The sequence below is a fragment of the Microtus pennsylvanicus genome, chromosome 4 (genome assembly GCF_037038515.1).
Source record: "Microtus pennsylvanicus isolate mMicPen1 chromosome 4, mMicPen1.hap1, whole genome shotgun sequence".
In the NCBI taxonomy this organism is placed as follows: domain Eukaryota; kingdom Metazoa; phylum Chordata; class Mammalia; order Rodentia; family Cricetidae; genus Microtus; species Microtus pennsylvanicus.
In genome coordinates, this window is record NC_134582.1 from 127,283,854 (window position 1) to 127,428,032 (window position 144,179).

The 144,179-nt window shown below is 42.4% G+C and overlaps 3 protein-coding genes across 14 annotated transcripts; 2 read left to right on the forward strand and 1 right to left on the reverse strand.

The window, feature by feature from the left end:
* Positions 1-4,413: 4,413 nt before the first annotated feature.
* Positions 4,414-30,044, forward strand: Sec61a2 (SEC61 translocon subunit alpha 2). The gene is made up of 12 exons (XM_075970424.1): positions 4,414-4,621; positions 6,325-6,392; positions 8,458-8,523; positions 15,768-15,846; positions 18,653-18,784; positions 18,906-19,015; positions 23,535-23,688; positions 24,545-24,705; positions 24,970-25,167; positions 26,386-26,577; positions 27,277-27,353; positions 28,993-30,044. Exons 1-12 carry the CDS (start codon positions 4,615-4,617, stop codon positions 29,177-29,179), a joined length of 1,431 nt encoding a protein of 476 aa, XP_075826539.1. The 5' UTR covers positions 4,414-4,614; the 3' UTR covers positions 29,180-30,044.
* On the reverse strand, positions 29,970-52,902 carry Nudt5 (nudix hydrolase 5). 12 transcript variants are annotated; one of them, XM_075970432.1, is made up of 9 exons: positions 52,608-52,744; positions 44,117-44,266; positions 42,538-42,605; positions 38,576-38,625; positions 37,062-37,169; positions 36,091-36,186; positions 35,396-35,507; positions 34,130-34,183; positions 29,970-32,506 (listed from the first exon to the last, which is right to left on the reverse strand). In XM_075970432.1, the coding sequence occupies exons 2-8, from the start codon at positions 44,177-44,179 to the stop codon at positions 34,150-34,152; spliced, it is 531 nt and encodes a 176-aa protein (XP_075826547.1). In that variant the 5' UTR covers positions 44,180-44,266; positions 52,608-52,744; the 3' UTR covers positions 29,970-32,506; positions 34,130-34,149. The 12 variants fall into 12 exon arrangements, with proteins under 12 accessions (XP_075826547.1, XP_075826548.1, XP_075826550.1 ...); XM_075970433.1 differs by having other exon boundaries at positions 44,117-44,222; positions 52,608-52,743; XM_075970435.1 differs by having other exon boundaries at positions 44,117-44,222; positions 52,612-52,741.
* Cdc123 (cell division cycle 123) lies at positions 52,859-97,053 on the forward strand. The gene is made up of 13 exons (XM_075970425.1): positions 52,859-53,164; positions 56,327-56,398; positions 59,368-59,425; positions 60,010-60,042; positions 69,142-69,237; positions 71,007-71,113; positions 76,442-76,490; positions 80,295-80,370; positions 83,351-83,473; positions 84,453-84,481; positions 94,456-94,575; positions 96,102-96,239; positions 96,772-97,053. Exons 1-13 carry the CDS (start codon positions 53,091-53,093, stop codon positions 96,796-96,798), a joined length of 1,002 nt encoding a protein of 333 aa, XP_075826540.1. The 5' UTR covers positions 52,859-53,090; the 3' UTR covers positions 96,799-97,053.
* Positions 97,054-144,179: the final 47,126 nt, after the last annotated feature.

Below are 144,179 nucleotides of genomic sequence, written 5' to 3' on the forward strand. Positions count from 1 at the left end.
AAGTTAATATGTTTAAAAATATTTTTTTCGCCAGGCGGTGGTGGCACATGCCTTTAATCCCAGCACTCAAGAGGCAGAGGCAGGCGGATCTCTGTGAGTTCGAGACCAGCCTGGTCTACAAGAGCTAGTTCCAGGACAGGCTCCAAAACCACAGAGAAACCCTGTCTCGAAAAAACAAAAAAAAATATTTTTGTCACAGCAGGATAGTGGTGAATACCTTTAATCCCAGCATTCAGGAGGCAGAGGCAGGCAGATCTCTGAGTTCAAGGCCAGCCTGTTCTATAGATCAAGTTCCAGGACATCCAGGGCTACACAGAGAAACTCAGTCCTGAACCCCAAAAAAAGGAAGAAAAGGAAAAAGAATTGTCTTGCTCTTTCTGAATTTCTTCATAACAATGTACCTCACAAGTTTACTGTTTCTTGTTATGGTTTTACCTGCATGAGCCATAAAAGTGTCTTCCATTTCAACAACAGCCATATTTCGAATTGGTTTTCAGAAGGGACCATTTGAAGAATTTCAAGTCAAGCATATACTACTGTATTTTATTCTTCTTAAAAATGTGACATTAGTTTCTCATATGTGCTATCCATAATTATGCTTGTTTAATGTTCGCTGAGGAATAGAGCTTAAATTATGTAGTTAGTAAATTAAAATATCAACAATCATGGGAGAATTTCAATTTTGCTTGAAATGATACATTATTCTTAGTAAAATAAAATTTTCTACCTTGTAAGAATCGTTTTTGCTTTATTTTCCATATACTTCCTCTTCCTATTTTGAAATATGTTCGGAAATTAACTTTTCTAGTTTGCCTATATTATCTTGGAAGTTTTAGTACTTTAAAAAAGAGTAGTTTTATTTATGTGTGTATATGAGAGAGAGAGAGAGACAGAGAGTATGGAGTGCAGGTGCCTGCAGAGGCCATAGTTCCAGATCCCCTAGAACTAGAGTTGCACATAGCTGTCAGCAGCAGCCAGATGTGCAGGCTGGGAACTAAGTTTGAATTCTCCAGTTCCACTTTTAAGGTTCTTAAAATGGCGATACAAACAGTATTGCTTTTACAGAATGGAAGGAAAAGAGAGTTGACCAGGAAGGAAGTCACAGATTATGAATCAGTGCTTTTTAGTCTTGAAGTTCCAAAAGTTTTCTGTAAATTTCTCTTGGATGTACTGGCATGTTTAATTTTTATCTCAATTTCTTCCCAGAGAGTCCATTTTACATAAAATAAGCCTGTTTTGAGGGAAATTTGGACAAAACCAACAGAATACATACCACACCCTGTACAAATAACCCCTAAATGGCTCTATCATGTTTTTGTTTACTTCTGATAAAATGAAGCATAAAACCTACCAATTTCTTTAAATTACAAGACCTGTTAATTTAGAAATTTTTTAGTATTATTCACTATCTTCTCTTATTCATATGAAGCCAGATATATTGAACGAACATCAAAACATAAGAAACAACAATTTAAGAGTAAAAAGATATTTCATCAAGAAATATTTTTCTGGGTTCTTGTACATATAGCATTGTTTTTATTTTGCTTTAGAAGGCTTTGGTCCTTAACAAACTAGCAGTGTGTGAATTTAAAAAAAATTTTTTTTTCCCCTTTTAAGGCAGTGCTTCCCTGTATAACCCTTGGTGCCATGGAACTGGATGTGTCTGTCGCTCAGGCTGGTCTGATCTGCCTCCGCCTCCTGTGTGCTGGGATTAAAGAATGTGCCACCATGCCTGACAAGAGGGGCTTTTTTTTTAAATTTGTTTTTTATTTTATGCGTATGTTTGTCTTTCCTGTGTGTATGTATTGCATGTATGTATGTGTATGTATGTTTGTTTTTACTATGTGTATGTATTGCATGTATGTGTGTGTATCATGTGCATAGCAGGTCACTACAGGGGTTAGAAGAAAGCACTGGATACCCTGGGACTGGAGTTATTGATGGCTGTAAGCTACCATGTGGGTCCTGGGCACTTTTTACAGCTGATAAAACACCATGACCAAAAATCAACTTGAGGGGAAAGGGGTTTATTTCAGCCCACAGTTCCACATCACAGTCCATCATTGTAGGAAGTCAAAAACTGAACTGAACCTGGCAGAACCTGGAGGCAGAAACTGAAGCAGAAGTCCTGGAGGAGGATTTTTTTTTTTTGGCCTCTCATATATCCCATCTTGACCACAGTTTCCCCTCGCTCTTTGTTCCCCACCTCCTCTCTCCGCCTGATCCTTCCTCCCTCCAGTCTCACCTCAGAAAAGAGCAGGCCTTCTAGGGTCAGCCACCAGACGTGACATAATATGCTGCTATAAGACCAGGCACATACTATCACATCTAGGCTGGATGAGACAACCCAGCAGGAGGAAAAGGGTCTCATAATTCAGCAAAAGAGTCAGTGACCACCCCCGCTCATACTGTTAGGAGTCCCACAGGAACACCAAGTTACTCAGATATAACATGCATAGAACCTATCTCAGACCCCTTGAGTCCCGCTCAATTGATTCTGTGGGCTGTGTCCTCTTGGTGTCTCTGACTGCTCTAGTTCCTCCAATCCTTCCTTCTCTCCTGCAGGACTCCCTACTGTTTGCCTGTCTGACTCTGCAGCTGCTCCCATCAGTTGCCGGATGAAGTCTTTCTGGTCTCTTTGAGGAGGAATGCTTCTCAGTGGCTTTGTTCTCATGGTTTTCTCAGCCCGCTATCTTATAGTACCCAGTACCAGTTGTGGCACTACCCTCTGTGAGCTGTGGCCTCCCACATCACTCACTCATCAGTGTAGAAAATGCTGGACAGGCTTACCCTCAGGCTAATCTTATAGATCATTTTCTCACTTGAGCTTTCTTCTCAAATGACTCTAGCCAGTGTCAAGTTGACGTAAAGTCTAGCCAACAAAGACTGAGCCCAAGTCCAGGAGCAGTCAGTGCTCTTTACTGCGGAGCTATCTCTCCAACCCGAGAGATTTCTTGCTAAAACAATTTGAAGACTAAACGTAGAACGATATTCCTGCTAGACATAGAGTAGGTAGCATATCAGTCAAGAAGTTCTGGGTAGCGTGTAGAAAGTCCAGAAAGACCCAATAGCGGAGGCTTTATTCAAGTTAATCTGTGGAATCAATCTATTCCTGGGGTACAAGAGATTCTTGTCTCAAGAAAAGGGGGAGGAGGAACAGAGGTAGGGGTGGGGGGGAAGAAAAATAATGGCTGACAAAGCAGGATGAAATAAGGGTGAGTTCAAAGGATGGGAGATTACTCAAGATCTTCCAGCTTCGTCATGCCCGCCCCTAGAGATGCTGCCTTTTCTCTCTTCTCTCAGAACTTGAGCAGACCTTCCTGGCTGCCTCTACACACTGCAAAAAATGAGACTCTTTGCCAGTGGCATTTCTTGGCGCTAAGCTACAATGTTGTGAGGAGTCCCAGTACACACTGGGAGACCAAATGGATGTGTCGATGCTCACAGTAAGCACTGATGGCCAGATCCGAGTGAGAGAGCCCCTGAGTTTTCCCAGCTGGCCACAAGAAGTGGGAAAACCCTTGCAGGCCCCTGCAAGACAACTCTAACAGTCCCCGCCCCCACTGCAGATGCTATCTTGTTTTCTTCTTGGCTATAGATCTGAACAGGTGAGCGCATCTTTGGACTTGATGATGACTGAGCATAGGATGTACCTGCGACTCAACTTGCTGCAGCAGACTTTAGAACAGATACTTGATTTCGGGGAGTGGCTTAAAGTTTGAGTAAGAAAAATTAATTTGACGGCCTTCTTGTGTCTAGTGTCTCATTTTAACTTCTATACCATACCCACATGAGGTGGCTGCTGTTATCCATATTTTGTCAAAGTAACCATCTAGGTTGATGGCCCAAAGGCATTCATGAGGATTAAATGTAGGGCTCGCTGATTTCTAACACTCTGTGTGTTTCTGTATTTTTTTTTACCACATGCTGTCCAAGAAAGCAAAAATTAGAGAGGCAGGAACCACCAGAGGGGTCAAAGAACTGACTTCCACAAACCCCTCAATCACAGGAGTCATAAAACCTTGATGTCTGTACTTGCGGCGGCGGGAGGGGGGGGGTTAGGCACATGATAGTAAACTGGAGAGTACTTTTTGTAGGCTATTGAATGCATAAGTGTGTCCCCAATTTTTACAAATCTCTTAGAAGTTACAGTTAAGATGGGACCGAAAGAAAAGACTGGTTCTGGCAGCTCAACCCCCCGGCCTTAGGGGACCAGCAGGATGCCTGGACTAGAAACCTAATCTGGGAAACCAACTCTGAAAAGGGAAACTCTGGGTCCCCCAAGGCCTCTGGGAGGCCATGGAACTGGGTAGGGCAATCAAGACACGCCCACTATGGCAGATAAGCCCCGCCTCCTGGCGTTCAGCCCCGCCCCTGCCGCCGCGCCAACGGTGACTATGGCAACGCGGTGGCAGTCGTCCAACGGCTAGGGCCAGGTCCGGGGGCGGGTCTGGGAGGAGCTGAGAGCGTGTGTCACATGACTCATGGGCGGAGCTTGTGTGGGGACGGCCGGAGCGTGTCCCAAGCCTCCGTCTCCTAGGCCAGAGTCTTGAGGAAGGAAGCGAAAGCAGCTGCGAGGCCGCGGGTCCTCGCCGGGTGTCCTGAGCCGCCGCCATGGGCAGTGAGTATGATGGCCAGAGCGGGAACCACAAGGGTCGCGGGTTCCTCCGAGCTATGAGCAATGGAGCCGCTTTCCCGTTAGGGTCGTCAGGGGGGCCGAGGATGCGCAGGCCTCGTCGTGGTCGCCGCGGATGACTCTAGCTGGGGGCCACCGCCAAGGCGTCTCTGGTCAGCGAGGCCTTGCCCGGCGGGTCACGGAGACCCGGAGGTCCTGGTTTGCGCCCCTTAGACGGCCTGGATGGCGCGTGGATGGCGCGGGGAAGCCATTGGCTGGGGGGCGGGGAGTTAGGACACTCTCCTTAGCTTGGACCACTTGGGATTTTTCTGGATTTTAGGATTTTTTTTTTTTAATTCCTGAATCACGCTTCCTTGGCGTGCTGAGATGAATAAGTCTCCCCCAATTTTTTAAAAAAATGTGATTCATAGCGTGTGTTTTAGGGGAGGAAAGGCGTGTGATCGGTAGCTCAGCATTTTCCTTGAAATATTCATCCCAGTCATTCTGTAGTGTTCATTGAAAACTGTAAGTTGGTGCGCGCGATAAGGACGAGACCTCGTGTAATGGGGGCCCTTCGAGAGCCCTGCCCCAAACATTCGTCCTCATGTGTATTCACACAGATACTTAACCTAGAAGTTCACATGTTTGTGTATAAAGGCATACCTAACTGAAGGTCCAAGCGATGCACCCAGTTGGCCAGCTGGTAGACATTTGGAAAGGAAACAGAAGAGACCCTTGGCCGTGAATTACGAATGACAAATGGAATTCTCAGGATAGGCAGTACATGGCCGCACGCAACAGCATTGTTTAAACCTGAACGCCAGTTACAGTAAATCATAAAATGCCAAGAAATCCCAGAGAGTCTCTTGGGAAGGAAAAGGAATAGAGTTTCTTGATGTGACCCTTAGTTTTTTTTTTATATGGATTTACTTTATAAGTAGTCCAAACTTATACTTAAATAGCAAACATGACAATTATAAATTCTAAGCGACATCAGTTACTTCCACCTTTGAGTCCAGTGGGACTTAGGAGATTAGTGTCTATCCCTAAACCTTGGTTTATATTACTTTATTTTGCTTCAGAAATAGCTTGGGAATGCAGTACTTTCTAATGAAATGTAATTGCTGTTCTCTGAGCTGATTCTTGTAAGTACTTTGATATGGTTACTGGAGATATGGTTACTTTGATATGGTTACCAAGCTGTGAAATGTGGCTAACGGAAATGAAGGAGAGTTGGTAGACTTTAAAAAGTTGCCTGTAGGACATGATCCTGATTTTTTCCTGCCTAGTGAATGTTGCCATCTCTAAGCTGTTTAGGTCAGTGCTTGAGTTAAGCTGGTTAAGCTCAGTTCCTACTACACCGTCCTTGGGAAAGGCTCCCTTTTTTCTACCATCTATTAGTGGGTTATCTAAGTACTGTATAAACCGCGTTTGCGTAGTTTTCATAGTGGTGATCTGAAGGTTTCCCTTCTGTGTAAATACAAGATTGGATTTAAGCACGAAGAAGCAAAGTCACGGCTCATTATTCACTTTCCTTCATTATTTACCTCCTAGCCATTTGGGTGGTTTTATCTATTGCAGGCCTGCTCCTTTGAACTTGAGAACATCATGATTATTTAATTTGGGTGGATGGGATAAACAGCTGTTAAAGAATTTTTTTCCAAACCGTTCACAGATATATTTTTAAACTTGATAATTTTCTTTTACAGTCAAGTTTTTAGAAGTTATCAAACCTTTCTGTGCAGTTCTACCAGAAATTCAGAAGCCTGAAAGGAAAGTAAGTATAATACTTTAATATAATACAGCAAGTATCAGAGTGAATTATTCTGCCAAACCACCAAGGTTCGTTTGCTTACCCGACCCGTTTCTGTTGTAAGTACAAAAATGTTTCCTCATCTTGCAAACAACTATAGACCTGCTTCTAGTTTTTTAAGTTATATGTATTTTCTCTTATATATGCATATGTACCTGTTCCCTAGTGTACTATAGTTTTTCTCTCGCCAGGTGGATCTCAGGAAAGAGGCTGGAGGGAGGATTGGACCTAGCATGGGGTTTTAAAACATCAAACCCCACCTCCAGTGACACACCTCCAACAAGGCCCCTAATCCTTTCCAAAACAGTTCTGCCAACTAGGGATTAAGCTTTCAAATATATGAGCCTACAGGGCTGTTCTCATTCAAATCACTACAACTGTCTGGCTGGCACTGTTATAGACCTTTTTTAAGACTAGGATTCTCATTCTATCAAAAATGTTACTCTAAGTTATAATGTTTCCAGCCCAAGTGCTTCTTGGCCTGTGTGTTAGTTAAGATATGGTATTCTCCTGGCCATGTTGGAACTTTATAATTTCTTCACTGTAGGATGTATATATTGCTAGCTAATGATATGGTCTGCTGGGTAGGTTTGGTGAGTTTGCATAATAAATTGTAATTGTATAATCCCATATTTTGATTTCTTGTTTGGAAAGAAATAGCAGGAATGTGTTTAGGAGGTATCATAACTAAATTACATTATTCAGTCATTGAATGTATTTGGAACTGAGATATTTAAAGTTCCAGAAAAAAACATTAATTTCAAGTTTTTCAGTTATCATACTACCCTCTTCCCTACTTTTAATTCTTAGGAAATTAATAACAAAATAGGGACCTAAAGATTGATAAAACTTTTGTTGGACTTACTGTTTTATTTAGAAGCGCCTTTAATTTTTAATGATTTGAAGTGGTAGAGATGGCTACTCAGTTTTACTTTAGGCATACAAAATATAACTTTTGATAGTTTATGAATATCCTAGAATTGTGTAAAATTGTTCAGTGTTTCAGCCTGGCGGTGGTGGCGCACGCCTTTAATCCCAGCACTCGGGAGGCAGAGGCAGGCTCTGTGAGTTCGAGACCAGCCTGGTCTACAAGAGCTAGTTCCAGGACAGGCTCCAAAACCACAGAGAAACCCTGTCTCGAAAAACCAAAAAAAAAAAAAAAATTGTTCAGTGTTTCATGCAGTTCCCTTTCTGCATGAAACATGTATTAGATTTGCTCTACTTTGCTGCCTCTCCAGTTATTTTCCGTGTACAGTGTACATGACGCATCGTTTTTGTTTGTTTGTTTGGTTTGCCTTTTGAGACAGGGTTTTTCTGTGAAGTCTTAGTTCTGGCTGTCCTGGGACTCACTCTCTAGACCAGGTTGGCCTTGAACTTATAGAGATCCACCTGTGTGTGCCTTCTGAGTGCTGGGATTAAAGCCGTATGCTACCACCAGCTGGCAATCATGAAGCATGTTTATATTTAAATTATCTTTTTTGTGGCAACACATGGGAGCTAGTTGGAGATACAGACTTAACTATTACAAACTATAGTCAAATCTTCAAATTTCATCATCGCTAGGTGGTTCAGAAGCCCTGAACAGTGAGAAAGAGTAGAGAAAGTATCTTAAGATACAGGTGTATGCAGAGACTTTCTGGATGGGACTCAGTCACTCAGAAGATAATGCCAATAGCAGACAAATGGAATTTTCATGAAATTAAAAGTTTCTGCACAGCAAAGGAAAAGGCAGGCAGAGTACATACGGAATGAGAGAAAATTCTTATTCTTCCATGGCTGTACAACTGACTGAGCGTTAATATCTAGAATATGTAAAGAACACAATACTTACAAATAATAACTTTCTTTTGGTAAAGAAGAGAGTTAGGTTTGAGTTGATTGGTTGTTTACTTTAGCTGGAACAAGCTAGGGTACGTAAATAATAGGAGCGTGCCTAATGGGGAATGGTGATCATCCTTAATGTGGAATTTTGCTTTGAGTTGGTTTTTCTTGGTTTTGATTGATCATTCTTTGTACTTCTGTTGTACAGATTCAATTTAGAGAGAAGGTACTATGGACAGCTATAACACTCTTCATTTTCTTAGTATGCTGTCAGGTATGTAACCAAATTATTGAACACATGTCTGTATTATTTTAAGGTCTTGATTAGTAAGAATTAGAAAAACGATAAAATAATATACTAAATATATTGAGTGATGCTTTTTTGGTAAGATTTATTTTTATTTGTGTTTTGTTTGTGTATGTGTGTGTATGTCACGTGTGTACAGTTGCCCATGGAAGCCAGAATTGGGTGTCAGATCTCCTACAGGTGGTGTTACAGTTAGTTGTGAGCTATCCAGTGTCAGTTCTGAGAATTGAAATAGTATCTTCTGGAAAGCAGCAAGGACTCCTAGTTTTTGAGCCATCTATTTGGCTCTGAGTTCTGCTGCTTTTATTTCTTTGTGATCTGGGGATCACACCCAGGGCCTTGGACATGCAAGGCAAGTGCTGTGTGACTGAGGGACCAAGTCATGTTTTACGCTGAGCATTATTATTAGTTTGTTTTTTGTTTTTTTTTTTTCTTTTTTCCAGACTGGCTTTTCTCTTTCTACAGTGTTTCAAAGCTATTCTGGAACTTGCTTTGTAGACCAGGCTGGCCTCAAACTCACAGAGATCTGCCCTCCTTCCCTACTCCCCTCAACAACAGGTTTCTCTGTGTAGCCTTGGTTAATCTGGAACTAGGATCTGTAAACCAGACTGGCTTGAACTCAAAGATCAGCCTGCTTCTGCTTCCCAAATGCTGGGAGTAAAGGCATGTGCCATGGCTGCCCACCTTTTTTTTTTTAAATATTTATTTGTGTGTGTGTGTGTGTGTGTGTATCTGAATCCATACACACTTCACACCATGGATGTGTGTGTAGACCAGAGGACAGTTGTGGGAGTTGGTTCTGTCCTTTCACCCTGTGGGTTCCAGGAATTGAATTCAGGTGGGCATGTTTGGTTGTAGGTGCCTTAACCTGCTGAGCCATCTTGCTGCTCCATGTGTGCTGAAGAATGAAAGATTGGGTTATTAAAGAACTTTTACTGCTGAACCTGATTTAATTTTTTTCTGGGGGGTGGGCAGGAAAGAGTAGTTAAAAAACACGCACACACAGAAAGTTCAAAGAAAAAAGCAGGCACTATACTTCTCTCATATGCATTTGACATCTTTGAAGTTGTCCCCCCACTTAAAAAACAATCAACTTTAGAGAGCTATATGTACAAAGTAACAGTTTTAACTATACATTCTAAAGAATGTTGGCAGATGTGTACACCCAAGAGTCTATTACATAAGTGAGTCCAGAACATTTTTGTTACCCTCAAAATATCCTTGTAACTCTTCATTCACTGTTCATCTTACCCCCAGTCCTAGGCAAGCTCTGATCTGCCCTTCTTTGCTATAATTGGTCTTTTCTAGAATTCCACATATATGTAGTCAGGGTGTCTAGACTCTGACTTTATAATATTTTTGAGATTTATTCATGTCAGCAGTTTCTATTTCTGTACGTGAATATATCACAGTGCATTCACTTATTTGTTGACATTTGGCTTATGTGCAGCTTTTTGCTGAAACAGGTTATTGTGAACACTTTTGTACAAGAGTTTCTCCTCCCCAGTAGTGCATGACTAGGATCCTATTGCTGGTCTGCATGGTACCTGTGTTCAGTGTTCTTTACCTGTGAACCTCCAGGTGAGACGCCCATGTGTCTTATGCTAAGGTTTTGTTTATTTTCAACTAGCTCATCTATTAGGAACAGTAGCTGTCTGCATAGGTGTAATTTTAGTTTAAATTCCCTTGGTTAATGATAGTGAGCATTTTTTTTTTGTAAGATGCATATTTGGTAAAGTATCATTTTTGCTTTGTTTCTGTTTTTTTCTAGACAGGGTTTCTCTGTGTAATCTTGGCTGTCCTGGAACTTGCTCTGTAGACCAGGTTGGCCTTGAACCCACCTTTCTCTGCCCCCTTGAGTGCTGGGATTAAAGGTGTGCTCCACCACTGCCCAACATCAATACTATTGTTCTTGAAAGAGGTCTCACTATGTATGTGGCTGGAATTCATTATATAGACCAGGCTGAACAAGTATTCACAGAGATCTGCCTGCTTCTGCCTCCTGAGTGCTGGTATTAAAGCTGTCTGTCACTATGCCCTTTGCATTTTCTTGATTAATGGTTGATGTGGGAGTGCCCAGAACATTGTGGGTGGTGCACCCTGAGGCAGATGGCATAAGAAAACAGAACAAGCCAATAATCATCAGTCCTCCAAAGCCTCTGCTTTGTTTCCTGTCTTGAGTTCTTGCTCTGACTTCTCCGGATGATGAAATAAGCTCTTTCTTCCCCCAAGTTGATTTTGGGCATGGTATTTTTCTTCACAGCAATAGACACCCTTGTTAACACAGGCAATACGAGTTATTAATGCCGTAGATGGATAGGAAGAGAGGCAGTAGCACAGTGGGGACTGTGAGGAAAGTTGAAGTCCCAGCATCAATGACAGCGTGGCAGGGGGGTGTTTCTGAAGAAAGGAAGCATCCCACATGGCCGAAGTGTGGGTCTCTTCTTACGTGTGTCTGAGAATCACAGCATGAGCCTATAATCAGGCTCTTTCATTCCCAAGCAGGAGGCAGGGAAGAGGGTAAGGAGCAAGATGTGTGGCCATGATCTAATCTTACTTCTCAGGCTAGAGAGATGCTGGCACCTGAAAGTCTCTTAGCTAGGGACCCAAATGTCTCAGTAGGATGCCATGACAGGGAAAAGCTACTGGATATATTGTGTTCTGAGCAGCATCTGGAATCTGACGTCACTTTCTTACACTGATCAGTTAGGAAAAGTTCTGCCGCTTTGTTCTTTATTGAGAAGGACCAACTCTATGTCCTTTATATTTTTATAGAAACATCTAGAATCATTATGTGTATTTTTGTAAGAAAGTTCATTGACTATGAGATATGTATATATATTTCCTGCTTTGACTTTTTAGGTCGATTTATGAGAATTACCATACTAAAATTACTGAATCTTCTAATATAGTGATCAACAAACTTTAACCTGTGAAAGTTCAGATAGTGAAATGTTGGGATTTAAATCATTACCCAGATCCCAAAAAGGAAACATAAATAGAAGAAAGAGCTTCATGTCTAGTATCATTGGCCTGTTATCTTAGCTACTCTGAAGACTAAGACAAGGAGAGTCTCAAGTTGAAAGCCATCCCGGACAGCTTAGAGAGACCCTATCTTTAATGTTATAATGATAACAAAACAAAACACTTCCTACCTTCCTCATTCCTTAGGGTGCTTGCCTAGCTTATATAAGCCCCCCCACTTCAGTATCTCATCACAAAAATACCCCCCCCACACACACACAACATTTCTTATTAAAAAACCAGTACTATTTCTTAGGAATGTCTCCTGCTTTGGCCCATTTATGCCTTTGTGTTACCTAGTTCCCTGTGTTTATATAGTTGCTAAGTGGTTGCTTTTTGTCTTTCTCACGTTTGGGCAGATCTGCCCAGTGTGGGTGATTTCAACTGAACATAAAACAAGTTCCAGCCAGTTTTCTCTAACTTGAGGGAATGGTGGGAGGTGAGATAAGCTGAGATCATTATATTAGATGCTTCTAGGGCTCTGCTTTGATTTTTTTTTTTTTTTTTTTTGGCTGTCTTGAGAGCTTCTAATTCATTCTAGGCTCAGGCCACTCCTCAGTTCTCAAATTTTGTGTAGCCCCGTAATTTTCAGTTTCATCCTAGCCACTCACCCTCCTTGCTCAACTTCCTTCTCTTTCTTCTCAGCTGCTGTTTCTCTTTCCTCTTAATGAAAACGAAGAACAAAGGTATCTCTAGTTTCCTTTTCTCCACATTTGAAATGTTGGTGGGCATTCTGGGAATTGTTAGCTTTACATGGTAATAGGTAGGCAGCTGTCTACTGATCTTCTGTGCCCTGCACCATGGCTTGTTGGTGCTTCGAATCTATCACTTTTTTCTTGTTTAGCGGCTGTATTAGCCACTCTCTTTACCTGGCAGGAGCACCTTAAGAGATGGTTTTGTGTGGCTCACAGCTTGAGGGTTCAGTCCACAGTGGCAAAAAGATGTGACAGGAGAATAGGGTGGCTGGTCACATTGTGTCTGCTGTCAAGAAGGTGTGGTGACAGGAGCATAGGGTGGCTGGTCACATTGTGTCTGCTGTCAGGAAGGTGTGGTGACAGGAGCATAGGGTGGCTGGTCACATTGTGTCTGCTGTCAGGAAGGTGTGGTGACAGGAGCATAGGGTGGCTGGTCACATTGTGTCTGCTGTCAGGAAGTAGAGAGAGATGAATGCTGATGCTCAGCTTGCTTGACCTGTTGACCCAACACATGGGGTGGTTCTCCCACTTTTATGAGAGCTCTTCCCTTCTCGGTTAAATGTCTCTGAAAATACTTTTGTGGATATATTCGAGCTTGTTTCTTAGGTGATTCTAAATCCTACCAAGTTAACAGTCAAGCTAACGTCATAGTTGCTTTGGAGATTTTTCCTTTTCCTGCAGCTTTTAAAATTTGGATTAGCCTTTATTCTTTCCTATGTTTATATTTTATTATGTGCCAGAGGGGGAAATCTGTAATTGATTGCAACTTGCCATCTTGTTCACTTTCACCACTGAGGTGAACCCTGACCCTTGAGCATGCTAGGCAAATACCAAACCACATTCCACGCCTGCAACTTGCAGTCTCATCCCAGACATTCCTTCTTTAGCTTTGACTTTCCATTGCTCTAGATGACTTGTAGCGCTCATTTTCCATATCTCCATACAGTTAGTTCAGGTTTCCATTAGAACAGGGAGTATTTTGGTTTTCCTCGGTGCTGTATTATGTTAATATTTTGCTGGGTTTGCTAAAAGAAAGACTTTACAGAAAATAAACTTAGTGATTTATTTGGACATTTAAGGACTTAATCTGACAGCACCAGAGAAGTATAGAGGTTCTGTTCAAGGCCGTAGATAGGAGCTGTCCCTGTAGTGCTAGTGAGTTACTGCACAGTGACTTCCTTATTCACTTCTCACAGATACAGGATACGCACAAACTAGTCGTGCCTTCTGAGTTACCGTTTCTGTCACCTAACTTAATAATAGTTTAAATATTCCAGAGATTCAGTTATTTAAAATTTCTTGAGGATATTTTGGAACTTTTAAAATTGTTTTACAGTTTTTTTTTCCTGTGTGTGTGTGTCTTTCCTCTTGCCTCTGTCCCTTCATGTCTTGTGGTTATAGACATGCACTGGCACACGGTTCTTTTCCTTTGGCACTGGGAACCTTAATTCAGGTCCTCATGCTGTGTGGACAGCACTCTTAACTGAGCTATCTCCTCAATCGCTATAGAGTTTTGAAATTAGCAATGTAATTTTCTTTGTGCCTGAACCTGCATTTTTTTTTTTTTTTTGGATTTTCGTGACAGGGTTTCTCCGTAGCTTTTGGTTCCTGTCCTGGAACTAGCTCTTGTAGACCAGGCTGGCCTCAAACTCACAAAGATCCGCCTGCCTCTGCCTCCCTAGTGCTGGGATTAAAGACATGCGCCACCACCGCCCGGCCTGAACCTGCATTTTTGAGAAAGGAATCTATCATGTTTGAGAAGGAGCTTGCACTAACTGCTTTGTCATATATGTGTGTATTGGCATGGAGGCATTGCCCAGTGGGGAAGGGCTTACTTAGCATGTATCAGGCCCTGGGTTCCTCCCCAGTATGGTAAGGAAACTAAACAAGGGCCTGTCATGGGCAAAAATTGAAAGTTAGCTCCTTCCTCTGTCGTCCCTTTCTTCTCCTTCTTCTCTTCCTTCTCTTCCTTCTCCTCCTCCTCCTCCTCTTCCTCCTCTCTCCCCTCCTCCTTCTCCTCCTTTTCTTCTTCCTCCTCTTCTTCCTCTTCCTTTCTCCTCCTCCTCTACTTTTTCCTCTTCCTCTTCTTCTTCCTCCTCCTCCTTTTCTTCCTCCTCTTCCTCCTCCTCCTCTTCCTCTTCCTCCTCCTCTTCCTCCTCCTTTACTTTCTCTTCCTCTTCCTCCTCTTCCTCTCCCTCCTCCACTCCCTCCTCCTCCTCTTCCTCCTACCCCCTGCTGTTGTTTGACGCAGTCCCTCTGCCTCAGTCTTTTAAGCGTTGGAATTGCTAGTGTGACCTTGTCAAAACAACTGGGTGGAAAATGATGTCTTATGATAGATAAGGAACAAAAATCAATTATGATCTTATCTCTTAGATATTATCAGTATTTTAATACTGGAAAGGTTTTTCAGTGTTATTTTCTGTATGTATTCTTATTTTTGCACTTACACTGTATGCAATTTTGAATTTTAGTTTTTATTCCAGGATATCTTAATACTGGTACTACTGAATTTTAGGCATCTTGTGTGCTGGGGGCCGTTTTAGTGATATTTCACTTGTGTTTTAATAAACAAAGCTTGCCTGAAGATCTGAGAGTAAAACAGCCGCACTGATCAGTCTTACAGACCAGGCAGTGGTGACACACACCTTTAATCCCAGTAGCTACATCAGTTGCCATAGAAACTGGGCAGCAATGATGCATGCCTTTAATCCCAGCACTAGAGAGGACTATAAGACAGGAGGAGACAGCTCTCAGACTCAGTCTCATTCTGAGGATTCTTGGAGGCAGGATCACCATTTCAGATTGAGGTAGAGGTTAAAACCAATGGCTGTCTGTTTTGCTTTTCTGACCTTTAGGTTGAACTCCAATATCAGTCTTGGGTTTTTATTTATCATGCTACAGGCTGTTCCTGGGTATGGATGTCTGTTCATCAGGTATCAATATTGCTCTCCTCCACCAAGTTGTGACAGTCGAATATGTTTGTAGTTATTTCCAAATGCTCTCCTGAAGGGAAAATCATGCATGATTGAAAACTGACATTTTCTTCTTACCTTGAGAAAGTATTTATGTTATAATATTACAATTTCATAGGTATTGTTTTCAGTGGCTGCATACTATTCCAGTTATATACATCTCCTTAGGTCTTCAATCAGGATTGTGTTTATTCTAGTTGGTGGATACTCTCAGTTTTGCGAAGTTGTTCCATGCCTTGACAAATACATAAACTAATCTGTTAGAGGTATTTTTTTAAATTGTGATGAAAAATAACAAAATTGATCTTCTTTGCTATTTTTAGATATATTGCAGTGTTAGGCATATTCTCCTGTATTAACAGGCATATATATTTACTAAGTAATGATATCTAGTGTTTGATAGAGAACTTTAAGGTAAGCTTGTTTATTAGAAATCACAAGAAGTAACTAACATGCATTGTAGGCCAAACAAGTGCATTTTAAATTAAGAGTGTCCTTGTTGTTTTATATGATGTTTCAGATTCCACTGTTTGGGATCATGTCATCGGATTCTGCAGATCCCTTCTACTGGATGAGAGTTATTCTTGCATCCAACAGAGGTATGTACTTCTGACCTCCATCCTGCCATCAGTTGTGGTTTTGTATGGGAGACCTAGAACAGAAACCCATGGCTTAGGAGGAGAAACCACTATTGTAATAGTGACAACACTGGGTTTATTGTATGTGTTTTGTGTGTTTGAATGTATGTGGTCTGTACACATATGTATGTGTACACAGTGAAGATCAAAGGTTGACTAGTGTCTTCCTCGATCACTCTCTACTGTATAGGGTGTCTGGGACTCTCAGATAGTCTCCTGCCTCTGCCTTCCAATTGCTGGGATTAAAGGTATGTGCCTTCATGTCCAGCTCACTTTATGTACTGAGACTGGGTCTCCAATTTGAACGCAGAGCTTGCCAGTTCTAGTGCTCTAGAACTTACCTCAGGTAACCCATGTCTGTGTCCTGAGAATTTGGATTACAAATGGTGTTTTGTGGGTGCTGGAGATCTGAACTCTACTTCAAGCTTGTGCCATAAACTCTTACCCACTGAGCTATTTCCTCAAGATATTAGAATTTCATGATTTGGCTGGGTGGTGGTGGCACATGCCTTTAATCCCAGCACTCGGGAGGCAGAGACAGGCGGATCTCTGTGAGTTTGAGGCAGCCTGGTCTACAAGAGCTAGTTCCAGGATAGGCTCCAAAGCTACAGAGAAACCCTGTCTCGAAAAACCAAAAAAAAAAAAAAAAAAAATCCCATGATTTTCAGTGTCAGGGAGATGATGCCCTGGACCAGAAGCCTCTTGAATGTGAGAAATGGTGATGCATGTTTGGGGGAAATATTTTTGAATAAATGGCAGGTTTTTTTGGTAGTTTTTTAGATTATAGGAGTAATATTGGTTCATTTACTTATTAAAATTGTGTGTGTGTGTGTGTGTGTGTGTGTGTTTGTATGCTTACATGTGTCACAGTGAGCATGTGGAAGTCAGAAGAAAACTTTTTGGAGCTGATCTCTCCTTTTACCTTTGCATGGATTGCAGGGATTGAACTCATGTTGCCAGGCTTGCCACAATGTCTTCAATCATTGAACCATCTCATCAGCACCACTCTCTCCTTTTCTATCCTCCAAATTCATTAACCGTTTCATATAGTCTCGCCACACTTATTAATACCCCACCCCCATCACTACTAGCCCTATCCTCTCATCAAGTTCTATCCCATCCATCCCATTTTCATCTCTCGCTCTCTTTTTTCTTTCTTTAGTTTATTTTTGTATTTTGGGTGTTTTGCTTAGATATATGTCTGTGTACCACATGCATAGCTAGTATCCATGGAGGCCTATAGACAAGAAGTGTCTGTCCTGCCTGGTCCTGCAGCTGTTCAGTCCCAGAGAAACACACAGAGGTTTATATTAATTATAAACTGTCTGGCCTCTTAGCTTAGACTTATTATTAAGTAGCTCTTACAACTTAAATTAACCCATAAGTTTTGTCTATGTTTAGCCATGTGACTTGGTACCTTTTCTCAGTAAGGCATTCTCTCCATCTGACTGGGTGGCTGACTCTCTGCTTTCCTCTTCCCAGAATTCTTAGTCTAGTTGTCCTGTCCATATTTTCTGCCTGGCTACTGACCAATCAGTGTTTTATTAAACTAATACGTGTGACAAATCTTTACGGTGTGCAAAAGCATTATCCCACAACAGAGGCCAGCACAAGATCCTCTGGAATTGGAGTTATAGATAGTTGTGAGCTACCATTTGGTTGCTGGAAATTAAACTGGCGTCCCCTGGAAGAACAGCCAGTATTCTTAACTGCTGAACCATCTCTGCAGGCCTCTTGTTTTTAGTGTTACTTTGTGACCTAGTGGGTTTAACCAGGGCATGGGTGTGGAGCTGTCCTGGAACCTATGTTTCTAAGTGGCTACGTCACGGAGAACAAATGTTCAGTCGCTCCGTCTTGTGCCAACTGTATCTGCTGTGGGCTAATGAGTGCCATGGCCATAACATGTACATCCTACAGCATTTCAGAGCCTTTTCCCCATTATCCAAGTCTTCAATTCTTTCCACCTCTTTTTCTGAGTTGTTCTCTGAACATGGGGATGGTGGTAGTAATATGATCCTTCCTATGAAGGCTGAACACTTAGTAGTCACTTGTTTTCAGCACATTGACCAGTCATACATCTCTATATAAACACTGTTCACTGTAGAGAGGGGCTGCTTTTATCAAGGCTGAGCATAGCTCTGGTCTGTTGCTATATCCCATGGCCAGGTGACGACATCAGTCAGGTTCCGCCTAGCCTATTCGTCCATGCTTGGAGGGAAGTGTAAGATAAAGAAATGGCAGGTAGAAAAATTAAAGATAATAAAGAAAAGACAGAGACACAGGATAGAGATGGGAGGACAACCTAGCAAATACTGAATCTGCCCCGTGTTTATTTTTTATAGGTTTTATATACCCCAGTCCAAAGAGGAGGGGGAAGATAAAAGACTTCTTTACCACTATACAAGGAACAAACAAAGTAATCACCTTCTCAATACCCAAAGCATCAAGTAACCACGCTCTAGGTCAAACCATCCTGTTAATAACCACACCCTGGGATAAACCTCCTGTCATAACCTTGAAGGAGCAAGAATAGGTCTGAACTGTCCTTTTGGTGAAGGTGGAACAAATCCACATCTGTGGGCTCCCACAGTCTACGCATTCACTGTTTCTTGGAAGGTTTATTATTTTTTCAGTGAATCAGCATTTATAAAATGCACCAACATTTATGATGCATGTTTCTGGGGTATTGATAAATTTCAGATATTCATCCAGACCTTTTCTTTATATTCATTCATACAAATTGTTTACTCATTTTCTTCCTTTACAGGAACATTGATGGAATTGGGTATTTCCCCAATTGTAACATCTGGTTTGATCATGCAGTTGTTAGCTGGAGCCAAAATCATTGAAGTTGGAGATACACCCAAAGATAGAGCTCTGTTCAATGGAGCCCAGAAACGTGAGCAATAATAGAGTTATTTTCCAAATTTGAGGATGGTTTGGGGAAAGATGTTTCCTGTAGTTCTTTGGTTTTGTTGGTTTTTGTCTTTGGTTGTAAGCATGTGCTCCTTTTTCATCAGTATTTGGTATGATCATTACCATTGGGCAAGCCATTGTGTATGTCATGACGGGGATGTACGGGGACCCTGCAGAAATGGGTGCTGGGATCTGCCTCCTTATCATTATACAGGTAAGAAATCCTGTGTTTTTATACGCTAATAAAAACAGTTTGGTCCCTTTTATCTAACAGTTCTGTAGGTGAATGATATAATCATTTCTTCTGAGTCATTTTATTTAATTACATATTACAAATGAAGTGACACATACATTGTGTTGATTTTAAAAAGTTTATTTTCATAGCTTTAGAATCTGTCATTTAAAGAATTATGGATACCACTCCGTCATTGTTTGATATTTACATTCTGATGTCTCTGAAATTCTAGTGTATTCCCTCAGTTAACAGTGCATTCCTGCTGTTGCCAGCCAGGTGGTGGTGGTGGGGCATTCCTCACGCTTGTGTGGCGGTCTGCTTGGCCATAGCTGCAGGGATCAGCACTTTAGCTGTTGGTTACTTTATGCACTATCGGTATAGTAGATATGTGAAGTTCCTTATTGGCTGAAGTCACTTCAGAAAACCCAGCATGATGATATAAACCTCTAGTTCTAGTTGGGAGGCTGCAGCAGAGGATTCTTGAACCAATAATTAGAGACAAGCCTGTGCAATATTAAATTGTTATCATTGAAATGAAACATGCTAGTCTAGAGAAAGCACAGTAACAGCAAACTTGATGAAAAACAGCTAAGTCTGAAATACCTAATTTGTAGTAATAAGATATTTTTTCGTAGTTTAACTGGCAGTCTTCAGACTTGGAATCCTCTTGCCTCCACATCTTGAGTGCTCAGATTTTAGGTCTTTACCCAGGTTTCTAACAGTATTCTTTTCTTTCTTGGTGGAATATGAAACTATGATGCTCTAAATAATTTTAGTGTCTGCAGAATACCATATGTATACTCAGGTATGAGTGTTGTATGGAGGTATTTGAGACAATGTCATATAGCTTAGATGGGTCTCAAACTTAGTATGTAGCTGAGGTGACATTAAGTTTCTGTTCCTCCCACCCCCATGTCCCAGGTGCTAGCATTATACATCTGCTGTACCATTATCTGGTTTATGAGTACTAGGGATTAAACCTAGAGCTTTGTGCATAGTAAGCCAGCTGCCAGTTTAATGACATCCCAGCCCTCCATGGAGTTCTGAAATGGGTATTTTAAAGACCAACATAATTTTGATTGTATGTAATGTTCAGAAGATTTTTTTAAAGTTTTGTTAATAAAATATGTCTCCTGGGGTTCTGGTTACCTTGGAAATTCATTTGATCTATTGTATAAAATTAGAATTAATTTAGGATTTTTTCCCTAATAGTTCAAAAGATCAAATTCAGAAAATATTTTTAAAATAATCACAAATGCCAGTATTTGAGAAATATGACAATCTCAGATGTACATAATTTACCCCCCCCTTTTTTTGTTAAATAAACCTTATGTAGGAAGCAAGTCAAATAAGAAAGAGTATTCAGTGAGCCTGACTCAGGACAGAGAGATTGTCAGGTATCTGATAATAATATAATGGATTATAACTGTTTTGTCTGTGTTCTAGGGCAGGATTTTCAATGTATTATTGGGTCTTTAGTAACTTGCTGAGACCTAGTGCATTCTTTTCCAGCATAAAATGTGTGTCCTAAGAGCGTAATGGTTCATTTATTTCTCCATTTACAAATCATGTGCTTGACATTATAGCCACTGGGAGTTGGAAAAGGAAAAGATGCAGAGGAGGGGGCAAAGAGAATCCTCTGCCCCTGGCTTTAGTATCCTTCAGCGCTTATGGTTTCTTATATGCTGAGGACATCATGCTTGTTCTTGTTTCTTTAAAGCAGTGGTTTTCAACCTGGCGCGGCAGATGAATGCCCCTTTTGCAGGGGTCAAATATCAGAAATCCTGAATATCATGTATTTATATTACAGTTCATAACAGTAGCAAACTTAAATTTATGAAGTAACAATGAAAATAATTTTATGGTTGGGGTCGCCACACAAGGACCTGTATTTTATAGAGTCACAGAATTAGAAAGGTTGAGAACCTGTCCTTTTGTTTGTTTGTCTTTGAGACAGGGTTTCTCCAGGTAATAGTAGTCCTGGCTGTCCTGGAATGCATTTTGTAGACCAGGCTGGCCTCAAGCTCACAGAGATCCGCCTGCCTCTGCCTTTCAAGTGCTGGGATTAAAGGCGTGTGCCACCACTCTGTGTGAACCACTGCTTTAAAACATTTGCTTTATGCAGCAAATAAAGTTTTATGGTTTTTTGTTTAATTTTTGTTTTCTTTTGGAGTTAAGGATTGATTCAGGGTCTTAAAAATGCTAAATCTGCACTGTTACAGAGACACTCCGTTAGCATAAAGTAGCCTTGAGTTGTCTTCTAAAAAGACATTCAGAACTACTATCAAGCCCTCAGAACATTTTGTACCAGTGTAATTTCTCTGGCACCTTCCAAAAGCTAGGCTTAGAGTCAAGGAATGTAGCTCAGCAGCTCTGGCCTAGTTAGGTGAGGTAGCTTTTACAGCATTTCAGGCTATTTTAATGTTTCTTTTGCACATTGAGAAATCTCATTATTTCTGAGATTGAAATAAGCAAATATGTATTAGCTTGTTGACATAAATTCTGGTATATAAATATCTGTGTTGTGATGAATTCTTCTAGTGTTAATGTATAAAGAAAATGTCGTGTTTGATTGCTGGTGGGCAGTGATCCATTTGTGTCTTTTCAAGGGATGCTAACACTGACAGTATGTGGCTACACTGAAGATCTATGATTGGATCAGTGTGTGTTCACCTAGAAACATAGGTTTTTGAAAACTGTTTGCATGCTGTATGGAAGGTATTTCTCACTTTGTTTTTGTTTTGCTCACATAGTGCTCTTTCCACTAATTGATTTTGAAATCTAAATTGAGTCTTGGTTGAAATTAAAAATTAAATAGAAAGTGTCATTGTGCATGGCACATAGTAAAGGTAAGTGTGTTTTGTCAAGCTAAGTGGAGTGGGTATGCACACCCCACTTGACATCCAGTGCACTTTTATACCCACTCAGAGGGTCATAGTGTGCATTCGCATGTTTACCGGTCACAGTTCTGTTCTCCCTGGGCTTCATGGAGATGCTGCTGTCATTCTCTGCTTCCTTTTCCTCTTCCACAAACACACATGGTGTTTACTAGCTCTTGTATTCCTTAAATGGCACAAACAATTCCTCATTTAGATTTATCTATACTTTCTAACTCCTCCTGGGAAAAGATGAGTCTCATTCTCAAGGATATTCAGGAACAATTCTAGGTATATTATTCTGCACAGGGGACTTCATTATTGTAGGACTTCTTGTGTCTTTGGACAGACCATCTATCTGTCAGAGCCAAGACTACTGATTTATGAGTATGCACTCTCCCCGTCAGTGGGGATGGGTTACTGTTACTGGATTTGTGACAGGGAACACTCAACTTGGTATTTTGACACAATTACCCAGTTGTGTCCAAATAAAACCCAGCCCTAACTTCCCTCTTACCTTGTCAAAATATCAAACTTGATTTTCATACAGAGATAGGTTACAGTGATCTCTCTCAGGAGTTTGAGAGTTATGCCCCTTTTCCAGTTGTTTGAAAATCAAACTAAAAACTTTAAAAGACAAGTTAGGCTTTGTACAAGCACTGAAGTGGCATTTAAGAAAAGACAAAAAACCAACTACAGTGTGTAAGGTAAGCATGCTCAAACGGTATAATGCAGCTTAACGTGTTCATTGACAGGTGATAGTAGGTAAAATGTGTAATGAGGGTGGGCTGCTTGAGTTGGGAGGAATCAAAACTACTTCCTTGTTTCTGTAGGGGAGGGTGTAGAGTGTAAGGTAGTAAGATTGGGGCTCATGCCTTATTTCCCTGTCCATAAGATTATTCTAGCCAGAAAGAAGCCACATCACAGAAACTGTGGCTTGGTTTTATTGATACATGTTTTTATAGATATATCTTCTCCAAGAATAGCCGTAAGCTAAATTTAGTATGTTTTTATTAAAAAAAAAAAAGATGAACTAGAAAACATAGTGAAATCTTAGCTTTTCAAATCTGTATGCAATCTTTGTCATAATAAGCATAGCATGAATTTTTGTATTACAATTTCTATACTCAATTGTGCTCTAGTTTTTGGCTTATTCTATATGTATTATATAGAAGATGTATTACTTTATAAAAAGTGTTAATTTCATCTTACCCGTTAGGGAGTGAAGAATCTCTTAATTTTTCTGTAATTTATTTGGCCTTTTACTTACATGGAGGTATTTGGACTATTTTATGTTTCTTCCTTTCAAATTCTAAGCTGTGATTATTATTTAGTGTCTCTACCATGGGCACAATTTAAAAATTGTAAGTGAAACTATCTAGCTGGTATAAATATAACTCTGAGGTGAAACGTTTGCTATATAAAGAGGCAGCAGTCCTAGTCCTTCGATTGTTAGGTTGACCGGCGACTAGACTAGAGCAGGCAGTGGCTGCAGATAGCACAGCGGTGAAGAACAGTGCTTGGGTTTGACAATGGGAATGCACAAACTGTGAACTAGCCATTCGTCTGCCCCTTCCTGAGTTTATTCTTGCTTCTGCTTACGTGCATTTCTTTCCCCACAGTTGTTTGTTGCTGGTTTGATTGTGCTGCTGTTAGATGAGCTGCTACAGAAGGGTTACGGCTTGGGGTCTGGTATTTCCCTCTTTATTGCCACCAACATCTGTGAAACCATTGTCTGGAAGGCCTTTAGTCCCACTACCATTAACACTGGCAGAGGTACATTGCACAGTGACTGCAACTGCACGAGCTTTGCTGGATGGATGCTGAAAATGAGTCTGTAATGCAGCAGCACATGCCTCTAGGCACTCCAGTTTGCTACCCTAGACCACGAATGCTAACTGTTTAAAACTTAATGAGCAGAGAGATGTGTGAAGTATGCAGTAGTAAGTCCAAAAAGAGTGCATCTAACCTCTGCTTGTTTAAAGTTTCAGTGGTTGCAAACTGTATTACAATTTTGTTGACCTTGCTTAAGCCATTGCTGCCAGAGTCATTTACCTCCCCGATTGCAGCTTTACCGGAAGGACAGAAAGGTAGTGGATTATGATTTGGCCGTCCTCTGAGAGCACTCATACCCTTGCCTCTCTAGCTGGCTTTGTATTAGCATCTAAGGTTTGAAAGATTTCATTCTGTTTTTTCCCTGTATCTCTTTGCACTTCTTAGTTGTCATTCTGTCCTAACTAGTCAATGTCTAACTTTGATCCCAGCCTTAAGAAAATACTGATAATTTATTAACATTCTTGGTGCAGTCAACTAAAGGCAAGCATGGTAGATAAACCTGCTCTGATTCTGACATTTTTATTCTACTTTGCTGCTGCTTTTTATTATCCCTAAAAATACTTCCTTCCTTTCCCTAAAGGAGAGGCAAACTTTTATGAATGAAAATTGCAGATTTATGTTGAAATTTGCCTCCATGAAACATGTTTAGAACCCACACGCATGGCCATGTTACAAAGCCATACGTATAACAGAGTCATCAATTGGTAAATTGACTTGAGGTTCAAGTTATTTGTTTAGACTTTTGAGACGATTTTGGAAGAGGCACCCACAGTTCATTTCTGTCTCAATTTCTCAGGTACGGAGTTTGAAGGTGCAGTCATAGCTCTATTTCATTTGTTGGCCACCAGGACAGACAAAGTCCGAGCCTTGAGGGAGGCCTTCTATCGGCAGAACCTCCCCAATCTCATGAATCTCATCGCCACAGTTTTCGTGTTTGCTGTTGTCATATATTTTCAGGTAAGTGTAACCTTTTCACTGATGTCATTGCTCTTTTTCTGGTAAAAAGAATGCTGTTTGAAAGGATGGTGTCTAATAAATCAGCTTTTCAAGAACCAGTGTGCCCTAGTTTGAAGGTGGAAAATACTAGCTATGAACTAGAAAAAAGGGATCTTTGGGGAAGGGACAAATTTTATTGCTGGTTTGTCAATTCTCTGCTGCTATCCTTTCCTCTCTCTGCAATCTTTGATATGCAGTTCCTCTTACTAGTGATTTCATTTTTAGGGGTTTCGTGTGGACTTGCCCATTAAGTCGGCCCGGTATCGCGGACAATACAGTAGCTATCCCATCAAGCTCTTCTACACATCGAATATTCCCATAATTCTCCAGTCTGCCCTAGTGTCAAACTTGTATGTCATTTCCCAGATGCTGTCTGTTCGATTTAGTGGCAACTTCTTAGTAAACTTACTAGGACAGTGGGCCGTGAGTATGTTTATTTTTATTAAATATTTAAAATTTATATTTCATAGTTGTATTTTTAACTGATTGAGATAGATATTGAAGCATTTTGAAATTTATTTACCTGTATCATTTTGTTATTTGGAAAATTTGGCAAATGTTCTAAGACTAAGATTGCCAGGTAGTTTTGAATGTATTACTATATGGAAAGCATTTTCTTACATCATCTGAATAGCTTTTTAGGCTAAAAATTATAGTTGCTTTCACAAAAGTGACTTTGTTTGTAGTCTTTGTTGTTTATTGACGTGGTCTCACGCTATATAGTCCTGGCCGACTAGGCAGTCTTCTTGCCTCAGTATAGCCTCCATGTAGCCCTGGCTGTCCTGGAACTTGCTCTGTCAGCCAGGCTGGCCTCAAACTCACAGAGATCATCAGCCTCTGCCTCCTGAAGTGCTGGGATTAAAGGTGTGAGCCATCACCACCTGGCTTGATTGTTTTCTTAAAACTTCAAAATGCAATGGTTATCCATTTCAGATTCTAAATATAATCAGAGATTAATTATAGATTGTATGTCTTTCCTCCAGATTTCATAGATCTATATTTTTAAAACTCACTCTTCTGTTAGTGATCTATTCAAAACAAAGTGTCTTGCACAAAATAAAGTACATAATTTTGAAGGACTGAAGGATACAAGGTTAACTTCTTAAATTATATAGGCTCATTTGCTGTTGTGTTTCAAATCAGCATGAGCTGGTGAAATGGCTCAGCAGGTAAAGGTGTTTGCTAAGACTAGACCCGGAGACCATGAAAGGGTGGCAGAAGCAAACCAGTCCCACAAACGTGTCCTTTGACCTCCACGTATACTGTGCCGTGCACATATCAGCACACACCACCCACAGGCATCGTGTACACTCACAGAACAATAAAGCTTCTCTTTAAAAAGTTAAAACACTGTAATTATTTTTGAAAAATTCAAACATGTATATTCTGGCCATGACAGTTGTAGTTTTAAATATGCAGAAAGCTAAAGCAGATCACCTCAAAAGAGTTTGGGGTCATTTTGGGCAACATAGTGAGACTTCATCCCAAAACAGAGACAAATCTTAAGGTTTATGGTGCAATACATTCTATGGCTTGCGCTTGGTATTCCAAGCCCTGGGTTTATCCTCAGCAACAAACAAAAACCCTAGTATTCTCAACTAGTCGGGTTGACCATTGTTTGTTTTAATTCTTGTTTGATAGGATGTCAGTGGGGGAGGACCTGCTCGTTCTTACCCTGTTGGAGGCCTCTGCTACTACCTGTCTCCTCCCGAGTCCATGGGTGCCATATTTGAGGATCCTGTCCACGTAGTTGTATATATCATCTTCATGTTGGGATCATGTGCATTCTTTTCTAAGACGTGGATAGAAGTGTCTGGTTCGTCAGCCAAAGATGTAAGTATATGACTAGTTAAAAATACTTTTGTGGGGCTGGAGAGATGGTTCATTGTAAGAGCACTGGCTGCTCTTACAAAGGACCCGGGTTCAATTTCCAGCACTATTCACACCTGTCTGTAACTCCAGTTCCAAGGCTCTGACAGCCTCACACAGGCATACATGCAGGCAAAACAATGAACATAAAATAAAAATGTATTAAAGGAAACTTTTGTAAAAATCATAGTATTTGGATTCTAAAATATAGTTTTTAGCTTTGTTCATATATTCTTAGTAAGACATATCCCTAGCAGGCTAAAAAATTGGTTCTTTTGGACTTTTACTGTGGCTTTATGATCCTCTAAAACTTACAGAACTAATACAAAAAATGCTGAGAGTAGCCAGCCAGTTGTGGCGCATGCCTTTAATCCCAGCACTCTGGAGGCAGAGGCAGGCAGGCAGGTCAAGACCAGCTTGGTCTACAAAGTTAGTTCCAGGACATCTAGGGCTGTTACACAGTGACCTTGTCTCAAAAAAAAACCAAGGAATTAAAAAAAAAAATTTAAAAAAATGCTGAGAGTACAGATGTAATGTATGAGTAGCATATGCTTGGCAGCACTGAAACCTCAGTTCCCCTGTTTAATATGAGCGATACAGTGCCAGTGTTGAGGCTCTTCTAGTGTAGAAAGCAAGTTTATTTCAAGTCTTCTTTCTGGCCAGGTGGCTAAGCAGCTGAAAGAGCAGCAGATGGTGATGAGAGGCCACAGAGACACCTCCATGGTCCACGAGCTGAACAGGTACGCTCATAAAGTCATTTCCTTGATCATTGAGGGACATGGATTTATTCAAATTCAGTTTTCTACTCTTCACAAGAGAACTAAAATCAACTAAGTCTTAATTGTTCTCCACATAAGGATTGGCCCTTTTATAATCTTTTTAAAAATTACTTTTTTAAAATACCATTTTTCCCTTCTCCCCCTCTAGTGTACTCCCCCCACCTGCTGTCTCTCAGGTTCACAGTATCTTACATTCCTAAGGAAGTGTCTCTGTATATATATTCATTCATAAATTTATACATTTATATATATTATATATAAAATCTGTTCAATCTTTTTGTTACATGATAAATATACATGATTTCATAGCTAACCATTTGGTATTGGATAGCCAGAGGCTCTTCTTTGGGGAAGGCTGTTTTCTCCTGCTCTCAGTATTCCTTAGTTGCCTGTAGTTGTCTAGGGTTGGGTCCCTTCTATGTCAGCATGTCTACTGGTGGTGTTCTTGTTAAGGCTTTGTTTAGGCAGCCTATATAATTTAGAATTGAAACTGTGCTACCATTGCTCACCCCAGTGTTAACGTAATGCATATTAGTAGTTCTCAGTGTTGGCTAGCTGTACGTGAGCTACCAGGGAAATTCTAAGACCCTGGCACCCTCACATTCAGGAAATAGGATTTGTTCTTGGGTATCAGGTATTTGGTGACAGCTTTATTGAGATAAAATTCATGTACCACTTAACATAGAGTTTGAAATATATAATTCACACCTTTAACCTGAGCACTTGGGAGACTCAAGTTCAAGGCCAGCCTGGGCTACCTTATGAGTACCAAGCCAGTACAACAAAACCCAGTTGTGTGTGCATTGTTCATTAGTTCAGCAGTTTCTTGAACTGGCCCTAGTATTCCTATCTCAAATTATTTTATGTGTATGAATGTTTTGCCTGTGTATATATGTGCCTGGTTTGAAATTTTTTACAAGAGGGAACTTAAGGATACTTGCTTAAGAATAGTACATAGTTTAGCCAAATGTGGTGGCACATGTCTCTCTGATCCTGAAATTCCTGAAGTGGGGGTTGGATGAGCTCAGGGCCAACCCTCATTACATGAGTTCAGTCTAAACAAACAAACAAACAAAACCCCCAAATTTTAGTTAGGTGTGGTAGCTTATTAATCACAGTACTTGGAAGCTGAAGCAGGTGGATTGCTATGAGTTCTAGGCCAATTTGAGGCTATAGATACATGTCTGAAAAAAAATATATGTACTATATGTTCACTGTAACATACACTGTTTTATATGTAGAGCATATTTTGTACATATATATCCACATGTATGTATGTATATATACACACACACACACAAAATATATGTTCCATTTATATGATAAATAATACTTAAATTTCAGCCCAGAATGTAATCCTCTGTCCTAAAAATTGCATTGCCTTGCAGCTATTATTTTTAAAATCTGGGGTTTCATAATCATTGCCTTAGTCAGTCTCCCATCTGTTGGGGACAGTGTCTCAGTAGTGAGGACCTGTTCTGACTAGTTTGTATCTCTTTAGAGGGAACCATTTCTAGCTAACTAGACATTACATTGCTTCTAGCTGTTGTTTTCTTTCCCTGTTTCCCTACTGCCTGATTTAAGTTCTTTTGTCTTTCAGGTACATCCCCACAGCAGCTGCCTTTGGGGGCTTGTGCATTGGTGCCCTGTCGGTATTAGCAGACTTCCTTGGGGCCATTGGCTCTGGCACTGGGATTCTACTTGCAGTCACTATTATTTATCAGTATTTTGAAATATTTGTTAAGGAACAGGCTGAAGTTGGAGGGATGGGTGCTTTGTTTTTCTAAATGTTCATATATTTCTTTGCGTGTATGAAAGGGAAAATATTTTGACATACTGTTTCTGTCAAATAATGCGGATTCCCTTTTTTCCCCTCAGTCTGTTGTTTTTAGTGCTAATTGTCCCATTTCTGAAATGGGCACCAAGCTAAGCGTGTGTGCAGCATTAGTACCAGCTGCCTTAAAACTGAAGTTTACATTATTTGTTGGCACCGTCCATCTAGTGTTGCCCGTGATGCTGGGACGCAGTGGATCTGCTTAGCTGTTGGTCAGACAGCAAGACAGTGACATGGACTAGCTTTGCACACAACATTCAGAACACTGAATATTCCCTTGTTTAAAAATAAACAGTGCAAATTGCCACTTTCCAGTATTTTTGAGCTTCCCTAATGAGTTACGGAGCATTTATATCTAATGTATATTTTAGATAATTTTTATACTTTTTTAACTCATCGTATCCATGTTCTTGACCTTCCCTCACCAGCCCCAACCCCTCTTTATTTGTCCTATCTCCAAACTGCCACTCAGCCTGGATGGGCAATAGTCAAACATCGAAGTTATTTCTGTCACTGGAAACAACTGTTTCTAATTCCTCCTGCTTTTCATTCTTCCTCTTCTCCCAGTGACAGCTATGAGTGCTGTGCAGCTGCACTGGCTCTGCCTTCTCCTTCCAGCACTCAGTGTGATGACCATTAGTATTCTCCTTTCCCCAAGCAGTGTCTGTAGTTGAGTGGAAGTGAACAATGAATAATTCAAACTAGGACTTTGTCTCTTACATGCATAGCAGGACCCAAACGTAAACAGTAGACAATAAAGTTTTATTTAATAAAACTGTTGCGGTTGTGTTGGAAAAATAAAGAGATGTGGTATTAAATGTTCTCTCAAGATTAATTTTGTAAGCTCATTGTATTTCTATGGAAACCATCCAGATATGCTTAAAGAAGTTAGATGTAGTCATAATTCAGTCGTAAATTCCTGAAGGGCAGTGGCAGTTGAAGGGCGCTCATGCATATTTAGAAAGGGACAGGCAAAGTGTCTCAAAACATACTCTAGCATTTTTAGAGTGCATACTTTATTTTCCAAAAAAATTATCAAATTTAATTTTTAAGTTATTTTCAGAAGTACAGTTTTCAATCATTGATTTCCTTAGTAGGAATGGGAGGTAGTACTGACTTAGCTTGGATCATGAAGTCAGATAACTATGGAGGTGAGTGAAGTCAGGCACCGGAAACACCCCGGGGCATTAGGACCCATTTTGTGTGTTTACAGAGGAATGCAAAAGGGAAGCTTCCTTAGAAATGTAGCCAAAAAGCCAGTTTGGGAGGAGTGAAGATGCCAGATGGCCAGCCCTCTTGAGTCTGACTTCACCTCCAACAGGCCCTTCTGAGGTGCACAGGTGGTACAAATGCCACTAAGGACAAGTCTAGGAGGTACGTGTTCCTGCTCAGTTGCACTCCTAGAACAAGGAGACACAAAGGCCAGGGAGAATGGGACAAATGTTGTGTCCTGGCCAATACCAAAGACCACTCCCACTGCACCTGGCTAGAGTTGCCCCATGGAGAGGATGAATGTATGGAGCCTGTTTCTTCATTTCAGAGGATGGAAGCAACATGGGGGAAAGAAAGATCCTGGGGAACTCAATCTTTGGAGAAATATCATGCTTGTGATTAGAAAACAAGTTTGTTTTTTTTTAAAGTGTTAAAATCATAGGGAAGGCTACTGTTGTATAGAAAGGTGGGTCTTAATTTTCACATTCATTAGGAAAGCAGATTTGGTTTATAAAATTCCAGAATTATTTCCATCCTCAAGTCCAATATAAAGGTTTGTAGAAAGAGCTTATACTTTTTCATAAAAATACCTGTTGGTGATAACACTTAGCATGGATCCTGACTGTACATGGGTAAACCACTTTGTAAGGTTCAGAGAGTTTGCCTTGACCCTGGATCCAGCTGCAAACATATTGAGCTGGTCAACAAGCATCATGCTGAGAATGCTGCTAGAGGCTGAGCTGCAAGACAGCAATCCTTGAGCTGCTACAGTAGTCAACACAATAGCTGAGCTCATCAGAACAAGGACACTGGCAGAACTGTTGGCTGATGAGTTTTCCATGCACTCGATGGAAACCATTGTTGCATTCCCAGTATAGTTTTACCTTTCAGATAGCTGGCTAATATATCTCCCTATACCCATGCCCATTGACATCAATATACATGTGGAGTCAATGCCAATCTTCCTATGGATTTAGCTTTAGTAGACAATTTTCTGAGGTAAGGATAGGAAATTAAAGTATATGCACACTTGGAGGAAGGGCCCTGAGTTTTCAGTCTCTTAGCTTTAGCCTTTAATATATTAAGAGTTAACCACGTTCACTACGGAAGCATTAGTCTTGGCATGTTTTAGGAACTAAATGGCCTTACAAGGATATCAACTACATTTTAAAAGTTATTTTTGAGATAAAGTTTCATTATGCAGCCCAGGCTGGCCACATTTATGATCTTGCCTCAGCCTCCCAAGAAGGTGGATTACAAGCATGTACCACAAGTAGCTAAATATTTACTGCAAATGTTATTCTCTGTTGACTTTACATTTAAAGTACCCAAATTCCATAAGGCAAATAGAATTAGGAGAAAGCAATTAATTTCCTATCAGAGTCTCTCTTTTAAAACTCATTTTGGCCAGGTGTGGTGGTGCATACCTTCAATCCTAGCAATGGCGAGGCAGAGACAGGCAGAGGATCTCTAGGAGTTCAGAGGCAGACTGGTCTACAAAGCAAGTATCAGGCCAGTTAGAGCTAGAGTGAGACCTTGTCTTAAAACAAAACCTAACCCTCTTCTTTTGAAATCTAATCAAAATCTTATTATGAATCTAATAAGTAGCTATTTGCAGACCTAAGTACATAATTTTTATTTTAGGAGTTGAGGATGGAAATAGCCAACCTAATTTGGAGCTCAAGTCTATTCCTGAGAAATACCCTCACCTAGACTAGGTGAAGTTGAAGAAATCTTAACATACATACCTACATTTATGTTCTTTCTCATGAGCATTTGACAAGTTTAAATGAAGGTTACATCCTCTCTGTATTATAATTCCATGCCACATGCAGTCGGGGCTGCTTTTATTTTATGAAAAAGCTGATTTCCGATCTACATTAAACTTAATTGAATACATTGAATGATGAAGGCCTTATGGTCTCATTTACAAAACATGGCCAGTGTCCTTCTTGGCCTTAAAATTTGAGGAAGGGCACTTCGAATGGCTTCGAGTTCGCGTGTTTCAGTGCCAGAGCATAGGCGTAGACCCTGGCATCCACTGTAAGATGTTCTTCTGCTACCAAAGCTAAGGAAGCAAAGATGACAGTTTAGAGATGATGACAGGAGAGCCTAGACAATCACTGTTCACAATGTATGCCAGTTCCTATACTAGATACTGGGGACACAGTCTAAAATTAACACAGTAAAGGATTAAAAGTAGCGACACAAATGTCCCATCAGGACAGCATGCAGCCATCTCACTGGCCTAGTGTCTCCTAGCCACTTATTTGGGAATAAGCTCAAAGGACTGATCCTTGAGGTCAGGGGTCATGTCCTATTCACCTGTGTACAGCAGAACTGTATGCCACTCTGTGACAAACCAACATGAATGTTGATTCCTGTAGTTTGATTATATTGGTTAGGTAAATTGGTTGTTTCACCCTCCCCTCTTTCTTGCTGAATTATCCCCTCCTAAGACCAGAAGGGAAGTCAGGTGAACGAGAGAGAGAACCCTATAAAGGACATTCTATAAACAAAGCATTTACCACATACTGTTTAAGCACCTGGGGGCTAAGCACTTTGCCTGCATTATCTGTCTAATTTTTCTCATGCATCCTCACAGGAAGAGGCTTATTTGATTCAAGAAAACAAGAAACTAGTAACAATGATAATGGTGGCAGAGCCTCAAACTCACCAGGCCTGTCCGATCATTAGCTGTACTGCCTAATATTGGCTGCCATGCCTTTTCTGAATAAATGGTGGCATTTAATTTGACTTTGAGGTATTCAGATGAATTCTATCTCAGGTCTAGTTTTTGAAAAGGTGAAGAAATTGAAGCTGTCTGGGAATATAAAACCATAGTTTTTTTTGAAAGATAGTCACTTAATTTTTAAATAGCAATAGACATTTCAAAATAGAGCTCTCTGCTTAAGGGAAGCCATAAATCACTGGCATGGGAGGAATTAAGGACTATTCCTATGGTTTTAGGTCAATGAATACTTGTTATTTTATGTTAATCTCCAAAGTAATTACTTAAAAACTCTAGCAAAAATAAGTTATCTGTTTCCTGAAAGAGATCTATAAAAAAAAAATTGGGATTATGAAAGGCTCTGCTTCTTCACAATTGAGTGAATAGCGGTCCACAAAGCTGGGGCACAGAGGAGCACCTGTGCCACCTCCTCAGTAACAGGATCTAGAGAAGGTATCAATATCTAACAGGATTTTTGCACTGTCTTTGTGGATGGGCTGATATAACCAACCGGCCCTGATTTACTAAGGTTCATTCATTCTATCAGCTTCTCAGTCAAGTGTGTGCTGGAGGGCTGCTGTCAGAGTTTACCTTGATTTAACTTGACTGTCCACAAAGACATCTAATACACCAGTGCAGCTGGACTACACATTTACATCTGGACATGGTACTGATCAAAGAACTCAATAGTTTTGGTTAGACTGCAGGAAAATAATCACTATTATGTAGGGAAAATTTAAAAGGCCCCCATTAAAGCATTCCCTCAACACAATTTTTTTTATATATATTCCAAATTGTATATCACTTGAAAAAACTAGCATTGGTCCACAGTAATTTTCAAAGTTTTTAGGTGTCTGACATTAATGAGATGAAGATGAGGGAATAGCACTAATGTCCTAGTGGATAGAAATGGGGACAGGGAACCAAGAGAAGGCTGGGTAATAACCTTAAGGTGCTTACCGTCCAGTCTAGCCAGTAGGTCATTCTTTGGTAAAGAAATCACTTCCACAAATTCTAAACAAACAGAATACAATGAAAATAAAGTTGAACAGGAGTGAACCCCAACAGCCCCAGATGTCTGCAGCCGTCATTACCACTACACTAAGCCATCACAGGGCCAGCCATTGGGAGTTGAATAACATACCTCCATCCCCTGCAAATAAAAAGAGGGAAGAACATTTATATTTTAGTACAGCCTGCTGGGACAAGCCTTTGGAAGACTTCAGTGCAAGTATAAAAACTGGAGAAGAATCTAACAGAAACTCAAGACTACTAAATATATCATAGTAAAGTCAATTTCAATAGCATAACGATGTCATTCTCCAATCATTTCACAGAAAAATTTAAAGCATATCCTGTAATTCATGTTTGCCACATTTATACCTGTGGACAAATACACAATAGAAAATTTATCATTTTAACCATTTTTAAATTAAGATTCAGCAAGATTAAATATAAGTTATGCAAATGTTACCATCCTTAAGCTCACAATCTTTTACCACCCCAAACTGAAAGTTGGAATTCTTCCATGTCTTATGAATATATGCAGTTTAAACAATTAAGCATTTAAAACTGGCTGCAAGAGATAATGAAGCATATGCAGGATTAATATACAAGAATAAGAAATTAACACTCAAACATGATTTACTATGGTGTGTGTGTATTGATAACCATGTGTACTGATAAATCACCCGTCTATTAATCCACCTTCAAAGGGGTGGAAAAAAGGACAGGGAATTGACAGCGTCTTAATGCTTTTGGACCCAACTTGCTAGGGGATATTTTAGTGCAAAGACTAACCTTACAAACTCTCCAAATATAAAACTGGCTGAATAAAGGCTGCAGCCTTTAACACCTGCTGCTCTTACACATGAAGACAAAAACCAAGGCGATTTTAAAGTTTCTCACTTTCTAGTTGAGCCTGTACCTCATTAAATAGGAATCAATTTTACACACACACACACCAAAAAATTGGACATTGAACATTTTATAAAATCAAATAATATAACTTTTATAGTTTAATATTTTATAAAAACAAAACACATAAAAGATCAATGAAATGCTAAATAAAGAGAATATGTCAAAATACCTACCCAACACTGGGAAGCAGACAAGTATCCACGAAGAACCTGTGGCACACTATGATTCTTCCAGTGAAAACCATGCTTGCTTTAGCGAGTTAAGATACTCAATGCAGCTCAACCCACTTAAATGCATCCAGCATACCCACCCTTACCTGGATTGGGCTTCGGCCTTACATTTGCAGCATCATCTCCATTGATGGTCACTGTCACAACATGTGTGGTACAGTTTGACAAGCCTGGATTCATGCACACAGCTGAGAAAAGAAGTGACAACTTGTCTTAAGAAATGAGGCAAGTGCTTCCTTGTTTCACTAGATGTCACAGAGGAGGTGAGCCTCAGGGTTCATGCCATCAGTATCTAGTCAGTAGATGCTACCAGACTGTAGAATGTGATCAAAATAAAATGCTCTCAGAGTTCCTGGAGTTCCTGCACCAGTCTGGGGGGTCTGAGGGTTGATGGTTCTGATGGGGACGAACAACCCTAGTGAGGAGTGGCCACGGACAGGTGAGAAAGTAGCAAGGTTTGCTGCGCACTGCAGACAAGTTGGTTTCACAGTTTTCAGTTTCAGTTCTCTACGTGCTCTCGTGCAGAAGAGTGGTTCACTTGCAGATGGAGAGCCCGCCTTTTTAATTTGGGGTAAAGGGGCACCGAAACACTGTCTTATTGTATGGCCCATGCTGACCTTCCTCAGCCCTGGAGGACTAGAATTACAAACATCACTGCACGTGACTGGAAACCAATCTAAATCCCTGGTCCCTCTCTGCCTGCACTCCAACCATACAGAAGCCCTGTTACATTAATGTTCAAGAAACTGACATCTGAAACGCAATACAAACCTGGAGAACATTCAGCAACATCGCCTTTGTAGCCAGTTTCTTCCTCTAGCTCCCGCAGAGCAGCTGCTTCTGGGCTTTCCCCATCGTCGATGAGCCCTGGAGGACAGATGGGAAGCCAGTTCTTTGAACATCTTTCTAACAGTTCCTAAGGAGCTGACTTAGGAAAGTCACGGTCACCCTTGCATACCAAGCAGGTTATGGTAGGTGTTTCTCCTGCCTCTTGCTTACATCCAGATGTTTTCATGAACATCTCAGCCATGTTCTGTACAAGAGGAGCAGCACCGTGAGGAAAGATGATTTGGTGGTGGCCAAACAGCCTAGGTTTTGGAGCCAGTTATGTGACTATAATACAAGAGGCTGATTCTTTGTTTCATTTTTTGGTATGGTAACCATTTACTTATCTTGCTTTCCTTCCTCACAGAAAAATCCTGAGGCCTAGCAATAAAGTGCCAGGAGGAAGTGCCCTGAAGGTTGCTATGGAGACCAGATAGTCAGGGAGAAAGTAAAAACTCAGGTTCATTTTCCTGAATGGAATACAACCGTGTAAAGAACAAGTAAAATGTAGGTTATTAAATTATTAAATTACTTTCAGTGTTATTATTTTCTTAATAAAATGGCAAGTGAGAAAGAAACTAGCTAACTATATATTGCTGTGAATTGGGCTTTGTTAAGTGGGTAAACACTGCACTTAAACCCTAGCGAGCTTCATGAAACTGGCTGTAAAGTATACCACTTTTGATAAATACACGGGGTTTATTGATTCCTTCATGAGTACAGTCCAATACATTGCTATAATACTGTGTGGGGCTGGAGAGATGGCTCAGAGGTTAAGATCACTGCCTGCTCTTCCAGAGGTCCCTAGCCTTAGACATGTTTATTACTTAAACATTTGCCACGTGGACAGATGAAAAGATGTTAAGACATAAGCAATGTGATGCTCAGTCTCAGGCAAAGGACCTGGCGTTACTCACCTGCTGGAAACTCCAGGCAGTAGCCACCCATTGGGGGTCGGAACTGCTTCACCAGAACAATACACTCATAATGAAGAGTTCTTTGCAGCACTGGGATGATTGACACGCCTGTCAAACAGAAACACAGCTAAGGAATCCTTAAGAAAGGTCAGCAATCCGACATAAATTTCAGATTTGAAGATGCATCTAAAATACTCTGAATTTGCTGTTGAAGCAGTGAGCAATTAATTAATCTACATGTTGGCAGCCAACTCTGAACTAGTCTCATTTAATAATGTAAAATATAAGCTGGGCGGTGGCGGCGAACATCTTTAGTTCCAGCAGAGGCAGGCGGTTCTCTGAGTTTGAGGCCAGCCTGGTCCACTGAGTTCTGGGATGGCCAGGGCTACACAGAGAAACCCTGTCACACACACACACACCAGAAAACAAAACAAAAACAAGAACCCACCCAACAAACAAAAACAACAACAAAAAAAAAACAAGAAAAGAAACTAAAAAGTAACACTTCTGTCGGATTTTAAAATACTCTTAATTATAAAAAGTTCACTTTTTGTTGTCAAAACATCCTTTTCCTTTTTCTCTTTTAGATGGAGCCTATGTGTGTCTACTGCCTGGGCTAACTCAAACTCATGATTTCCCTGCTCCAGGCTCCCAAGTGTATAGGACTACAGGTGTGAACTACCAGCTCAGTCACAATTTTTTAAAAAATGAAGTTGAAATTGAAATTAAACATGTCACACCGGGCCAAGCATGGGAAGCCCCTGCTCCCCAGGCAGCCAGTGAGGTGACTCCTGGTGAAGAGTGTCTGCGGCCACTAGATCTCCTTTATGCCAGAAGCCAGTGAAGATCCGCTGTGTCTTCTCTGTCAATGGTCCGACTTCTGCTATTCTAGAATATAAGCTCTTCTGCTCCAAATAATTTGGCCTTAAAACAAAACCAGAAAGTCGCTGGCTGTGGAGAGAGACCCTATCAAGGAGGATTGTTAGCATCTCCCAGATGCATTGATAGTTAAGAGCAGCTGGAGCAAAGAAATTTTTGCCTCCTACAAAAACAAAACAAACCAAGATAACAAAGCTTGTGGCTACCAGGATGTTTCTGGTGCGGTTACAGCCAAGTCATTTATGCCTGGAAGGGGAGGTGCACGGAAGCCCTTTCCCAATTCTTTTTCCGCTCAACTGAAGCATGAAGGTGGGTGATCATTTCACCACACCTTCAGGCACTCACTTTCAGAGTACAAAGGGCTCCAGTGGTCCTAACATATGAAGACACAGCATGTACCTTCAAATTATACTGACATAGGTTAATACATCTTTCCTTCAAAAACTGCCCTTAGCTTAGAAAACAGGAGCCAGAAGTTACTTATACAGAGAATTCTAAAACACAGCACTGTAAAAACAGAAGACTACGTGAGTGTATGCATAAAAGATCCTAGCTGAGGGTAATTCTTCTTTGAGGTCTTTGGTTATAATCTCATGTGCTAGCTTCCTTCATAAAGAGAGTTATAATAGTCATACCGTCAGCAGATTTTCCCTTCCTGGTTGTGAGTTTCACTGTTTCCCAAGTTCTATGCAGGCAGAGAACAAAGAAAAACAATCAGCGGCAGAGAAAAGAATATTCTGTAGACATAAAACTTCATAATGCAATGCATGCAAATATGCTACTGAGAGTGGCCAAGGAGCACAGTAAAGACCTGTACTTCATCAGCCAACTGTGCTTTCTTGTAGCACAGGTGAAAATAAAGAAACTTGTCACCTCTCCCCCCAGCCTCTGGCTGCCATCTAAGCGGAAGCGGCTGAGCACTGGAGCCATTGTGCCCTCAGAGTACTTTGGTTTGAATTGTAAGTCTACAGTCAGCAGCACAAGCTGGTAGTGCAGTTGTCCAGGCCTTCTGCAGATTCCAGATGCATTTCCAAGGACAAAGGATGCCATGCACAACATGAACCACTGAAATTATGCAGGTATAAAATATGTGACCAAACCACACAATTCAAGGAAGCAGAACGTTTCACTTATCTGAAGAATTAGATTTTCTTTGCAAGAATGCGGCTTTATGTAAGGAAAAGGACAGGGCCCTAGAGGAAGCTGTGAAGTGCTTGACATCATTCTCGCTCCCTTTTATGGCTTCCTTCGTGTTAGCGATTTGTTCCTAGCTGCTTGCTCTCAGGTTTTGGTAATATCTCTGCTATTCTACCTGCTCTTACAGGAACATCAGGTAGGGTTATATGGGAAATTAAGTTACAAGGGAGAAAAAAAACCACACTGTTCAAAAGGGGGAGTAAATAACAGAAAATTTCACCTCTTTTGGTTCTTGTCTCTTGGGAGAGGGAAGCAGTGCTAAAATAATGCTGGAGGTGGTCAGGCAAACAAAGTTAGGCTGTGCTTTAAAGGTGGGTTATAATCTGGATGGCTCTAGGCACTAGGCTAAGTCCAGTAAATTACAAGACATCCTGCTCCAAGGGGCTCTCTTGCTCATACTTTTTTCCTGGCTGTCCTTGATGTCTGATTATATCACATTCCTACAAAAAGGACCAGCTATTTAACATGGCTTAAAGCAAGAGTAAACACAAACCCTTTCTGTGAACTGCACACCTCTCGGGATTACACCCAAGTTTCCCAAGGCAAGCGTGTGAAAACAAAAACCAAACACACTGCTGTGACAACTCACAGTAGCCTGACACTCCTGTTAGTAGCAAGAAAGCCAACCCCAAGCCATTTCCAACACATAATACCGAGTACAGAGACAAAACACCTGTTGTGACAGATCTCTGCTGCCTCCTAAGGTTAGTCCTAAAGACTGAAGACTGCTGGGGAAAGCACCGAACGTCCCATCCCAGCACACTAGGAATAAGGAAAACAGAGTGGCGGCATTACAGTGGGTGAGGGAAGTAAATGAGCGGTAATGAGCCGTGCGTGAGCAGCAGCAGAGTCAATACACACTCCAAACACTACAGCAGGAGTGCCCCCGACAGCTCAGGCGCTCTCCTGGAACTCACGGATGTGGACTCGCTGTCAAGAAAAGCTCACTCTCTACTTGTCTGCTGTGGCAATTCATTCAGCCAGTACCTTTTGAGGTACCGGCTCTTTGGGCGTGGTCTGAGGTGCTACCTGTGGACTAATAAGCAGAGAAGCAGCGTGCTTGCTCTCTTGTGTGGTGGTTGGAGATTTGATCCAAGGGCAGAGGACCCCGGTGGCTCTCTACCTTATGGTTGTGAGTGTCCCCCAATAAATACTTGATATCCCTTAATTTCGGGTTCTCATGGATTCACCCACACTTACACTTGTCCTCCAGCTAAACTGAAGCTACAACAGCTTGCTCTTTGTGTAACTCAGGGAAGAGTAAATCATCTGGAAAAATCTCTTCCAGCTTTAGAACTGGAATTTCTATTTAAATTTAAATTACTCCATTTGGTCTCTCGTTAGAGACCTAGAGCGGTTATCTCTAGCCCCCCGTGAGGTAGGAGATGGCAAGGGGCGACTCAGCCTCGTCTGCAGTGCCAATGTAAGGACTTAACATTAGTACTGAATACTTCTAGGATCCCTTCTTCCATGAATGAGACACTAGTAAAAATCATTCTCTAGCTATTTTTATCCTTTATATATATGCTTTTCTTTGAGGTAACAGAGAATGAATGTTTATAAATTAATAAATCATGGTCAATCGTCATGCTTCAGAGCTAGACACCACGGTAAGAGATATTATATTAATTCAGTACATAACCCTTCATCAGTGACCAGGGGGATTATGTATGGAAGAGGGTACGTCAAAGTGCTCTACATAGGCAGCAGAAACATGGTAGTTAGACTTACAAACTCATTCCCAAATTAAAGACTAGACTCTCTGGAATGAAACCTAGACACAGGAATCCTGAGGAAAAGAACCCTAAATGACTGTGCCGGGTAGTTTATGTCCTTGACATAGGCCAAGGGTCACCAGAGAGGAGGGAGCCTCCACTGACAAAATGTGCAGGCCCGTAGGGCACTTTCTTAACTAGTGATTGATGCGGGAGGGTCCAGCCTATTATGGGTGGTGGCATCCCTGGGTTCTGTAGAATGCAGGGAAACCAGCCTTTCTCCAGGGCCTCAGCATCAGCTCCTACCTCCAGGTTCCTGTCCTGACTTCCTCTGATGACCAACAGGACATGAAAGCATGATCAAATAAACTCTCTTCTCCAAGGGGCTTTTGACTGTGTTGCTTCAATGCAGTAATAGTAGCCCAGCTGGGCCAATGACTTAGACATGTATTTTCCTGGTCAGTAAATACCCGAAGAGTGGTCAGGGAAGATACGAGAGGGCGTGAACTGACACACATTCTTTAGATCTGTTAGTGTTAAAGGGTGTATTTTGTGCTACAAACTTCATTTTCAGAGAAAAGGAGTCAAACAGTTTCACTGTACAGAGTTCTAGCATCCACACATCTCACAACGCTGTGTCCCAAGGCTTAGGTCCCACCACTGGTGAGTCCTGGGTTCGCACCCACCCTCTGTTTACTCCATCGTTAGCTCCGTCTGCCGTCTGTTAGTATGTCTCCCACAGCTCTCAAGTAATGGGTCTTATTAAGGTTTGTGCTAGTTCAGCAGAAACAGGTCAAGTTTGTTTCAATCACCAACAAATCTACGTATTGTCACCTTGGGAAATGTATTTGCTCACACACACACACACACTCACGATTCTTTCATGATTGTGTAGCAAGTGAAATTTTTTTGTAATGACTTGGTGTGATATAGTCTGGATACTAAATTCAGCTTTATTCTATTTTATTCCTTATTACACTTCATTGAATAAATAGTAAGCCTACTTAATACATGATTTTTTCCTACTGGCTTACATTTGTGTGTGTGTGTGTGTGTGTGTGTAGGTTGGGATCAAACCCAGGGCTTTGCACATGCTAGGCAAGTGCTATACCCCGAGCTGCATCTACAGCTCTTTTAAAATATAATAGCCAGTAATGGCTTTGTTTTCTTTTTCTTCTAACGCAGACATTAAAAATTGGTTTTAAACCGGGCAGTAGTGGCCATGCCTTTAATCCCAGCACTTGGGAGGCAGAGGCAGGCCACCTCTGTGAGTTCAAGGCCAGCCTGGTCTACGGATTGGGTTCCAGGACAGCTAGGGCTGTTACACAGAAAAACCCTGTCTCGAAAACCAAACCAAAACAAAAAACCCAAAACAACAACCACCAAGAAATTTGGGTTTACTAGAAGGAAGCAATCAACACTGTTGAGTATTCTATAGCTTGTTAAGCCAGAATGACACGTTTTCGGCCCACAGTACTATGGAGATGGAGTTAGACTGGGTATAGGAACAAATGTAATTCAGTTTATTCAGGGATTATCAATGACCCAAGGGGTTAGCAATGGAGCAGGAGCTGGACTTGACTCTTTGTTTCAAAGAAAGCTTACAATGGTGACACACCTGTGTCCATGCAGACCCAAGAGAGACCTGGAGTAACCAAAGACAGAAAGAAAAGAAGGAAGTTTACCTAGTTTTACCAGTAGGATCCACGTAAGTTGTTTTTTCAAATTTGACCCATTTTCCTTCCGAAATCAACTAAAACAAAATCAGATAGTTATAAGGTAGGAAATGTTCAAATCAAGTTGGTCTTTTTTTAAAAAATCAAAACATGTATTGTTTTAAATTTTCTCTATGTCCCTTCCCCCCAATAATCTGTGGGTAAGTTTCTAGCTTAAGTATTCAAAGCTGGTCCCCTAAGTGTGGGCTTTTTTTTGGTAGAACTAGGAGGGGATAGAATTGCTGTCTAGGGATGCAGCAGAGCAGGTGCGGCTCATCGCCAGTAGGCACTTGGTATCTGAAAAATAGAAATACCTGGGCTGGGGGGAAAAAGGGAAGCACGGGAGTACGGGTGTGTGTGGAGGAGATCTTCTGCGTGTTTCTCTAGTTCAGGCCCCGGGTTATTCGTGCTAAGCTGACCACACTGGTGTGTAGTTGTATGTAAAATTTTACTAAGCTGGATGGTGGTGGTGCAGGATGCAGAGGCAGGCGGATCTCTAGGAGTTTGAGGCCAGCCTGGTCTACAAAGTGAGTTTCAGGACAGACTCCAAAGCTACAGAAAAACCCTGTCTCAAAAAAAAAAATTACTAGGAAATAAATAAAAAACTAGATTTTCTTTCTGATACCCAAGTCCCCACCCAATCCAAGACAGGCATCAGGAATTGCTCTGCCCACACAGCAAGGAGTCTAGGAATGTAAGTCACCTAGGGCACAAGGCAGAGCCGAGGAGATTTTCACTGTGATAATAACCTTTTCTTACTAGCCCCATCCCACCTTCTCGCCAACACCAACCTAATCCTTATCAGATCTGTTCACAGACAACACAGAAAGATTCTAAATCAAAAAGAAATCCAGAAAAGTGTCAGGACCACAGGTCCAGGATGAATATGTAAAATTTCTCCACAACAACAATTGGTTTCTCAGAGAAAAAAGCCTTAAAAACTCTATTCAACATTAGTTCTACAGCTCAGTGGAATCTGAGCTACAATGAACAATTGAAGTTTTTTTTTTCCTTCCCGATATAGGGTTTCTCTGAGTAACAGCTATGGCTGTCCTGGAACTCTCTTTGTAGACCAGACTGGCCTTGGACCCAGAGATCCGCTGCCTCTGCCTCTCAAGTGCTGGGATTAAAGGCATGTGCCGCCACCACTACCTAAAAACAATTTAAGTTTTTATTATTTTAAACATTTATGCTGGGATGACAAACAGCAAGATGTAATTACTGAATATGAAATCTCAAAACCACATACTATGTGCAAAACCACATATTATTTATTTTTCTCTCCGGGGCAATTTTTAGAAAGAATTTCTCTATTAGAAGCCAAAATATACTTATTCTCAATTTCATTATACATATAATTAAGATGGATAAACCACTGTTCACAGACAATAGCAAAATGTGGCTTAGCCTTGAAACGGGAGTGAATAACATTTGCAAACTATCTTCAAGAATGAAAATCCCATGGTAATAAAAAAAAAATAGCCTGCACATTCATTTTAAACTTAGTGTTACGTGGGGAAGGGAAAGGATAGGAAAAAGCAAACTCTACCTCCTCTGAAATAATGTGCTGTTTGGCGTTCTGAGAAGAATCTGTTGATTCTTGGTTCTCCATTTCAACCTAGCTGGTCTCCACAATCCTCAGGTGGGAAGTTCCGCTGTAAGGGAGTGAGATTGGTCAGGCTCCCCCAAACATGAGTCTCTGGTCAAAGAATTGGAATAGATTAAAAAAAAATATATCTACTACTAAAGCATCTTCTCTCGTGACTCTCTGGGAGAACTGCCTCAGGAAGCATGCAGAGGTACCTTTACCAGTGAGGTGTTCTCATATTGCTTCTTCTGCATCCAGGTGATGACTGTAGACTGACCTTTCCTCTTTCTAGAATTCTCCTGTTCTCGTCGCCCCGCCTCTACTTCCTGCCTAGCTACTGACCAATCAGCGTTTTATTAAAATACAAATCTTTACAGGGTACCACACCATTGTCCCACAGCATCACTCTTAAGGGGCCCACCACTCAGCTTCCAAATAAATACACAGACACTTATTTTTACTTATGAATGCCTGGCCTTAGCTTGGCTTGTTTCTAGCCAGCTTTTCTTAAATTATCTTGTCTACCTTTTGCCTCTCTATTTCTGTCTATATTTCCTTTCCCTCTTATTTGGTGCTGGCTGTGTGGCTGGCCCCTGGCATCCTCCTTCCTCCTCTTGTTCTTTCCTTCTATTTATCCTCTCCACTTGGCAGTCACACCTAGCCCTCATCAGCCTTGCTACTGGCCACTCAGCTCTTCATTAGACCAATCAGGTGTCTTAGGTAGGCAAAGTAACACAACTTCAGAGTCAAACAAATGCAACATACCTTTGCATCATTAAACAAATATTCCACAGCATGAATGAATGTAATAAATCTTTAATCTTCCCCCAACAGTCTACTTCTATATACTTTTCCCCCATAAAGATTCATTTTTATTATGTCTGTATGTGCTGTGTGAGGTTTTTTTTTTGGTTTTTTGTTTTTGTTTTTCGAGACAGGGTTTCTCAGTAGTTATGGAGCCTGTCCTGGAGCTCGCTCAGTACACTAGACTGGCCTTGAACTCACAGAGATCCACCTGTCTCTGCCTACTGAGTGCTGGGATTAAAGGCATGTGATACCACTGGCTAGCCAGAGGACAACTTTTAGGAATAAGTTCTCTTCTTCCACCATGGTTTCTGGGAATCAAACAGTTCGTCAGGCCTGTGTAGGAAGACTTTTACTCAATGGGTCATCTCAGTAGCCTGAATGGCAAGTTCTTTCTTTCTTTGTTATATGCATGCACACACACACACACACACACACACACACACACACTATGTATCTTGTTATATATATGTGAATATTCATATAGATATGTTGGGGAATATTATTTTCAGGTGTGTGACTTTTGTTTACGCTGCATTTGTTTAACTCTGTCTGTCCTGAAACTCTCTCTGTAGACAAGGCTGGCCTCAAACTCAAAGATTTGCCTGCCTGTCTTCTCAGTGCTGGGATTAAAGGCATGCACCACCATGGCCTGGAAAATACATACATATACACGTATATATTTTTCGAGATAGGGTCTCATGTGGCCTAAGCTGGCCTTGCTGTAGCTGAGGATGACCCTAAACTCCTGGCAACCCTGAACCTACCTTTTATATGCTGGGATGAGAGACAAGCACCAGGTGCATTTGGTGAAGGGCATCGATCTAAGCCATTACCACAGGTAACCAATGTAGAATGTGGACAATTGGCTGAAGGGGGAAACCCTGTGAGTCTCAGCTTGTACACTCTCTACTCACATAAAAGAACGGTAGAATTTTTCTTTGTTTCTTGAGATGGGGTCTAATGTAGTTTAGGCTGGCTTTGAACTTGTTATGTAGCGGAGGCTGGACTTGAACACTGGATCCTCCTCTTTCTTAAGTGCTGGGATTAAAGACCTGTCCATTAAGTCTGACTAGAGGTCCTCCTGTCTTCTAGATAGCCATTCCTTCTTGTTGACAATGCACAGCAGCCAAGGAAATGTGCTGATGCAAGGAAACTTCCGAGTTCTACTTCTAAAGAAAAATAACTTTTAGACAACCCCGCAGTCCGTCTGAGTGGGCAAATTCAACTGCCTAGAATGGTATCAAGTGCCCCGGGCTTGCTACATCCAAAGTGTTGGGAAAACAGGTGTAAGCCACCACAACCAACCAATACCTGGCAGTGGTATTTAGAAGTGGAGTGACCACAACATTTAAGGAAAAGAATACAAGACTTTTACACGGTGGTTTAATACTGACAGTTGGTCAGAGGCCAAGAAAGCAGGGGACTGGACTTTTGATTTTGATTTTATAGGGGATTACAGTTAAAAGAGATTGTAGGAATCATAGAAGAGACATTGAACTTCAGACTTTTACATAAGTTTGGACTGTGAGGGACTATGTGAACTTTAAAGTTGGACTGAATACTTTTTTGCATTATGTTATTTTTATAAGCACTGGGGGCCACGGAGTGGAATTACTAGGAGGGGTGGCCTTGCTAGAGGAAGAGTGCCACTGTGGGGATGGGCTTTGAGGGCTCTTATATGCCCAGTGGTTCAGACCTCTTCCTGTTACCTAACAACTCAAGATGTAGGACACTCGGCTACTTCTCCAGCACCATGTCTGTCTGCACACCACCATGTTGTACTATGATGGTAATGGACTAAACTTCTGAAAATGTAAGCCACCCAATTAGTACTTTTCCTTTAAAAGAGTTACTGTGGCATGATGTCTCTTACACCAATTGAACCCTAAGACAGCGGCAGAAGCAATCTCATGCTGTGGAATAAACTTCATGTAAACTGTAAAGATGTGTCATTTTGGTTTAATAAAACGCTTAAGGGCCAATAGCTAGGCAGGATTCCAGGCAGAGAGGACACTGGGAAAAAGAAGGGCAGAGACACCAGGAGACACAGCAAGCAGGATAAGCAATATGGAGATGAGGAGATAAAGCCAAGAGGCAGAAAGAAATGGGTGAAATGGGTGAATTTAAGTTGTAACAGCTAGTCAGAAAAAAGCCTAAGCTAAGGCCGAGCTTTCATAATTAATATAAATCTCTCTGTTGGTTTTTGTGAGCTGGCGGCCCAAAGAAAAGCCCAACTACAATCCCACAGTCTCAGCTCAGCACAAAGAACTGCAGGCAACTAAGGAAGGCTAAGAGTGAGAGAAACAATCTTCCCCAGGGAAGACGCACCAATGAGTTGCTCTATACCAAATGGTCAGTCCTGAAGACATACACACAGGTTAACATTCCACAGACTAAGCAGTTCATATTTAGGAACATAACATGTAATAATAATTAATAACAAAAGAAGCCGTGGGTTTGAAAAAGGATCTAAAAGGGCATATGGTAGTACTAGGAGGGAGGAAAGGGAAGGGAGAAATATTGTAATTTATTATAATCTCAGAAGACTTTTTAAAAATTATAAAAAAGAGACAGGTGAGAGTTAAGATGCAAAACTGAAACCAGAAACTAAAGTCAGATCCTGGAGTTAGTACCCTGCTCATGGCTACCATTCCTTGAATTGCTGCAATTTGTTCAAAACGGAAAGTGAAACAAATCCTTACAAGAGGGAACAAGTCACTGCCTTCTCTCTGATAAAATCTGAGGAATGTTGTCGACATTGCTCAATACTCATCCTGTCTAAGAAGTAGGACTTTGCCGTTTGGGAGGCTGACACAGGAGAATGGCCTGAGGCCACCACTTTGAAACTAGCTTGGATAAGATGGTGAGTTACGAGTTCAAAAAAGAAAAAAAGGAAAACAAAACGTAGACGTTCAAAGCCTGAGTGAAACCCTGGCTGACAAGCAGGCGGTTGCGACCGTTACATAAGGAGAGCAATCAACAAGGCGATTTGAGAGAGCAGGGGAAATGTGGTTGTGTGGGGCACACACAAGCTTGTGTGAACACAGACAGGTGTGCTTTGAGAGAGCAGGGGAAATGTGGTTGTGTGGGGCACACACAAGCTTGTGTGAACACAGACAGGTGTGCTTTGAGAGAGCAGGGGAAATGTGGTTGTGTGGGGCACACACAAGCTTGTGTGAACACAGACAGGTGTGCTTTAAGAGAGCAGGGGAAATGTGGTTGTGTGGGGCACACACAAGCTTGTGTGAACACAGACAGGTGTGCTTTGAGAGAGCAGGGGAAATGTGGTTGTGTGGGGCACACACAAGCTTGTGTGAACACAGACAGGTGTGCTTTGAGAGAGCAGGGGAAATGTGGTTGTGTGGGGCACACACAAGCTTGTGTGAACACAGACAGGTGTGCTTTGAGAGAGCAGGGGAAATGTGGTTGTGTGGGGCACACACAAGCTTGTGTGAACACAGACAGGTGTGCTTTGAGAGAGCAGGGGAAATGTGGTTGTGTGGGGCACACACAAGCTTGTGTGAACACAGACAGGTGTGCTTTAAGAGAGCAGGGGAAATGTGGTTGTGTGGGGCACACACAAGCTTGTGTGAACACAGACAGGTGTGCTTTGAGAGAGCAGGGGAAATGTGGTTGTGTGGGGCACACACAAGCTTGTGTGAACACAGACAGGTGTGCTCGTGCACAAGTGTGTGGAGGCCTGAAGTCAGCCTTCAGTGTTTGCTCCCAGGAACTACCCACCTTATTTTTCTGGCGCGTAGCAATTAGCTTAGGCTGACTGTCCATCCTATCCCAGAAGCCTTCTGTCTTTGCCTCCCCAGCACTGAGATTACAAACTGAACCATCAACCCTGGCTTTTTCAAGGGTGCCATACTTAGGCATCTTGAATGATTTCTGACGTTCTAAGTAAGCTATCTCCTAGCCTTAATAAAATGAATTAAAACTTTAAAAAGTTTGAAGAAATAATTTAGTATTATTGGCTTTTTTTTTCCTCTACGCAACAGCTCTGGCTATCTCAGAACTTGCTTTGTAGACCAGCCTGCCTCTGCCTCCAGAGTGCTGACTAAAAGCACATATTAATACTCATAGACAATCATCATCCTCAGTCCTATCCAAAGAAGCCACTTTCCAGGGAGTTGAGATGAAGTTAGACTGTTACAACTGCATTTGTGTTAAGAGTAAATAATGGTTGAGTGTTGAACCCCACACAGGACATTTATAGCATCCCTGCCAAAGCTCAGAAGAACAGTATGGAGGAAAGAAAAAGCTGGCAGACAGGAAAAAGGGCTGCAAAATGCCATCTTATGAACAGCAACTACAATCAAAACTTCCCCAAACTACTGACTACTGACAATGATTCCGCTCAACAGTCAGATAAGGATGGAGGGGGACTCAGGGGCCCCAACCCTCACTGTTTCCTAAGTAAAAATTCAGGGGACAGAGGGAGTCACTGCCGTCAGTTAGGTAGCCACTGGTGACTCCCCACCAGCCTACAGTGGACAGTCCTAATCCAATGGCCACATAGATGGCTCTGCCTAAACCGAATCAAGTCATGAATCTGAAGATTCATAGGTGTGTGTGGTGGGGAGAGAGGGTTACGTGGATGAGAAGCAGATAAGACAGGGTTGGAAGAAGCAGTACACACATGTCAAAGAATTAATTTAAAAAAATAGAAATTTCATTTAATAAAGAGACAAGAATGAAATAACCAGTATAATGTTAAATAATTTTAGTCATACCAAAAAAAAAAAAAAAAAAGGCCAGGCGGTGGTGGCGCACGCCTTTAATCCCAACACTCAGGAGGCAGAGGCAGGCGGATCTTTGTGAGTTCCAGGCCAGCCTGGTCTACAAGAGCTAGTTCCAGGACAGGCTCCAAAGCTACAGAGAAACACTGTCTCGTAAAACAAAACAAAACAAAAAAATTTAGCCATTATCATAACTTTAAAAGTTTATTTTAAAAACCAGGATATATACACTCTTTTGTACTGTACAGGGTAAAAGTTTATTGCCCACATCAAATGGATTTCAGTGCCCTTCCCTTCACTGAAAATTATTCTCTGACTAGTCAAGAGATCTTGCACTCACACTGGTAGGGGTGGAACAGCACTCAGGTCCACAGTGTGTCCTTTCTCCCGGTAGGGATGGGCAATGGGTGATGAAGGGAGGAGCTGACATTTACTGAGATTCTACTACTCGGTGACTAAAATTTTTTTTCACCTTGGAACCACTCAGTAAATCCCCTTGTCCCTAATGGTACTGACATTTTAAAAAAATTAAAAAATCCAGAGGGCTGTTAGGACACCTCAACCGGAGCTTGCTATGGAAGCCTGAGTACTCAAGTGAGACCCCAGGAGCCAACAGTGGAAAGGGAGAAGTGACTCCCCAAAGCTGAAAAGTGGTCCTTTGATCTCCACAAGCCTGCTGGACTACCCACCTGCACTGGTACACAGTACATATGATTATTTCTACCCTGTAAAAATTGAAAATAAAAACAAACGTGGTAGTTAAACACTTGCACATCTTCTATTTGTGGTGTCAGTTCATTGAATTCTGGCTAAGTCTGTCTGTAGCAGAACCTACTTCAGTATTAAAAACAGTTATTGAAAACATAGAATACAGGTTGGGTGTGGTTGTGCACGCCTTTAATCCCAGCACTCATGAGGCAGTGGTAGGTGGATCTCTGTGAGTTCGAGACCACACTGGTCTACTAAGCAAGTTTGTTCTTTCTTTCTCCCCACCATTCCCAAGACAGGGTTTCTCTGTGTAGCTTTGGAGCCTGTCCTGGCACTAGCTCTTGTAGACCAGGCTGACCTCAAGCACACAGAGATCCGCCTGCCTCTGCCTCCCGAGCGCTGGGATTAAAGACGTGTGCCACCACCGCCCGGTTACAAAGCAAGTTCTAGGACAACCAAGGCTACCAGAGAAACCCTGTCTCGAAAAACCACGACAAACAATCAAGCCACAGAATACACAAGACTCTGTTCCAGTTTCCTTCTCTGTCCTGTCATCTTCCTGATGCTTACAATTTACCTGATTCTCTCCAAATAACTGTCTCAGTCTCTGTGCCCAAGTGTTTGCTGGGCTGTTAAAGTATCGCTTTACCCAAATGAATAACGTTCCTGGGTCTGCTTTCTCCCATAGATCAACTAACCTCAACAAAAAATACTTTACGCAAATGCATTCCAACCAGTGCTAATATTTCCTCTTACTGTAACTTTGTTTCCAGGTCAATTAAAAAAAAGTATTAGTGGCCTCTCACTTATGCTCTGTCTCTTAGCTGTGCAAGCACCATCCCCCAGAAAAAGGAAAAGGAAGCTATGGATTATTGATGCTTTCCCTCAGAGGAGCAGCCAGACCTGGTGGTGCATCCCTTTGATCCCAGCACGAGGGAGATAGAGACAGGTTGATCTCCATCCAGGTTAGCTTGGTCTACAGTGTTCCTCAACCTCCCTAATGCTGTATCTCTTTAATACAGACAGTTCCTCATGCTGTGGTGACCTCCAACCATAAAATGATTCTGTTGCTACTTCATAACTGCAATCTTGCTACTATTATGAATCATAATACAAAAGTAAGATATACGGGATATCTGACATATCTGACGTGCATCCCCTGAAGGGTTGCGACCCACAGGCTGAGAACCATTGTCATAGCCCATTCCAGGACAGCCAGGATTATAGATACTTTGTCTCAAAGCGACAAAACAGACAACAACAACAAAAAGCCACGGATTTCACAGGTACCTGAATTGGAATCGTTGCCATTCACAACCCACCAACGTCCACTGCACCACTATAACCCATTTATCTTGGCTTTGAAAATGTGTTCTTTAAACAATACTTCCAACCACTTCACCTGTAACTTTTAAACAAGTTATAGTTCTGTTATGTGTGTATTCTAACTCAAAATACAAAGTATTCCATTGGTTAATTCTAACAAATACCTTTCTAAAGAAGTCAACAGTGGCTGGGGTTCTATCTTTCTAAGTTAAACTGCTTAGACAGGCTACGGGAAATATGCGGTTTTTTTTTTTTTTTGGTGAGGGTGGATATCGAAACTGGAGTTTTTTCCTTCTTTTAAAGAAACAAAACTGAACTTTGTAAGGAGACAGATGGAAAAAGGAGTAGGGAGAAAAACCACAAGCTCACGTAAAAACTCTTTCAACCTTATGATTTCACCATTGCAGCGACACTGATAAAATCTGTGCTTTTCCACACTGGTGACTTTTTCAAGACTAAACTAAATGAACTTTAAGCTTTCAAAGCACAACTTTCCTCTTTCCCTTACTTCCCCAGACGAACATCGCCTCTTTCATCTCCAGGACCGAAAAATACGTGCCTCCTCCCCAGGATCGTGCATGCGGGATTTCTTCCCTGTGTCTCCTGAAATTCACTTTCGCTAATGAGAAGGGACCATTCTTGTAGATGCCTCGACTAGTGTGTTCAAATGTTTATTGTGCTGTTCCCTGGTTCCTCTCGTAGCCCAGGCTGGTTTGCCTGGATCTCGGGTTCTCGCGCTCAGGCGCGGGCTGGGAAATACGCGCGCGCCTAGCTGCGACCTAAGTACCAACAGCAGTGCTCGCGCCCTCCTGTCCCTTCCCCTCTCCGAGGACACTTAGTACCGAGATTGGCGCGCGCCTACTTACCTACCCTAAGCTGTGAGATGTGGAAGGGATGGAGGAGGAAAGGAAAAACAATCAGACAGAAGCTGCAATCTCCGTAGAAGCGGGCGCCACTACTAGAGACACCGGCGCCTCTCGTGGTGCAAGGAGGATTGTGCACACGTCCTCCTCCCAGCACCCGTAGAAACTCTGCTAGCTTCAGAAGATTACCTTCCGGGTCGAGGTGTCTACAGACGATAGAGGAGTTGTAAGCTTTCTAAAAGTCTATACTTTTCATGATGCTTCTCTCCCGGACTCAAAGTCTTTTTGTGTCTCGCGAGTCTGTGCGGGCATGCTAAACGTACCCTCCACCATTACTTTAGCTTCTAGCGCCTCCTGACTTTTAACGGACCGGAAGAGTCCTTCCATCAAAATAGCTTGGTAGGCACTTCCGGAAGTGACAGGCCGGGTTCCGGGAGAGTGCTGGCGGGAGAGGAGAAAGGCAGCGGTGGACGCGGCAGGTGGAGGATGAAGAAGGAGCATGTTAGTCACTGTCAGTTCTCCGCCTGGTACCCCCTCTTCCGAAGCCTTACCATCAAGAGGTAAGATGCCCAGAGGCGAGCTGCGATGTTTGGGCAAATCCCTTCTCCTCCAGAAAACTAAACAAAAAGGCAGGCCTTCTAACGACTCAGTGGGAGCGAAGGTGTAGAGCTGTCGACTCCCTGAGGTTTGAGGTGACAGGATTAACAAAGTAGATCAGACGTTTGCCGTGTTTCCTGACGTGAGTCAAGGCGCGTGTCGAGAGAGCTAGGAAAGCGGTGAGGGTCATAGGCAAATTAAATCGAGATAGATACTTTTGGAATTCCCAGAAGTGCCAGGCGATAAACAAAACCAAACCAAATTGGGTAGTGCGCTTTGCTGATGACTAACCCGTCTGGTGACAGTTGAAGTTCCGTCAATGTAAAATGAGGGCAGTGTTACTGACCCGACCTGCAAGTCTGTTGGGAAGCTCCAGTGCGGTCGTGTATAGGAAACCTTAGGTGGTTACGTTGCTACTGATGGTCCAGTGTTCCGAGAAGCAGCAATCCAGCTGGAAAAAGAGTGGAGTCATACTTGTTCTCTAGTTCCCTGGCCTAGAACAAGGAGTCTATGCAGGTTTGCAGAATGCCTCTGGTGAATCCGTTCTCTTATCATTCAAATGCAAGGCAGCTAAGAGACCATCTCCAGCATTCAAAAGCAATCGTAAAATCTGAAAGATGCAGATAAGGCTTTCATTCACTAACAGGGATAGGTAATATGTGTGTGTGTGTGTGTGTGTGTGTGTGTGTGTGTGTGTGTGTGTGTGTGTAACACACACATACACTTTGGTATGACACATGTGAACTTGTCAGTCATTTTTGTGCTGAAAATCCCTTTTCGTTCCTTTTGTCTGTCGTTTTGAGAGAGTCTGGCTATTGAACTGGTGCCCTTCCTACCTCAGTCTCCCAAGTGCTGGGGTTACAGACAGGCACCACCATTCCCAGTTCTGCACTGAAGATTCTTCAAAACTGCCCTTTGGTTTCTATGTAACTGCCCTTTGTAACCTCTGTCATAGTGCTCCTTTGTCTTAAGCAGAATAAACATATGGTAATTAAGAATTAGACTCTAGCATCAAAACCGTCTCTCTGCCTTTGAATTCTGGTTCTAGCAGCATCTTCAGCAGATTTCTTAATCTCCCTAGCCCTCCTTTGGAAAACACAGAAAGTGGTAGGTTTGTTATGAATGTCACATACTTAAAGTGCTGATACTCCTTCTAGTACATAATAAACACACACAAAACATTGCTTGTTTCCTTTTGAATTGAATAAGCTCCCATTGAGCAAATTATTTTAATTCACTTAAAATGTATGCCATGTATGTGAAGACGTCAGTGGAAATAAGCTGGTGAGTGGGATTGTCTGGCGTCTCTAGACAGTCTATGCCTAAGCCGTGCTGCCTGAAACCACCTTTGAAATGTTCGTTTAGTTAGTGTGTGTGTCTGTCTCTGTGTGTGTATGTGTGCGCACGTGCGCATGTTGGGCATGTGGAGGTTCCAGGACAGCTTGCAGGAGTCTGTTTCCACCTTCCACCATGTGAGTCCTAGGGCTTGAACCTCAAGTCATCAGTCTTGATGGCAGGTGCCTTATCCACTAAGCTGTCGTTTAGCAGCCTAAAAGCATTTATTTTGCTTTAAACCCTTTCCTTGGTCTGTTTAACCCCGCGGTGATATCACTAGCACCTAACAGGACAGCCCTTCCACAATCCAGACAGATCAGGTGACGGCATATGGCAGACATTGTCTGCTTCAGAGCTGAAAATACACATCCTGCCTATTGGCTTAGCATTAGTATTTAGTGTTTATTAGTTTTGATTCAGAGAAGATTATGCAAATTCCTTTTTAAAAATAGTTTTTATTTATTCTTTGAGAATTTCCTACATGTACACAGGTATTTTGATCCTAGTCTTGCCATTTCCCCCTTGCCCATCTTCTGGTCTAAGAAACAGTGCATCTCCCAACTTCCTACCCTGCTTTTTTTTCCCTACTATCTTTCTCAGTTTAGTTAGTGATGCCTGTATGTGCACAGAGTAAGGCCATCTACTGGAGTTTGGGCAATCTTCCAGTATCCACATCACCTAAGAAAAATGACTTTTTCCCACAGTAACCATCAGTTGTCAATAGCTCTCAGCTGGGAGTGAGGCCTGCTGGGATTTTGTCTATCTTGCTCTTTTGCTGGTTACCACGGCTACTGGGAGTTCATGAGCGTGGTGCCACATACTGTGCAGAAAACAGCATGTCATCGTGCTCCTTCCAGCCTCGCTTACAGATTCCTACCAGCTCTTCAGCAGTGTCCCCCGAGCCTCGGGAGTGAGGGTGATATAGATGTTCCCATTAGAGATGGCTGTTCTACGCTCGTTCTCAGCGCTCTGGCCAGTTGTGATTTCTGTTCATTTCTCAGGATTTGGGTGGTATTTTGTTTTCTTATTTCATTGTAAGAACTACTGTGGTGATTATATGAACTGCAGTGACTATTCATATTATATTAGCTCCTGGTTTTTGCTCTGTTCCATGTTAAAATGATCTAAATATGTTTTTATTTTCACAAATGGTTATAAAATGACTTGTGTGGGATCTTTTCTCTCTGTTGTGGAATAATCTTTTTGTACAAAGATATGTCTTTGCCTAGACACCTTCCAATTGGTTTAACAAAGAGCTAAATGGCCAATAACTAGGCAGGAAGAGGTTCGGCAGGACTTCTGGACAGAGAGAGCTTGGGGAAAAAGAAAGGAGGAGTCACCCGTCAGAAGCCCAGGGAACAAGACTTGCAGGAGGAGAGTTAAAAGCCATGAGCTATGTGGCAGCACTAGATGAGTAGAAATGGGTTCATTTAAGTTATGAGAACTAGTTAGAACCAAGCCTAAACCTGGTGGTGGTGGCGCACACCTCTAATCCCAGCGCTTGGGACGCAGAGACAGGCGGATCTCTGTGAGTTTTAGGCCAACCTGGTCAGCAGAGTTAGTTCTAGGACATCGAAGGCTACACAAAGAAACCCTGTCTCAAAAAACAAAAACATAAATGAAGAAAGAAAGAAAAGAATATAAAAAGAAACAAGCCTAAGCTGTAGGCCAAGCTTTCATACTTAATAAGTTTCCATATGGGTTTTTTATGAGCTGGCAGTCCCCCAGAAAATCTGTCTGCATCTCCACTGTGACTAGTCCTTTTAAATGATATGTTTTATTTTTTCCAGTGTCATTCTCCCACTTCCTCAGAATGTGAAAGACTATCTACTCGATGACGGGACTCTGGTGGTTTCAGGAAGGTAAGGCATATCAGAAAACAATCCTTTATAATTATAAAGAGTCAGTGTACTGATTAAATCAACGGTTTTGCATGGGTGAGTAGATTAGCCTAGGCACACCATCCTCTTCATTCAGGAAGCAAAAGCAGATGGATCTCTGTGAACTCAAGGTCAGTCTGGTCTACACACCAATTTCCAGTCCAACTTACCACATAGTAAAGCCTTTCTCAAAATAAATAAAGAAACAAGGAAGCAAGTCCTTGAGATTTATGTTTAGGTCCTCGGGGTTGTGCAGCAAGAGCGTTTACTTCTGAGCTACCTCTTCAGCCCCCTTGTTTGTTTGTTTTGAGACGTTTTGTCCTATTCCCACACTAGCCAGCAGTTTGTTGTGTGTGCAGGTTAGCCTCATTCTTGCCTGCTGGATTGTTAGTGTAGCTTTCTGGATTTTATTTCTGGCTTCTTGGCATCATTACTTCTCCCCTTTTTTCTTGTTTTTAAAATTATTAATTATTTATTTATTCCTATTTTATATCCATTGTTGTTTTTTCTGCATGTATGTCAGTGTGAGCTTGTCAGATTCCCTGGAACTGGAATTACAGACAGTTGTGAACTGTCTGGGACTTGAACCCAGGTCCTCTGGAAGAGCTGTCAGTATTCTTAACTGCTGAGCCATCTCTCCAGCCCCCTCTTTCTTTCTTTTTTTGTTTTTGTTTGTTTTTTTAGAGAGGATTTCTCTGTGTAGCTCTGGCTGTCTTGGTGTTTGCTCTGTAGACCAGGCTGGCCTCAAGCTCAGAGATTTGCCTGCCTATTCCTCCTGAGTGCTGAGATTGCAGGTGTGATACACCACTCCCTGGCCATTGATAACCCTTTAATAATGTGAAAATTGTTAAAGTAGAGCCTCATTAGTGTGGTATAATTAAAGAATAAGGAAATGATTGAAAAAAGAGAAAGGGTTGCAAGCTCAGTATTAGGGTTCTGCCTAAGATGGTTAGTGAGTTGTTTACTCCTTGTATGTGGGAGTCCCTGAAGATGCTAGAGCCTGCAGAGAAATGATCCACTCAAGGCAAGAAGGAAATCTAGTTTAACATGACTCAGTAGCCAGGGCTGTTTCAAACTTCTAGAGTCTGACACCAGTTTATTTTAGACATTTAAGTACAGTACAGTTTTGGAAAAAAGTTTTCTGGTAACAATTATCTCAGTTCCACTTGCACAGTAAAGTTTAAGGTGCGACTACATAGAAACTCTTTTACAAAGTACATGTGTCCTCTACAGTAAAGATGGGTTCAGCTGAGTGGTGGCGGCACACGCCTTTAGTCCCAGCACTCGGGAGGCAAAGGCAGGCAGATCTCTGGGAGTTTGAGGCCAGTCTGGTTTATAGCACTAGTTCCAGGACAGCCAGGGCTGTTACACAGAGAAACCGTGTCTCGAAAAACAAACTGAGGGAGGGAGGGAAAGAGGGAAAGAGGAAGGGAGAAAGAGAGAGGGAGGGGGGGGAGGGAGGGAAGGGGGAAGGAGGGAGGGAGAGAGAAGAAGACGACGACGACGACGACTGGGGAGTCAAGAGGGAACCGGTTCAGAGATGGACTCATGCTTTGTGCTGTCCTGTAACAGAGCCCTTTACCTCTGAGTCGGGACTTCATGGTCTCTGCTGGTGTCCAACCAGCTGTGCACTTGTCCAGTAACTTGTTGACTTGTACATATGGTAAAATGGGATCTTCCTTCATTCTTGGCCCTGGGCAAGTCTTCTGTCAGTTACTGTGTCACTTGGTCTCCTTTCCCGTGTAGAACTCCTCATCCTTAGTAGGCTAGCCCTGGCTTCTTTACCAAGCAGTGAAAGCTTTCCAAAAGGAAGTAAGGAAAAGCTGTAAGGACTTCCGGTGGCCTGGTTCAGAATCAGGTGCTGTTGCTTTGGATAAATTATGTGGGTCAGAATGAGTCTTGAAGCTAGTCTAACTTAGGGGGATAGGGAAATACTGGAATGTGATGAGTGGGAAGGCAGAATAAACCTGCAAAGAAATAATTTAATTTAATTTTCTTCCTTTGTAGTCCAGTGCAGATCCAGAGTAATCCTGACATCATCGTGTATGCTCAGTTTTCCTTGTACAAATAAAAAGTCCTGGTTTGCCCCCCATGCTGTTCATTAGCTGTATGGGTAGCTCTTCCCATTTCCCTTCTGTGTCTGCCCTCATCTAGTCGGATCTTCCCTGTCTTTGCTGCCACTTTCTCAAATATTTGGGTCAGAGTTGTACATTATTCTTAACGTATTAGCTGAGATGGAGATTGGTGCAGAAGAACATTTTCATTCTGCCTTCTCTTACCAGCAGTATGTTCCCATTAATTTCATGTTTTGTTTGTCTGTGTGTCTGTATATCAATTTATCTATATCTATCTATCTATCTATCTATCTATCTATCTATCTATCTATCTATCTATCTATCTATCTATCTATCTATGCATCTATAGCTTTTTGAGACTGGGTTTCTCTGTGTGTAGCTTTGGCTACTCTGGAACTCCCTCTGTAGACCAGGTTGGTCTCTAACTCAGAAATCCACCTGCCTCTGCTTCCTGAGTGCTGGGATTAAAGGTATGTACTACCACCGCCTGACATTTATTTATTTAAATTCCATATTAATTTTAAATTCCATATTTTATTTATGTTTCAAAAAGTGAACATTTCTTTCTTTCTTTTTTTTTGTTTTTTTGGTTTTTTGAGACAGGGTTTCTCTGTAGCTTTGGAGCCTGTTCTGGAACTCACTGTTGCAGTCCAGGCTGGCCTTGAACTCACAGAGATCTGCCTTGCTCTGCCAGCTCAGAGTGCTGGGATTAAAGGCATGCGCCACCACTGTCTGGCCTGAACATTTCTTTATATTACTCTCCAGTAGTAAAACTGTTTTGCATTTATTTATTTATAAAATTCAGTACATTTGAAATTATGTCTTCAAGGCACCAAGGTATTTTTCTCACTTAATTTTTGCTTTATGTTTTCTTAGGGAAGATCAGCCAACATGTTCCCAGGCAGACAGTGATAACGAAGCAGAAGAAACACAGGTCAGTAGAGAAAGTCTGTTTAGTATTTGTTCTCATTTAGACAATCTCTGAAATACTTTTGACAGATCTTACCTTAGGTTTTATTGAATGAAAGTCTTACTTTGACATACTATGTCAAATATATATCTACACATACATGGTATATATGTGTGGTATCTGAGCTTGTGCATACTTATGTATGTCCCTTGTGCAAGTGCACAGAGGCCAGTGAAGGACACCCAGTATTCTGCTCTATCACTCTCCATTGTATTTCCTTGGAACATTCTCTTGCTGAACTTGGAGCTCACTGTGCTTCAGCTAGGCTAGCACTGGCCAGCAGGCCCCATGGATACCTTCAACCCTACTTCAACACTAGGGTTCCAGGACTGCACAGCTGCTTCTGGCTTTTTACGTGGGTATTGACGATTAGAACTCAGGTCCTCATGTTTGAGTAGCAAGTGCTTTTACCTACTGAGCCATCTCCTCATAGACCATGTTCAGGGAAAGGTGTCTCCTGTGTGTCATTTTTAGGTACCATACTGCCTTTGTTATCCCAATATAGTATTTAAACTGAATGTTTTCTTTCTGTCTTCTTGTCCATGCAGTGGTCCGATGATGAGAACACAACCACACTAACGGTAAGAACAAAGCTGCACCAACTTGGAGCAGGCTCACACTGTCGCACAAGAGTGAGCCTCAAGGCCTAAGTGCCTACCTCTGGGTTTAATGTGCTTGTGCTGGGATAGCCTACTGTCCGTGGATTATCACTTACTATTTATGAAAAACCTTACGTCATTAACAGACAAGCATCGTTTGCCCTCTTTCTCCCCTGCTTACAAAAGAAATATCAAAAGTACATATTTGATGCTCCACTTGCTTCTGTTAGGCCAAATATTAGCTCTGAGGTTCCCAAATGAATAGGAATTAAAGTGAAAAGTCTGTATTCATCTATTCAAGGATATTTAAACGGCATAAAGTTATTTGAGTGAGACTGAAGTACTACTCAAAGGTGCTTTCGTTTATTTTGATTAAAGAGATACAGTTTCAAGGATACAGGAAAAGATGTGGAGATGTCTAAAAATGGTGTCGTTTCTTAGATTACCATGCCAACAGATGCAGAGATGGGACATTTTTGTCTTGTTTACTCCAGATGCCATGCATATCACTCTTGTATATGAAAATCCCATTTAGCTCAGTGTGATTTTGTCATACTCAGACCACTAAACTGGGCTCTTGGGACAAAGATATTTGATTTCTGCCATCGGAGGATTTGTAAACCAGGGAGCAGGATGACTTAAGGCAGGAGGTAGTTGGCCAGAAGGTCAAAGCAGAGAGAACAGTTAACTGAGGGCATCCAGAAATGCTTCAATGGGAAGCAATATGTGGCCAAGATTTTTAAAATATAATATTTTTATGAACTCTTTGAGATTTCATATCTACATACAGTATTTTTTGGTCATATTCATATCTACTCCTTTCCCTAACTTCTCAGACCCTCCTCCCGTCCCCACTCCCAACTTGAGTCCTCTTTTTTGATTACCCACCCACTTTGTGCTCTGTGTGCTCTCATGGGTATGCAGCCATCCATCCACTGATACACTTGACCTGAATCTTAATGGGGGTAAGGGTGATTAGTATATGAGCTCACATTTAATAATAGAGATGGGTAGATAATGTATGTGACTTAGTCTGTTCCTTCCGCTGTAACAAAGTATACTGGACAATTCATTTCTATCTACTTGTTAATATTTACTTATTATGTATATGTGTGCAGGTGCATATGCATATAGGTGTGCGTGCACAAATGCCCATGTGTATGTGAAATCCAGAGGACAACCTTGGGTATCATTGCTAAGAATGTCATTCATAACTGGTGGTGGTAATTTCAGCTTGGGAGGCAGAGATGGGTGCAAATCTCTGTGAGTCCAAGGCCAATCTGGTCTACAAGACTATCTATTACACAGAGAAACCCTGTCTCAAAGGAAAGAAGAAGGAAGGAAGGAAGAGGGAAGAGGGCTTGGAGAGATGGCTCAGAGGTTTAGAGCACTGGCTGCTCTTCCAGAGGTCCTGAGTTCAGTTCCCAGCAGCTACATGGTGGCTCACAGCCATCTGTAATTTGATCTGGCATCTTCTTCTGGCCTGCAGGCAGGACACTGTATACATAATAAATAAATAAATAAATCTATCTTTTATTTAAAAAAAAAAGAAAGAATAAAAGGAACACCATTCATTTCATTTGAGACAGAATCTGTTAGTGGTCAGAACATGCAAGTTAGGCTAGACTAGCTGACCAGCAATTCCCAAGTTTCTTTCTAGTCCCTCACTCTAGCTGGGAGATTATAAGTATGTACTTCAATGTACTTCAGTGTTGGCCTTGAGTTTTTATGTGACTTCTGGGGATCACTCCTGAAAAGCAAGTACTTCACACATAAAGAAATGGGTTTCATCATGACATCTCCATACATGTATATTGTCACACTGCCATCATGGCATCTCCATACACGTATATTGTTGCACTTCCATCATGACATCTCCATACACGTATATTGTCACCCTTCCATCAGACATCTCCATACACGTATATTGTCACACTTCTATCAGGCATCTCCATACACGTATATTGTCACACTTCTATCAGGCATCTCCATACACGTATATTGTCACACTTCCATCATGACATCTCCATACACGTATATTGTCACACTTCCATCATGACATCTCCATACACGTATATTGTCACACTTCTATCAGGCATCTCCATACACGTATATTGTCACACTTCTATCAGGCATCTCCATACACGTATATTGTCACACTTCCATCAGGCATCTCCATACACGTATATTGTCACCCTTCCATCATGACATCTCCATACACGTATATTGTCACACTTCCATCATGACATCTCCATACACGTATATTGTCACACTTCCATCAGACATCTCCATACACGTATATTGTCACACTTCCATCAGACATCTCCATACACGTATATTGTCACACTTCCATCATGACATCTCCATACACGTATATTGTCACACTTCCATCATGACATCTCCATACACGTATATTGTCACCCTTCCATCATGACATCTCCATACACGTACATTGTCACCCTTCCATCATGACATCTCCATACACGTATATTGTCACACTTCCATCAGACATCTCCATACACGTACATTGTCACACTTCCATCATGACATCTCCATACACGTATATTGTCACCCTTCCATCAGACATCTCCATACACGTATATTGTCACACTTCCATCAGACATCTCCATACACGTATATTGTCACACTTCCATCAGACATCTCCATACACGTACATTGTCACACTTCCATCATGACATCTCCATACACGTACATTGTCACACTTCCATCAGACATCTCCATACACGTATATTGTCACACTTCCATCAGACATCTCCATACACGTATATTGTCACCCTTCCATCATGACATCTCCACACACGTATATTGTCACACTTCCATCAGACATCTCCATACACGTATATTGTCACACTTCCATCATGACATCTCCATACACGTATATTGTCACACTTCCATCAGACATCTCCATACATGTATATTGTCACACTTCCATCAGACATCTCCATACACGTATATTGTCACACTTCCATCAGACATCTCCATACACGTATATTGTCACACTTCCATCAGACATCTCCATACACGTATATTGTCACACTTCTATCAGGCATCTCCATACACGTATATTGTCACACTTCCATCAGACATCTCCATACACGTACATTGTCACACTTCCATCATGACATCTCCATACACGTACATTGTCACACTTCCATCATGACATCTCCATACACGTATATTGTCACACTTCCATCAGGCATCTCCATACACGTATATTGTCACACTTTGCTCTTTTTCATTCCCCACGATCTTCTCCCCTCTCTTTGGTGCTCCCATTCTTAATTAGCTCTTCTTTCTGCTCTCATGTCACATGTATCCGCTTCCTAGATTGAATAATTTAGAAATACTAGAAACTTGTTTCTCGTAGGAAATTCAAGAACAGGTACACATAATGTCTGGGAAGAGGCTGTCACTGCTTCAAGATGGCCCCTTATTGCTGTATAAGACCGTGCTAAAGGAGGCAGGGGAGATGAAGTGCTGGAAGGGTCTCTGGTGTCCTTTATGAAGCTGTTAACTCTATTCATGAAGGTATAGCCTCTCGTGACTTAACTTCCTAAACGTCAAACCTCCCAATATCACTGTGGTTGGGATTCAGGTTTGACATGAATTTTGGAGAGACACAAACTTTAAAATCAGAACAGTGGGAATGGAAAAAATGTTTTTTGGTAATACAGAAGTCCTGGGTTTAGTTTCCAGCATCCATATCAGGTGACTTATAACCACCTGTACCTTCAGCTCCAGAGATCTCATGCTCTATGGCTTCTGGCCTCTGTGAGCACACACTGCACAGCAACCCATCCAACAAATAAATGAATAAGTCTTGAAATCAGTGCTAACTATGTGTGTGTGTGTGTGTGTGTGTGTGTGTTTTCCATGCTCCTGTGTACTGAGAAGTTGCAGAATCAGTGACGTTCATCATGGTGGCAGGGAGCATACTTCATGCCTTTATGCAGGCTTCTGAACACCATTCTCCACTAAACTGAAACTTAGTACTGAAGTTGGAAAGTGAAATGGACCCACAGTAGCTTGCTGTGCCAGACACCAATGGAATGGAAAAGAATGATGGGATCATGACAAAAATCCCAGAAGCCAGCTCTCTGTAAACTCTCTAAAAACATCAAGGTTGTGAGCAATAAGTACCACAGAGAGAACCAGCTGTTAGAAGTTAGGGGAAACATGACTGCAATGGATTCTAGATAAGAAAAAGGTTCTGGTTTTCCTTTTGCTATAAAAGACTGTGAGGAATAGTGGGCATGCTTCAGTACAATGAGATTAGGCAGTGATGTTCTATTTATGTAAGCCTCTTGATTGTGATTGTTTACTCTTTTCTACAAGGATGTTTAAACAGCTTTTTAGGAAATATATATTCATATTTAGGGGTAAAGGGATTAATGATTGCAGTGTGTTCTAAAACATCATGGGAAAAGAATTCACTACATGGTATAAATATAAATAAATAGACATGCCTAGATAGTAGGGTTTGGGGAACAACGATAAAGCAAATAAGGTGAAAGGAGAAAAGAGTCTGAATAGTATGTAGGCATTCTTGCTGCTCTTACATTTCTGGAAGTCTGCCATTATTTTACAATAAAAACCTAATAAATATATTTAAGTAATTAAGCTCTCCAGATAGAAGTAAGTGGAGACAGGCACTAGGAACACTCATGGATGGATAACTCTTAGTCGAGGAGATATTGAAACCTGGTCCATTGAAGGAAAATCTGGAGTTTATCATTCACTAGTATAAGTTAAAAGCTATTGAATGAGGAACACCCCATCCTTGAGAAGGAGAGGGAGGGATGAATATGAATCACCTACTTATAAACCTAGCACTCAGGAGACTTGGGTGTGCAATTTGGATTGCAATCTGGACACCATTTTGGGCTAAGATCCTTGGCCTTGTCTCAAAAACAGAGAAGGAAATAGATTTCAGAAGCACCACAGTGAACTTGTATTTGGAAGTATTGCTTAAAGACAGTGCAACGTGGATTCATCTCTGTCCTTCCCCCAAGTCAAGTCATTAAAAGTGTGTGTAGGGACTGGAGACTAGAGAGATGGCTCAGCAGCCAAAAGCACCAGCTGCATTTCTCGACAACCCAGGATTGGTTCCCAGGACCCACATGGCAGCTGATAGACACGGCTATAACTTCAGTTCTAGGGAATCTGTTGCCCTCTTCTGGCCTCTATGGTGCCAGACTTGGATACAACACAGTACATACACACATACAAACAAAACAGTCATACATATAAAATAAAATCTTAAAAAATAGAAGTATGCATAGCAAGTCATAATAGTATATAAAATTCTTAGAGTACCATATTTATGGACAAGTGTGTGTACTGTAGAGTTAAAGTCATGAGTGTAGAAGAATATACAACAATTTTATAATGATGGTTAGGATTTTTATTCCTCTCAGTAATGTTTATCCTTTAAGAAATACACAACTAACTATTAGTTTAGCTTTGCTTCACTGAAAAAAAAAAGTAAAACAAAAACACATAAAAGTTTGAGTTAAACATGCCCAAATTTTGAATGTTTCAATCTAGGAACATGAGTAAATGTAACTTTTATATGCATTTTGTAGTTTTTAAAAACAATTCAGACCAGCCAGTAATGGCACACGCCTTTAATCCCAGCACTCGGGAGGTAGAGGCTGGCGGATCTCTGAGTTCGAGGCCAGCCTGGTCTACAAGAACTAGTTCTAGGACAGGCTCCAAAGCTGCAGAGAAACCCTGTTTCCGAAAATCAACCAACCATTCAGCCAGCCAACCAAACAATTCAGACCAAGAAAGAAAGAAAGAAACTAGAATGAGTGTGGTATAGATTGAGGTTAGAAAGGCAGCTGATGAGATCTCAGAAAGTCTAGGGGTATCAAATGAAAGTGGGTTTTTACCTCACTCACAATGAGAACTTTCCCCTGGACAGCTGACTGGTGTCCGTGTTCAAGACTGGCAATTGAGCTGTGAGCTTGAAATAATATTAATGTCATCTGTTTATTAGTTGTTTTTATAGTATAAAATTATAACTACAATGCAGATATGAAACTCCTGATTTAACACATTTTTAAAGATTTTATTAACTCTTAGAGGAACTAGGCAGTAATTAAAACTGGTTAAAAGATCAAACCGGACTCTCTGAATGTGGCTGACAATGATGGCTGACTGAGAAGCCAAGAACAATGGCAATGGGTTTTTGATCCTACTGCATGTACTGGCTTTGTGGGAGCCTAATCTGTTTGGATGCTCACCTTACTAGATCTGGATGGGGGGGGGGACCTTGGACTTCCCTCAGGGCAGGGAACCCGGACTGCTCTTTGGTCTGGAGAGGGAGGGGGAGGGGGGAGGGGAAGGGAAATGGGAGGAGGGGAGGAGGTGGAAATTTTTAATAAAAATAAAATAAAACTGGTTAAAAATAGAATGTAAAGAAAAGACAGTGATCAGGAGTATTATGTGAATATGTAGTCCTTTGGGATGGGAGAGGTGGCAACTGGATCCCTTCAGGATACCCATGGAATGTCATTCGCATCCTTATGCGTTAGCTATAATTTACCAAGTTGTTCACAGTAGGGCATAGTGAAAAATCACATAATGGTGTGCTATATGTAAATTCTTTATAATTTAAATTTTTCTGTAGTATTCATAGTTTAGTATTTCATACGGTTGGTTGATTTTGAGGATTTGGGAGAACCAATCAAATCTTTTAAACTGTAATAAATAGACCTGGGCTTAGTGGTGCATGGCAGTGATTCTTTCAGCAAAAGGGAGGTTCAGAGGTAGGGTCAAGAGTTCAAGTTTTGATTACATGGTGATTCTTAGGTCAACCTGTGTACAAGAGAACCTATCTCAAAAACAAAGCAAAACAATACAAACAAAAAAATCCAGGGTTTCTGCAGATTGCCTAAAGTGCACATAGCCCCAGAGTCGATCTTTAGCACTACAAAAACCAAAGCAAATGTATGAAATGTAGCGGTCCTTCCATACAATATTTTGTGGAGTGGGGAAATGGAATTATTTTGTCTTTGTAATTATTTTTTTTTAAATTTTATGTGTATGGGTGTTTTACCTGCATGTATGTCTACGCACCATGTTTATGTTTGGTGCCTTGGAGGTCAGAAGAGGGAGTAGGATCTCCTGGAACTGGAGTTACAGACAGTTGTGAGCCGCTATGTGGGTGCTGAGAATTAAATCTAGGTCCTCTGGTAGAGCAACCAGTGCTCTTAGGCACTGAGCCATCTCTACTGCCCCAGTTGTATCTTTTAGAAACTACTGCTAGTGCAGAGCTTACATAAGTGGCTTTATTGACAGCTCTAGGACAGCCTGATCAGCAGCTTCTGGTGATTAAGAGGAAGTAATTTGCATGAGAGGAGTGGTATATCGTTTTGATGGAAGAGGCAAATGGGAATACAGGGTTCCTAACTCAGTTTTCATTGAGAGATCTTCATGACTCTGATAAGCTGAGTTAGTGGTAGTCTAGTGGAAGAGAGATACGATGCAGTCTATGAAACCATGAGAGAACTCGGTAACCAGCCTACAGGTTAGCATCTGGCTTAGAATTCCTTTCTAGAGCTGAGAGTGTATCTTAGTATTGGAGTGCTTGCCTGGCACACAGGCCAGGGATCAAGTTTTAGCCCTCAAACCAAACAAAACCCACCACCAATGAATTGTTTCTAATTGGGAGGTATATTCCCAATTTTAAGAGCTTACTTTTTTGGCCTTTTCTCCCAGAATCTTCTCAGTTTTTTATTTCTCTTCTCTGGACAAGAACATGAGAGTCCATGGGTTTTGTAGTGTGTAGGTAATTTTAAACTTTGTCAGAATATTTTTCTACTATGGAGTTTGATTAGATTTTTTTCAGAACCTACGGTTGCCCAGTAGGGGTCAGCAATCCCCCTCTCTAGAGGGTAATGCTGGCAGAGTGACAGGAAGTGTTTGTCAGTGTCCTTGTGTTCTGACTCCCCAGAAAGTCCTGTTTCCATCCCTGTTGATATTTACCGAAAGCCTAAGGCAGGGCCTCTTGGCAATCAAGTGCATCTTCCTGTTGAATAGTAGTTTTTCTGTCACTTCCTGGTTGAAACAAACACTAGACTGAGTTACTTTTTATCCAAAAATGTCTGTTTCTAATTCAACCAAAAAAAAAAAAAAAGGACATTTTAACTCACACAGACACTATTTGGGATTTTTGCTTGTATTAAAACTTGTCTGTAAATAGTAGTGTGTCACATCATGTATTTTTCATTTTCGCTGGCCCTTTTCCACAGATGGCCTGTTAAGCATTGCATAATATTTCTGAGAACTGGAGTGTATGTCCAGGCATTACCCACCCCACCCCAATCTCTTCTCTTGACAAATACCAGTTCTCCTTAGTCCATTTGTGTGTGTGTCCAGGGAGGCCAGAGGAAGATACTGGGTGTTGTTCTCTGTCGCCCTTCCTCTTATTGCCTTTAACCAGGGTCTCTCAATAACCTTGGAGCTTGCCATTCAGCGAGGCTGGTTGGCCAGTGAGCCCTTACAACCTGCTGGGCTTACAGACATGGGCAGCCACGCCTGGCTTTTGTACTGGGGTTTAAACTGAAGTCCTTATGCTTGCTGTGCAGAGCACACTCTATACTGCTTTCTCGCCCATTCCCTTAACCCAGCTGACCTTGAACTTGCTATAGCCAACGGTCCTGAGCTCCTGATTCCCGTCTCTGCTTGCCAAGTGGTGGGATTACAGGGCATATGCCAGCTCAGTTGGCTTTAGATGCTGGCATTATGTAAGTATTCAGAAAGAACAAGTGATTTGTTCCTCTTGTACCGTGTACTTGGTGACAGACATGTGTATTTCCAGAGATAAGAGTTTTGATTGTTTTAGGAAGTACCCTTTGAGAAGCTGATTATTTCTCTTTCTAGTAAATTATTTTCTTGCGGATTTTATTTGGTCGAGTGGATGAATAGGAGCAATAATTTGTATTTTAAAGAATTCTGTTTTTAATATCCTAGCTACAATCTTGAGACATTGATCATATTTTCTGTGACTCTAGTGATACTGACTTGTTCATGATTTGTTCTCTGTCTCTATAGGCGCCAGAGTTTCCTGAATTCAACACTCAAGTCCAGGAAGCTATCAATTCCTTGGGGGGTAGTGTCTTCCCTAAGCTTAACTGGAGCGCCCCAAGGGTAGGTGCACGTAAGAAAATCTTTTTATTTGAATACTTGTTTGTTTTGCTCTTTATTTCATTTTCTATCCCCATGGAAGATTTGATTATAGTCCTAATTCTAGAAAAAATGCTGTTGAGCTTATTTTTTTTTCTTCTGTTTTATTCTTTTGATTTTGCTGTGTGTACTTTCCTGGGTCTGTGAAATACTATGCATTTTACCAAAAGACAGTTTGATCCCTTGTGTTGCCAATTGTGCTAGAATTTTCTTTATTTCAATAGTCTGCAGTTCTTAAAATGTCACTTTCTCGGTTGAGCAAGATTTTCTCTGTTAAAAAGTACTAATAAATATGCTGGACCAGAGAGATAGCTCAGTAGGATCACCTGATAGCCCAGGTTTAGTCTCGGGATCGACAAGGCAGGAGAGAGCCAACCCTTGAACGCTGTCCTCTAGTCTTTGGTCAGTACACACCCCTCCCACACACGAGCTGTGCACAGCGCAGGAAGTGTGTATTCACTCTTGGTGGTGCCTTCGGTTTCTCCCAGTATTAAGTGTTTTCAGTGGCTTTCATTTTGTAAACACCTTGTACTCACTGGTGTATTCTTACTATGATTATTAGTATGTTTTATTCCATATTTTACTTTCCTTGGAGTTGGTAGTTGCATTCTTTTGTTTTTTTCTAATCCAATTGTGTTGTTTGTTATGTAAATACTGATGTCTTAGTGGAATTAAATGCTAGGTATTCTTCCTTTAACCAGAAGTTACTGCCTTTTTCATTGGGAGAAATTATAAAGACATCATGTAGATGTTTTTAAATTCATTTTTAGTTTCCTAGTCAGATTATCATCTCTATATGATGGGAAGATTATTTTTGGTTTTAAATTCCTTATTTGTCCATTTGTTTATTGATTTTATTTATTGGCTTGTATACACCAGTGCTTTCTTCTATGTAGTGTGGATAATTGGATAGTTTTGGTAATTATCAGTGTTTTTTTCTTTTCTCTTCCTCCCAGTGTTTTCAATGAGTATTTATCCTGTGACTATGGAAGTGGGACTTAATCACACTGCACTGAGCCTTGCTCCCTTATGTTTTGTCCGCATGTCCAGCGTAGCCACTGTTTTAGGATGTGATGGTTGAAACTGTTTCACTTTCTTCCTTTCTGATTGAATACATAGACTCTCAACTATGCTGGCCATCCAGCCCCAGGTGTTTGTCATTCTTCCCAAACAGGAAGGATGGAAATGACGACTTTTATTTTGGACAATAGCTGTTTCTTTACCATTGAATCTTTTAGATGTTGTGTGTGACTTCATTAACTCGCCTTCCATATTAACATGAAAAACACTGGAAAGTACTTGGCCCTGGGCTGAAAAGTGTGGATCCTACTATCTCAATGTGCACAACTGCCCTTCTTTTTAAAAAGTTATATTTGTTTGTTTGTTTTGTGGGTGTTCTTGTGCATACACACTTGAAGGTCAGAGGACAGTTTGTGGAACTTGGTTCTCTTCTTCTCGCATGTGTGGCCCAGGTATTGATCTTCAGTGATGAAGGCTTTGGGGACGTGCCTTTACTGACTGAACCATCTTGGTCTTCAGTGTACATAACTGAGTTTGGCATGCCCTTGTCATGCCCTTTCTGTTAAGAAGTGTGTTTGATATCCGACAGTTCTACTAAAATTTGCTTGGCTGTTTTCTTTAAACCCTTGAGGTGCTGGGCGCTGTTGCTTTCATTTATGTACCTGAGCTGCAGCTGTGGGATGTGTCTTAACTCACACATGTTTATTATTTAGGATGCATACTGGATAGCAATGAATAGTTCTCTGAAGTGCAACACCCTCAGTGACATCTTCCTGCTGTTCAAGAGTTCTGATTTCATCACTCGTGACTTCACACAGCCGTAAGTGTTTGTGAGTACCTTCCTATTGGTAAAATTCTACTCTCTAATGCTGTACTCTAACAGTTCTGCATCATGAGCTACTTGTGGCCCGCAAGTGGTATTTTCAAAGCGGACCTTTCTTTTTCTTTTGTAGCAAATGCTACAATGGGTATGCCTAACTACCAACACAGTATAGATAGATAGATAGATAGATAGATAGATAGATAGATAGATAGATAGATAGATAAAACATTTTAGTAATTTTTCCTATTATAAAATTTAAATATACTTATAAGAACAAAATTAGTAACTACTGATGAGTAAAAAGCAGGAAAGCATGGTGAGCTCACTACATAATTAGCTGAATTTTTATTTTTAAATAAGTGATCATAATCATAGGCCACTAAAACTGCTGATAAAATGTTTATAATCTCAAATGAAGTTCAGCAGTAGCCTCAGGAGTAAAATTTTGTGTATAAGTGGACTTGACGTAACTGGGCCACTATCATTTTTCAGTTGTATTTATTTAGATGACAATATATGTGCTTTAGATGGTGTTCGTGTCTTAGTTACTTTTTGTTATGATGAAACACTATGACTAAATAAAGAGTTTATTGGGCTTATGGTTCCAGAGGGTTAGTGTCTGACATCAGAGGGAAGGCATGTGGCAGGAGCAGCTAAGAGTTCACATCTTAAACCATGAGCAAGAAGCAAGAACCCTAACTAGGAATGGTATGGGGCTTTGGAACCTCAGGCACCCCCAGCCCCACCCCTAGATATAGACTTCTTTGGCAAGGACATACCTAAATGGGCCAAACAGTGCAACCAGCTAGGGACCAAGTGTTCCAGTGTCTGCGATAGTGGAGGACATCTCGTTCAAACTACCATAGGTGGTTTAATTTTTAAATACAGTATTTTGCTTCTTTGGAGAAAAGATCTATGAAAATTCTAATGAACCATCTAATCACTCTTACTTCACTTTTTTTTAAAAATCTTTCCCTTTCTACCATAGTTGAAAATGCTAAAGAAATGGCATCTGCATGCCAAAACTCTTGTTTTGCCTTTCTGAACAACATGAAAAGCTATACCACCAAAACTTTGATGCATTATTTTCTTCTTGCTCAAAATTTGTCCTTTGTCTTTCTGCTCATGATTTATTTTTTCATAAAATTAGGCCTTGGTTAGTGTGAAGCACAATGTTGTAATTTTTCAACTTTTTTTTTTTTTCTGAAGAGAGAGGTCTTACTATGATCAGATTGTCCCTGATATCTGCTCAAGATGAGCTCCTGGAGGGGCTCCTTTCGACTTTTCTCTTCAGCCTCTAGATGGCTCAGCATCCCCTTCATAAACATACTTGGCCATCTGGTTAGTCATCTCAGTAAGAAAAAGCTTACAGCAATAACCTCCGGTACCACATATGTTCTCAAACTACTCGTTTTAAAAATTACATAAATGTTAAACTAGCTAAAAATAATGTTATAAGGTGGTAGAATGTAAATATGTATATAAATATACTTATTTTTAAGTAGTAATATGATGACTAAGATTTGGAATTGGTATTTGTAAGAAGCATTTTTAACAAGTGGAGTCGGGGCAGTGGATCAGCAAAGTGCAAGCATGCAGACCTGAGTGTAGGTCCCCAACACCCACATGTAAGCTGGATATGTGGTCCTTGCCTGCAACCCTGGCATTAGGAGTGGAGGGGTCAGACATGTGAGTCTGCTGGCTGGCACTCAGTGTCTGGTCCCCGGATGGTGGAGCTGTTGGGGAAAGATTGGGATTGTTAAAGGAGGTGTGTCACTCAGGGGTGGGCTTTGAGGTTTCAGAAGCTCACACCATTCCCAGTGTCTCTCTTTCCCTGTGTGTGCTTGTGGATCACGATGTAGGTTATCAGATATTGTCCATTGCCATGCCTGTCTGCCTGCTGCCATGCTCTCCACCGTGATGGCCATGGATTCTAACCCTAGGGAACCATGCTTTCTTTTATAAGTTGCCTTGCCCACGGTGTTATCATGACAATAGAAAAGCAGCTAAGGGCCGGGTGGTGGTTGTTCACGCCTTCAATACCAGCACTTGGGAGGCAGAGGTAGGTGGATCTCTGAGTTCAAGGCCAGCCTGGTCTACCGGAGCTAGTTCCAGGACAGGTTCCAAAGCTACAGAGAAACCCTGTCTCAAAAAAACCACTGTAAGAAAGAAAGAGAGAGTGGGGGGAGGGGGGAGGAAGGAAGGGAGGGAGGGAAGGAAGGGGAAGGGAGGGGAAGAGAAGAAGAAAATATGGAACCTACGGTCTTGATTATGATTTTTATTTTCAAGACAGGGTTTCTCTGTATAGCAGTCCTGACTGTCCTGGAACTCACTCCGTAGACCAGATTGGTCTCAGACTCACTGAGATCCGCCTGCCTCTGCCTCAGTGCTGGGATTAAAGGTGTGCGCCACCACCGGCTGGCATGATGTTTTTCTTTTTTGACCTCTGGTCCTTTGTTTTTTTCCTTCCTTCCTCTCTCCCTCCCTTATTCTCTCTCTTCTTCCTTTCCTCTGTCTTCCTTTCTTCCCTTTTTATTTTTATTTTCTTACGCACTTTAGCCCAGGCTGGCCTGGAACTCACTATGTAGTCTAGGCTAGCCTAGAGTTCATGGAAGTGCTCCTGCCTCAGCCTCCTGGGTCATGGGATTCCAGGCATGCACTGCTACACCAAGCAGTTCCTGTTTTCTTAACATGCATTGGATTACTTGTCTTATTTGTATGGGTACTCTAATCCTGAGTACTTACTTGGGTGTCAGAACCTAGGAACTCTATTAATATTCATAGTCTTATCCTGCTGCTGGTCCTGGTGGGGAAAAGGTGGTTATTTTTAGAGACTGGAACAATTGTATTAATTTTTATTAACCTGACATTTCATGGCCTCAATTTTGATTAACATAAAACTACCTGTAAGATTCATTTTTGCTTAAGAAATTTTAAATATACTCAAAGCTAGTGTTGGAATATAGCTCCTTTGGGTAATATACTTTAGATGAGCTTGAAGAAAGGAATTTTTGCTTTCGAGGGAAAATAAGCTCTTCAGATAGCACTACTGTGTGCTAGAGTATGTTAAAACAGGTTCCCCAACTTTCTCATGGAGATATGATTTAGTTAATGATAAATTTTTCTTCTCCCTTCCCTCCCTTTCCTCCCTTCCTTCCCTTTCTTCCCTCCCTCCCTCCCTCCTTCTTTCCTTTCTTTCTTTTTAAACTTTTTTCGAGACAGGGTTTCTCTGTGTAGCCCTGGCTGTCCTGGAATTCCCTTTGTAGACCAGGCTGGCCTCAAACTCCTGAGTTCTGGAATTAAAGCCGTGTGCTACTACAGCCTGGCTTCTTTTCTTTTTCAACACTGGTACTTCTTTAGGCTAATGTCTTGTCAGTATGTATATAGTGTGTGTGTATACACATACCTCTCTCTCTGTCTACCTACTAGGCTTAACCTAAGAGCTCTAGCATCTCCATCCTAGACACGTGGTGCAGCTTGTGACTGAATGCTTCTTTCCCGCTTGTTACCTCACCCTTCTGAGCCTTGATAGCTCAGATAAATGGAGACAATATGACAGCTCTTACTGCAAGGTTTAAGTGAGACGGCAGCTGAGAAAGGCTTCCAGCTGTTCTTGGCACATGTGATGTTCACTCCTGTAAAAACAGAGTCCACTGGTGTGGGTGCTGGGAATTGAACTTGGGTCCTCCAAGAACAATACATTCTTAACAACGGAGCCATCTCTCCAGCCCTGTTCCTTTTTTAATCCCTCGCTAAGTTAGAGTGATTTGGCCCTCCCAGTGGCTTTGTGTGGTACTCTTCTCCCTCGCCCCTCCCATTGCCTCATTTAGCCTTTCCTCTCTTCCTGAGACTGTTGTAGTAAGCCTTCTAGACATTGCTAGTCTTTCCCCCACGACCTTAAAACTTTGTGCCATCCTGATAGTTTTAATGCAATGAAATGTAGTAATCCCCGTTATAGTCCCCACCACCACCCCTGGGACCACATCATCTGTGTTTCCTCCTTGTTTTAGCTTGCTTTTCTTTTGCTGTGATAAAACACAGACTCAAAGCAACTTGGCGAGCAAAGGATTTATTTTATCTTACTGTTTACAGTTATTATCAATGGAAGCTAAGACAGGAACAAAAGCAGAGACCGTGGAAGGGTGCTGTTTACTGACTTGCTCTCCGTGGCTAGTTCAGTTTGCTGTCTTATACAACCCAGGGCCACCTGCCCAAGAGCACTGCCCACAGCAGGATGACCCCTCCCATGTCAACCACAGGCCAATCTGATGGAGGTAGTTCCTCAATATGGTTCCCTCTTCTCAGGTGACTCTAGTTTGTGTCAAAGTGAAGAAAAATCTACCCAGCTCTCCTTATCAAAATTTTCACCCATCCTTATCACTGGCTTCCCCTTGTGTTCCGCACCCCACCCATGCTAATCTCATGTAGCTCTTTGCCTTCTCATTCGCTTTCTGCCCTGACACATTTCCCTTTGTCTTACACATAAACTCTTTTCCTACTTCCTCCTCTCCCTCCCTCACATGACAGCCAGCCAGTTGGTTCTTCATTTGTGATGCCAGAGTATTTTAGTTTATTCACCTCAGTGTTCTGAAATTGTGTGTACCTGCTAGCTTTCTCTGCTACGCCTCTTAAAGGACATGAGAGTCCTAGGTGTTTTTGTGCTTCTGGTGCCTGGCCTAGTGTTTGGCACAGATGGACGTTTTATGCTGGTGTATATCATTGTTCATGGAACAATACTTAGAGGGAGGTGTAGTGGGCGGCTGAATTGTTCTGTCAAATATTTTTTTGAAATGACAACCACTTTGTATGGCTGTCAGTGGCCAAGTTAATGTTCATGGAGCCACAGTCAGCATGCTGACTCATCCACAGAGTGAGCACTAAGGTGGAGAATGGATATCATCCTACCTCCATTGGAGGAGTATGGTCACTTGTGTGGCTCCCATTGGCAGAGCTCATGGTCATAGAGCAGTCTACAGTCTGGAGTCTCAGCAGCTGGACCAGCACTGAGAGTGTGTACAGTGGCATCCTACGTTCACTGAGAAGCTGGGCAGCCTGTGTTGTATATAGTCCTAGCTTATGTATGAAGTTTGGACCCAACAACAGAATAATGGAGTAGTGTATGAACTCTTCATGCTGTTTTGAGGATTGAATGAGATGACATAATGCATAACACTAAGTAATACTTAATAACTGTTGACAGAATTTGCATTAGTCCCTTTTTTCTGGATACTTTCTATGAAATCTGATTCTCACACTAATTATGAACATGTCTGTGCATAAACTAACATATTAAAAAATACTCAATTGCATTTTTTCTCTCCAAAGATTCATTCATTGTACTGATGATTCTCCAGATCCTTGTATAGAATACGAGGTAAGCATCTTTTTGCCTTTTATGACACTAAGAATCCTGGTCAAAGGTCATGAACTAGTGCTGCTTATTTGTAAATGAATAAAAAAAAATTTGGACTAATTTCTCTGGGAACTTAGAAACACTAAATTTTTAAACTTCAGAAATTTGTCATACGTATAGAAGAATATGTATTGTTCAGGGGGGGCATGGTGGTGCACACCTTTAATACCAGCAGAGGCAGGCAGACCGCTGAGTTCAAGGCCAACCTGGTCTGCAAAGCAATCTTCAAGCTAGTCAATGCCACACAGTAAGACTCTGTCTCAGAGAGAGAGAGAGAGAGAGAGAGAGAGAGAGAGAGAGAGAGAGAGGGAGGGAGGGAGGGAGGGAGGGAGGGAGGGAGGGAGGGAGGGAGGGAGGGAGGGAGGGGGAGGGAGGGAGGGAGGGAGAGAGAGAGAGAGAGAGAGAGAGAGAGAGAGAATATCTTAGTCAATGTTCTGTTGTTGTAAAGAGATACCATGACCATGGCAACTCTTATAAAAGAAAACATTTAATTAGGGTTTGCTTGCAGTTTCAGAGGTTTCGTCCATTATTGTCATTGTGGAAACATGGTGACATGCAGGCAGACAGGTGCTGGAGAGGTAGTTGAGAGTTCTTCATCCAGATGGGCAAGCAGCACTGGGCCTGGCTTGAGCATTTGAAATCTTAAAGCCCAGTGACACACTTCCTCCAACAAGGCCACACCTACTAGTAGAGCCACTCCCCAGCATTCAAATCTATGAGCCTATGGTGGCCATTCTTATTCAAACCACTAGAGAAAGAAAAATGAGTATGTACTGTTTATAGGCTATATATTAGAATACACACATTCTTTAATAAAATAAATGTCTTTGTGTTGTTGGATATTTTTTTACTCTTTTTGCTTTTTTCGGGGTCTTGCCACCCAGCTCCCAAATAAATACATGTGGATTCTTATTATTACTTATAAAAGCTCGGCCTTAACTTGGCTTGTTTCTAGCCATCTTTTCTTATCTTAAAATATCCCATCTATCTTTTGCCTCTGGACTTTTATCTTTCTTTCTTCTGTGTGTCTTACTTTCACTCTTACTCTGTGGCTGGCCAGGTGGCTGGGTGACCGGGTGGCTGGGTAGCTGGGTGGCTGGGTGGCTGGGTGGCCCCTAGCGTCCTCCTCTCCTTGTTCTCTTGCTCCTTCTCTGTTTATCCTGCCTGCCAGCCCCGGCTATCCTTGCTCCTGCCTCACTATTGGCCGGTCAGCGCTTTATTAGACCATCAGGTGTTTTAGACAGGCAGAGAATCACAGCTTCACAGAGCTAAACAAATGAAACATAAAAGAATGCAACACATCTTTGCATCATTAAACAAATGTTCCATAGCATAAACAAATGTAACACACCTTAAAATAATTTCTACAACACCTTTGTGCTTTTTACCCAATCAAGTCTGATTCAGAGCCTGTACTGTGCTGTGACCTGTGTCTGCTAGCCAGGGCCACCACCTACCAGCTCCTCCACAGCCTTCCAAATAGCACCACAAGCAGGAGAGCAAGCAGTGGAAAAGTAGGATCCTGTGAGGGAGACTCCAAATCCAAATTACACTGACAGGAAAAACCTTATCCTCGCTTTCCCTCTGTATCATTCACTCATCCTGGAAAGAACATGTTGAAGAATGGAAAGTAATGACCCAGCTTTAGAAGGCATTGTAGTCATTGCAGACTCCTGGTTTTACTCCATTGTTTTGAAAATGTACATATAAATATCTCTCAAATGGGTACTATTCTTAAATACAGCTAATTTCTTAACTAATCAATTAAATCTAGAGTTTTCTTGTCCTTTAAATGCTGCATAGTAGGCTATCACTTGTATACTCTTGATTCTTTTTTTAATTTGCATTATTAAAATACAGTATTTCTGAAAAATTTGAAGCAAGTATAATTGTCTATGCTTGTTAATTGCAAAACATTTTCATATTTGGTTTTTATAATGTCTTAGGTTCAGTGCCATGATTAAAATTTTTCATTATTTGCTTCTAGACATCTCTGCATATACGTGTTTTCATCAAGCAGCCTAGTTTGTGTGCCATGCTTTAGGCTCTAGGTGTGTTCCCAGTATCACAAAATAAAAAATATTGTTCACCAACACTCCCTGAATTGAATATTCATTCTGTTGAATAGCCATACATCTTCTCTGGTTATTGTAGGATATTGAACTTATTATTAGGTCACCAAACAGTTAGTGGGTCTTAGAGTGTTTGTTACTGGGATCTTTATATGCCAGTGTGAACTTTTTTCCTACCGATTTCCAGAGTGTTATTTTCCTATGTCATTATGCAGTCTTTTATAGCATTATTTGTATGCATATTACATATTTACACCTACTGCTTTGCTGCACACTTCCTGTGAAGCACCTGCTATACTTGGTGCTAGCTGTACAAGAACTGTAAAGACTGTTTCTTAGTATCCTTCTTTTTTTCCTTCTTTCCTTTTTTCCTTCCTTCCTTTTTCTTTCCTTCCTTTCTTTTTTTTAAATAATCTTTTTCTCATTTTACATACCAATCTCAGTTCCTACTCCCTCCCCTCCTCCCATGTCCCCACTTTCCACCCACCCCACCCTTCATCCACTCCTCAGAGAGCATAAGGCTTCCATGGGGAGTCAACAAAGTCTGGCACATCACTTGAGGAATTAGTCTTTCATTGAAGTATAATACTGGCTGGAATGTCATCGTTTAAAGTTAAGATTTGCTCACCAGTCCTTTGCCGTTGAATTGCTTTTGTTTTGAAACAGCATCATCATGGTAAGAACACAAGAGTTAAAGCTAGGGAAGTGATATTCCTCAAGTAATTAAAGTGAAAAATGTTGCAAGTAGAATCCCATGTAGCATATGCTTCTGTCTGTATTTTTAAAAATGTTTCCATATGCTATATACTTACGTATTCCTGGACTACTTCTAGAAAGACAAATAAGAACCAGAAAGTTCTGGCTGCTTCTGAGGACAACAGAAAGACTGGGCAAGGAGAAAGACTCTACCCCTTTGTGCTTTAAAATCAACCACTGTGTGTGTTGCTTGTTGCTGTTAATGTGCTATAGTAGCGTATTTGTTGCTAAATAAAATTTTCATAGCCACATTTTCACACATACCCTATTCCAAGGCCAACTTTAATACATAAGAATGTATAATATTTTAGTTTGATGTTTATTTTTATTTTTTAATTTAATTTGTTAATTTTATTTTATATGTGTTTTACCAACATATATGTCTATGTATTATGTGTGTGCTAGGTGCCTATGGAGGTCAGAAAAGGGCATAGATCCCCTAGAACTGGAGTTACAGGAGATTGTGGACTGCCATGTGGGTTCTGGGAACTGAACCCAGGTTCTCTACAAGAGCAACAAGTGCTCTTAACTACTGAACCATCTCTCCTGCCTTTTATCATGTTTTTAAAATACCACATTTGCAAGGCTTGATTCAATGCATTTCTGATCTCTCAAAATGAGTGTTTTGACTGGGATACTCTAAGGGCTTTGAGCTTCTTAAGAAGCATGCTCAAGCAAGTGTTCACCACTGAGCCAAACCTAAACCCCAACTGGACAAGAATGTGTTTTGTCCTAAAATGTTTCAGAACAATTTCTTCTTATTAGAATGATAGGTCTCACTCAGCTCTGTTGCCTGCGTCTCATGTCACATCTCCTGTTTAAGTGGCCTCTTTTTCTCAAACCACTTTTATGGCATCATCACAATAAGGTCTTGATGTGAAAGGGTCTGAAAGGGTCTTCTGGTATACTTCTGTTATATTTATCCATTTGTCCATAGCTTGTCCTCCGAAAATGGTGTGAATTAATTCCTGGGGCTGAATTCCGATGTTTTGTCAAGGAAAACAAGCTTATTGGTGAGTTTTTATCCTTGAAGGTAATCTTTAATGCGTATGTGTTTCCAGAAATTGAACCCAGATCCAGGTATGTGCTAGGCAAGTGCTCTGTTACAGCTCTAAACCCAAAGTAATCTCCAAAAGAAGATGGCTGGTGGGGTGGCTCAGTGGGTCCAGGTCACCAGGTCTGATGACCTAAGTTCAGTCCCTGGAGCCTACATGGTGGAAGGAGAGAGCTAACTCCTGTAGGTTGTTCTTGACCACCACATGAACTTGTTTGCTTGCAGGGGTGTGTTCACACATGCCTGAACAGGAAAATACACACATATACACACACACATACACATAAACATTTAAATGATTAATATTTTGTTTTTTAAAAGAGAAGGATAACTATGTTAATAAATTTTAGAATTTTGTTCTTTTGTGATCAAATTGTATTTCATTGTGTGAATATATATTTTATCATTTTTATCATACATATTTCAAAATGTCACATCACACTATTTCATAAGTAAGTACACTGTCATGTTTCATTAAATAATAAAATAGCTAAAGAAAAGAAGGCAAGCTTTTGAAGGAAATAACTTAAGTGATTAGGGCAGTTTTGCTGCCAGCTGCTGCCTCCGTTTGATAGAGTCTTGAGCCCTGTGTTACTGAGGGTCCTGAGCCTATGTTCGACTTCCACACAGGAAGGTGGCATTGTTAGTCTTGTATGGACCCTAGAGATGGAGGGGACAACTGTTCCCAATCTCAACACACAGTGTCTGTAATATTAGAAAGTTTGTGTTACTAGCTATAACGTGCTTGTAAACATCATAAAAAGCCAAGTTTTAACAGTCTTTCTTTCTTTAAAAAAGATTTCTTTTCTTTCTTTTTTTTTTTTTTTTCAAGACAGGGTTTCTCTGTAGCTTTTGGTGCTTGTCCTGGAACTAGCTCTTGTAGACCAGGCTGGCCTCGAACTCCCAGAGATCCGCCTGCCTCTGCCTCCCGATTGCTGGGATTAAAGGCGTGCGCCACCACCGCCCGGCTAAGATTTATTTTCTTTAGTCGTGTATCTGTGTTTCTGTGTGGGGTTATACACACATAGTACAGGTGCCCATTGGATTTGCCTGGAGCTGAAGCTGAGGGAGTTAATCCTAAGAAGTCTTAACGTGGGTGCTGTCCCCTGTCAAGAACCATCTGTACTCTTAACTGAGACATCTCTCCAGGCCCCTACAATCTTTATTTCTGTTAGTAGGGCCCTGTTTGTTACATGAGCAAAAGAAAATATATTCAACAAACAAGTACATTGTGTTCTTGCCTCTGAAGTTATTATTTTGTTAGCTATCACTTATTCAAGCTAAATGCTGAAGATAATTTCTTTTAAAATTTTCCAATGTATTTTTAATGATTTATTATTATTATTATTTTACATCCCAACTGAGGTTTCCCCTCCCTCTTCTCCCAGCTCCCCCTGCTCTCCTTCCTATTCCCCCAATCTACTCCTCCTCCATTTCTCTTAGGAAAAGGGCAGACCTCCCATAGATATCAGCTAAACATGGAATATCAAGTGCAGTAAGACTGGACCTCCCCTTGTATTAAGGCAGGACAAGGCAACCCAGTATAAAGAACAGGGTTCCAAAAGCCAGCAATGACTCGGAGACAGCCCCTGCTTTCTCTGTTAGGAGTCCCACAGAAGACCAACCTACACAACTGTAACATATATGCAGAGGGCCTAAGTCAGTTCCATGCAGGCTTCCTGGTTGTTGATTTAGTCTCTGTGAGCCCCTATAAGACCAGGTTAGTAGATTCTGTGGGTTTTCTTGTGATGGTCTTGACCCCTCTGGCTCCTACAATCCTTCCTCCCCCTCATCCACAGGATTCCCTGAGCTCTGTCTAATGTTTGGTTGTGGATCTCTGCATGTGTTCTATAAAATAAATTTGTTAACAAAGGGAAGTATAATTGAATATCAGCTCACTGTAAACAGGGACTGTGATTTTGTTTCCTGGCCACCCAGATGCGAATAATCACACAAAACTATATTAATTACAATACTGTTTGACCAATGATTCAAGTGTATTCCTAGCAAGCTCTTACATCTTAAATTAACCCATTTCTATTATTTTCTATTTTACCATGAGACTCGTGGTTTACCGTTAAGGTTCTGGCATCTTTCTTCTTCAGCTGCTACATGGCATCTCCCCGACTCTGCCTTCTTTCCTCCTCTATCTATCTCTGTGTGGATTTCCCACCTTGCTATATTCTGCCCTGCCATAGACCAAAGCAGCTTCTTTATTAACCAATGGTAATATTCACAGCATACAATGGGGAAATCCCACATCACACCACTGTTCGTTGAATGTGATATCAGCATTCATTTCCATAACTAAAATAAATGTAGACATTTTGACTGTTAGATAGTCCTTAGTTTAAGTAGGCAGAGAGAGACCTAGGTGTGTGACTAAGGAAGCCTTTCTTTATAGTAGAAACCTTTTCCCTAGGACTTGAATTCATACAACAGCCCTTTCACTTTTTAAAAAAGGGAATATTTGATTTTTTGTGACTTGAAAGATCAGCCTCTAAAGATAGATCAGCTTCCCCAAAACAGGAAGAATAGACTGCTTTTACAGAGAGAGCGTGAAGAAGGCGGGTGTGTGAGAGGGATACTCCCCTCCCCAGTGGAAGAGGCTGTTGATTTGAAAAGACTCTTAGAAAAATAAAAGTGCATATGCACAGGTTTAGAGTTGCCACTTGCATGTTTTACTCAACAAGCTTTTTGTGACTGAATTCTTTCCATTCTGCTAAATAAAATAACTACTTCCAAAATTAAGACTGCATGGCATTGTGGAGCTAAAGATTTTCTTATCCACATGACCTCTGTGGTTGAGTCATTTGTGCAGCAGGGCTCACCTGCTTGGCCTTTTGGCCAGCTTTAATGGCTTTGATTACTACTTTGAATTACATGTTGGTGTTTTAGGAGCATTGTATAATAACATCTGTGGAATGTTTTCTTGCCAGGTATTTCTCAGAGGGACTACACGCAATACTATGATCATATTTCTAAACAAAAAGAAGAAATTCTCAGATGTATTCAAGACTTTTTCAAGGAACACATACAGTATAAGTTCTTAGATGAAGACTGTGAGTATTCTCTGTCAGTGCGGTGACATGAGACTGGTCACTGAGCCTCACTCACTGTGGTCCGTGTGTGCACTCGGCTCAAAGTCTGTGCTCTTAGCGTGCCTCTCTATCACCAGGTGATATCCTGGTGATTTCTGTGTGCGTTTCACCTCATTTAGTCAGGTAACATTTGATGCCAGTGCAGTTCTCTCCGCGCCTGTAGGTGTTCGCATTCCTCAGGGTGCTTCTCTATTTTAGCATCTGTGCAATCAGAGACAGCAGGGGCCGAGAGCAAACAGCTGGGGGGTGTTTTGAGGAACTGAAAGTTTGTGGTGTGTAAGAGAGTTTTTGAATAGCTTAGAATTATATCTATGATTTATGCCTTTTCTACTTGCCACGACTGAGTTCCGTAGCAGATTTAATTAAAAAAGAAGATGAATTGTGCTGTCTTATAATTACATTTTGTGCTTTCTTATGACAAATTTTACTCATTTCACGCCTCAAATAAGTAATGGATGCTCCTTTTATTAGTATTTCTCTTGGTGACAGCTTCCTCTGCCCATGGAAGCAACTGGTTCAGATGATGTTGGCGTTCGGTTTGCATTTTTAAGTATGAGGAATCATTACAGTTGCGGGTAGAGAAGAAGGAGGCAGTTAAACAGAGAGTACAGCACAGAATGCTTTTATGTCTGGAATTTTGTTTCATCAGTGAATCAGTTAATTGATGTTTTGGGACAGGGTCTCACACTATAGTCCACTGGCCTGGATACCACTGGTGGTTCAAGCTGACCCTGACCTTACAGCAATCCTCCTGCCTTAGTTTCCCTGGTGCTAAGGAATGTGGGCCACCATTCCTGACTGAGTTTAGAGATCTAGAAGAGTTAAGTATTCAAGGCTAATGATCTGTTGTGTTTAGTAATAAAATGTACTTGAGTTTCAACAAAAGATGTGGATTATAAAAGTATTAGTTTATTAGTAACTGAGTTTTTTTTCTTTGCAGTTGTGTTCGATATATACAGAGACAGTAGGGTAAGTAGACTGTAGTTAACCTGCTTTAAAACAAGGAAGGGTGAGCAGAGTGCACAACCATTAAGGCCACGATGGTCTGCTGCTCAAGAAATGTGTTCTCAAGCTGGGGTCTGGGAATTCACACTGCAAGGTTACTCCTTACATAGCATGCCCAACATGAAGAAACTCAGCGTTCTTATTTTTGCAACTGTCTTTCCGTGTAGCTCTGCTGGCCTGGATCTTGTTATATAAGCCAGGTTGGCTTTGAACTCATGGCCTTCCTACCATTGCTCCTGTGTGTTGGGATTATGGTCTATAGCCATATGACCCTGAATGTGCCTGATCTCATCTGATCTCGGGAATATGGCCATGTGCCCTCAATGCAGGGACTAGTAAAGGAACAAGTAGATAAATAAGTGGCTACTTTATATCCTTCCTCACGCTTTTTGGGAGGTCTGACCCTGCTGAAAATAATTCATTGTACACACTTAACTGGCCAGGAATTTGGTACTTAATTTCTTTCTTTTAAAGTCAACTAAAGGGTTCTTTGCATGACTTGCTTTAACTAAAGATGTAATCTTGTTTACATTTATTCTTTATTTTTTTCTTTAATATTTATCCTTTAAATTTTTAAATGAGTGTGTATATGTATTCATATTCATGTGGGAAGGTCACACATGCTGTATGTTGCACGTGGGTTGTGCACATAGGAAAAAGAACAACCTCAGGGAACATCCTCAGAAATACCTGTCTCCAACTGAGGAAGCAAGTGTCATTGACCTGGATCTCATCAATTAAATGAGGCCAGCTAGGCAGTGAGCCTCAGGTCTTCCTGTCTCACCTCCCCAGTGCTGGCTTACAAATGTGTCCCAACTATACCTGCCATTTTTCTGTGTTTTCTGGGGATCAAACTTGCGCCCCCGTAACTGTGAGGCAAGCACTTTACCAACTGAGTTATCTCCCCAGCCCAGGTTGACATTTTTTACTTAAATTGATTTTTATCTAATACATAAAAACATAAAAATTAGATGAATTTAACAATTCAATGCATGTCTGCATGATGTAATGTTTAGTTCTGGGTAAACAGCTTTCTACTCAAATATTTGTAATTCTTTATGGTAAGAACATTCAAAATTCTCTTGAACAACACAGAACATCATCATTATGTAGAACCCATTTCCAACTTGCAGCCTGTGGTCACATGTGACCCAGGATAGCTATTAATGGGACCCAATACATTTGGGTGACAATATCCTATCCCAGTGTTAAAAGGTTGGACATCCCAATAGTCCCCCTGCTATGCAGTAACACATCAGAATTTCTTATTCCCCTACATTAACTTTGTACATTGATCAACGTCTGCCCATCTTTCTGTGTACCCACCCTCTGGTAGCCACATTTCTACTCTTGACTCCTGTGAGATTCTTGGTTTGATTTCTAATATGAATGAGGTCATGTGGTATTCGCCCTTGCCTGGTTCAGTTAGTTCCCTTACATAAGGCTTTCCAGTTCATCTGTGTTGCCTCAGATAACTGGGTAGCAGGTTTTTTTTATTGCTCAACATTATTCTGTTGTGTATTTGGATCACATTTTCTTTACCCATTTATTAGCTGACTGGGCCTTAAGCTATCCACACTTACAGGTTATTGTCAATAGTGTTGCGAATAAAGATGGGAGACAGTGGTTTCTTCAGGTACTGAGTTCTCCTCGGATGTATGCCAAGGACTGGGATTGCTGGGTCATACGGTTCTTCCGTTTTTTATTTATTTATGTTGAAAATGTGTGAGAGTGTGGAGGCACTTGCGAGTCCTCTCTTTCCACCACGTGGGTTCAGAAGTCAAACCCAGGTCATCGGCATTGTCAGCAAGTGCCTTTACAGGCTGACAGGAGGCCTGTTTTTAACTTTTTGTGGAACTTCCATGTTGCTCCTCATGGGCTGAACTAGCTTACGGTCCTCCCAGGAACATGAGGGCTCACTGTTCCCCAAATCCTTGCCGGCACTTGTTATCTTTGTTCTTTCTGATAGCAGCTGTTGCGGCTGGTGCTGGGCAATCTCATTAGCTTTCATTTGCACACCTCTGGTGGGTGGATTGAGTGTTTTTGAGTCTGTTGGCCATCTGTATATCTTCTTCTGAGAAACATCTAACACTTTTACTTAACATCCTAAAAGTGATGCAAACTGGTGAGAGGAAAAAGAAAACAAAAGCCTGACTTCATACAAACTTCCTACAGCAGAGATTTCATTGTCTAAGCCATGTGATTCTCAGAGAAGCCTCAGTCTGAATGTTGTCCTGTGAGTCTGCTTGGTGACTGAGCTGTTAGAGATAGATTTCCTCACGCCTGACCCGTTCACCAGCCGGTGTCTCATTCCCACTCCACCGTGCGACTGTGATGCCTGTCACAGCTGTGAATTCTTTCTGACCAAGCGAATGTGGCCCATAGAATTTTGTCCTCTCGTCACTGTCTGCTGTTCACCTCTCTGTCTTCTCGAGTGAAGGTAGATCTAAGTGTTAGAAAGTGAGATGAGTTGGGGCTGGGAAGATGACTAAGGTAGTTAAAGTGGATAAAGTGTTTGCTGTGCAAGCATGATGGTCGGAGTTCAGACCCTCAGAACCCACGGAAAGGCTGAGTGGTCATGGTGTAGCACTCTGGAGTGCTGTAAACCCAGCGAGCTCTAGGTCCAGTGAGAGACCCTGCCTCAATGAGTCGAGTGGAGAGAAATACCTTAGTGTAAGCCTCTGGTTTGTGTGTGTACATACACACATCACACATACACAAATAGATGAAACAGGGTACAGACAGGAACAATGCTTTGGAAAGTTTCAGCTGTGTGGAAATAAACCTCCGAAGAATGGGAGGCGGGGTGAGTTCATGGGTAGAAATCTGGTCCTGCAGCCCAGAGTCCCTGGCTATCACTCAGCTCTGCTTCTTACTGTAGACTGGCAGATCGCTCACACGACCAGCATATATGAATCCACTGTGCCAACTGCTGCGCTTCTGATAGAAAGTTTCAATCAGCATAACCTCGGACAGTGGAGAAGTTTATTATCTTGACACGGAAGTGGCAGACATGTAAATGTTTGTGAGGACTGGCCTGCTGCAGGCAGCATCAAGGCAATTAAAGCAGAATGAACCCAGCCTACTGTCTAGAACACACTCTTTTCCCAGAAGGCTGTTAGTATTATTTAATCCCATATCTGTCTGTCTAATGCTCTGAGGTATGTGTTGTCTGCCCACATTGTACAGCTACTAAACCAGTTATTTCATATACTGCCACTTGGAAATGTTGGAATCAGGCAAGCTGTCTCCTCCTGTCCCTGGCAGGTGTCGTGATCACTGACTGAGTAGGGCTGACAGGTGAAGCAGCTGTTTCGCCTGTAAAAGAGTTGAGGAATTTCTTAACGTGAAGTTGGACGAGTCCATGAGTAATGGTAGCTGAGATCGTGTGGATCTAAAACTAGTTACATTTTTAAAAGTGAGAAGCACGCCAGTCTAAACATCCTGACAGTTTCTGTTCAGAGATTTAGACCATATTGTACAACTCATTTGCATTTACTCAATGGCACGTGTATCAGAGTTTGTTAGACGTTTTCTTGAATATATTATTGTGAGGCTATTCTTGTAGAAAGCTAACTCATGTATGTAAGTGGTCTGGTTCATGAAATATAGCTGAGGTGTGTTTGTACCTGGCAACACTTTGATGCAACTGTGTTTATTGTGTTGGACAAGTTGATTTAGTCTGCAGAGTCCTGTTCGGTACTCGTCACATTGGTGACCTACCCACTCAGTACGTCTGAAATAGGGCCGTGGAAAATGCTCTCCGAAGTTCCCACAGGGATGGTAATATACCAGTAGAATTTAGTCATTATGTGCATTCTTCTTTTTTCTTTTTTTGTGAGACAGGGTTTTGCTATGTAGCTCTAGCTGACCTAGAACGCACAACTCACTATGTAGAACAATTTGGCCTGAAACTCACAGAGATCCATCTGTCTGTTATTTTATAGCCTTTTTTTTCAGTCTCCCGATTTTTTTTTAAAGATTTCTTTATTATGTGACACACACCAGAGGAGGGCACCAGATCGCACTACAGAGGAGACACCATGTGGTTGCTGGGAATTGAACTCAGGGCCTCTGGAAGAGCAGCTATTGCTCTTAACCTCTGAGCCATCTTTCCAGTCCTGTTTTAGAGTCTTAAAAAACAAATCTCTCTCTCTCTCTCTCTCCCTCCCTCCCTCCCTCCTTCCCTTCCTCCCTCCCTCCCCCCCTTTTCAGATGTGTTGTGTTGTTATTAACTTGTAGTTTCATTGCTCTTTGGACAGAGTATATGTTTAGTTTTGAGTCTTGCTTTTGTAAGTTTGACTTTATAACTTGATCATGCCCTTGGAAACTTTGTGTGTGTGCTTGCCAAAGGAAGTTCAGCTTGTGTGTGCTATATTCTACAGGTAGCTATATCTAGATCAAGCTTGTTCCTAAAATCTGCAGCTTCTAGAGGGAGTGGTGCTGGTGGATCTCTGTAAACTCAGTGCACTTTGGGGGAAGGGCTGGGGTTGCCAATGAGCAGTATCATCAATGAACCGATAAACTAGTGCAGCAGACCAGGAGGGAACGGGTTCTTTGTGCCGTTTGTTTATTTTTATAGATGTGTAGACTTTATCACATGGAAAAAATCCAATGTCTACTAAAATACCTTGCTTTCTAGTTGTGTTAGTTTCTTCTTCTCTATTTTGAAGTTATGTTCTTAGATAACACTAATTTTTCTGTGTCAGCCTTTATTATTTTGAAGAAACATACGATGTAAATCAAAGTAGGACATATGGATATTGGCTCACAGTTTCAGAGGTTTCAGTCCATGGCCATTTGGCCCCATCACTGTGAGCCTTTGGTGACTGAGACACCAGAGAATGAGGTGGTAGAGTAGAGCAGAGCTACCCAGCTCATGAATGCCAGGAAGCAGAGAAAGAAAGAGTGCATGGGCCAGCGCTGCACCGATGGACTTCTGTCTGCTTTTTATTTTCCCTCCAAGGACCCTTTCTCTGGCCTTTGCTGCCTATATTCAAGGTGGGTTTTTCTCCTTCAGTCCCTGTCTTTTGTAGCAGTCATCTGTGGACTTACCCTCAGAGATAAATCCAGAAATATGCTTTACCAATCTCCTGGGTGTCTCTCAGTCCAAGCAAATGGACGGTTGAGATTAACCATGACAGATCATTTCAAGTGAAATCTTACCATTAAGTAGGGGCTTTCTCTATTCCTAATATGTTTTTCATTATATATTTTATCTAATATCAATAGTATGGCAGGCTTGGGATTGTTTTGTGAGTTCATCTTTTTTATGCTTTTATGTTTAGCTGTCTTATAAACAAAATATTGTTGGATTATATGGGGAGTCTTTCGGTTTGTTTTGAGACAGGATCCTTCCAAGTAGTGCAGCCTGACCTTGAACTCAAGGCAGTCCTGCCTCAGTTTCCTGACTGCAGTGAAGTACAAGTGTGAGCTACCATTCTTAGCTCCTCTAGTTTGAGTTCTTGCTTTATGTTTAAATCTTTGATTTCTTTAGTATTTTTTCATTTATCTGTTTGCTGTGCAAATATGGATCCAATTTTGTCTTTTTCTAGACCTTATTCAATTGTCCTAACATCAGTATTTTTATTCTTATTATCTCTCAGTATGATGTTTTTTCCACCTAAGATCTTGGGGTTTTAGTCTCTGCTATATTTGCAGACTTTCACCCATGTTGTTTCCTTTAATCTCATCGTTTATTTTGTTTGTTTTACTTTGAATTAATCTTTAATGAGCTTTTACTTGTGAGAATCCTAAGGACTTTAGAGATCAGAATTTCCATTTGCTCCTATCATGTTTCTCAAACTCTGGAGAAAGACGATGCCTTTGGTTCCCAGTCAGTCGGTAGGCATTTATTTTTCTTTCTTTTTTGGCACATTTTCTTTAAAGATTTTATTGATTATGTATATGGTGTTCTGACACATATTCCTGCATGTCATAAGAGAGCACCAAATCTCATTATAGATGATTGCGAGCCACCATGTGGTTGCTGGAAATTGAACTCAGGACCTCTGGAAGAATAGCCAGTGCTCTTAACTTCTAAGCCATCTCTCCAGCCATTCATTTATTTATTTATCTATTTATTTTAATTTACTTTTTTATATAGAAACAATCTTTTTTCAATCTGCATACCAATTCCAGTTCTTCCTTTCCTCCTTCCCTCCTTCCGCTCCACTCACCTTTGCCCTCTCTATCCCACATCTAACCCTCAGAGAGGGAAAGGCTCCACTGGGGCATCAACAAAGCCTGGCACATCAACTTGAGCCCTCTGAAGTTGCTCCCTAGTCCTAAGTCCTTCCTTTGGGCCAGTCCCTGCCTGTTGTGTGGTGTTGAAACCCTTGCCCTTGGATTCCTGGGAGGAATTCTAAGCTCCCTAAGCTCCTGCTCCTCAACTAGACTCTTACCTCTGGTTTTCAGACCCCTTTCCTTTCTGGCTACTGGGGATTCTCCCCTCTTTCTCACAGTTGTTGTCTGTACATTTAAAGGGATTCTTTTCATGGGATAAAACCGGACTCGCTGAACATAGCGGACAATGAGGACTACTGAGAACTCAAGACAATGGCACTGGGTTTCTGATCCTATTGCACGTACTGGCTTTGTGGGAGCCTAGGCAGTTTGGATGTTCACCTTACTAGACCTGGATGGAGGTGGGTGGTCCTTGGGCTTCCCACAGGGCAGGGAACCCTAATTGCTCTTTGGGCTGACGAGGGAGGGGGACTTGATCGGGGGAGGGGGGAGGGAAATGGGAGGCTATGGCGGGGAGGAGGCAGAAATCTTTAATAATTAATAAAAAATAAAAATAAAAGTGTACACCACCGCAAAAAAATAATAAAGGGATTCTTTTAATCTGAATTTCATCCTGTTTCAAATAGGAGGTCTTTAAAGACACCTCAGCAGAGTGTATTGTAGAAACAAACCATCATGAATTTTACACACTAACCAAAACAATCTGCTGTCCGTGACCTCACCAAATATGGTTGTATTATTCTTGAGTTTTCTCGGCGTTATCGGCTTTCCCATCCACACTGCTCTCTCACCCACACTGTGACTGTTGTCCTCCAAATTCTGAGTTTCAAAGACTGGGTACCGTGGTGCTATCTGTAACCGTAGCTGTTTGGGTGGCTGAGGCACTGGACGGTGCAGTGAGATCTTTCTCAGAGCAGCCATCTGGGAAGCATTTCTAGCATCCTCAGCCAGGCAGGTTCTCCTGAGCTCTGCTGTAATCTCATCACACCTAAGTTTGCTCTGTCCCATGGCAGTGTGCTCCATATTGTGGGTGGTGTTGGTTCTGGTTGTTTAGGAAGTATGTTGTGATCTAGATTGAGCTTGTTGAAGGGACAGATTCTGTTGTTGATTGGTCTTTTTAGTTTAGAGACATTTACTGATGAGTGATCATTTGGTTGATTCAAGAAACATTGGTCTGAGTCTTCATTTCTTACGAATTTCCCTATATGGAATTAACTGCTCAGGATGACTGAGGCCTGAGATGTCATATAAAAGCATGTTCAACCATAACATTTCATTCTGCACAGTTTTATGCCTCACTATAGCTGGCTTACCTTATTTGGGGGGCTTATGAAAATGGTATCTGTCTTTCAGAGCAAATGCAACCAGCTACCAATGATGCTGGGTTTTTGTTTTTTTTTTTTTGTTTTTTTTTTTTTTTTTTTTGGAGTTTTGAGACAGGGTTTCTCCATAGCTTTTGGTTCCTGTCCTGGAACTAGCTCTTGTAGACCAGGCTGGCCTCAAACTCACAGAGATCCGCCTGCCTCTGTCTCCCGAGTGCTGGGATTAAAAGCGTGCGCCACCACCGCCCGGCTGTTGGTTTTGTATTGAGATACAATTTTAGTTTATAGTCAGTATTCCTAGACTAACAGGTATAACACTTCTCAGAGTTTTCCCCTTTTTGATAATGTGATGGTTTTGTTGATAATGAAAATTCAAATAGAGTCAGACATGGTGGTGCACACCTTTAATTCCAGCACTCAGGTGGCAGAGGCTAGTGGGTCTCTGAGTTTGAGGCCAGCCTGTTCTACAAACTGAGTTCCAGGTCAGCAAGGGCTACATAGAGAAACTGTCTCAAAACACAAACAAAAGTCAAGAAGAGAGAATTTGAATTTTGTTAAAAACAACAGGCAGGCTACTAAAGCTATCTTAGTCATAGGCCCCTAAGCAAATCTGGTGTTATGTCAGGCTGACTGATGGCTAGTATTATTTCACGCGGTCTAAGAATTGGCAGGTGGGTGCCAGGCTGATGTGTGCCGATGGCTCAAGTGGCAAGAGAAGCTTGTAGGATTTCTCCTGGGGATTGTATTAAATAGAAACCTTACTTACATGACATGTGGGGGGAACTTCTTGAAGTGACTCCATGCCATTGACTGGATGTGTCTGAAGTAAGCCCTGTTAAGGTACTTCATCTTCTCTAAAATTTTATTTAGCCTAGATGAAAACAGCATCAGTAGAATGCTGACTCAGCATTCTCTCTCCTTTGGAGTGTCCAAATTTGACACAGCTATCTGATCAAGACGTGAGAATTTTGCATCTATAATAAAACATCTAATTGTTAACAGTACATAAAATAAGTGAACACATCAGTAGAAAATCAGGGATTGGGGAGAAGGCTCAGTTGATAAAGTGCTTGCCACACAATCGTGAAGGCCAAAGTTTGATCCCCAGAGCCCATATCTGAAAAGCTGGATGCAATGGCATGTGCCTATAATTCTGTTGAAGGAGCTGCGGGCTGCGTTCCTGCAGCACGGCTCCCGGCCGCCTGGCTAACTTATGCCCCGAAATAACAACACACAAACTGTATTCATTTAAACACTGTTTGGCCCATTATATCTAGCCTCTTCTTGGCTAACTCTCATATCTTGCTTAACCCATATCTAACAATCTGTGTAGCACCACGAGCTGGTGGCTTACCAGGAAGATTCTAGTGTATGTCCATCTTGGGCTGGAGCTTCATCGCGTCTGCCCTGGAGAGGAGCGGCATGGTGTCTGCCTGGCCTCCCTTCTTCCCAGCATTCTGTTCTGTCTATTCCACCTACCTAATTTTCTGACCTATAAGGCCAAGCAGTTTTTTTTTTTTATTGATTAACCAATGAGACAACAGATTGACAAATGACCTTCCCACATCATAATTCCAGTTCTGGGGAAGTAGAGACAAGATGGTCCCTGGGGCTTGCTGCCCAGCCTGTCTAGCCTGGTTAGTGAGTTGCAGGTTCAGTGACAGACTCTGTCTCAAAAACTAAAGGGGAAAGCAATTGAAGAAGACAGCTGACATCTCCTTCCGACTTCTGCACAAGTACCCCAACACACACACAGCAAACCAGAAGTAGAAGGATAAAAATTTCAAGTAAACATGTCTACCTATGACCCAAATGGCTCTGTGATCAAATGGCCTGGCTTTGACTCTCTAGGATTGCACACATTCCCAGTTCAGATAGGTCTGTATGGGCCACTTCCTGCTCAGCTGTCCCTGACTCCAGCACAGTTGAACTATTGGAGCATTCTTTCCCATAAGTGAGCATCTAGTAGGCTGTTTCTGAAGACAAGAAATTCCTTTCAAAGGTTGATATAATCTTTTTCCTCTCTCCTTCGTGTGCTTTCAAGCTCTGTCATACATGCAAACTAAATGCCAAATGGAAAACTAAAAATAAAATAAAAAACATTCCTGTAATCTTTGTAGTGTGTTTAGATGGGCCCTCAATGGGGCCCTTCTAACTGGTTCTCTCTGCTTCAGTCCGCCTCTTAGATCTGTCTGCTTTGACAGGGGACTCTAGGAGGGGACACTGAGGGATGATCATTTGAAATAGCTCCTGAGTGTTTAAGATAATTGTGAAGGGAAAGTAATAGGAAAATACCTGTTTAATCCGAGAGTATAGGCTGTGTTTGTTTTTATTTTATACTTAGCTGATTTTTTTCTGTCTGTGCTCCAGGGGAAGGTGTGGCTGATTGACTTTAATCCATTTGGGGAAGTCACAGACTCACTGTTGTTTACTTGGGAAGAGCTGAACAACCTAAGAAGTGACTTCAATGAAGTGGACGCTCAGGAGCAGGTAAGACCGACCTTTTCAGTCCATTCACTGTGCCCTTGATCGCATAGGCAGGACCTAGACCTCTGGGAAAGGGTCCAGTAGACACAGCTTTGCTGGCTCTTACTTCCCATCAGAATGGGTGTCCCTGGGCTCATTGCTTTCCCTGGAAAGCAGAGTTTTTCTGCTTATTTGGGTTTTCCATGCTCTGCCTGTCATGCTCGCCTAGAAGAACCTTGACCCTCAGTCAGTTTGTACCAGTGCTCCTCTGGTCCTTGATTCCTGCTGCGCGTTCACAGAGAGCGGTGGCTACCTATCTACCCAGACCAGGGCCTCTTCTCACTGTGACCTGCTTTTGTGGTGAGTGTCCTGGTCAGCTTTCATCTCAGTTGTCTCCAGGCTGGTCCCACTTCTCCAGGCTTTTTATTTCTTCCAGCCATTGTTCCTTATCTTCCTCTCAGCAGATCCTTTCAGCCCCTCTATAGGAAGGAGAAGCTCCTCAGCTAATTGCCTGCTAAGCCTTGATCTCACCCCTACCTGCTCTCCTAAGTCTTGAGCTCATTGCTGCCTGCTCTCCTAAGCCTTGAACATACTCTTGCCTGCCCTCCTAAGCCTTGAGCTCATCCCTGACTGTCCTCCTAAGCCTTGAGCTCACCCTTGCCTGCCCTCCTAAGCCTTGAGCTCACCCTTGCCTGCCCTCCTAAGCCTTGAGCTCTCTGTTGAACTTAGCGTCTTGTGTTTTTCACCCTCTTCTTGTCTACTCCTGTCTGTTGGAGTCCAGCCAAGTTCATGTAGCTACCATCTTAATTGTTTTTTTCTTTAACCACATTTATTTACTCAGCTTCATTCTTCCCTTTTCCCATCTTCATAGCTAACCTTTCTTTCAACAAATTTGCATTACCTTTTTCTACCCTTAAACTTGCTTGCCTGAGGAACTAGAGGCAAAGTAAATGGTTGCTGGGAGGAGAAGAGTTATATTCATTGATAGCTACAGGTACATTGCCTTTGCTCAATTAAATACCTCCCACCCATGCTCAAGCAGGCAACCCGTCTTGTCTAAGTTCCCGTCTTGTCTTCCTCTGCTGGACATCAGCCATCCTCACCTACATATCTGCCACCTGAGAAGTCCATAGCCAAGGCCTTCTGTCTCAGGAGTCCTTTTTGGCACAAGGCAACATGTCCATATTATACACAAGACTTGATCAAGTGTACTAAAGAATGAGTTGCAGTTCACATAGATGGTGCAATGGCAGATGATCTAAGAGGAGTATAAAAAAGTATGGAATTCAGAGTACTCATTTGCCCTCACTGTGAAGGGCAAGGTACTTCCCCAAGGGCAGAGTACTTGTGAAAGACTTTCTGTTCACTTTCTAGTAACCATGTAGAAGTATCTTAAATTCTGGTACCTTCTCTTACTTTAGAGTCTTGCTTTCTTCCTTCTCTAGTACAGAAGAGAACAATAACATTGAAATTGTGCTACTGTTGTTTTTAAGTTTAGAAAGTCGACCGAAAAACAAAATGACAGACTTTGCTGTTTTTTCTTTGTAAAGGATTCTCCAGCCTTCCGCTGCACAAACAGTGAAGTCACAGTGCAGCCCAGTCCCTACCTGAGCTACCGACTGCCCAAGGACTTCGTGGACCTCTCCACTGGGGAAGACGCTTACAAGCTCATAGATTTCCTTAAACTGGTACAGTATATGGAAGTTCATGTGCTGGGATTCAAGTGTGTTTTGTGGCACGTCCTTTCAGTCCTGGACCACCTGGGCTTTTTATTATGGATTAAAGGACCACAATGAAAGAATTAGGCTGCTCTGTAAGGAAATAGGAACTACAAGGTTAAGGGATAACTTGTCAGTTAGGATGGCAGAATACACTTTTATGACACATACTCATTTGAAAAATTTGCATACTGCTAGCTTTAAGTATGTATGCTGTCATGGGGCTCGAAGATCATGTCTCCTCTGCTACATGGTGATTGTGAATATGTGTGTTTCTTTGTTGGAGTGTGTGTACCCATGTAAGAAAGAGAAGAAAATATTCAGATGCCTGAGGGTTGTCATCCAGGAACCAGGTAATAAGCCAGCTTATCAAATTAGTTAAAGCATGCTTTTTCCATAATTTCAGCCACATCTTTTGTGAAGATCTCCAGGAAATTACACTTTCTGATAGAAACAGTGACCTAATGTGCTTCTTCAACACGTTCTTGGTTTCCTTTGACAGAAAAGAAATGAGCAAGAGGACGACTGAGTGCTGCTTTGTGGCTAAGTAGAAGAGAGAAACAGCTACTCTAGGAGACGGCGCAGCGCACAACCTCCCAGTGATCCTAACAGCCGGGGATGGAGTGGGCAGCATGCAAAATCATCCGTGTTTATACTCATGCGTATTCACTTGGGAAAAGATGGAGGAACTTTGGTATTTGTAAAAAAAAAACAGTAACATAATAAATAGATCTTAAACATAAGGAAGCATACTGTTCCGATAATAAAATCACTTTCTATGAAATACTTGCTCTCTAGCTCAGTCTGTTCAGATTTATCTGTATTTCTTTCATTTCCATTTTTCTACCTGTCAGGTAGGTGGTCAGAATTATGCTTTACAGAAATAGTAAGAGATCCTGAGAGGGAAGAAGAGAGCTTAAATGACATGGGAAGGGAGAGGGTCGTAGGTGTCATGCGAAGGGAGAAGGTAGTCGGTGTGCAAAGGGAGAGGGTAGTGGGTGTCGTGCAAAGGGAGAGGGTAGTGGGTGTCGTGCAAAGGGAGAGGGTAGTGGGTGTCGTGCAAAGGGAGAGGGTAGTGGGTGTCGTGCAAAGGGAGAGGGTAGTGGGTGTCGTGCAAAGGGAGAGGGTAGTGGGTGTCGTGCAAAGGGAGAGGGTAGTGGGTGTCGTGCAAAGGGAGAGGGTAGTGGGTGTCGTGCAAAGGGAAAGCACAGTGAATACTGAGGGAAAGCAAGGGACCAGTGTGAGGGAGGAGGGCAGGGGCAGAACAAAATATAGTGATACAGATGAATGGTGATGCCGTGCTAAAACGCAATAATTTGTGTACTGACCTAAAATATTAATCGAAGAAGTAAGGAAATATGGGCTGGTAGCTCAGCGGGTAAAGGCTCAGAAGCCTGCCGACCTAAGCTTGATCCCTGGACGTCATGGTGGAAGGAGAAAGCTGACTCCTGAGAGTAGCCTCTGATGTTCATTTACTCACACACACCATGAACACACACGTGTGTGCATACACACATACAATAAAATATGGCAGGGTCCTAGAAGGTGTCCCTTGGGGGCCAGGCAAAGTAGATGCAGAGCCAATGACATAGGTCCCAGGAATGTGTTGAAACAGTTTATTTCAGGAAGGGGTAAGCCTTATATGCCCCTACCTTGCTTGGTGTCGGGGGCGGGGGGGATCCGCTGAGCTGGCATCTGCTGAGGTGATGTGGCCGCTGTCCACAGGTCCACATCATTTCTTGTCAGGCTCGGCTGATGTTGTCAGGGCTCTCTGGCAGACCCAGGCCGGCTTATAGGAAATATCTACTGCACCTGCTCTTAATATCGGCCTAGGCTGGCTGGCTCTCAGGCCCATTAAGGCTCAGTCATGCCACATATCCATCCTTTATTATTTTTACAGGACATGCTCAGTGGGAGCTAGGGTGCTTCACCCTGGCCTTCTTGTCCCCACCTCAGGAGGACTCAGCATAATGAGCTATGTCTGTCTTAAGTCAGCCTGCCAAACAGACTCTAGTCCAGCCTTGACCACCAGTCCTTGAAGAGCACTAATCCTGGTGAGCTGTCAGGGTGGTGGGTCAGGCAGCTTTTGAATCTCAGTAAGCCACGCATTACCTCTCCAGGAGGGCTTGTTTTGAGTGTCTGAGCCATTAGCACCTGGAGAGTTGCCTTGGCTACCTTTTGTTGACAATTTTGCTGTAGGAGACATTTAAGACAGAAGAATTAGCAGTACTACCCCCCCCCACACACACACCCAAGCAAAACATATAAGGATCCAGGAGGGACCAAAAAGTCTTTTTAAATTGTTACATACACTCATCAAAAATTCAGTCTCTAAGGACATGTGTGGTTTCCTAGTCATGTTTAGTCAATGAACTTGTTCCCAAAGTAATATGGAGTAATTGAGGATCTTATATGACCAGGTCCCTTTTATGTATTGTGTCAATCAGAATCTTTTTGAGGAAGTATTGAAAACCTTGTAGGGGGTGAGACAAATCATTTGGTATCAGGGTTCAGACACTAACGACGACGTATCCTTTATCAAAGTCAATTCCTCAGCCAAAAGATCAATTTGTTGTTGTAATACATGTTTAGCCTGATAAGGATGTTGATTAATTATCTCTTGAGCATGTAGAACCTCAACAGACTTAGCAACTACTTGATTTAAGGTTTCTGCCGTAGTGGCCGTTTGTGTCAGTGGTACTGTTCCCGCTACCACCCCTCCCACTCCTAGCACAAAGGCTCCAGCACAATGGTCACAATGACAGCAGCCATAATTCCAAAGTCTCCTTTTGTCCTAGCCTCCTCCTCTAATTGGATTTGGGTCATCATGGTAATGCTGTGGAAGTGGGTAGCAGTAACAATGGGCACCCAGATGGCTGCTGGCTCATTAGGATGTCTGCCTGTGAGTATCCCAGCCAGCATGCTATCGGGAGCTCATCTTGAGAGAGCAATTGAGGGATCTCTGACGCTGGAAGCATTAGTTACTAGAAAGAAGGGGGTCGGACACAGACTGGAGTGGCCTTCAGTTAATTCAGTATTTTATATCACATTTACAGCACTTATTCCCGTCCATTGACCCGTATACTTTCTATGGAAGTAGGTCCCATTAAAAAGACGGCCACCTTTAGAGTGTCAAAGGGTGCAGATCATGACAATTAGAGGGGCCACATAAGTCCCAGTTGCCCAGATGGGGTCAGAGAGAAAATGTATGGGATCTCTGAGAATATGCAGAGTAAGGTAGGAGACACCAAGTGCAGTGAGCTCCCACATACCGAGTTGTACTGGATAATCTCCTTCTAATCTCGAGGAGAAAACAGGCTGGCAATGTTTTCCCGGGATGGGGAGCCCTACAAAAGTGGGCAGTCTGGACACTGCTGAACATCGAGGCAAAGGTGGCCAGGATGTTGTTGGAGGAACTAATGGGTGTTTGTAATAAGTGAGTGGGGCAAGAAACTCCAAGCTTCTTGGTTCCGTTAGTAAGGTTGCCATGAAAGTCTCCCGTGGTCATGCTATATAATTTTATACAGGGACTGAGGGACACATTTATAGTGAAGCAGAGTATTTCTTTCATGTACCATATGCCTTCCAATTTTCTATGTGCAGTTACTAGGTCCATGAACAAAGCTGGGTATACAGGGGATTCAATAGCCATGGGCAAAAGAATAGAGGGTAGTGGGACAAGGGCCTACAAATCCTCCACAGATGAAGAGCAAACAGCACTATAAAGAGCAATATACATCACCCATCCGTAGCTTCTTCCTTGGGCAAGGTTTCCTGGTCTGTAGCAGGACAAATATCTCTGGGAGGTCTTCTCATGGAGTGGTGGCACTCTTAAGTAAGATGCAAACATATCTCACCCTTGGGTCAATAGGGGGTCTGGGAGTTGGCATTGGAGGGATATAAAATCCCTCCACTGTCCCAGTGGCAGGGGGTGTCCTGTGGCAGGCAGTCTAGTGTTTGTAGGTTGGGCTTAATCCTTTATCTTCAAATCACAGGAAACTAATGTGGAAAAGGACCTCCACCAAAGCAAGATGCGGATCTCTCTTTGCCTCTGGTGTTATTATTCAGGCCAAGAACTCTTTAAGGGTCCGGTTTGCTCTTTTCACTATGGCCTGTCCCTGGGGATTGTAGGGGATTTCTGTCATATGGGAAATCTGCCAAGAACACACAAAAATCAGTAAATTGTTGTGACACATAGACAGGGCCATTGTCAGTATATATGGCCCAGGATACCCCCACGACTAGCCAATTTGAGGACCTTAATAACAGTGGAGGCTCTTTCCACAGGCAATGCCAATGCATACACAAAGCCAGAGAGGTATCTACTATAATATTACATATCTCAAGTTGCCAAAGAATGCATGATTTATCATCCATTTGCTGTATAGCATTTGGTATTAGGGCTTTGGGGGTTCACCCCTGCCCTCTGAAGGGATCCCAAAGGGGCAAGCGGCACACATGTAGTGCAGATAGATGTTTACACTGTGACATTGGCAACTCTGGGAGCAACTTATGCAACCTCTATGGTGATAAGTAAAATTGCTGATGTAACATTCTAGCTTGTTCTAGCAAATCTACTATAACTATCATTTATCAGTTATTATATCTCTCTTTGCCAAGACTCTTGATAATTTGGAATGTGACCAAATATGTGACAAATACCAGGGCTCAGTTCTTTGATTTGAAATATCTTTTTTGTTTTGTTTTGTTTTTTCGAGACAGGGTTTCTCTGTAGCTTTGGAGCCTGTCCTGGAACTAGCTCTGTAGACCAGGCTGGTCTCGAACTCACAGAGATCTGCCTGCCTCTGCCTCCCGAGTACTGGGATTAAAGGCGTGCGCCACCACCGCCCGGCGATTTGAAATATCTTGTATTAAGAGCATGGTATTGGCTCTACGGTTCAGGAGTCCTTAACCCTTGAGAATGCCAACACCCTGGTTACCTGTACAGTGTATTGACTCTCAGAAAATATGTTGACAGGCTTATTTTGACATTCTACCAGGATTTTAAAGAGTGTCAATAATTCCCTTATTTGTGCAGAGCCAGGGTTCAGAATAACGTACATTTTGTCCTCCTCTCCTTGTAGATAAATGCTATAAAGTAATCCCACACTAGCTCAGAATTGAGTATAATAAAGGGTTCTTTGTTTAGGGGTAGACTCACAGATCACTGTCCTCTGCACGAGTGGGGAACAGGAACTGAATCCAGCAGCCTAGTGAGAGAGAGACTGTGTAAGTTTTACATCTGCATTTATAGTACAAGAGACCACACCAAGTAGGCTGATATATTACAGGCTATTGGCTGAAGGAGTTTCCACAGCATCTCCCCCTTTGTCTAAATAAGAGAGTCCTCAAGTCCAAATGGATCAAAGACCTCAGCATAAAGCCAGCCACACTGAACCTCATAGAAGAGAAAGTAGAAAGTACACTTGAACATGTTGGCACAGGAGACCACTTCCTAAATAGAGCCCCAGCAGCACAGACACTGAGAGAAACAATTAATAAATGGGACCTCCTGAAATTGGAAAGCTTCTGTAAAGCAACAAAACAAAATGGCAGGTGGTGGTGGCAAATGCTTTTAATCCTATCACTCAGGAATCAGAGGCAAGTTGATCTCTGTGAGTCTGAGGCCAGCCTGGTCTACAGAGAGAGAGTTCCAGGACAGCCAGGGCTACACAGTGAAACCTTTTCTCAAAAAGCAAACAAACAAAGAAGATTAACATAAGTACAGATCGGCTGCATACATATCTGAATGAAGGAATCAAAGAACGAGGAATTAAAGAAAAAAAGTAAGTGAAGAAATCAAGAGCCAGAGGACAATGTGGTTTTGTGTTTACAGTTAACCAGGTTGATCTTGGGCAGTAGCAGAGCTGTATTTAGACATTTTAAAAATAAAATTTCAGTATTAACATGGAAGTCATGGCTTATGAAGAACAGTTTTGATTGGCGTGTTATAAAAGTAGACCAAACAGTGATTAACCACTTCATTCATCATCAGACATACTGTGCACACACTGAGAAGAGTCTGAGAAGAAAGCGTGTAGGGCATTGTAGGGAAGTAGTAGTCAAAGTGGCTATATATTTCATGTTATGGAGCCGGGCAATGAATCTGAAGTAGAGAAATAATTCTTTCACATGCGACTTCCTTTAGTCAGAGCAATCTAAAATAAAGCAACACTTCTGAATACAAATAAGCTGGAAAAACAAGCGGAGATAGAGTATTAAGTTCTGTGTACTATCCCAGGGCCTGATTCATTCAACAAATATTTCTTGGATCTAGAACTTTTAGGTGACAGGCTCACCGCTTGCATGTCCCTGCCTGCATGAACCCAGCTAAAACAAACAAGTAGATAGCTGAGATAGTGATAAACAGGGAACACTAGTGAAGATCAATGGATAGATATTGACATTGATGAGAAGAGGAACTTGTGAGGAAGGGGTACTCTGGCTGGGATGGAGCTGAAAGCAGCCACAAGAACTTTGTATAAGGAGCTGGGGAGGAGGGTGTAGTAGGTAAAAGTGCTTGCTTTGTGAGTGTGATGAATTGAGTTTGAATTTCCAGTGTTTATGTGAAGAGGCATGGTGGCATGCAACCCTCACCCCAGTGCTGTGTAGACATGGAGACAGGAGGATTACTGGGGGCTTGTTGGTTGCTAGCTGAGTGCTAGGTACTGTGAGAGACACTGTCTCAAGGCATAAGGTGGAGAGTGATGTGATGGATACGGTAGAGTAAGGACGTCTGACATCCTCCCCTGATTTCATGGGTACACATGGGTGCATACAAGTGTGAGTACACACACACACACACACACACACACACACACCCCTCCACACAAGAGCATGCATAGAAGATGACAACCCTAAAAGGGTAGAAGAGCCACAACTCAGAGAGAAGAGCACAGTAGGTGAGAGAAGAAATGAACAAAGCCAGGTCCTCCCAGGCTTAGATGTTGGGATTTCATTCTGAAGTGAGATGCGCATTAAGTTTAAGCAGAGGAGAGGCATAATCTAACTTTTGTCCCTGAATTGCTTTTCTGATTCCTATCTGGAAAACGGGGTGATGGGTTAGGAGGAGGCTGTCTCTGAGAGATCATGGCTCAGAGACAGGCGGATCTCTGTGAGTTCTAGGCCAGCCTGGTCTACAAGAGCTAGTGCCAGGACAGGCTCCAAAGCTACAGAGAAACCTTGTCTCAAAAAACTAAAAAAAAAAAAAAAAAAAAAAAAAAAGAACGAGATGGGCAATAAGTTGATAGGTAGGATGAAAGACTACAAGGTACAAAGGCAGCTTAGCAGGTCAAAGAATCCCTTCTTTCTCCAGCAATCTTCTGTGTCTATAACCTAGTGGGGGGAGGAGCCTAGTGGACCTTAAGTTTCAGGGACTTCCTGGGACTTGTCAGTTATTTTACTTCCTAGTCTTAACAATCCTCCCTGCAGGATAGAAATGTTTCAGTTCAGAGGTTAACACTGCAGCACACAAGGTAAATGGAGATCCTCCACCATGCACTTCTGCAGAGATGGGCCGCAGACCCAAAATCACAGGGCCCAGCAAACATAGACTGGAACTTCTTAAACTCTGAGTCAAAAGAAGTTTTCCTCCTTTGTTTGTCTCAGGTATTTTGTCATAGAAATGAAAAGTGGATGCAAATATGATTTTATTCCTTTAAAAATGGGAAAGAGGTCTGGAGAGATGGATCAGCAGTTAAGAGCACTGGCTACTCTTCCAGAGGTCCTGAGCTCAATTCCCAGCACCCACATGGTGGTTCACAACCATCCATAATGAGATCTGGCACCCTCTTCTTGCATGCAGGCATGCATGCAGGCAGAACACTGTATACATAACAAATAAAAAATCTTAAAAAATGTGAAAAAATGAAAATGGAACCATTTAGTAAAGGAAATTAAGATTATTTTCTTAGGCACAGTGATTCTAGTATTCGTCTGGGTGAAGATTTTACAAAATAGTAAAGAGAGTTTAAATAGGTTGAATCAAATTTAGTAACAGTCCAAGGCTGAATAGACAGCTTACAGAATTACTTTGTGTGCAAGGTTGTGAATCTTCATGATTGGTTGAATCTAATCAGGCAACTGTGAGAACACTCCCTTCAAACCTTCCAGCTTTATTCTTCATTGTCATAGCTAAAATGGTCACGGATGACTACTTTAGTTCTGACAACTTCACTATAATCTTTTATGAAATGACTCAATGTCCTAAGGGGATTGTTTGGTGTGTATTTAGACTGCTCATGTTGTTTTTCAAATATATCAAGTACAAATCTCTCTTCAAACAAAAGAAATGAAGGATACTTAGCAATCTATTTTTCTTCCTGTCTTGTTTTGTATGTGAAGGGTGTGGTACATTCACCCATGTGTATGCACAAGAAGGCAAGGAGAAGATGCTATCTTAATTAGAGTTTCTGTTGCTGTGAAGAGACACCATGACTATGGCAACTCTTATAAAGGAAAACATTTAATTGGGACTGACTTACAGTTTCAGAGGTTCAGTCCCTTATAGTCATGGTGGGAAGCATGGCAGCACACAGGCAGACATGGTGCTGGAGAGTAGCAGAGAGTTCTACCTCTGGATCCACAGGCATCAGGCAGACAGAGTGACACTGGACCTTACTTGAGCTTCTGAAACCTCAAAGCCTGCTCCCAGTGACACACTTACTTCACTAAGACCACCCCTCCTTATCCCTCCCAAGCAGAGTCACTCACTCCCTATGGACCTATTGGGGCCATTCCATTCAAACCATCACAAATGTCAAATGTCACTCTTCACTTTTTTTTTTGGCAGCGGGGACAGGATTTTCTCATGGAAATTGATAGTTTCAGGTAGGCTGACTGGCCAGCAAGCTCTCAGCATCAGCTTGTCTTTCCCCCCAGTGCTGGGATTTTAGGTACCCGTGACCATGCCTGGCTTTTATATGAATGCTGGAGATTTTAACTTGGATCCTTTTTCTTGTCGTAGCCACACATTAGGGTGACATATGTCGAGGTCTAGACTTGATAACGTTCATACATTCCAGGGTAAGGGTGTGTGGATTAGAAAAATTAGATAGGAAGAAGAGAGATAGGAAAGAAATACAGAGACATAGGATAGAACTGGGAAGACAACTCAGTGAATACTGAATGCCAAATTCTCCCATGTTTAATTTTCATAAACTTTTATACCCCAATACAAAAGGGGGAAAGAAGGTAAAAGACTGTTTTAACATGACATGAAGAGCAAACAGAATAATTACTTGCTTCAACACTTGAAATATCAAGTAACTATAAACTTTAGTTAAGTATTCTGTTGTTTAGGCAGAATGTATAATGACCTCACCTTAGACCAAGCATTCTGTAGGCATCTACTTCCTGGACCCAACCATCTGTCTTATACTTGGAAGAGCAGGAATAGGCTTGAATTCTCTGACCCTTGGTCAAGGTGGAGTGGATCCATTTCTATGGGCCGTCTTAATATACAAAACACCAAGTAACCACACCCCAGGTCAGAATATCTTATTTGTAGGCACTCCTTAAGTCAGACTTCTGGTCAAAAACTATGAAAGAGAAAGAGTAGGGCTAAGATCTCTGACCTTTAGTCAAGGTGGAGCAGACCCACTGTATATTATGAATGTTTTATTACCATTGGTTAATAAAGAATCTTCTTCAGCCTATAGTAGGGCAGAATATAGCCAGGCTGGAAGAGATAATATAGAGAGAGTTGGTAAAGTCAACTTTGGAAGTAGCTTTGGAAGGAGAAAGATGCTAGAAATTTTCTGGTAGGCCACAGCCTCGTGGAGATACACAGATTAACAGAAATGGGTTAATTTAAGATGTAACACCTAGCTAGGAATATGTCTAAGCTATTGGCTAAACAGTGTTGCGGTTAATATAGTTTCTGTGTGATTATTTGGGTCTGGGTGACCAGGAATAAACAACCAGTCTTTGTTTACATAATAGCACCAATGTGAGCCAGCTACATCCACATAAAACCTGAGAGAACTTGGGAAGGAATTTTAGACATAAAAGAACAGAGTTAAGCATGGCTTCTTGGTAGCAGCATTTTATTGGGTGGGCTCTGTTTGCTAGAGGCAAACAGAGGTATGATTCTTGGGAAGGTTTCCTGACTCAGTGTTAGCAGCAAAAACAGTGTGACTCCTTTAAGAGTAGACTTCCTGGTTTGTGTTGGTCCTGTTACAGAGCACTTAAATGGGGTCTCTGAGCAGCTTGTTACAAATTGCTTAATGGCAACATAGACCCACTGGTCCCTGAAGCTGGGGCAGTGAGCATGGCTTGCAGAAGCAGTGAACATGCTTCTACCATGTTGGACAGGGTGGAGAAAACAGGCAGGGCCATGGAGTTGGTCCTCACAATGTCCGCTTAGCATTTTTTTTTTAAAGGCCCTCCTGGTCAGGAAATGATTATGAATACACAATGAGACAGATTCAGATGAAAAAGACCTCTGAATAGGTCACAGTGTTGTATGTTGTATGGACTTAAGAGAGAGAAAAAACAAGGAGTACAGATAGTCATAGATTAAAAGAGTAAAGATAACAAAATAAATATTAAAAAAATAGAGTAATTTAAAAAAACCATGTAAAGATGAAAAATACACAGATAGTCTGGATTATTTTTTTTTTAGTTTTTGACTGCAGAGAGACATTTGATTCTGGGGACTGCTAAGTTAAACCAACATAAAGGCACATTAATTTCAAAATTTGGGTCTGAGATATGTTGCTTGGGAAAAGAGTTCTGCTTTTCTTTCCACAGAAGAGAAAGAACCTGTGGATTCCTTCCAGGTTATGTGGTTTGATTGAACAAGATCCCTGAAAGGTCTTGGTGAACCCTAAAAATACATTGCCCAACAAACAGCAGGAAGCAGTTTGGAGACAACTTCACCCAAATTCCCAAAGGTCACGGTCAATTTCTAAAAAAGAAAGGGGAAGGAGATATGATATAGACATGAATACTTTACCTTGGTATGGATCTTGGTCTATTGATACAAATTTAAGGTAGATTTCGTAACATTGTGTATATGTATATTTTTAGTCTTGTTTAACGTATTGTGTTTGTGCAACTTATTCAAAAATGTAATCTAGCCGGGCGGTGGTGGCGCACGCCTTTAATCCCAGCACTTGGGAGGCAGAGGCAGGCGGATCTCTGTGAGTTCGAGACCAGCCTGGTCTACAAGAGCTAGTTCCAGGACAGGCTCCAAAACCACAGAGAAACCCTGTCTCGAAAAACCAAAAAAAAAAAAAAAAAACCAAAAAAAAAAACAAAAAAAAAAAAAACAACAAAAATGTAATCTATAGTTAAGAAATACAGTTTTTTTTAATTTATTTATTTATTAAGGATTTCTGCCTTCTCCCCGCCACCGCCTCCCATTTCCCTCCCTCTCCCCCATCAAATCAAGTCCCTCTCCCTCATCAGCTCGAAGAGCAAACAGGGTTCCCTGACCTGTGGGAAGTCTAAGGACCGCCCACCTCCATCCAGGTTTAGTAAGGTGAGCATCCAAACTGCCTAGGCTCCCCCAAAGCCAGTACGTGCAGTAGGATCAAAAACCCATTGCCATTGTTCTTGAGTTCTCAGTAGTCCTCATTGTCCGCTATGTTCAGCTAGTCTGGATTTATCCCATGCTTTTTCAGACCCAGGCCAGCTCCTTGGTGAATTCAGTTATTAATAGATAGTCATTTATTGTAACCAAAATTTTAATTACATTAGGTTTTCTCGATATTCAGAGATACGTTAGATAATCTTCAACACTTCAAAGACCTATGGAATATGGCATTTAAAATGTTTTAAGAAGTTAGACTTTTCTCAATAGTGAGATATGTCTCCTGGCAGCTCCAATTACTTCAGAGAGGTTGATGGGCATTGAAGAAACTTGTTATGGAATTTGCCTTCAATGTGACAAGGCTAGTCATTTGGGCAAGAAGCTGCTTTTGCCTGGACTGCTTGATGGCATGCTATATGAATAGGACATGCAGGACACAAATAAAAGTGACTGCTGAACTTTCCAAAGGATGGGATGGTCCTGTAGGGTTCCTACTTCATGAAAGAGTCTGCTAGACATTCTGCAGGACATAGCAGAAAGTGACTGACAAACTGCCAATATAGGCCAAACAGTCTTTAAATTTTCCTACTTCATAGAAAAGTTTGCCAGATACTATGGTCCTGTAGGCTGAAGAGGGATGTCCCAACTTTACAGAAGAACTTTGGATGACTGTCCAAGGCAGTGAGATGTCTCTGTCAATTCTAGAGTTTTGGAAGTTGCTTACAATGTACTGCCTGTTAACTTAGGTAATATGATATTCTTCTGGGACCTTTGGTGGAGTTAAAGTCAGATAGAGTTTTCCTTAGTTATGATAAAAGATAAATTGGATATAAAACTTTAGACTCATAAAGAAATACTGTCGGGGTTCAATTCCCCGACGGGAAACCAAAAAAAAAAAAAAAAGAAAAAAGAAAAAAAAAGAAATACTGTAACGGTAATTCTTGTTTGATACCCTTTTGTATATGTAATTTTACTATGTTAAAGTTAAAACCTTCTTTTTCATCTAGACAGAAAAGGGGAGATGATATGGGATTCCCCTCTGTACGCTATGAATATATTTTATTACCATTGGTTAATAAAGAAACGGCTTCTGCCTGTAGCAGGGCAAAATATAGCCAGGCTGGAAGAGATAGAGAGAGTAGGTGGTGTCAAAGAGATGTCATGTAGCTGCCAAAGGAGAAAGACACCAGAAACTTTCTGGTAGGCCACAGCCTCGTGGAGATACACAGCTTAATAGAAATGGGTTAATTTAAGATGTAAGACCTAGCCAGGTGGTGGTGGCGCATGCCTTTAATCCCAGCACTCTGGAGGCAGAGGCAGGCGGATCTCTGTGAGTTCGAGACCAGCCTGGTCTACAGAGCTAGTTCCAGGACGGGCTCCAAAGCCACAGAGAAACCCTGTTTCGAAAAAAAAAAAAGATGTAAGACCTAGCTAGGAATATGCCTAAGCTATTGGTCAAAGAGTGTTGTAATTAATACAGTTTCTGTGTGATTATTTAGGTCTGGGAGGTCAGGAACAAACAAGCAATCTCCGTTTACATGGGACCACACACTTTCTTTCATAGCAAGCTCTCTTACCCACTGAGCCTTCTCCTCAGTCCCCATTTTATGATTTTCTCTTGAACTGAGTCTCCCTATGTAGTCCAGCTTATCTTAAATTCTTGGTCCCCTGCCTCAGCCTCTGAGCGCTAGGATTTCTGGTGGGCACCACCAAGCTGACCCTATAGAACTATATTGAAATTCTCTAATTTAACATCATTTAATTTTGTTCAATATAAATTCAAGATGACTTAAATTGTATTTTCTGCATCAATGATTGCCTTACCTATTTGAGATTATATTTAATGTGTAGCATTCTTAGAGGTTAGTATCCTACCTTGTATTTGTGGACTTTTAATCAAGTAAAGAAACTGGAGATCTCCTGATTGCAAGTGGCTTGTTCCATACCCCTTTCTCAAAAAAAAAAAACAAAAAAAAACCAAATGAACTAAAATGCCAACAACAATTTTTTAACAAGGTTAGCAATAAGAACTTCCCATTCATAGGGTATGTAGATTCCCTGTAAAAAAAATGAGCGTAAATGACTTAACTTGAATATAAGCCACTGTTAATCTATTTTGAGAAGAAGTAGATCGTTGAGAATCTAGCAAGAACATGGACTTTCCTCAGAATAATTTTGCACTCAGCTTCTAGGGATCATTGATCGAGAACCCATTGTTTAAGTCATGTCAAATAAGATTAGCAGCCTAGCCTTCAGGCAGAGCAGGGGCTCCTTTACGATATATACTGGACAGCAAGAAAGGAAAATCCCCAGCTTTACTAGGGACTACAGTTCCTAACCATGATGCTGATATAATTCATTCCTTTACAGTCCATGTCCCTCAGCATAATTTGCCAGCTGTCATAAATGAGGTAATTATGTATTGGAATTCAATCAGAGAGGCCAACTAAGGTGAGATAAACATCTTTAACACATGCATGTGTATATAAAATGTCCCTGTTACGTGTGTGTACTTGTAATAAGAGATTGACCTCTGCCTTTGAGAGGGCAGGCAAGAAGGGAAACACGGGCTGGACGCTCACAGCCATTGGTTTTACCTGTTGTCCAGGTAGGATTGCCTCTCCTGCAGGAAAGTCACAGACCAGCTTTCGTAGCTCTCTAGCAGATTTGGTCAGGCCCAGCAAGACACCCTCTCTTGGCTGATACTGGCTTTAAGTACATCTGTATTGGTCCCTTCATAACAAGACCTGGACATATATGCTTAGATAACTGGCGTGGTTTTAATGAGAAAGGCCCCACAGTGCATATATTTGAATGCTTGGTCCCCAGTTGATGAAGCATTTGAGAAGGATTAGGAGGTGTGGCATTTTGGAGTAGGCGTGGTCTTGTTGGGGGAAGCGTGCCACTGGAGGTAGGTTTTGAGGTTTCAAAAGCCCACACCACGCCCAGTGGCTCTCTTTTTGAGGATGCCTGTGGGTCAGAATGCAAAGCTCTCAGCTCTTCAGCATGAAAGCACCACACCTGCCTGCCTACTATGGTGCTCTGCACCATGATGATAATGGACTAACCCTCTAAAACTGTAAGTATGCCCCCAACTAAATGCTTTCTTTTGTGAGAGTTTTGTGGTCATTTGAATGTAATTGGCCCCCATGGTCTCACAGGGAGTGGCTCTATTAGGGACTATCAGCGTGACTTTAGTGGAGTGGGCATGGCCTTGTTGGAGAAAGTGTGTCACTGTGGGGTGGGCTTTGATGTTTCCTGTGCTTAGGATACCTCCCAGTGTCACCATCAACTTCCTGTTGCCTGCAAGATGTAGGAAACTCTGCCATTTCTCCAGTACCATCCCTGCCTGCTTGCTGCTATATTCCCTGCCATGATGATAATGGATTGAGCCTTGAAACTGTAAGTGAGACACCCCAATTAAACATTTTTTTTTAAAATAAGAGTTTCTGTGGTCGCCGTGCCTTTTCACAGCTATAGAACCCCTAACTAAGACACGTTTCCTTGGTCACGCTGTCTCTTCACAGCAGAAGAATACTAGCTGAGACAAATGGGAATGGCAGACACCCAGGACCCATCAAGGCCATCAGACAGAAGGTATGTCCTTGGAGGGGATAGTTCTGGAGTCAGAGTACAGCAGATCTTCTTTGAAAAGTATGGTGATACTAAGGTATCCAGTTAGTTTATTTTGTTTTATTTTTTAAGGAGCGAATCAGTGGGTGAATGGGTTTTTGTTGTGCAGCGTTGGAGTTGGAACCCCAGGATCTGCACATGGCAGCTAAGCACCCCACCACAGAGCTGTGCCCTCAGGCAGCATTTGTTCATTTTGAGACACCATCTTCCTGTGTAGACCGAATGGCCTCCAGCTTGATCTTCTCCTGCCTGCCTCCCTATGCTGGGGTTGCAGGCCCGTGCCCTTACACTATGGCTCCATGGCACTCTGTGGAAGCACATTCATTTGCCTCGAATCTCCGTAGATGGTCTGTCAACCCTACTAATGAACGAGCCACAGAGAAAACCTGCCTTACTGCTTTACTCGGCGCGTTGTTCTTTAACCAAGGGCACGGTCATTCAGCACCACAACACCTTGCTTTCCTCCGAATTGGTTCCCAGGTCTTCTCAAGTCTAGACGCTGGCCTCAGAAAGTCTTAGTCCATGGATGTCTGATGAGGGCCTTGATCGTGCAGAGACACAAGTTCTGGTCAAGTTCTACATCTCAAGGCCTCAGGGGCTTCCCATTTCTCCTAAGATAATCACAAACCTCCCTGGAGCATGCAAAACTCTGCACCATAGTTGCCCCAATCCTCAGAATATGGCAACTCAACATGGCTTATCTTCATCTTGCTCACCCTTTCACCATGCATGTACCCCTGCCCCAGCCCTCCCCTCCCTTCCCCTGCCCAGGCTTCTAGTTTGCAGAGGCCAGGCTGGTTTGAGGCCAGGCTCAAGTGTCACGTCTCTCGTGAGATGATCCCTATTTGAATTTCCCATAGCATTTCCTCACTGCTATTCCTTTCATGCTGACAATGTTGTTCAGCTTTACAGGACTGAGGAAAGGCGAGCATGGTTTCTCTTGTTTCTCCACAGTTCTTGGCATGGCACGCTCGCTCCGTCAGATAGAGCATTTTAAAATCACTCAAAGTGAAAAACTAATCTTACCCCACCACCGCCACAAGCAAATGTTTCTACAACTAGGGTTATCAATGAAACTGCTGACCAGCGAGTAACTCAGCACCCAGCTCTCTGTGTTAACCGTCTCCCTCATTCACTTTGTGGGACCACCACTCTGAAAGGTTACCAAAGAGCTCCTCCTTCTTAAGCCAAGTTATCAATATGACACTTTATAGTATTCACAACACTTCATGGACTAATTCTTAAACTATGAAGACACCCGGGCAGTAATTATTTCTCCCCATTTGTTCTAGAAACAAACTGGAGAATGTCAGCGTGTCCTAGGACTGTTTAAATTTTATCTTCCCAGCATATCCCCTTCCCATGCCCATTCCCCAACATTAACAGCAGTATGTCAGTATGAGACATGCAGACAGTGGTGATCACTACCTGGTCACATGTTTAAAACTCACAGACGCATGGAATGCCTTCCTTACACTTAAAATGCAGAATAATGAGCCCTCCAGAGGAAGTTCTGATTTGGTTTTGTTTGTTTGACCTTTAAGATGCAATTTGGAATTTGCTGTGTTATATATTTACTGGTGCAGCCATATCTGATGGGAACAGCAAAAGTCTTAAAGCCAGAGCATCTTGACAAAGACCCAGCAAAGCTGAGCCACACGATGGCCGTCATTTCCATTTTTGGTTTTAATCTCCGCATGTTGCATGCTTGGGGGGGGGCTTTTAATATTTGTACAACTTGGGTATATTGGATTGATGGGAAATTTCTAATGGATCATTTATGCCTTCTCCCAGGAGTACTGCTCCTAAGCTTCTCTAGGAAAGTCTTGAGTTCACTACCTCTCCACTTTTAGGGAGCTCTTTTGATCTATTGAAGTTCTTCCTTGGAGGTTGTGATGTACCTAAAGAAGCCATAGGTCTCTTTATGAGACTGGGAGACATTCTTAAAATATCTGCCCCCACGCTTACCCAGGAACAAGATAATCAAAATAAAGGAAACTTTAAAAACTTAAAACTTTAAAACAAGATTCAGTGGGCTAGAGGAGTTGCCCACAGATTAGTTTGCAAGCCTCTTCCCACTATACACTCAGGCAATTACGAGGCATATACAACAACAAAGTTAGATTAGTTGAAGTTATCTCTGCCCTACACAGGAACTTATATTGATGGACAAAGAATGGTGTGGAAAGATGATAAAAGAATGAGGTGTCAGGACCTTTCTTTCTTAGAAAAATTAGCTCATACAGAGCTCCTGTGCGGCCATATGACCAAGGAATAAAAGAAGGCCAGGATTGGACAGAAACAAATCCTATAAATATATAAAATGTTAACATTGTACTATGTAAGAAGTTACTGCAGCAGCTTTGGCCTGAGGATTTCCTTGGGCACCATGAACATTAAGAGTTAATAATACACTGCTCAGGACATGACAATCTTCCTGGGCTGGATTGGAGATTTTCTGTCCAGTGACCCTGAAGCCACAAAAGCTGGCAGCCCTTGAGAACTGGCTGTCATATGCCTCTAGATTCTTAAAAACCGGGTATGGTTGGTGAGTAAAAATGATCATAGAAGATAACTCTGCTTATTACTGATGACTAAACTTAGGAAAAATGATTGTGAAAGATAACTGCTACGCCATGGCTCATCAGTGATGATAAACTTATGACCCCCGATGTGCAAGAGAAAAAGTTAAACACACATTCGGAAACAAAAATGATATGATCTATGTTTCAGAGCAACATGAAGGTATCCCTGCTTACTGAATTCTGCATAAATAAAGAAGCATTCTGACTGCTAGTTTGTCAGGCTGCAAGATTCACCATGGCCTGGCTTCCTCCTTGCCTCCTCTCCGGGTCCCGACCGCAGGGCAGGCCCCTGGCATAGTAATCTCACACAACTATGCTTACTCGAGGAGACTCAAAAGCCAGATGGCTTGCTTGACCTCTGAGAGCATGATCCTGGGCCAAGATATTTGATTTCTTGGCCTGCTATCTCTTAATCTATACAATAAACATACAGTAACACCTCCTTAGGGGAGGTTAGAATTCAGTGTGGGACGGTGACTTTATAGTAGGTGTTCAGTGAATGAAGCTTACAGGGCTCTGTCCTGATAGCAGTGTGACTCAGTAATAAGTATAATGTGACATCCCAATATTAGTAATATCAGTAATAGGTATAATGTGACATACCAATATTATCTTTAGCTCCCTTCTTCTGTGTTTGGGGTGGCGGTGGCAATTTATGGAGATTCCTTTATGTCCATCTTTCCCATCTTGCCTGCATCCCTGCCCTATAGTGGTACTGCCTGTAGCAAGACTCACCTGCTTCGGAAGGCTCAGTCTATGTCTCTCCAGAGCGACTGAACTTGACTTGGCAATGAGGGGCAATGGGAGTGAGCATTTTGTCCAGACATCTGAAACATCAGGAATGCTAAAGTACAATTCTATTACAGGAATAGATTTAGAACTGGTATCCACTTAGAAGATACAAGAAATGACAAGACGATTTTCAGAACTTCTAGCATAGGGAGAGCCAAATGGTTTATGTAAATTACCTAATTTTAACCCTATAGCCATGTGAATTTAGTAATCATCTTCCCCATTTTTCATCTGGAGCTCAGATGGTTAAGCTTCGGAGTTTACATTCAAACTCAGGCCATCCAAGTTCAAAGCCCACACTTCTCCTTTACATTGCCACTTTAAAACCCACAAGGAAAACCGAGCCGGGTTCCTGAAAATATCCTAGTGAGGGTGAGTTCTCTCTTACAGCAGTTCCAGATGTTTGAAAAACATTGATATAGGTGTTCCTGCTTTCATGAATTGTAATCCAAAAAGCGGAGAGATCAATGTTGGTGTTCAGCTAGCTTTTTCCTTTGTCCCTTTTTATTCAGTCTGGCACCCCAATCCATGAATCAACTCCTTTTGAATTCAGCCTCACTCAAATTCCCAGGATACAGACACAACACAGCTAAATTCTTTGCGAGAATCCACATGAACGGGCTAGGCCGAGCTCTCCTGAAGTCCGTATTCTCCTCTGAAACCTCACTCAACTGGCCTTTACTGTCTGCATTTCTACTGGAATTCTTATCTTCCAGAGTCCCCTCAGAATGACCCCTTATTACCTTCTAGGGCTTCTCTCCCCTGCAGTTCTTCTACGTTCTTCCCACAGGCCAGTTCTGAAGGCCTAAGAATAACATGGACGGTTTTTATCACAGTTTGCAAAGGCTCCACATCTCAGTACCAATTTCCTGTGTTGGTCACTGAATGAAAACATGAGGACACGGCTACTTCTGGGTGTGGTTGAGGAGAAGGTTTATTGTCGATATGAGTGAGAACACAGCCAGAGGCATCTGGAAGGATCCCTGACTGAACCGGGCCTGCAGACTGAACTGGGCCAGAGGGTGGTGGGGTGATGGGGGAAGAGGAGACGGAAAGGGGCAAGAGGACCAAGAGAGCACCAGGAGCCGAGCCAGCCAGGAGCCTAGAGAACAAGAGATCTGCAGAAAGGGATCAGCAGTCATGGACACTGGGAGAAGAGGTTCTAGCCCCAGCTTCACATCCAGGCTGCATGCCACCTACAGGTGCCCAAATGCTCCTAAGTTCTGCCAGCATCTGTCTGACCAGGTGCAGACTCATCTTTGGTTTGATGGGATGATTTATTAAGAGTAAGCCAGACCTTGATATCACTTTGTTCCCTCCAGACACCATCATTGTAAAACATCAAATCTTATAAGAGGCAGGATGCAATATTGATCTCCCAAGATCTCAGCCCCCAGCCCCAAAGAAGAAAGGCGAGGGGCGGACAAAACGACAAAATGACAGCCTACAGAATGGGAAAAGATCTTCACCACCCCCTTATCAGACAGAGGAGTGATCTTCAAAATATACAAAGAACTCAAGAAATTGGTCATCAAAAGAACAAATAATCCAATAAAAAATGGAGTACAGACTTAAACAGAGAACTCTCAAAAGAGGAATCTAAAATTGCTGAAAGACACTTAAGGAAATTCACAACATTCTTAGTCATCAGAGAAATGCAAATCAAAACGACTCTGAGATTTCATTTTACACCTGTAAGAATGACCAAGATCAAAAACACTGATGACAACTTATGCTGGAGAGGATGTGGGGTAAAGGGAACACTTCTCCATTCCTGGTGGGAGTGCAAGCTGGTACAGCCCCTTTGAATATCAGTGTGGCGATTTCTCAGAAAATTAGGAAACAAACTTCCTCAAGACCCAGTAATAGCACTTTTGGGTATATATCCAAAGGATGCTCAACCGTGCCACAAGGACATGTGTTCAACTATGTTCATAGCAGCATTGTTTGTTATAGCCAGAACCTGGAAACAACCAAATCCCCTCGACCAAAGAATGGATAAGGGAAATGTGGTACATTTACACAGCAGAAAAAAAATAATGACATCTTGAATTTTGCAGGAAAGCGGATGGAACTAGAAAACATTATTTTGAGTGAGGTAATCCAGACACAGAAAGACAATTATCACATGTACTCACTCATAAGTGGTTTTTAAACATAAAGCAAAGAAACCAGCCTACAATTCACAATCCCAGAGAACCTAGACAACAATGAGGACCCTAAGAGAGACATACATGGATCTAATCTACATGGGAAGTAGAAAAAGACAAGATCTCCTGAGTAAATTGGGAGCATGGGAACCTTGGGAGATGGTTGAAGGGGGAGGAGAGGCAGGGAGAGGAGCAGGGGAAAATGTAGAGCTCAATAAAAATCAAATATATATATACACATATATATATTATATATTTTATATTATAAAAGAAAGGTGAGGGGAAGCAGAGAACAAGAAAAAGCACCAGTGCCCCATGTACACGCACATTCATATGCTATATTAATATTGGCTTCTTTGGCTATGCCATGCAACTCCTGAATTAGGAATAAAGAAGCACGTGTGCCAGGCACACAGAGGAAGGAGCATCAAAGATGACAGGCTGCAGCTTTAGGGATGCTCAGGAATGACATGATCTCACTGGGGACTTCTATGCAGTCACAGAGGGGGATAAATGGAAGCAGAGACAGGCCAAAACCCTGTAGGGATTTCTCCAAATTGTCCTCCAGACTCACAGTAGTCAGAAGATGGATTGCAGGTCTTTCTGTTTTTCTTTCTTGCTTGGTTTTCTTTTCTCCTCTGGCTTTCCCCAACCCACCCCCAACCCCATCTACCCTCATAAGAAATAGTCTTGTCCAGCCACAGTGTATCAGCAAGGTCCATTGCTTAGGTCTGAAGACATGGATAGATAGGGTTGTGCCCAGCAGAATCAATTTAGTCTTATCTAAGAAGAGCTGACAGTCAATTCTTTAATGTCTGCAAATTGCTTCGAAGATGAAAAATGGTGCATACACATCGAGTGACATTATCGCCTTTAAGGGTGTTTGTTTTCTCTGGTATAAAGGCATATATCTCTGTCCAATGAAAGCCCAAACTTCTTAGCCAGAATTTATCTCCAATTCACATACAAGAAAAGTGTGGCCTTCTGTGCATGTACTGCTAATGATAACAGCATTAGCATCCTTAGGTTTGAGTGATGTGTTGTTGATTTATTTGTTTTGCGCTCTCTCTCTCTCTCTCTCTCTCTCTCTCTCTCTCTCTCTCTCTCTGTGTGTGTGTGTGTGTGTGTGTGTGTATAACCCAGTAGTTAGGCATGCTAAACATATCCTCTATCATTCTATCATTAAGATACACCTCTAGCTGCTTCAATTATTCTTTTGAAGAGACATTTATTCTCTTTATGTGTTTTTCCGTGTGTGTGTGTGTGTGTGTGTGTGTACTGTGTGCACGCCTCCTGCCAGAGAAGGCACTTGTCAGATCTCTTGGATTGGAGTTACAGATAGTTGTGAGCCACCAAGGGAGTGCTGGGAACCAAAGCCCAGATCCTCCACAAGAAGCATCTCTCTAGCCCATTCCTTGCTTATTTTTTAAATCTGGTCATCCTGTCTCAGGTACTCTTGAGGAGAAGCTGACTGGGCAGGGATTTAGGACTGGGAAGTCCATGGAGCTCAGGAATGATGGCAGATGGCTCCTTCTCAGCACCATTGCCTGTTGCTGATTTACCTTCTCTGAGATTAGAGTGCGAATTTCTAGAACTATGTGCCTGAGAAGAGAAGAGAAGAGAAGAGAAGAGAAGAGAAGAGAAGAGACAAAGATCCCAGACTGTGATGTATCATGGCAGGGGATACAGACAGTTCATAAGGTTCATCTTCAAACAACAGGAAACCCCTCTGATTTACTGCAGTGGAGGGAATCTTAGCTGGCTCTGATGTACCCTGGTGAGTTCTCAGCAAATCAAAGCATCAGGCCACAGAGAGAACAGGTACCAGAAAAACTTCCCGGGGAGTGACTCCAGGACTCAGCCCCTAGAGGGATACAAGCTTCTGCACAGATGCTGTGGTGTGAAGATTCAGATTCGAGGATGAGGTGGGGCTGGCCCTGTGTATGTGAAGTCAATAAACTATTGGCTCAAACAGTGTGGACTTTGGTTCCCTAGGGATTCACAGAAAGAAACAGATGGAGCGGACTTTGGGAAGATCCAGGGACAGAAAAGAGGTTCATATCATTCTTGAGATTTAATATCCAAGTGTTGACTTTGAAACCTAGTCAGAGCAGGACACGGTACTTTGGTGAAAAGTATCAATAAGACAGTATGCTTTCAGATCAGGCATTTCCCTCAAAGGAAAGCTGAGGAATCATCACTAGAAAATGGGGTAATCGCATGTACCAAAAATAGTAGCTGACCATCAGTGTATGGGGGCCAGGGGGATTGAGGATGCTCTGTGGAAGTCTTCCAGAGATGCTCAGCTCTCTTTGTCTCTGTTCCTCTCTGCTTTTTCCCTTTTATTGAAAATAGCTGGGCTGGACAGATGACTCAGTGGTCAAGAGCACTGGTTTCTCTTCCAGAAGACTTGGGTTCAATCCCCAACACCCATATGGAGCTCACAACTGTCTGTAACGCCAGTTCCAGGGGACCCAACACCCGTGAGAAAATGCCAATGCATGTAAAATAAGGTTAATTAAAAAAAAGAAAGAAAATAGCTCCTCTCACATAATATATACTGATCACAGCTACCTTTCCTTCTGCATCTTCCACTTCCCCGCCCACCTTCCCTCTCACCTGGACACGCCCCCTTTCTGTCTCTCATTAGAAAACAAACACTCCTTCCAAAGGATAACAATAAAATACAATATAATAAGATAAACAGAAAGAAATACATTGGAATACAACACAACAAACAAACAGAAGGAAAAGAGTCGAAGAAAAGGCACAAGAAACAGATATAGACTCAGAGATCCACCCAATCACAGTCAGTAATCCCGGAAAAAGACAAAACTGAAAACTGAAACACTTTGTAAAGGATGTTCTTTCTGCCTCCTCTCCCCCAGGATTCCCTGGTCCCTGAGAGGGATTTGTTGGAGACATCCCATTTAGAGTCAAGTGTTCTAAGGTCCGTCCCTTTGCATAATGTCTGGCTGTGGATCTCTGCATCAGTTACCTTCTGGGCAGGAGGAAGCTTCTCTGATGATGGCTGAGCAGGGCACTGATCTATGAGTGTAGCCAAATGTCATTAGTTGTTATTTTATTGCTACATTGTATTATTTTTTTCAGAACAGTAGTATTTGGTTTTACCCTGTGTCCCTGAGCTATCTAGTTTTAGATTCTTGGTCATCCAAGCAGTGTCGAGTATGGGTTCCAATCTATGGGGTGCACTTTAAGTCAAATCAGATGCTGATTAGTTACCCCCAACTTTGTACCACCACTGCACTAGCATGTCTTGCAAGCAGGACACCACTGTAGATGAAAGGTTTTGTGGCTTGGCTGGGGTTTGTGCTTCTCCTTTTGTAGCCTGCAGAGTACTTTCCAGTACCAAAGCCACTAGAACATAGTGGTGGAGGCTCTGTGTAGGCATCAGCCCCACTTCTTCACGTTCAATGAGTTGTATAGGTGTTGTCTTTACAGGCCTTGCTGTCAGTTTGTGGAGAGCAACCTCTAGTCTTTGGTGTAGGAGGGTCTTCTTTCATTGTTTCAATGTTGCTTTCACTGGTCAAATAAAGAAACTGCCTTGGCTTTTTGATAGGGCAGAATTTAGATAGGTGGAGTAGACGGAACAGAATGCTGGGAGAAAGAAAGCAGAGTCAGGCAGACGCCATGGCTCTCCTCTCAGAAACAGATGCTAGTTAGACTTATGCCGGTAAGCCACAGTCAAGTGGCAATACACATTAATGGAGATGGGTTAAACTAATATGTGAGAGCTAGCCAATAAGAGGCTAGATATAATGGGCCAGGCAGTATTTAAATGAATACAGTTTCTGTGTAATTATTTTGGGTGTAAACTAGCTGGGTGGCCAGGCGCCGGGAACGCAGCCCACCGCTCCTTTTACTACAAGTCTTGGCTCTAGCCTGGGTTGCTTGGGGTTTCCCATGGGACTCCTTTGGCCAACAACTCAATTAGTTGTAATCCAATCTCGGTGCTGGAAGCTTCATTTGGTGACAGAGATAGCCAGTTAGGGTCTGTCTCCTCCATTATTTGGCAATTTTATTTAGATTGCCTTCATATTTGTATATATTTTATAAAGCTGCTAATGTATTACATTTTTATACTACCTCTCAGATGGCCCTTAATTTTAGCTGTCTCTCCTTGTATCCCTACCCTTGTGCCTCTCTCCTCTTCCTTTCTCAAGTTAATTCTCCTGTTTCAGCCCTTCCCATTTATCCAGAACTATCTATTCTATTTCCCTTTCCTAAAGAGATCTATCCTCCAGGCTCCCCAGTCCCTTACTCTACACCTAACCTCTCTGGTTCTACAGACTGTAGCTTGGTTATCATTGACTTAACAGCTAATGTCCACATATAAGTGGTTACATACCATATTTGGCTTTCTGGGTCTAGGTTACCTCAGGATGATTTTCTTTTCTAGTTCCTTCTATTTACCTGTGAATTTCATGATTTCATTTTAATAGCTGAGTAATATTCCATTGTGTAAATGTACTGGAAATAAGGATGGTTGTGAGTCACTATGTGAGTTCTGCAAACTGAACTTGGGTCCTCTGCAAGAACAGCAAGTACTCTTAACCACTGAGTCACCTCTCCAGCTCCTCCACAAACTTTAATAGGCTGTTGTCCCCCTGTAGGCTTCTCTGTTGTAGCACAAGGTCCCCAGTGGTGCTGCTTCGGGAGGTTGAGGAACCTTTAGGAGGTAGAGACTCGCTGGAGGAAGTGAGTGGTGGTGGCCTTTATAGCACAGTCTTGTGTCCTGTCTGGCCTCCAATTCTCGTCTGCTGGGTGGGAAACAGGCAGCCTCCTGCCCCTGCAGCTACAGCCATGACCTGCTCCTGCCACCATGTCTTACCGCAATGGGCTGTAACCTCAGCTGGTCAGCTGAAGTAAAAATGCCCTCTGCTAAGCTGCTTCTTGTTGGGTCTTTGATCACAGCAAGGAGGAAATTAATTAAGGTGGTGGAGAAGCACTGGACTAGAATTTATATTAGTGACATGAGGTGCACACGGTAACTTAGCAGGGAAGGAATACTGCCCCCCTGAAATTTATACCATCACATTTATTATAAAGGGACATCTTTATTGCTTAGCAGTTCTGCAGAAAATGCAACAGTATTCTCTGGTCATTCCCAATATCATGCTATAGAATTGGTTTTTGAAGAGATATGGGCGGGGCAGTACAAAGAAAAGTTTTTGATGATATCAATTGATCAAGGAACATAGTTCAAATTGTCTATAATTGTTTACAGATATATCTGTCTTTATAAATCTGTCAAATTACAACTTAAGTTCTGTTAAGGGCTAGTGACTAGAAGTTCAAATTGAACTTTCTAATATATACTGGAGATAAAAATATGACACTTACTTAGCCTAGGATGCATGAAGTTCTGGGTTTGATGCTCAGTAAACACACACACACACACACACACACACAGAGAGAGAGAGAGAGAGAGAGAGAGAGAGAGAGAGAGAGAGAGAGAGAGAGAGAATTCCATTTCATTGAATGAAAGAGATGATTACTTTAACTGTTATCCACTAGACTTCAGGTGGCCACATTGATTCTCACTGGAGAAACACGTGTTTCAGAGCTTGAGTGATGGCTCAGCAGTAAGACTGTTACTGCTTTGCAGCAGAAATCTTGGCTTCCAGCAACCACATCAGGCAACCCACAACCACCTATAACTTCAGCTCCAGGAGTCCCGACACACCCTTTTGTCCTCTTTAGGCACTTCACTGTTATGTACAAACCTTTACTAAGACACACACATATACACATAATTAAAATATAAACAAAATCTCTTAAAAATGTGTATTTCAATTTATATCCTGTTTTTGCACTCTTTCTGGTACAGATCTTTAAAATATTTTGATACACATCCTACAAGACCACAAACGGCACAGAGTTTATTCTGAGCTTAGTTTACTCCTCAGTTAATCGTAGGGAGTGAAATTTAAGGCTGATTGCATATCAACTAATAGTACGGAAAGTTGTTTAGTTTCTTTTGAACACTTGGAAGAATGACTAACACACATATACCATGTGCCCAACCCTATTCCAATAACGCTCTATTAGCAGAAGACATTGCCATCCCATTTTATAGATAAGAACACCCAGCCACAAAGAGGTTAAGTGACTGACTCCATTTCATTCTGTAATTACACAGAAAAAATTGCAAGCTGAAAATGCATTTACTACACCTACAGCCCATCCCAACTCAGCATCAGAGAGTTCATTGGTGTGTCTGTAGCATCTTTGCTGTACCAGCTACTTCCTTGTCACTGTGACCAAATACCTGACAAAAAGTGACTTAAAGGAGGAAGGTTTTATTTGGCTCACAGTTTGAGGGTATACAGTCCATCATGATGGGGAAGACAGCAAGAGGCCAGTGGGTCACGTTGCGTCTGTAGCCAGGAAGCAGAGAGTGAACAGGAGGGAGACTGAGCCACAAAACCTAAAGATCCCTCTCCAGTCGCCCACTTCTTCCAAGGAGGCTCCACCTCCTAAATGTTCCAAAGTTTTTCCACACAGCGCCACCAACTGGGGACTAAGTGTTCAAGCATGTGAGCCTGTGGAGGACGTTTTACATTCAAACTACAGCATGATCTCAGGGATGACTGGAAGCTATGGCTTGTCCCCAAGGCCTGGCATTGTGAGAGTCGGGTGGTGCATGACTCGTAATTATAAAGTGAAAAAGCCATTGAAGTGGGAGACCACCTGTATTCTCTGTGTGTCAATTTTCCTTTCTCTGTGACTCCAGTGCTACGAATCCTTCTGATATTATTCAGTACCTTTTTGATATTATTCTAAGTACCTTTTTGTCCTATTCTTTCCATTGATGGCTCCTAGCTGCACACTCGCTCTTTCTTATCTGCAGACACAGCATGAAAAGCAGCTCTAGACGGGAGATGTCCACTCCTGTGCCACCTGCAGCAGGGACTGTGTATTCTACGGGATGAAGTTGGGGGGGATGGGGACTCCTGAGCAATGCCCAGACCCAGAAGTGTTGACTTGGACATAGCAGGACCCCCAGACAAGCAAGTCAGCACAATCCACACTGGGCTGGGAGCAGCAGAGAAAGGAGCAGTTGTTGCCTCTTGGAAAATTCCGCTCTTGTAAAAAACCTTGGCTGTGTGTCTGTCTTCCCTTTCCCTACCCTAGTTAGCCAGGATAGTTGTCAGGAAGATGAACCCTCTGTGGGTTGTGGAGCGGGCAATGGGGAACAAGGTTCTTATGAAGTGTTAGCCTCTTGTGAACCATCACCTCTTCTATCTATAGACACCTTACTTGAACCTGAATCTGTAGTTTAATCATTGACCTGGTAGGGACAGCAGAGGCAGGGCCCAGCTGGCAATTGGAGAGGGAACATTTGGCAGTCAAGCGGTTCTCCACAGAGCATCGGAATCCCCAAGGGGTGCAGCGATGTCCTCAGAATCCCCAAGGGGCGCAGCGATGTCCTCAGAATCCCCAAGGGGGGCAGCGATGTCCTCCGTTACAATCTCTGGCCATGCCCTTCCCTTCACATCTGCTCTGTTTTTCCTATGCTGTCCCCACTTCAGGCTGATCTAAGTGACTGAGCTTCTCCCTAGGGTTTTGGGTCTGCCAAGTCTAGTCTTCCCTTCTCCGACTTGTTCCACCAACTAATTACACGGCAGGACTTTCCCCTCCATCTGCACTTTAGGGGCTTCGCTTCCTTCCTCAAGGTTGCCACCTCCTGAACTTGGCCCCAGAGTGTTTGGCAAATGCAACAGAAAAGAAAGGAAAAGCCAAAACTCACACATTGTCACCCCGAACCCCCAGCACCTCCAGTACTTTGTAGCAATTTTTTCCTCGTCCTTACAATTTTTCTTGTTTAGCTTTTTCAGACAAGATCTCGCTATGTAGTCCTAACTCTCCTGAAATTTGATACATAGAAGATCAGGCTGCCCTAGAATTTACAGAGATCCACGTGCCTCGGCCTCCCCAGTCCTGGGATTAGAGGTGTGTACCACCATACCTGGCCTCAACCTTATACTTTATGTTGGCTGCTAAGACCAACAAAAATGCATGTTTCGGGCTGGCAGGGTAGTTCAGTGGTAGAAAACTTGCTTAGCGCACCCAAGATCCTGATTCTATCCTCGGTACTAAAGTACTAATCTCTTTGCTTTAGACCTTTGACCTCGTTTCTCACCCAGGAAATACTAGGGAATAGTGAAATTATGGGCTGGAATTCAGAGAGAGTTATAGAACCTCCAAATCTATCAACACAGTTTTCTACTTTTTCCCACCTGAGATTCTTCACCCGGATTTTTGCTCCCTGGTGTGATGCCCATAGGTTCCCTCCTCAGGAGTCACTGGCTGACTCCCCGTTACTTTGATCTCATTTTCCTCTAACCACACCCTCGGCTTGACTCTTCTTATCTGCCTGGTGGCACTGTGGCCTTCCTTGTCCCACTTTTCTAGTTCTGCCCAGCACCTGACTTTCAGACAGTTGAAGTCAGATGCCGCACCCTCTAACCTGGAAGTCACTTGCAGGTAGGCACTCCCCGAGAATTGATTTGGGGGTCACATAAAGGCTTTCCCCTGTCTCGTCTGTCAGTCCTGCTGGTGCTACGGATCTGTTTTCAAGTAAGAATCTTTGTGGTGGCACACACCTTTAATCCCAGCACTAGGGAAGCAGAGGCAGGCAGATCTCTGTGAGTTCAAGGCTAGCCTGGTCTACAGAGTGAGTTCTAGGACAAGCTCCAAAGGTACAGAGAAACTCTGTCTCAAAAAACAGAACAAAACAACAAAAACAACAACAATAACAAATCTTTGTATTTGGTGCACACCCATGGGTAGTTAGGATAAGAATTCTGATTAAATTTTTTTTGTAATATAATCAATCAACAGTTTATTTAACACTGTTGTGGTCCAACCCTTAGCTTCTTCTGATGTTCATCAACAAGACTTGTCAAGTGCCAAACAGCCATGAACCTCCTCTGAGCATCTTCGGTGAACTTAACTCTGATGTGGCCATGAAGAAAGAGGAGAACTGGTAAAGCTTTGGTGGGAGAGCTATGTGGTTTTGCAAGCTAGTGAATGCTACAGCTTGACTGATGGATGTCCCCTCTGCCCCCAGCCTCCAAAGGAAAAGTCTGTGGGTCTTGTGCCAATCAGTGTTCTTCTGCAAAACTGTCAAAGGCTCATACATTGCAGGCAAGAGGTGGCAGCATCATCCACAAAGTTCATGCTTGAAAAAGAATGTCTAATTAGGTTACATAAAAGTCCCCCAAATTTCTCAAGACTAAGGTGAAAAGTTGCAGAAGCACTTTGCATCGCAAGAACAAGGGTCTGAGGTCAGTCTCCCAAAATTCACATTTAAAAAATGGCATGGTGGTGTATCCTTGTAATCCAAGCACCCTGGTGGCAGAGAAGGTGGGTCCCTGCACCTCAGTGTCGCCTACTTGATGTGTGCCAGGCCATTAAGAGAGCCTGTCTCAACAAACATGGGGGAATGACATCTTCAGATAACAGTTGAGGCTGTCCTCCAACCTCCACATTTACACACACACACACACACACACACACACACACACACACACACGTGCGCACACACGCCTTTTAATGCTTTAACTAAGTTTCTGGTTTTGTGCTAGTTGTTATCAGAACGGGGCTGCATGCAGCCTGTGGGTCACAGGTTAGACATGCTTATAGAGGTCTGGTCTCCAAGCACACTATTAGGAGGCAACAGAAACTTTAAGAGACCGGGATCTAGTGGGACACCCAGACCATTGGATAAGTGACATTGAAGGGGCCTGGAAGTCCTGGCCTCTTTCTCTCTTTCATGTGCTAGTCATGAGGTGAGTTATTCAGTTCCACCACACACTCCCCTATAGTTCAAAGCTATGACATCATTGATCACGGACTAGAACATCAACTCTGTGAGTCAAACCTCTTCTCCCTTTAACTTGGTGGTCTCCAGTATTTGTTATGGTAACTGAATCCTGACTAATACAGTGGATTTGCGAGTCTGTCTGCTGGGAGGATGGGTGGGGTAACAAAACCTTGAGAGTCGCCTAGTTCCCATGACACTGTCTGCAAACACGCTGGTATCATAACCGCAGAAAATGCAGAACCTAACACCACCTCTAACCAATGTGGTGTAGTGTGAACGTGAGCACTGATATCCACTGTCGACTGTGGAGCCTTAGTTCCCATCCTGCTCTGGCTGGTACAGCCAGTTATGAGATGTTTTCTTAAGTGGCTCGTCTGCACCTGGTACTCATAAGGTTCGATGGTTACTTCTTTCTGAGAATCAAAGAAAGTAGGAATCAAGATCTACATGTTCAGATCTCAGGTTTCCTCCCAGGCGATGTGGACCCACTCTGTCCAGGACCATAACTGGAATACACTCTTCCCTTTGTACCACACAGACAGGAGCCAGCACAACAGGCGGACAGGAACCGGAACAACAGGCGGACAGGAACCGGAACAACAGCGCCCAGCTCCTTAAATGCTGGGTGAAGCTTTTCTCCAGTGAAAGGGTGATTGTCATGTAAGAATATTTTTTTGTAAAACTGTCAAGTTACTTCCTCAAATTTTCTTCCTTTTTTTAAAGATTGCTGACTTTGGGGTGAGGAAATTACAACTGATATTTACTAACTCTTAGATCCAGGGGAGAACATGCCATGGATTCTTCTTTAGTTTTTAATTAGAAAGGAAAACTCGGCGTGTTTTCTTAACCTAGTCAAAAATAGTTGACTATTGACGATTTTGGAAAAAAAAATTTGTGACTTCGTCCACGTTACTCAATGGCTCACCACAAGAGGGCGCACGGCGTGTGGTAGTTAATGAAAGGCCTTCCCTACTTTAAGTCCTTGGGGGACACTTAGCAGAGCTGATGCTGTTTCCATGGAGACAAAAGTCTGAATCACTGTATGAGTTTTTAATGATGGAGATTCTCCTCTTATATCCTTTAACTACGCTCTGTTTTTCACCTATGTCTTTTCTATTAACAGCTGCGAAAATGACACATGGCTTGTCATTCCTTCCTTATTCCTGGTTAAGGTTGGCCTCTGAAGACATTGGATTTTTCTCCCCAGTTCCTAGTGGAGTATGTAGGAGGGTCATGAGCTATGTCCTCTCTCTGCTGTGTTTCGTAGTTGTTGATTTAAACCTCAAACACTTGGTTTTCTTTCATTCATCTGTGGGAAAACTGGCAGCATCCCTAGAGATATCTGTGCCTGGGATAGCTCATTTGTGCAAGGAAGGATGAGTCTGAACTCCAGGGTAAGTGCTGTGAGCTACACACATGCAAGCAAGCCTGCTTTCACCTCCACTGCTTGTTCAAATCCTGGATTAGCAGATGAGTTAGAAATGGAAAGGGTTCGGTAGTCACATGGCCTTCAGTTCTGGGACAGTAATCACATTTTCCTTTATTTGTTGAGAGAGTGGAATGAGGGCCATACATATATCCTTTAAGTGAACTAGAACCCTCTCTAGTGCCTCCCTGTTGCCATGTGGCCAGGTAAATGTTTGTGAGGCGCCACTGCCTCTCTGGATTTAGGAGCAGCATCACTGGGTACTGATGGGTATGAAACATTCTCTGCTCAGCCCTTATCACCGTCTTGTGGCAGAACTCCCCAAATATGACACAATGGCCTGAGGGAAGGGAGGCCTGCAGCTCTTATCTTAGTCTGTCAGCTGTCACCAGGGCATCTGGTGGCCAAGACCAATGAGTCACTTGAAGGAGCCCTGGAAACAAGAGGTGGGGCTAGAAGTGTATGTTCTGTGTGTATAAATCACTAGAATTACCGTTCTCCTAAGGGCTTGCATTCAGAATTCACTGAGAGGTGGACCAGTTAGCTTGTTACAGTTGTTGAGGGTCCCACCCTAAAAGAAACACCAAAACAATACAAGGGTTGCAATAAGATAGAAAGATTTACTTTTCAGACCATATTTATTTATTTTTTTATTTCGAGTTCATGGCCTTGAACTGGCAATGAACTCACTATATAATCAAGAATGACTTTGAACTCCTGATCCTCCTGCCTCCACCTCCCAACCATCTAAACAGAATGGTGTAAGAGGTAGGCAGAAACACTTTGATAAGCAACTTCAAATATTAAGTAAGATGTCTTACTCCCCAGCCCATTCTGCTCCCAAGATCATACATACTAGCGTTACCACTCCCAAGCTTCCTATATGCCTGCCAGCTGCAGGCTGAGGAGGGCAGAAAGAGTGGGGCCAGAGCTAAACCAGGGATAAGAGAGAAGAGGCTGGGATGATGCTTTCCACATGGCCACCTGTCCCCAGTCCAGGCTGTCAGATGCAATCATCAGACTAATCTGTAAGAAGTGCGAACTGGAGGAGAACACAGGTGTGAGCCAGTGGGAACACTAAGGGTATTCACCCTGACAGGGGGGTGGGGCTCTGGGAGCACAGAGAAACTGAAGAGAGGAGTTCATGGGCAAGGAGATCACCAGGGCACCCCAGGGTGAGGGCCTCAGATTTTCATCTTGTTGTGTTTCTTCCATGGGTACCCCAGGACAACGTTAGTCCCATTTGTCCTGAATTGCCAAGAATGGCTTGATTTTAAATGTTCTAGCTGCTTGGTTCTTAAAGATACAATCTTACTTATTAGTCTGGTTTTATGTCCTAATTTTTGTCTCCAAAAAGTAGCACATGCTCAAGATCTTTGAATTTGGCCCTTTTCTTTTCCTTGTAGTAGGACATTTCCTAGGTGATGGCTAGAGATGAATCATTTGGCAACGCACCAGGCTGGGGTCTGGAAATTTGCTGATGTCGGCCACCGTGCAGGCCACTGCTGCATGTGAGCGGATTTGAAACTGTGGAAGAAGAGGAGATGGATCAAAGGCCTCTAAATGCTAAACACTTCCAGTGAGTTGTGAATTATTCCAGGAGGGCCTTTCTTAAAATTAAATGAGCCCAGCAAAACAGAAGTTCAGTCCTCTGGTTCTAGAAATTTCTGCTTGCTCAGTCTAATAGCTTCCCTTCTGCTTCATGTTTGACTGACACTGTTCCTTTGACCCTATTTCGTTCCCTTTCTTCAGCTCTTTTTTTGTTTTGCCAAAGTAGTTTCTTGATTAACTTCTTCACGGTGGGCACATGGGTAGGAAAACTAAGTTCTTTCTTGCTCCTTCTCATGCTATTGATCATTTGAGTGGGAAAAGAATCTAAATTCAAACTCATTTCCCATAAACAAATTATTTCATTGTCTTGAAGAATAATTAAGTTTTAAAACTTGGTGTTTTTCTTTCAGCCTATTTCTCTTGGCCATCTCTCCACCCTCTTCCACTTAAGCCGAGCATTTCCTCATGCAGGGTGAGCAAACACTTTCATCAGTGCTCCTTCTGAGAGTCTCTGCCTCTGGAGGATAAAGGGGATCATAGTCAGGGGGAAAAGTTATCCATCTTCCTTGCCAGGGGCCAGAGGCTGGACCTTTTATGGATTTCATGACTCACCACCAAGCGCCCAAAAGATTAATTTGTTCCTCTTGTGTTTCTAACCACATGGGCCAAACATCAGCTAGAAGGCCAAACTCTAGCGCCTTGACATTGTTTGAATGACCTTGGGAGCATACATTTCTGACAGAGAGCTCCTTGGCAAAGTGTCAACTTCCAGGTCTGAGGAAAACGGCCTTCAACTTATGTTGAGTCACATGGTAGAAGGTAGCTGCTAAGAGAAAGGGGCAAATTGATTTTCTCTGTGGAGGGCAAGCACTGATCATACCCCACACAGCCATCATGAGTGGAACTTATGCATTAGCCCAAGGGAGAACTTGCTAGCAGTTGTGGTCAACTCAGAGCAGGATGGGCTGCCACAGGAATCTCAGTTCTCCGTGGTAAGAGTTACCAATCGGTGGCGACATAAGTCAGGTCCCAGAACATACAGAACGCCTGGAATGCATGATCCTTAGATCATGTGAGAACTGTTTGTGAGATTAAAGAAATGACTAGAACACGGTAGATGCTCCATCTATGCTGACTAAAATGCTCATGGACTTAATTACACCTTAGCTTCTTGGATGGATGATGTCATTGGTTTTGTTCCCTGTAATACTCATAATAAGGTTTCAGTCACAGCTACCTTTAGCTACTTATATTTTTAAGTTAATGGACTATTCTCTCCTACAAACAGTAGCTGAGTTTGAAGTGATGACTCGGTCATGGTCCCAATTTCACTGCTTAAAGCACTTAATCCTAACTTGGTATTGGGAATTGGACAGGATGATGTATGCTTGTAATCCAGCCCTGGAGAGGCAGAGGCAGGTGGACCACCATGAGTTTGAGGCCAGTCAGGGATCCAACAAGTAGACCTTGTTTAAAAAAATGAAAATAAAACCAAATACTGGTGTTGGAGTTGTGATAGATCTCAGTGAGGGAGCTTGCTTAATATGGGCAAAGCCCTGGGCTCTATCTAGCGTGTTAAAGAAAAAACAAAACCTTGGGATCCTGCAGATGAAACCAACACACAGAGCACAGCACAATCAAACCCAAAGCCCTGTTTAGTCATCCTGGTTAGGCACAGGGCTTTGAACTAACAGCAAACGGGCTTCTGGTAGCAGCTGGTGTGGGAAATATGGCTCCCCTCCAGTCCCTTACCCTGGGAACTGAAGAAGGCATACCTCCCCACTAGGGGACTAAAGAAGGCATGCCGGAGCGTGGTCCATCTCCTCTGGAGCCTTCATTTACCTGCAGTAGAGGTTGGAATAGCCCCTGAAAAGGCAGGAGCAGTGGAGATGGGGACAGGTGATGCTCAATAGTAAGGTGGGAAACTTGACAAGATGGCGTCTTTCAGTTAGGATTCAAAGACCCACTACCGTGAGCAAAGCACAGCCAATACCAGGATGTGACATGTCCCACAGCCACAGTCAAGGCAAACACAGAAGGAAGGGATCTGCTTATTTTAGCCTCTTTTTATTCTCTCTCTCTCTTTCTCTGCCCTGCCCTCTCTTGAGTGTGATAGGGACTTGCTATGGAGTTCATATTGCCCTTTAATTCACTATGTAGCACAAACTGACCTCAGAGTTACAACCATCCTCATGCCTCAGCTTCCTGAATCATGGGATTACAGGCATGCCATGTTAAGAGGCCAGTACTCTTCTGCATCAAGAATTAGATTTATCTGGGCAGTGGTGGTGCACACCTTTAATCCCAGCACTTGGTGGGGGGGGGTCAGAGGCAGGCGGATCTCTGTGAGTTCGAAGCCAACCTGGTCTACAGAGGGAGTTTCAGGACAAATATAGGGCTACACAGAAAAACCCTGTCTTGGAAAAAAAGAGAAAGAATTAGACTTGATGGTTTGATAGGGGGACATTTTCTGCTATATGAACACACATACAATGCACACTTTATAGGACACTGCAGAACAAACAAAAACCCATTGTCATTTCACATCAATTCAACTTTATTGCCTTGATACTTTTAGGACTCTCTGTGGTCACATATAATTTATTAAAGAGATGAGACAGTCTACTAAAAATTTGTGGATGTAATTTTTATAATTGGAATTTTCCGGTAGAATATATCATAGGCATTTTATTAAGCATTTTGCAAACTTTTGTTTTATATTTTAGCTTCTCCTGGTTAAAATAGATTTCCTCAGGTGGCTTGACAGAGCTTGTGTTTGTGATGCCCGAGACCCTAGGGTCAGTCCTAGGACCAAAAGCCAACAATTTGAAACTTATATTGGTGTTTGATATGATGTCAGTAAACTCTCTGTCCCGCCTACCCCACCCCAGTTATTGCCCATAATCTCCTCCTGACCCCCAGATCTCACCTCTGCTTGCTCCATTTGGAAGGCCATCAGTTACAGCCACACATCTTGGTCTCTCAGCTCACCGCCGTATTCTTCAGTCCAGGGGACATTTCTTAGATCAACGTATGTTACTAATATGGGTTTCACTGTGACATTTTCATAGACGTGGAGTGTGCTTTGACCATACTGACCCCTCTTGTTACTCTTTCCCTCCAGCCTGATCTATTTCCTTTCCTCTTCTCAAATAATTTCCTTTCTGCTTCCATGTCTTTATCTTTTTAAATCTAGGCTGTGCACCCGAGAGAAACTGGGAGAAATTTGTCTTTCTGAGGCTGCCTTAATTTGCTTAACACAGAGGTCTCTGGTTTCATCCATTTCCCTGCAAATGACGGAATTTTGTTGTTTTTATTATTTATTTGTTTTTCTTATTGTCTGTGCACATGCATGAGCGTGCACTTATGTACTTGTGAAGGTCATTCAGAATCTTCCTGTTACTCTCCCCTAGACTAGGTAGCCAATGAGCTTCTGGGTCCTGCCTGCCTCTGTCCCCCAACACTGGGGTTTCAGGTCACCATGCCCTGTCTCTGTCCCCCAACACTGGGGTTACAGGTCACCATGCCCTGCCTCTATCCCCTAACACTGGGGTTACAGATCACCATGCCCTGCCTCTGTCCTCCAACACTGGGGTTACAGGTCACCATGCCCTGCCTTTACATGGGTGCTGGGGATCTCATCTCAGGTCCTCACGCCTGTACAGCAAGTGCCTGACCCACTGAGCCATCTCCCCAGCTGAAATTTGTTCTTTATGGTTGAATGATGCTCCTTTTTAAAAATATATATGGCACACATTCTTTATCCATACCTCTATTGATGGGTACCTAGGCCGAGTCTGTAGCACGTAGCTATTTCTGTTGTCCTCTGCCTTTGATTCCTTTGTGTACATACCCAGGAGGGCCATAGCCGGACTACATGGTAGTTTTTACTTTGGGGGAACTGTCATACTAATTTCCCTAGTGGTGGGGTTCATTTACATTCCCATCAATAATGTCTAAGGGTTGCTTTAGAACTCACTTTATGCAAATAAGATGTCTTAGGCAAATAAGGAGTTCCCATTATCCAGACCTTGTAAAGAATAGTCACAGCTTGGTGAGGAATTGTATTGAGGACACAGAGCTGGGATCAGCTAATCTGTTTTAGGGGTTGGTTTAATCACCAACCTTAAGCCCAGGGTTGAAAGAAAAGACAGAGGACAGATCTCTTTATTCAGTATCTAACAGATTGAGGTGTCATTCCCACATAGTAAAACATGTAGGTGTTAGGTGCACCGTCTGATAAATTTTGACATCTGCACATACTCATGTAATATCCACCCTCCTCGAGACAAACAACTTTCTGTCAACCCAGGAAGTTCCTGTATACTCAGTTCCAGCTAGTTCCCCACAAGAGGGGCAGCCAGTATTCTGATTTCTATCAGTTAGTGTTCATTGTCTAGTTCAAATCTTCATAGAGGTAGACTCATTTAATTTTGTATTTACTTTTTGTGTCTGGCATCTTTTTTCAATTATAATACTTCTGACATTCATGAATGTTGTTCCAGGTACTAGTAATTTATAGTAGTTTATTCCTTTTCATTGTTAAATAATATTCTATTACACTAATGCATCAAAATGTCTTGTCAGCTGTTTATATACATTTGTATTTTTTAAACTTCTGTACTATTTTGAGCAAAGCTGATCAATATCTGTACCTTTTTATTGCTTTGGTAACTTGACACAAACTGGAGCCCCCTGGAAGAGGGAGTCTCAGTTGAGGAATTGCCTCCATCAGACTGGCCGTGGGCAAGCATGTGGAAGCTCATAGTCCCTTTAATGCTGTAAGAAAATTCTAGTTGTTATGGTTTCTTGCCAGTATTTACTTTGCTAGTCTTTTAGTTTCCGTCCTTAGGGGGTAGGAAGTAACAAGCAACTCTGGTTTTCCTTTGTGTTCACCTGAGGACTAATGATTCTGCACCCCCTTCCAGATACTGTTTGCATACAGTAGCTTCCGCGAAATGACTGTGAGCGTCTTCTGCTGGCTTAAAACTTCCTGCTGGAGGAGTCCTTTTTGATATTCTGGATCTAAGGCCACTGCCAGATGTGCGTATTGCACACTTCTCCCAGACTGTGGCTTGTGCTTTTCAATTTCTTAATGATAGACTTTGAACAAACTTATTTTTAAATTTGGCTATGCTGGCTTACTCGTCTTTTCTTTCACGGTTATTCCTTTGTCCCTGGGCTGAGCAACTGTGCAGATGGACCTCCCCATCACAGGGATGCCCTAGGCAAGGACCACAAGGCCTGAGGCCCCAGTAGTTTTATCCAGGTGATTCCCAGCAAGTTCAGCAGCCATTTTGTCTCCTTAGGTCAGAAGTTACTCAGTTTTGTTACTACAACCATGCTGGCTCCTGTGTACCAGCATCCATGTTTCCAAGTAGAAACAGATCTTTCCCCTTTAACACTTCAGGGACCCACTGCCTGGGTTCCTAAGGAGGCCTTTGAGTGCTCACCTGGCTCGGAAAGGACTCAAAGAGCAGTCCCAAGAGAGGTTTAGAAAGCTTAGCTGCTGTTTTGGAACCCCAGTCTGTGACATGTTGAGGCCACACTATGGTCTTGTTCCAGGTAGAAATAGATTACTTCCCTAGCTGGAGGGAGGGTGGAGCCGTTTTTTTGCTCTCAGGGGGATTTGTGTGAAGCAATGGGAAACACATGCGGACTAAATGAAGCCGGAAAAGGAGTTGATGGTTGGGGTGAAAGGGAGACTTTGTTTTAGGTGGTTTCAAACCACAAAGGATTGATGAAACAGGGCGTGGAAGCTTGTCTGGGAGACGAAGAACACAATTCCACGTGTTTATTGGTGTCCTAGCAATTAGCCATCCTGAAACCCTCGCTGAGGAACTTGGTTGCCTGGTGGAGCATCGCCTTCACTGTGTGGCAGCCGCACCAGGCTTGCACTCCCGCCCCCTGCAGGCTGCTTCAGGCAGGAGCTCTTAGATTTTCACGACCTTCCTCAATTTGGAATAATTCCACTTTTCTAATCTCATCTCTCCACCATTGTACTGACCCCAGCCATCATCACTAAGTTCCTAGCAATACAGCCTGGTTTCTTGAACATTCCCTCCTCACCTGTCCCAGCAAATGCCACCCTGTCCAGCTTTTGCTTACCTAATCACGAAGCTTCTAGAGTTTCATGAATCTCCCGCTTCATGATTTCAAGTCACACTGATGTGATTTCCTTAGCTTCCCCAGGTTCAAGCTCTACGGTTAGGTTATTGGCTAAATATATAATCTTGGCTGGCGGCTGCAGCTGGCCAAGCACACACATGGCCCTGGGTTCTAGTCCCAGAACTGCAATAATTAAATAAACAAATAAACAAGTAAGCGCTATCTTGCCTTGGCTACTAATTACCATGTAGATGGTCACGTCCATAAGCAAAGGCAGGTTGTGGTCACCCTTCCTGGATTTGCCATGAGGCTGGCACAGGTCCTCACTGAACATCAGGAAATGCCCTCTCCTCTCTGAAGTGGCTCCAAATTTCCACACTAGTGCCAACTTCAGCAGTCTTCAAGTGAGCCCTGAAGGAAAGCATCACCACAGAAAGGAATGCTTGAGCACCTATGGTTAAAAAAAAAAAAAAAAAAAGTAAATAAAATAAAAAATAAAGGTAGAAAGCAGCTGAGGAAAACATTCATTGCTGAGCTCTGGGTTACACACACACACACACACACACACACACACACACCATACACATATATGCACACAAATAGGTTAAAATCACCAATTCAGAGCCAGCCAGCAAGCCCCAAGGATTCTCATGCCTGCATTTTCCCATTCCTGGGATTATAGGCTGAACTGGTGATCTCCGGGTTCAATAAGAGACCCTGCCTCAGAAATAAGGTGAAAAGCTGGACGGTAGTGGTGCATGCTTTTAATCCCAGCACTCAGGAGGCAGAGGCAGAGGCAGGTATAGTTCTGTGAGTTTGAGGCCAGCCTGGTCTATAAGAGCTAGTTCCAAGACAGGCTCCAAAGCTACAGAGAAACACTGTCTCGAAAAACCAAAAATAAATAAATAGTAAATAAATAAAGTAAAAAATAAAAAAGGTGGAAAGCAGCTGAGGAAAACCTTCATTGCTGAGCTCTGGGTTCCACACACACACATAATCATACACACATATGCACACAAATAGGAGTCTATAAAAAGTCCCAGTCACTTGGGAAAACAACAAATGACAGATGATGTGGATGCAGTGGGAGGGCTCAGCGGACCCAGGGGCTCAGGATTAGGAGGTCAAGATGGGCAGTGGGCTTACGGGCCACATTTGTGGTCGAGGCAGTGGGCTTATGGGCTGCAGTTGTGGTCGAGGCAGTGGGCTTACGGGCCACATTTGTGGTCGAGGCAGTGGGCTTATGGGCTGCAGTTGTGGTCGAGGCAGTGGGCTTATGGGCTGCAGTTGTGGTTGAGGCCACAGGACTCGTGGAGGTGAAGCCAAAGACAAGGAGTGGATCTCCGTCACCAAGCTGGGTCGTCTGGCTAAGGGCATGAAGATCATGTCCCTGGAGGAGATCTACTTGTTCTCCCTGCCCATTAAGGACTCTGAGATTATTGAGCTTTTCCTGGGCATGTCCCTAAAAGATGAGGGTCTAAAGTTCATGCCCATTCAGAAGCAGACTCAAGGCACTCAGGGGAGCAGGTTCAAGGCTTTTGTCACAACTGGGAACAACAGTGGTCATGTTGGCTTTGCTATTAAATGTTCCGAGGAGGTAGCCACTGCAATTCTAGGGTCCATTATCTTGGCCAAGCTTTCCACTGTTCCTGTGCAGAGAGGCTATGGGGGCGGGGGCAAGATTGGCTGTCTCTGTACTGTCCCATGCAAGGTGACAGGCTGCTGTGGCTCTGTTGGTGGTGCATGTATCCCTACCCACAGTGTATGGCATCATCTCTGTTCCTGTGCCCAGGAAGCTGCTGCTGCCAGTCAGCATTGATGGTTTCTTCACATCAACCTGCACTGTCACCCTGGGCAACTTTGCCAAGGTCACCTTTGATGCCATCTCTACATCTTCATGTCCCCTGATCTCTGGAAAGAGACAGTGTTCAGCAAGTCTCCTTCTCAGGAAAACACTAACCTGATAAGGAATTCTTACAAAAGCCCACACCAGAGTCTCCGTTCAGAGGACCCAGGCTCCAGCTGCAGCGACCACATAAGGGTTTTATACAAGAAAATTAAAATAAGTCTGTTAAAATAAAAATGACAATAAAAGTGTTTGTGAAAGATTAGAGAGGAAAAGACACATGTCTGGAAAATGAATGTTTAGAGTAAGTTGGGGCTGGCACTTTTAATTCCAGCACTTGGGAGGGAGAAGCAAGGGGATCTTTGTGAGTTCCAGGCCAGCCAGGGTCCTATAGCAAGACCCCCATCACAAAAAGACAACAAAAACAGGTCATGTAATAGAAGTACCTAGATCTAGGAAGCAATGGACCCAGAGAAATGGGAATTTCTCAAGGTATCTTATGCTAGGAGAAGGAGAAGTTGCCAGTTAGAGGAGGAACTCATCTCTAGGAAAAGATTTCCTGTAGAACTAGCCATTTGTCATATTGCCTTATGAGAATGAAGCCCAGACGTGGATGGGTCAGTGGTGGAAGGGACCACACTTTGACCACAGTTGCTTAGATGTGCAGATACTTGGTCTAGTTTAACCTTAATCTTACTTTAGGACCAAGAAAATCAGCTTCCTTCCCAATGTGACCACATTGAGTAAATCTCTTTTTCCTGCTTTACACTTTTTTAATTAATTAATTAATTAATTTTTTAAACATTTATTTTTAACTTATTTTTATGTGCATTGGTATGAAATTGTCAGATCCCCGGAACTGGAGTTACAGATAGTTGTGAGCTGCCATGTTGGTGCTGGGAATTGAACCCAGGTCCTCTGGAAGAACAGTCAATGCTCTTAACCGCTGACCCATCTTTCAAGTTCTTCTGTTTTCCACGTTAATGTGGCTCTTTAACCGACCTTCTGGGGATGGGTGGCCAGATTTGACCTGAGTCATAGGCTATGACCCTCAAGTTCAGTACACTCTCTTTCTCTCACTTTGTGTTCCATAGAAGGTTCTAGAATACTGGACTGCACAGGTAAGCTGTCATTACCTTTTCAGTAGACTGAAGGCCCCTCAGACTGTGACAATCAAGTCACTGCTTCAGGCCCAAGGTTAACGACTGCAGAGAACTAATTCATTGATTAATATACTGGGGCAGAGCCAAATTGTTGCTTTATGCTGAACTGTGCTTTGGACCCAGAAGTTCTGCCAAAAAAAAAAAAGGTTAAAAAAAAATCCTAAGATGATACATCCCAAATGAGATTGATGCCATTGACTGGGAACCTGAATATCTTTCTTCTGTTAGTTGACTTTGTTGATGACTAGGAGCTCAGGCTCTTGTTTTTATTCAATACTGCAAACATGGGGTATATGATGAGACTTGGTAATAGATAATGATACTATTTCAACAGCTGACATTTGAGATCATGTTGAATTTATAATCCATTCTGAGTCTTTTCAAGTGTTCTCAACCCAAACCACTCAGGTTTGGTCCTGCTGTTCCGCTTGTGAAATCGGGACAGGAAAAGCCCTTTCCCAGGAATTCCATTAGTGTTTGTCCACAGTTCTGGGAGCAGCAATGCAGCATGGATTTGCGCTCAGTGCTTTCATCCACTCAGGACGAGAGTTGGAAAGGGTTTTGAATAATCTGGAGAGGCTTTCATAGCACCAAGAAGGTGGTACGTGTGGAAGAGGCCCACACGGAGACTGGAGGGAGTTCTTACTTCTTTTTCCTCCTCATCCTTTCCTCTGCCTCCTCCTCATTTTTTATGGTTCCGAGGATAGAGCTCAGGGTTTCCACATCCTAGGCAGGTGCTGTACCACTGAGCTACCCCAGGCCTAAATGGGCTCTTGCTTGATGACACCTCTCATTCATACGCTATACTATCTCATGGACTTTACAAGGCCACACGGGCTACTAAACACAGGACACATGACTGTAACCAGGATTTTCAGGACTGTGAGGACCCCTTTTGAAGTTATGATAAGTGCACACTCATATTTTCAAAGTGAAGGCCCAGCACAAACAGGGTGACCCCCTCATTCAAACTGCATCTGACATCAGCTTGGTGCAGAAGAGGGGTTAGGAGCCTTTCTGTTACTGTAATGAAACACCCTGCCTAGTCAATTTAAAAGAGGAAAGGCTTAGTTTTTGGCCACAGTTTTAGAGATGTCAGTTCTTGGTTGATTGGCCCTATGGCTCTTGGTCCCAAAGTGAGGCAGCATGATGTGGGAATGCACAATACAGCAAGTGCTCATGGATGCAAAAGAAAGGAAGTGGTCAGAGCCCCTTGGTCCACGAGAGAGCATGGTATCCAGTGACCAAACTTCCTTCCGCAAGGTACCACCTGCTTAAAGATTCCATCACATCCTCAAATAGTGCCAATGTGGAGACGGAGCCTCTAATACGGTCCTTTGGGGGGGGGGGGGGAACATTTTGGATCCAAACCACAGAGGGCCTCACAAATATTTTGGTGGAGGGGATTCTGGAATAGGGTTGGGGTCTGGGAACAGGTTCCTCCAAGAAGTAGTTCTGCTTTCTTCTGTGGTGTGAGAAGCAGGCTTCATGGACAAGGGGCAGATGCTGCTGGTCCCCAGAGACCTTCAGCCTCTTCTGCTTCTGAGCTGTTCTCTTTCTTTCCAATCTTGTCCTCACAGGATGAACAACTGCCAGTTTCTTCCCCCAGTCCCACCCGTGTGAGGGGAACCCACGATTATGTGACATAAGGAATACCTGCACACCTGTTTACCCAGTAAAACTACTTAATTACATTTTATTTGTGTGTGTATGTATGTGTGTGCGCGCACACACACTCACCACAGCCATGTATATGGAAGTTAGAGGACAACCTGTGGGAGTCTGTCCTTCCTTCTGCCATGTGGGGCCTAAGGATCTAATTCAGGGTGCTAAGTTTGGTGGCAAATGTCTTGAGCCACTGAGCCAATTCCGTGAGCTTCTGTGTGCTCATTTGTAGTAGCTGTGTAATACATGAAGAGCGTGACGCACGCCCACAGGCCTTTCACACACACAGAGTGTGATGCACGCCCACAGGCCTTTCACACACACGGAGCGTGACGCACGCCCACAGGCCTTTCACACACACGGAGCGTGACGCACGCCCACAGGCCTTTCATACACGGAGCGTGACGCACGCCCACAGGCCTTTCATACACGGAGCGTGACGCACGCCCACAGGCCTTTCATACACGGAGCGTGACGCACGCCCACAGGCCTTTCATACACGGAGCGTGACGCACGCCCACAGGCCTTTCATACACGGAGCGTGATGCACGCCCACAGGCCTTTCACACACACGGAGCGTGATGCACGCCCACAGGCCTTTCATACACACGGAGCGTGACGCATGCCCACAGGCCTTTCACACACACTGACGCACACCCACAGGCCTTTCACACACACAGAGCGTGACGCACGCCCACAGGCCTTTCACACACACAGAGTGTGACGCACGCCCACAGGCCTTTCACACACACGGAGCGTGATGCACGCCCACAGGCCTTTCACACACACAGAGCGTGATGCACGCCCACAGGCCTTTCACACACACGGAGCGTGATGCACGCCCACAGGCCTTTCACACACACATGGAGCGTGATGCACGCCCACAGGCCTTTCACACACATGGAGCGTGATGCACCTCCACAGGCCTTTCACACACACAGAGCATGACGCACACCCACAGGCCTTTCCACCACCTTTTACTCTCATCTCTTCCAAGTTCCCACGGGTGCATTATGCATGATTAGAGCGAAGTTCCCCCAACACCATACTTCCTAAAATGGCCGATATCTCATGATGTTCCTATCTAGAAGGTGGCCATCCTCCAGTTGGGGAATTTTCATTGGTGGTTTTAGATCTGTTCAGAAGGTGACTACTTGCCTCTTTATATTCCCATAGATCTGGGCGAACACTAAGAGACTCTACCCAAACTTCAGTTCGTTGTCCTCCCAGTCAAAAGCTCTGTATCTATCAGCATCCTGGCACCTGTCCTTTATAGAAGATACTCAGTAATAACAGTTGAAAAGGATTGACAATAAATATCCCAGAGCTTGAAACGAAAGTTTAAGAGAGGCCTCCTTAAAGATACACTGAGATTCATTTCCAAAGCTTCAGGAACTTTCCAAGAAAGACATTTATCTTTCATGTAAGGAAGGACAGGTTACCGACATACTTTTTGAGACGATCTGGGTCTTTTTACCTCATAAATAGGATATTCCCACGCTAACAGATTCAATCTTGGTGAAGACTAAGACTGTGGGCATCAAGAGGCTGAAATTGCCAAAGCCCACCACACTAGCCACAAACAACTCGACATCCCACTCTTGAAGAGAGACAGCATAAATCTCCTCTTTGGAGGGCTCTTCAGAGTCTTAAACTTGGGGTATGTCAGAATTTAGTTAAGTCTCCAGAATTTGGTCTCCAGAGAGGGACACATTAAGTCGAAACACCAGGGGACACTTGAATCCCTTTAGAGACAGAAATAGAATCAACACTTTGCAATTCTAAGAGGTGCTGTCAAAGAAAGATTCGCCACAGACAGATCTTTCTTTCAGATCCATTGTCCATCATTGCTGCTGTATTTGGATAAGAAGTTTCCCTAGAAGCCTCAGCTGCTGACCACACGGTTATAAACTGGCGGATCCAGTCATTGGGAGGTGATTGGTTCATGAGAGTTCTGACTTCTCGGTGAGTTAATCTACTGACAATCTTTATCTTTTGGCATTATTGGGAGAGGGTGGGAACTTTCGGAGGTGCCTGAAGAAAGTAGATGGCTTGGTGCCTGTCCTTGGAGGCCATGTCTTGTCCCAAATTCTTCCCTGTTTTTCCCGTTTCCTGGATTCTGTGAGGTGAATGTCTCCGTTCCTCGGTTTTTCCACCATGATGGCCTGACTTATCATGGTCCAGACACAGCAAGCCGAATGCCCATGGGTTGAAATCTTCCTCCTATACCTTACAGCAGAGATGAAGAACTGACTGCTACAGTTGCTCTCAGAATCCCCACCCCAATAGTTACTCCACCCCATCACAAAGAAAGCTGGTAGGATATACCAGCTGAAACAAGGCACAGGGTCAGTAAGTGGATTGAATGCTAGCAAACAAACAAAATACCCAGGAGAGCCATTTGTGTAAATTGCTTTAAGGATCAAATCAATTACAATTTTAAGGCAAATAATCTTCCTATTTGTTTTGTTTCTGAGGCTAATCCAAGGACGGTTTAATCAAGGCTGGTACTATTTCATTGTATTCTTTAGAATAGTTCAGGACCCAAGTGTAGAATTTAGGTTATTTTCATTCTCCTTCCTCGGAAACTGGTGGCTGATTCTTGGAGGCAAACTCAAGATGGTTATTTTTTAAATGAAAATTGTTAAATAAAGTATTGTTTCCACTAATTGTATTACTTTAAAGTACTTGTTACAGCATTCTGCCATTAGAAATAATCCAACCCGAGTGTAGTGGCGTTTGCCTGTAGCTAGCACATGGGAGACTGGAGAAGAAGGATTAAAAGATTGAGGCCACCCTTGGCTTCATAGCAAGGCTCTGTCTCAAGCAAACAAACAGCGGAGCAAATGAAACCCAAATGCACTGAGTACGTATTTGCTTTGTTATTTTTTTTAAACTAAAAACAAGCCGAATCAAACAACAATAAAAAAAAAAAACTAAGACAGAACCTCCATCTTTTCATCAGTATTATTCCAAGATCTTTTGGTCCATTTTCATCTGCAAAAACGATTGTGGTTTTAGTAAAGCACACCTAGGAAAGAAAGTTGCTTGAAAAGAAAACAAAAGGGAAAATAATCATGCAGGAAGCCGAGATTTCATTGTCAAACATAGGAAGGTTGGCTTCCAGCAAGTTCTCCAGTTTGTGAGGAGGAGTTTTGGCTGGATGCCAGGACACTTCCCTGGAAATAGTTCTTAAAATATTAAGTAGAAAAAAAAAAGTTCCTGACTTTAATTTGATTTTCAAGGATTTAAAGATGTTTTCTTCACCACCATGGCAATAAGGGAAAACTGGAAACTGTGAAAAGGCAAGCAGAGCCATGAGAAAAGCAATAATGCAGCCGATAAATGATTTATCCCGCCGTCAAAATAGGAATCCCCCTCAGATTCTGTAGTCTTAAGGCTTTCGACTCCTAAAACAATGCTTTGAGCTTTGGAGAAACGGATGAGAGAAATGTTTTCTGGGCTTGACCAGAACTTGTCCTTAGCCATCTCAGATGAGTCACCCTGCCCAACGAACAGAGTCTACCTCTGTCCCAGGGTGGAGATGCTTCAGCAAATGGCAGTCATCAAATTCCTCCTAGTGCTCCCTGTGCTGGGCCCTT

Coding starts and splice junctions, on each gene's coding strand:
- Cdc123 (XM_075970425.1), top strand. CDS start 53,091: ATGAAGAAGGAGCATGTTAGTCACTGTCAGTTCTCCGCCTGGTACCCC. Junction 76,491..80,294: donor ATCCTTGTATAGAATACGAG/GTAAGCATCTTT, acceptor ATTTGTCCATAG/CTTGTCCTCCGAAAATGGTG. Junction 94,576..96,101: donor AAGTGGACGCTCAGGAGCAG/GTAAGACCGACC, acceptor TTCTTTGTAAAG/GATTCTCCAGCCTTCCGCTG.
- Nudt5 (XM_075970430.1), bottom strand. CDS start 44,179: ATGGAGAACCAAGAATCAACAGATTCTTCTCAGAACGCCAAACAGCAC. Junction 38,626..42,537: donor GATCCTACTGGTAAAACTAG/GTAAACTTCCTT, acceptor CTGCCTGCATAG/AACTTGGGAAACAGTGAAAC. Junction 36,187..37,061: donor CTGCCTGGAGTTTCCAGCAG/GTGAGTAACGCC, acceptor TCTGTCCTCCAG/GGCTCATCGACGATGGGGAA.
- Sec61a2 (XM_075970424.1), top strand. Junction 24,706..24,969: donor CTGTTGTCATATATTTTCAG/GTAAGTGTAACC, acceptor TTTCATTTTTAG/GGGTTTCGTGTGGACTTGCC. Junction 27,354..28,992: donor ATGGTCCACGAGCTGAACAG/GTACGCTCATAA, acceptor TTTGTCTTTCAG/GTACATCCCCACAGCAGCTG.